Genomic DNA, 121,910 nt, shown 5'->3' on the forward strand with positions numbered 1-121,910 from the left:
GCCTTGAGTCACAAAATGTAATAAAGATGTCTGGAGGCGTCTCAAACTTTTGCCTGACAGAGAAATCTCATGAATAAAATAAAAATACATACAATTTAGAAGATTAAATCGTCCTGCCATGAGAAAATTTAAAACCTGTTGTGATGTATTTAAGATCAACTTACATATCTTCACCTTTAAGAAATAATGGCCAAAGTTATTTTTTGCCAAAAGGGATAAAAATAAATAAAAAAAATCACTTTTTTAATAAGGCCATTATTTTAGGAAGGTGATGATATTTTCTGATGAATTTAAGACATTCTAAGGCCCTAGTTTTCTACATACAAATTTAAGACATTTTAAAGACTTGCAAATATCCTACAGCACTGATTTAAATCTGGACTTTGACTGGGCCATCCTAACACAAGAATGGGATTTAAACTAAACCACTCCATTGTAGCTCTGGTGGTACGCTTACAGACTCTAAAAACGGCTGAGTTATTTTCATAACCCATCTGCCGGGTAGAAGTCGTTGGACCGTATTGGGTTAGTCTGACCAAATATTGGGTCAAAAATTATAACTCCAAGAGTTTGGTCAACAATATGCCAGAACTCTACAGCTTGACTAATTCTGTTGGGTCACGAGTTGGGTAGATTTAATCCAATATTGGGTCCAAATTTTACCCAATTGGTCGGGACAAGCTTTAGAAGAAGCCACACCAATCTTCACAAACCTCCATTTTCAACAAGACTGTGATCTTCAGCTGGACTTTTCCTCTACTTTAGGGTCCTTCTTGTAGTAATTACAGTAATTACCAGAAATCTGGGAACAGCCAAATATTTACACAACCATTTTACAACTGAAGCTAAACTGATTTGGCAAGAAGGCCAAAATATCTGTAGGGGAACATGTTGGAAGTGTTGACACACACATGCACGCACACACACAAAAAACCCCAACTCGGTTAAATATAGCAGGATATTTCAGGAAAAACACAGCGCCGTCTGAACCTTCTGCAGACATGGCCGACAGCAAGAAGAACAGCCGTCACAAACACAGCCTCTGTAGAAGCCAAAAAAAAAAAAATTGAAAATACAGTCAACATTGTGAAAATTGCCAGGTGGTGATAATTCCGCTGGCGGACGAAAATAACTTGCTTTAAGCAGGATGTTGTCACAGAAAGCAGCTGTGGGGGGAAAACAAGTCATGGGCAGACGGCCTGCGGTGCCCTGTGTCGCCACCAGCCCAATAAAGTGACCGCAGTTGTTTGACATGCTGCTCTAACAGGCTGCTGCAGTCGACACGCAACAAGCCGGTGGCTGTTTTGTCAGAAAAAGCTCACCGTACGCAGGCGTTAGCTGCAACGTTTCAGGGCTCCAGCAGCTTTCATATGGAGCCCTTTTTTCCCCAAACGACCTCCGTTCCAGATTGTAGGAGTGAAATCTCAACCATGTGCCCAGAGCAGGAAAACAACCAAGCAATTTGCGATGTGTAGCCATGCAGCTGAGGCAGCTCTGAGGGACGGAAAGTAGATTTGGAAGAGTTTGACGACTTTCAGCTTTTCACAGCTCCAGTGAGAAGCTAAGAGATACAAATGCATGTAAACGTCTGAATTTGAAGAAAGTTACAGGTTTTGTGTCTCATGCTGCCGAAGATATTTTGACAACAGTGCATGAGCACCATAAATCAGCACAAATGTTGAATTACTGAAAAATTAGGCTCTATAAGACCTTGATCAACGGCCGGCTGTCGTGAGGACAGTATGGACTGTTTGAAAAAGACTTTGACCTCGAAACGTCGAAAATAAAACGTAAAGGAAAACAAAGATAATTTGGGACTTTTAGCCCAAAAGCCATCAGGGATATACAGAGCTGCGCACCAGAGCGCGCTTTCAGCATGTAATTACGTTCTGAGAAGACGGCTTTTTTCACTCAAATAGCCCGTTGGCAACACCGCTGCAGCAGCAGTTTGATTACTCATTGTGTTCACACAGCAATTACGTCCTTAAAGTACAGTATTCACCTTTCAAAAGGGAACCCAACCCGTTATTCTCTCTCCTCCTACAGATAACTTCCACCTCTGAAGCTACATTTTAAGGCTTCAATTTTGCCTGAGCGACTATATAGACATGTGGAGTGGATTTTAGTCAGTCTCTTCTCCATCTATCGCTTAAATTGATAGGTTTACACAGTTACACAAACACACACATCTAAAAAAAAAGAAAAGTGTAAAATTCAAAATCTGTCGTCCCTCGTTCCAGAAAGTGAAACTCATACAGTATGTTATATAGACTCACTAGACATAGAGTCAAATATTTTAAGAATTTATTATTATTTTATGATTATGGCTTACAGATAATAAAAAATCCAAAATTCAACATCTCAGAAATTTAGAATGCCTCGAAAAAGACATCCTACATACGGAGGGCACAGCTAAAGAAACTGGTTGTTCACAGAGGACCGCCGTATCAAAGCATAATCACAGAAAGTTGAGTAGAAGGAAAAAGTGTGGTTGGACAAGGCGCCCCAAACTATCAAAGTTTTCACAATGTGGTCATTTTTCTGATTCCAAATCTTTAGGGCTTGCTAAAGATTATACGACCCATCAACTTTTTAACCCATACGAAGGAAGCCATAGTTGAAAGAGAGCAGTAAGAAGCCATGTTGGAAGTTTGCCATAAAGCTGTATAAGAGAAATGGTAAGAATGTGAGAGATTTAGTGTTGTTCTCTGGTCAGATGAGACCAAAATTCAAGTTTTTTGGGCTTGCACAAGACTGCGCTAAATACAGGGCAATCGTGGCAGAATACAGTGAGAGACTGAAATAAAAATAGGTTCAGCTTTATGCTGCACGTAAACATACAGACAGAGCTTAACATGGATCCTGGGCAAGACTTGACAATTAAATCAGACTGAGCTTCCAAAGAGGAAAGAGCGGAGAAAGACTTATAAAGCTCCCAAAAGGAAAAAAGACTTGCAACTGCAATGGCAGCAAAAAGTGGTTCTACAAATGAACTATTCAGGAGGGCGAATAAAAGAAAATGCAAAAAACATGATTTAGAATTATCTGTTTGAATACATTTGGAAATATACACTGATTTCCTTTCTTCTTCTTCACAAGTACTGCTTTGTGTTTGTCTGTCCCCTAAAATCCCAATGAAATACAAGGTTCATGACTATGTGAAACAGTTCAAGGTGTATGAATACTTTTGCAAGACTCTGCAAACTATGGAGAAGCAAATTCACAAAGTGTTTCATTCGTAGCTTCAGTGTCTTATTACAATATTGACTCAGTCTGACAGTTCAGGAGCCAGACGGTAAATAATGACCCAATACCAAGAGTGGTAAGAAACATCCTGTTGGAAACATTCTGCTTCCTACCAGACGGTTTCAGATAAAACTGCTATTTGTGTTTATGAAAATACAAATAGCATTAACATTTCTTTATGCTATTTGTAAATCGGTTATTTGTAAAATGACTCAGAACCTTTATCCAAAAAATGTAAAATACAGACGCTCCGGTGCGTTTGTTCCCTTATTTTCTAAATGTATTTGACTACAGTGCGCCACCTGGCGGCCGTTTGAAAAATATATACTGTATGTACACTCCACAGAGTGTGGGCTGAATACGTGATTCATAACCAATTTTATTTTTTAGTTTCTACTCATTGCTGTGCAACCAAGACTGTTTCCGAAATGGGTTGGCTAAACACCGCAATCTGGTTCTAAGCTGGACTGGATGCTTATTGTGGACATTTTCCATCAACATGGACTGATGCTGAACTCCTTCATGTGTTGAACTTTGTTTATTCTGTCGTGTAGTTAAGTTCATAATTTTGTAGAAATCAGTTATCCCCTTTAAAGTTGTTTTTTTTTTTCTCCAAACAGCCAAATTTTGCTGATCATGAATGATTTGTAAAGGAACAAAAAAGGGAAGATCATCCAATGAGGTAAATACTTTTCATAGGCCTGCAACTTTCCAGGCCCATTTGTGACCCAGTCGCAACATCTACGGGATGCACGGTGTAATTACAAGGGCTACTTGTGTATTTATTTGATTACTTCTGTATGATAATTAGTGGATCGCTATTGTTTTAGCAGGGAAGTAAAAAAAAAAACTAAAGGACTGAAAGGTAAGGGGTTTAGGTACCTTTAGTGAGCGTTTTTATTTTTTAATAGTTAGAAGTTGACGTCATTACATCATAACACTAAATAATAAAATATCTACGCTTCAGTTTGTTACGTAAAACTAGAAAATATTTTCTGCTTTCCCCTTTACTCGGTAGGTGGATTTCCGTCAGACACAATAACGAACAGGACCTTTGGAAAAACCTGTGGACGTGTCAAAGGGAGCAATCAGGGAGGTGAATCAGGTAGACATATTTAATAAATGGAGGGAGTTTTCTGCGGAGAACCCTGGCTAGTAGATTAAAAAGGGAAATTAAATGTAGTTGTAGCTCATTAATTCAGATTCTTCAAATATTCATTGCAGGTGGCTGATTGCTGTTGGCAGGAAAGATCTTTTGTAGCAGTCTGTATTTTATCAAATTTGAAGAAGCCTCTGACTGATGATGCTAATGTTTTTTCAAGACGGTCTCATGAAGAGGATGGTCAGAGTTGCCCATAATTTTCTTAATTTTATGAAGAATCCTCCATCATTTCTGTCTTCTCTCTCCTGATTGGCCCAGTGTTGTTGTTGTTGTCTTGTCTCAGTCATGCTGGACATACTGGACACACATTCCTTAATCTCTGCCTAAATAAAAGATGATTGAAAGAGACTTTCTGATCAAGTCAGCATCATGTCCCCACCTTTCCCACAATCTGCTACAACCAGTAGATCAGCAGGTGGAGCAGGTCTCCTTTAATTGTTGGTCGGAGAAACAAAATAAAGAGAAAAGACAACAAAGTTTCAAAAAAGGGAATATACACAGTAAAAATGTCAGTGTTAAAATCTTAGGTGTAGCGTTAAATAAAAAGTGTGAGTGTTGTTTTAACATCACACAGCTTTAAAATAACACTACCAGTGTAGCCTCCGTCAGATCTGCGTTGTGAAATTGAAGGTGTTAATTGGTTGGCGTTGCTTAAGCCACGCCTTCAAACACGGGTGATATTTACAGATTCTGGAAAGCATTATTTATTTATCTTCAGGATACAAAATTTAAAAAAATAAAATTTAATAGATGTAAAGTAGTGTTGCTACTCGTGTACAGTAGGTGGCGGCAGTAGGCAACTCAAAGCTGCTTGCGACCCGCCATAATAGAAAAGAAGAAGAAGAAGCCGCGCCTTCGCCTAACGGTCGTTAACGGCTTTCTTTTCGCACACGAAAGACACAATTGTTTCCTAAAGGTAAGCTGAATGTGCAGACATGACTTTTATTTCGTTATGAATTGTGTTTTTTAGTTTGTAACTTCAACAAGCGCGCTATATTTAACCCATTTTGCATGGAAAATTCACCAAACCCAAAGTCCCGCCTTTTTGCCAAATCTAGGCGAACGGGTAAAATTTAAATCCTGTTATATTTCTAGTTGTCATTTTACACCATGATTAATATTTGTATAGCTGTATGACTTGAAATATTGGCGACGTGTGCATCTAAAAAGCCAACTTTGCAAACTGCAAATTGTTAAGCCTCCGGGAGGATGTGGGGATTTTTTAAAATTCCCTCGCAAAGTTGTTACGTCGTGGAAGCAGTGCATTTTCCGTAGGACTACCCTCAAAATAAAAAAGATTTTGTTTTTAATCCAACATAAATGCCGAATGTTTTCAGATATTTTATAGGATTTATGGTTTCATTGTGACTGATCTGGTTCGTCTCGTCAACGTTGCAATAAAGTGTTGCTAGGTAAGGCTAAACTTTTGTAGTAAACAGCTAACTCCGTTTTTATACAAAAATTGTATACAAACAAATGAGGAATTGCCTAATAATGTTGTAAAACTCTGTTGTTTGCAATATTTTAAAATCAGTTTAAGAAATGTAAAGTATATATTGTCATTCTAAATTGTAAAAACCATTTGTTATGAATATTTGAGCATTTCACAGCAAAAGAAATTACAAGTTTTTCCAAATCGGATTTTGTTTTTCTGTGACTCAAGGTCCAAAATGCAGCCACAGTATGTCCAAAAGAAAAAAAACAACAAGTGGAATCATTTGCATATTGAGATTCTACAGAGGCTGATAATCTCCCCACTCTAAAGGTTTGAGTTTTATGTCAAATCCACATGAATTAAATGACAGAAACTAATTTTCTCAACACATCTTCATTTTGTCCAGCTGTGGACTCTGAGTCTCTGTCCAATCAGAGGTAGGTATTGTGTAGTTGGTGCTTTTAATCCGTTTTCAGTTAATTAAATTCAAGTCTGTGGAACACAAAATGTCACCAAAATCACTCTGTCCCTCTAAAATCCTTCAGAAGATCTTAAAAGTGCATCAAATTGTATAGGTTCGTATTGTTTGCCGAATATCGTGATATATATCGTATTGTGAGTACAACATCGCATCGTATTGTGAGCTTGTTGTATCACTACCCCCCAAAATCATGATATTTGTAATTTAATTATTTATAGATGTAAGGCATTTTTTTTATTTTATTAGTTGACGGAGTGACGCCATAAAAAAGACAGAGTTAAATGAAAAAAAGATCAACATGTCCCTATCTTGAAAAAATAAAAAATATATTTTAATTGTTTAGTTTAATTCTTTTTTCAAGATAGGGACATGTTGATCTTTTTTTTTTATTTTTAGCATAGCCAGGAAACATAGTTGAATTGATTTGGAAAAACAAAAATGGTGATATTTAATCTAAGAGTATCAGGTTGATGACTTTGGTGTCCAATTCTTTGAAATTTTGATGACTTTGAAATAAATATCTTTAATAGGTCTCTTTTGCATTTGTGGGGTGAAACAAATTTGTGAGTTAATTTAAATTGTTTTGTGACTTATGTGTTAGCTTATTGACAGTTGTGGATAAATGCCTGGGATATTAACACTAGTGTTTTGAGAAAAAATTGTTATGCTGGTTTGAAAAAACAGTCAGATGTTTGTCCAATTCTTGGGCTTTTACTTTTTTTTTTTCTTTTTTGAAAAATGAATCTCAGAATCTCTTCTCACACTCCTACTGTTACCACGGAGTCTAAAGGAACAGATCAAGCTGATCAAATCCCGCCACCCTCAGCGCACCGACTACCTTACCGGATGACAAATGATGCGCACCCACACGATTGCAGATTTGGCGCATGCGCAGCGGTCGTGTTTGTATGGAACGTTCTGGTGCCTGTGCGACAGTTAGCAGCCACAGTGAGGCGCAACCACAGCGGAGGAAGCCAGTGGACGACGACAAGGGAGCTAGCGGCCCTTTGGCTGAGCGTATCTGGATTTTGGGCGAAAGAAACATAGGGTGCTAAAATGACCAGTGAGTATCGACAAATAATTCCACTTTTAGGCAAATTTCTGGACTGCATGTGGTCTCTGTTTGGCTACTGATCGACCTTGGTTCTGTCTATTTCAGAAAATAGACGTTCCCGAATCAGTGCATCTAACGTTCTGTCATGGTATTTGTTTGTACGTTTTTATTTATATTTAAAGCCAATGCAGTGCTGTCTGTGATTAGTTTGCTTGAAGCGAGTCTTGATTTAAAGTGTGTTCCACCTGACTGTGTGTTACATAAGAGGCGTCTTTTATTGTCTGTGGGTCAGTGGACTGTCTGTTCCGGTTGTTAGCCTGAGCCCTAGCTTGCAGCACGAACGGGTTTCGTTTACCGTTTTCTCGCTTAATTGGAAGCTAGTGGCGTGAATAGCGAACAGGACGTCAACAGTGTGAGAGGAGGTGATCTTGAAACTGCGCTGCAGTGGTTCTACCATTGTTAACCTTCGTCAATAACCCCGCTGGTTGCGACAAAGCGCTGGTGGATGCATTTCTTCCTCAGGCGCTGCTGCTCCGCAGCGCCGCTCTGCCACGTCGGCTTCTTTAACTTGAAGTCCCATTACATATTTTATCTATCTATTCTATTGTCTATGCTTTTCAAATTATGAAATAAAGAGTTTTAGGGCGCTATGCATTTTTTTTTTTTTTTTACTTAGAAAAAGGACCGTGCACCCTGAGGTGTGTTGCTGATGTGCCGCTGCTTTTTGTCCGCCCCGCAGGAGGCAACCAGCGCGAGCTTGCACGCCAGAAGGCTGCCAAGAAGCAGACCGAGCAGAGCAAAGGCAAGCGGAACGAGGACGGGCTTTCCGCCGCCGCCAGGAAACAACGGTGAGCACCGGGAACGACAGTTTCGGCACCTTTATTTATGTTTCGCAAAATGAGTGTAGGTTGTAGATTTACTTTAGTTACGTCCTAAATTTGGAAGTCAGTTGCTTCTTTTGTGTCCCCCCTCTACTTTTTTTTCTTTTGAAGTAATCTTCTTATTGTTATTGTTAATAACAATTAGTTAAAATCAATTGAAATAACAATTGAATCTACAAAATACGGAGAATTATTGTCTTTGTTTTTGTCGGGAACTTCAGTATTTTGATGTTGCAGCAGTGTTTTTGCATGTTATCGTTCTGGCTAAAGATTTTGGGTATAATGGCACGTTGAAAAATCATTGTTAGATGGATAGATATAAACTATTTCAGGTCCAACTAATAGAACAAAATAACCAACCTATGTATTTTCTAACAGAATGTGCTGCACACTCTTTTACAGATGTTTAGTTTTTGTTCTGTTTTGTATTTGACTTGAATGTTGCTTTTTTTAAAATGGGATTATTTTTTAGTTTTGATTTCCTGAAATCCAGACATTTTCCTCAAACTTAACTCTGACTTGTATGTTTAATACATTCCGGCTTTAAAGGCACAGATTTAAACAATTGATTAAAGCTTGTTGTTGTTTGATTCATGCATTGCAGTTCTCTTAATAACCTCAACTAATTCGAGATGTTTTTTTTCCCGTCGCAGGGATGCAGAAATCATGCAACAGAAGCAGAAAAAAGCAAACGAAACGGGGAAAGCAGGCACGAAGTCCAAGTGAAAAATGACACGGAAGAAGAATTAAACTCTCTGTTTTTGAGAACATCACTCGATCAGCATTCTTTCCTGATATTTATAAGAACGGATCTGTCAGTTTTGTCTAGACTCGAGAATTCAGGATCCACCAAATCTACCTGAGGATTGCTTGTCGGAGTTACTTTCCATGGTTAAATTAAACAAACATATGGGTTAAGCCCTAACCCCCCCCCCCCGAAGCGGTGCTGCGTTCAGAGCACCATCAGCGGCGTAAGCAGGATGAAGTGGAGCAACTCTTGATGTAAAAGCATCTGTGTAACAGTTGTGTATTTTTGTACAAAAAAAAGTGTCCCTTTCTGATTTCAAATAAAGTGTATCTTTTTAGTTCATGCTTACTTATTCTGAATGTTTGTGGGTGGAGTTTGTGTAGCACTTAAGCTCGTTAATATAACATAATGAACATGCAGCCTTTGATCAGCTGCATTTAGAGAAAACCCATTTCTCTTCAACTATTCTTTCAAATACATAATTTAAATAAACGTACCAACTCTTAAATTCCCCTTTGAGTGAGTGTGTGTATGCATGATCTCTGTGATTTAATTAAATCGAAAACAGGCATGAAGATTAAGCGAACAAAAATAAAATGAAATGTGGAGAGAAAAAAAAACTGTCTCCATCCAGCGTCCCTCTGCAGGTACAGATGATGAACATCCTAATTTTATATTTTTGTAATTGCAGCGACAATAAATTCAAATTTTCTTTGTGCATGTTATTTTCAGAACTTTTACTATGTTTTAAAAAAAAAAAAAAAAAAAGTACAGCAATATCCCACCCATCAAAAACTAAATGTCAGTGTTTGATCGGTGGGACTGGGTGCATTTGTTTGCACCCATTGACTGAACATTTAACTTTTTTTTAAATACAAATAAATGTTTATCAAAAATAATTAGGTTAGATCAGAAGTAGTACAAATAATACATGAATTATTAGATTGATAAGAGATGGTCAATGCAGCTTGACCATCTCCAAGCTGCATTAAACATGAAAACACTGGAATTACACATCAGGTTGTGTTTTGATGTAGTGAAGGGATGTGCAGTTTAGGATGATCAGCAGCCGATAGCAACGTGGACACTTATTTATTTTCTTTCTATTTTTCAGGCACTTTAGGCCAGTAAAAATAACTTAAAAATGTTTAAAATTGCGAAAAGATTTCCCAAAACATTGGAAATTTGTACGGAAGAGGATTAGGGCCACCGGAAAAAAGAATTCTGAGATTAAAGTCAGAATTCTGACTTACTGACTTTAATCTCGGAATTCTGACTTTAAATCAGAATTCTGACTTTAAATCAGAATTCTTCTTCTTTTTTTTCTTTTTTTTTACAGTAACGCGGCTTCAGGTACAGATGGTTGTACCAAAGAATTCTGACTTTAATCTCAGAATTCTGAGATTAAAGTCAGAATTCTTTTTTTTTTTTTTTTGGTGGCCCTAATCCTCTTCCGTAAATTTGAGATCATATCAGAGGCATTAATGTTTTATTGCTAGTAGTTCAATAACATCGCAAGAAACAATATTAATAGTAATAAAAAAATTTTAAAAAACGAGGTGAATGGGTCCACTTTCACTCAGACGTCAGCGTGGTGCATGCTGGGTAATGGGGATGGTATTTAGCTAGTTAGACCTTTTCATGCTGGACTCAGAATCAACTCCAACAACAAAACGATGCAATAATTATGAATATGGGACCAGCCAAGTTTAGTTTTTTAGTTAAAAAAACATGAGAATAATAATAGTAGAAATATTTATCAATACCAATTAAGGTTTCAGGTAATATATCAAAGCGTGAAGCCGCGTTACTGCAAGTGAGGGAGATGTAAAATAGATTAGATTAAAGCTGAAGAGGCAACGCACGGCCACTAGGTGGAGACAAACGCTGCAATAAACACAAGTGGTTTTAACAGCAAGCTGGTTGACATTTATTAAATGCTCTCCTACAGAAGTCAAACCACTCATTCTGTGCATACATAATAAATAACACACAGTAGGAACAGCTTCAGGCAAATTTAGTATGTAAAGATTCAACAGCAGGAACATGTGATTAAAGTATCAGGTTTGCTCAGAAAAAACAGAACTAGATATGAATCCCTTCTCCAGCATGTTTGTGTCCTTCGTTTTCAGATTACAGAGTGACAAAATGTATCTGCTCTCCATCTCAAGCAGGGAGAGCAGGTGAGGCTCTGAATAGTGATGAGACAAAATGCAGCATCAGCCAGTAGCGTAAATGGGAGAAAACTCAAATGTGATCCGCTATCATCCGCTGCTCTCTGCTCAGCGCTTTTGCATAAGATCTCATTTAAATTCAAGCGTCAGGAAGGCAAGCAGCAGCGTGTGGGTTCTGGCCTGGTGTGTTTTTTTTTTTTCTTTTTCTTTACGCATCAAGCAAGAAACTCGGTGATCATGAGAAGTGTAGAGTGCAGAGAAAAGCTGCAGTCAGTCTGATTAAAATCATAAACAGACTTCTGTCATCATGCTTTTCCTTTCATTTCGTTTTCTAATCTCTTAAGAGTGCAGAAAATACTTTGTTTTTGACAGAACTTTAATATGTGCGCCTGATATCAGACTTCAAGCAATGTCAGCCGATTTGATCTAATACAAGTGTTCCTGCTTTTACCGCTGAAACATTCTGGGTGACCAAAACACGGCTTGGTTTTTGTCTGTCTTTTTAATACATTCCTGGAAAATAATTTGTAGCATTTTCCACCAGAATTTCCTTTTCCCCGCTCAACTGATCCTCCAGAGTTATCATGGGCCGTGGAAATCTTCACGAGTTACCGAGGACGTGCAGTTTCCCCTCAGCCGACTGAATATAAACTCTGCTTAGTGAATTTTGCAACATAATCACAACTGAAATGCTGCTTATTCTCAGTGGCTAGTGATGTGTTAACATTGAATCGCAGATTACTCTTCTTGTCCGTCGTGATGGCAGATAATCCAGTGGTGTTTGATGTAAAATGGGACGTAAAGGAGAAATGCAGACAAAGGCTTAGGAAGAGTGAAATGAGTTCAAAGATTGCCTCTAAAATTTCAAGAACCTTGAGTATCTCTAGAGATACACGTCGGTGCTGAGTCTTTATGTATGCTTTGATCATCACTTTTGTCTAACCCTAAATGGATCCTCTTTATGCCATAAAAGACACTCCTAACACATTAAAGTATTGGCTATCAACGATGGTGTGTGATATCTAGGATCAAACTGCAACGGAAGCAAATCCTGTGGACCGCAGATCACACTCACTTGCTTGGTGATGCAGTGATGAAAAGAGTTTAGCGAGCCCTACTTCAAGGCCTTGGAATGATCGGTTCTTCCCCAGTCGGTTCCGGCCAGATTCGTCTCCATTCGCAGATCCTGCACGGTTCCCCCCCACTTGATAGGCAGCAGACTTCATTGGTTGACTGGCCCGTGGATTTGCGTCACCAGACGAGCGAAGGCGGCACTTGCAAGCTCCTTGAACAACATCTCAACCATTTCCAATCTGCAACGAGACCATGGTAGATGGCGAGCTGTAAATGGATAATTCCATGGCCAAACCTTTTGTTTTTCTTTTTAAAATCAATTGTTGTGGAAGAGCGCAGGGCAGGGCAACCTGCAACAAATAAATATGCCTCGAGACTTTGGAGAAAGTAGCTGCCCGAGGTCACACAAGAGAAATTGCATCATTGGAGTGCCAACCATAGCTCTATAGACCACACTGCCAATGGAGACACACCCAACTTGGCTAGAACCAAACCAGACACTAACCGGCTAGAGAGAGATTTGACAATTGAGAGACAAAAACGTTCATTGCTGCTGGGTTTAAAGATGCAGGAGCCACATCGGATTTGGAGGTCAGGCTGAGAAATCTCTCGCTTTCTCACTTGGAATTCAGAGTTTAGATTTTTTTTTTCCTTCCCAGTAGAAAAGAATAAGATTTTTCAGAGTGTAAACTGGAACCGCACTGCTTGCTGCCCACCAAAAGTACAATATAGCAGTGAGACATAAACAATAATATTGCATTTCAGTGCCTAGATCTTGATTCAGGTTTGACTCTCAATTAAAAGTCCACTTTAATTCTTCTAGGCTTACTTATTCAGAGCTGGTGACCTTAGAGACTCGTTCGAACACATTCAGTATTTTCCCAGAATAAAAGACAGTTGAACCTTTGTGTCAAAAACACGTAATTTATTCATTTATCTTAAAAAATTAAAATAAAGTGCCTTTTATGTACAATAAAAACAACAATCACAATCTCGATAATACAAAAAAATACAGTTCACAAATTTATACACAGTTTAAAAAAAAATAAAAAATCATGCAGGCAAGACCACATTTGTCTACTAATTATTCAGTCAACTAAGCTTCCGGTGTTCAGTATGCTGAGCCAATGCTCCGTCTCATGGTTGAGGGTTTTGGAGTTGTGCTTTGCAACGTTTTCTGCTGTACTACATCATGCAGCACAAAGGATCCAGTGCTCCTAAAGTGGTTTCTTTTTGTAGTTCAGACATTTTTTTTTTTTTTTAAACGTAAATCCTGAAGAAAAAAAAAAAGAAAAAAAAAGTGGAGTCATATATATTACCTGGATTTTTAGGAAAATAAGACTGCTGTAGATAACCGGCTACATTCAAATCCAGTACAGTTTCATTACTGAGGGAGTGTGTTTCGCACGTTAATGTCACAGGTTTATCCCAGTGACATTAAACAGTTTGTAGCTTTTTAGTAATGCAGCTTAACAAGTGTGTAGTAAAAACACCGATTGCTTAAGATGCTGTTGACTGTCTCCGTGTTTCTATTTGTATTTTTAACTTTTTTTTTTTTTTTTTTTGACATAACCCAAGGCTGCAGCGTGGAGCGGCTCTCGGTTCTGTTTGTAGGCAAACATAAAAGCGGCATGGGTGATTATGTAAATCGGCTACCGACCCGTGTTGTGTAGTGGAGTTAAGTGTGCCCGCCGGGGCTACAATCACGCCATCGACCACATTTCTGTTGACGAGGTCACTGCTGGATAGTGTACAGTGTAGCACACAGCTGAAGGCAGAAAATCTTCGCATCTAAACGCTAAAGGCATTTCTTTGTGTGGCAGCGTTAACCATCAAGCACTTCAACACAGGTTACAGAGACAATTTGTTTGCAAACATTTTTTCCCCCTCCCCAAAAAGACTTGTAGAATTCCTTTTACTGTGCACCTCTGATCAAATCTTCTTGTTTTTAAGAAATTGGTTGAGTTTCAGCTAGCAGTACACAATGTTTGAGAGAGTAACTCATTTGTTGATAACAGCTGCAAATATCTAGCTTCTGTCTCTACACTACAGTTTTAAATATACAGTGTTTGCTTAGCAAGTGCAAAACCAGAGAAGTTACTATTAGGCTTAATTTAAGCTTAAGAAATAATAATTACAATAAAATGATGTTTGTAGGCCAGCAGTTGTCATGGATACCCCTAGATAGCTACAGGCCCAACCACCGTCTCAAGAAGGTTAAGGAAAAAAAATGCATGCATAAACAGAAAAAAATAAAAGCTTCGATTCAAACTGGGAATAGCTGTTTCACCATGCAAAACAGCTACGAGCTAAATTAGCTAAATAGTTTTGGAGTGATTATTGAAATAAATTAAATAGAATATATACCACTAGAACACAAATATTAAAAATATTTACTTTTTCGTCACCAAGTAAAATATTAAATATAAAAAAATAATTTCTTTGCCCTCAATTTAAATTCGTTTATAGAAGCCTAGCAAGCCACGCTAAGCAGCATCCATGAGCTAATTAGAGATACTTTTGTAGTTCAACTAAATAATATGAAGGAAAAATAACTAAAAATGAATGTAATGGCCATAATCTGCATTTTCAGTCGTGTAGTGAAGTGTTAAATATAAAAACACAAGAATAAAAACTTCTTTCTGGCCTAAATTCTAATTTGTTGACAGATGGCTAGGAATCTAAGCTAAGTAGCAACTATGTTAATTTGTGGGTGTTTAACTTAACTTTAGCAATCACAACTAAACCGAAAAGTAATGAAATTTAAAACTATAACCAGAACTCAAGCATTAAAATTACATTTTTAGCAACTCAATACAATGTGAAATATTATCCAACTTTTTAGTGTTTGTTTTAGCTTCACTAGCTAGCACAGGTAGAAGCTAGCTGCAGTTACCAATTTGTAAATTTTAACCGTTTTCTTTTTAGCTACTCAAAAATTCCTGTTTGAAACAATAAAGGATTGTTGTTTAACAATTCTGGAGGCTAATTAAAAGCCAATTATATAAAAAAAAAATTTAAACTTCTTTCTTAAAACTAAGTATCCTGTTTTGAGGTGCTTGATTAGAATCAGGTAAGGTGCTGAACGGATAGTGTGGTGAAACGTGCGTTTGCTCAAGTTGGCAGTAAAGCACTATGTCAAAACAAAACAAAAACAGAAAAATAAAATACTCAGCAGTGTTCACTCTCTAGTTTAAGACTACCTCTACGACACATCTTGCACAACGTCCCGTAACGACACACAATATTTAGCACAGGAACTGTATTTACACAAGAAACAACCTGGAAAAGACGGAACGCTGGCCATTGCTGTGCAGTATGCTGTGCCGTTACTTTGTCCACCTGGAGCAGCTTCAGATCTGCTTAGTGTTGAAAATAGCCATTTAATACTGGAATATATACTGTATTCTTATTTGTTCAACATATTAAAGTCACTGTGTATTCTAAGACACTTTGCCACATCGTAAATGATTCACACTGGCAACGTTATCAGCTTTCAATTTCTTTGGAAATATTTCATGTTATGTTTTTTTTGTAAGTCTCAAAAGGTCCATGTGAGACACAGTGCTTATAGATGGTTGCACTGGTCACTGTTTCAACTGATATCCCCCCCCAAAACAAAGTTATGCTGCAGTTCTAATTGCAGTAGTTGGATTTACATCCATGTGATTTAAGTGAAGTGAAATGTGCAAATCTTTAACCCTGATTACCTGTGCTTTCACATTAGCATTACCTTGGCTTTTGACTGAGTGTGGTGAATGCCATGTGGATAGGACATGTAACCTGGAAAATTAGGGGTGAATAAACCTTGCATCTACATCATTACTGTGCCTTAGAGAAGTAGTTGTGCCTCTTGGACTTTGCCACGCCATGCTACAACTGCAAACCTGACTGGAATTTATTGGGATTAGTTTGTGGAACCCCAGGTAAGTATGTAGCTGTGAAACTAAAGGAAAATGATACCTAGGTTTCCGAATGTTTTTCACAAATCTGTGGCAAGACTTTACATTTTCTATTCAGGTACTCTGTCCACTTACAGAGCTTAAGCTATTTTATGCTACATTGTGTTGATAAGTCTGGTAAAAAATCCCCAAAAATATCTCATTTCTGGTTGTAACATGAAAACGCATGACAGAGTTCAAGGGGCCTAAAATCACCGTACATCATGTAGTTACATTCAGACCAGTAGGGCGCCAGATTCAATCTCTTTCTTCAGGAACGTCATTTTTGAAGCCGTTAGCATAAAGCTAAAACCAACCCAAAAGTCTGTATCTCTAGCTAAGCTTAGCTGTAGCTAACACCTGCATTGTGAGAACGAAGGCAGAAGGAAAACGGAAAAGACTGACGGCCACACGGCAAGTACGCACGGCGCGTCAAATCCTTTGGCCCCCCTCACATGAAGATCGGTTATTCTGCTCAACACATTCTTCACAGTTTGCTATGAGCTAACAGTCTTAGAGAAAAATTCTCCCAAAAAAGCAAAAAAGTGGATCTTCACATTTATTTATTATTAGTGCCACGAAACTTCCAGTGGAACCCTGGCCCTGGGTTCGCCACCATGTGCTCTTTGACGTTGATCAATGCTAACAGGAACCATGAGATGGTCATGACAGGATGGCACTATTGCATTTAGATAAGACAATCAAGTTATTTCTGGGTTGGCGTTTCTTTTTTTTTGTTTGTTTTTTGGCACAGTACACATGATGGTTTCAGTCCTGCCCTGAATATATGGAGAGGTGGAGATGTTCCCCATTTCGCTATGCCGCTAGCCTCTCAATGTAAAGTCTGAAACACTGAGCATCTAGGTCCATTCGTTCACCCACATGTGAAACGTTTCTTATTTAGACTCTAAAGAAAGAGCCGCTCCAGATGAGACGGACCGCGTTTTCACCACAGCGTACATTCAGGAGGTAAACGACAGCGTTTAGGCATCGAAGCCGACGTTTCTGTTTGACCCCTCTTCTTTACGTTGCAGTTGTTCGTCATGTAGTGGATTCTCCTCAAACAGTCATTAACGTTTTTATTCGGCAGAAAGGGAACAAAATGTGCGGTGAACTTAATGACAATGAAGTACTTGTATATAACCTCCACCTTACCCTGAACTCTTGGTCACCGTGTAGCTGTAGCTTGGTTCTGTGTGCATAACAAGAGTTGTGCAAGGCTGGGCAACTGTCGATGACGATTAACGTACCAGAAAAGATGCCGTTGTTTTTAAAACTGCTTTCCCCGTGTCACCTCACTCCTTAGCCTGCACGCTCATAATTTGTGAGCGTCCGTCAGAAAAGGCTCAAAAGATACGATGGTGTCTGATCCTAGCAGCTGCCGTGGTTTGTTATCCTTGTGGAAACCTGGAGTGTACCCTCCGCAGCAAACCAGACCGGAGTGGAAAACGAAATGACCTCCGCGACTGATCACAGAAGCAAGATGGCTGAAAGTAAAAAGATGTGCTGTGATGCAGGGAGGAAGTCAGGGTCGTCGCTCCTTCCCTCGGTGGCCCGTATCGCTCATGGGAGATGCAGGATGTCGTCGTTTTTGGGGAAACAAACAAACAAAAGAAAACACACAGAGAAGTGGCGCTCCTCATACGATGGAGTCCTTGATTTCCGAGCCCAGCCTGACTCGGGGTCGCGGGCAGGTCGGGGAGTACTCCACGTGGCTCTCCTTGGCGCTGAGCGGCCGCCGGTCGGACGCCTCCGAGAAGCTCTTGCTGTTTTCCGGCGAGGACTCGTGTGTGGGCGTGCTGCAGATGTAGTTGTCGTTTAGCGTCTGGTAGCCCTTGTGGTCCGAAGTGGAGACGGGGATGGTGTTCCCGTTCAGGGGCAAGCTCTCCGTGGGCTTCCCCACTATGCGGGCCTTCTTCTGCTGCATGTTGGGGCACTCGCCTTGCTTCAGCACGGACTTCATGTGATCTCGGTTCCTGTAGATGACGAACAGCGAGAAGACGACGAGGGAGAAGGCCAGCAGGGCGCACACCACGATCAGCTCGTTCCAGTACGTCTTGGTGTGGGCCTGCCCGGAGCGGGACTCGCCGGGCAGGATGATGGTCTCGTCCGGCACCACGTGAGGCGTGCGCGAGTGACCAATCAGGGTGGTGCTTTCCTGGCGGGGCTCCGCCCTGACGCAGTAGTTGGCCAGCAGCTGGCGGAAGCCCTCCTCCTCCGACCAGCACTCGTAGGTCTCGGTGCGGTCGGACTGGGCCACCACCACCAGGTTCCCCTCCGGGGTTTCGTACAGGAACTGGCTGGCGTCTTTGCTGTAACGCCACTTCCTCTGAGCCAAGTTGGACCGCAGCTTGCAGGGCAGGACGCGAAACGTGTTGGCCGGGACCGTAATGGTCTTACAGCGGGATCCACCTGGGTAAAAAGGAAGGAGGAGGTTGATTTATAATAGTAATGTTCAAAAGACTTCAGGTTCTTTTGAAGAAATCACAAAATACTCCTGAGACGACCAACTTATGTCAGTAAATCAATCGAAAAACTAAAACTCTGATATAATTCCATGTCATGTTTAATACCAGATTTGTTCCTGCTGCAGAAGTTTCCAAAATTTGCTTAAAAATATATTTATTAATCTTGGCCTAATCAATCAATCGAGTTTACTTATATTGCGCATTTAAGCAGCGAGGTAGTTCAAAGTGCTTTACATCATAAAAACACAAGAATAATGACTTACAAAATCAACATACAGTCAACACTTGTGAAAACCAGCGATTAACTTTACATTTTGACAAGTTGGAAAAAAAGAAAAGGTCTCTCGTGGCTTAGAAAGGAAAGTCATTAATTACTCGTCTTGTTTTTTCTGGCAGCTGGAGTCTGAAACTTGAACTCGGCAACATTTTCTAAATGCTAAATTATTCAGCTGGTATATTTGTTCACAAGTGCAGCATTTGTTGACTCGCGCAAGGCTTGCTAGCCGTCTTTGTGCTCAGGGCCGACACGTTATTTCAGGTCCAAGTGCTGGTTGTTTGTCGAGTTTGCGAAGTGACTGGCGGGACTTAAATTAGAGACCGCTTCGTCGGGGCAGAACACACTCACGGGAGGCTGCTGGTCTGGCAGATCTGATGAAGGGAACGGTTGAGTTACAAATCGCTGATGTGTCCGCCTCCTCCACGTCCTGCTGCCAGTGGCTGGAAGAAAACATACCAAACACAAAAAAACAACAACAAGGTGAGGGCAGGCAGCCTGGAGTAAGAGGTAACCTTTCATCACCAACTCTTTCAGTTTAAGAGCCACTTTTATAGCTTTGTCATCACGACTCAGAGCACAATGTTCTTCTAAAAGCAGCTTTTCTTTCCAAGCGTACGACTGAACATTTGATGCTTACGTCATAAAAATGTCTGGGTGAAAGGTTCACAGCAATGACAAGATTATGTGATTCTGATCTGGTGACATAAACTGAAACTATTTAGTTATTTCAAATGACATTTAGAGACGCAACGCTCAGGATTTTGGAACTGATTTCTGATCTCTGATTTTAAAATGTAATTTTGCTTTCTTTTCAAGAGCTATAATTTAAGATGATATTCCCCCCACCCCCCGATTATTCTTTTGTGAGTCATTACTAACCATGTTAAAAGCAGAGGTGATGTCACACTGTGTGCGAGCATTTTGCAATCACTGCAAAAATACTATGTTTAAATAAATAAAAACAGCAGCAAAACACCACAAAAAGTGAAAAATAATTACCATTACACACGCTTTTACCTTACAGATTCATCTTTCAACAGATGTCATGAAACATGAAGTTAAATTAGAAGGGGGCTAAGATGATTGGTCAAAATTCAGCAGAGTTGCAGTGATGTGGAAAGAACGTTAAGGTGATTTGTCACAATTTGTAAATTATGACTGAACTTACAACAGCCGCGATCGCAACTTCCTGGAATGCCTGTTCATTGCTTTTTTTTTTTTTTTTGGTTACAATTTTTGGTGAAACAAAGAAAGTGGAGACGACATACTTCCATCTCTTTTCTCTTTTAAAGTGACCGTCTGTGTGGGACTTCTCACCTGTCGGGCGGCGCCATCCTGACATCCCGGCACAGCCGCCCCGTCCAGGCACAGTACGGATCTCTGGACAACACGCACTCGCCGCAGCTCAGGTAGTTGGAGCAGTTCGCCACGGGAACCTCCACCAGGCCCGAGTGCGACGACACAAACAGCAGACCCTGCAGAGGAGGGCAGAGAAGAAAATGAGCTTTCAGAGTGTGCGTGACACAAGAAAGTTAAACGCAGGGCAGAGGAGGCAATCTGCTTTTGGTTATGGGTTTCTGATTTCCAAACAGGAACGTCGTACTGAAACAATTACTCCAGATAAACAGAAGAGTCTAATCTGGCTAACGAATCAAGTCTGGCCAGCTGGTTTCAGTTTTCACAACGCCGCGATCGTGTTTCCAGACATGCATGTTCGCGATGTCGGGGCTGGAAAGCTCTTTGTTCGCAGCAGTGACAGTTTTCATATCAGCAATGGAAAACAAACGAGTTCCCCTCAGTCCAACTCAGTTCACGCTCTTCACGGTCCGGCTTTTCCATCTCTGCTGAGCATTTACTCATAATAAATATTCTTGGTTTTATTAGAATTATAGAATTGCAGATAAGATTGCAGTTTGGCAGCTGTGACCCGGAGAGACGTCTTTATGCAATAAGGAGAGTAGAGGTAATGAAATTTAGCTCAGAGTGCAACAAACTCTCCTCCAGGCGCCGCTTTAGCTTACAGCAAATTCAATGGGAAAGGCTGCTGTGATGGGAACATATCTGGAGTCATTTCACCTTCTTATCAGTGTAACCAAAAACATTACTAAACACTTTATATAAACTGATGGAGAGATTAATACAAGCCTATTACGGTTTAATTTTACCCAGTTTCTCCATTCGTTCATATTAGCGACGTGACGTACCCTCTGAGGGTCCAGCTCAATGTGCTGCACGGGCTGCGGCTCTGCGAACAGAACCATCTCCTCTATGATGTGCATCTTATCGTTAACGTTGATGGCCTTGTGAAGCTTTCCATCATCTGGAAGAGAGGAGAAGGAGGAGGAAGGAGAACAGAGGCGTTAAGCGGAGAGGGTTTCCAACAAGGCCGTTTATTTTCTCCTCTCCAAGCGGCACCTGTTCCGATGAAGAGGACGTCGTAAGCCCTCTCCATCCCCTGGATCTTGTGCACAGCAATCTGGGTGTAGCGCACGCTGCGTTTCAGCAGCAGGGGGGCGCTGCGGATCACGCTGTCCATCAGGAAGTGGTCCTTCACGAAGTTGAGGACTTTGTCGGGCATGTGCAAGGACGACTGGATGCCCATTTGCCTGCCGTGGTTCGTCACGCACTTTGTGGAGGGAAATGTGAGAAGTTACAAGTTATGAGTGATTTGCAAAAGCATTCATACACCTTCGAATTTTGTCATGTTGCAACTAGAAACTTCAACTTATAAGACAATTCAACACAAAGTTGTGCATAGTTATCAAGTAGAAGGAATTTTGACACCCCTAAATAGCCCTGCTAATCCATTAACAGCACAGCTAATTTTTCGATTTAGCACTTTTGCCAAATCTGAAAAGCTTTCCTTAAATTAAGTTTTGTAGATAAATTCTGAAGCACAAATTTATTTGGCTGCTTTCTAACCTTGCAGTTGAATAAAGGTTGACGTCTGTGTTGAAGTTTTGGTCACTGACTTAATTCAAAAGTAGTTGGACGTTTATATTCATGCTCTTATTTTGAAGTGGGTGAAGACTGTTTACGTCATAGCTCCATTTCCTCTCAAGTTCTCTCCATTTTTATTTCAAACAACAATAGGAAACATACATGACCAAAATGAAACAGACAGTAGAGAACAAGGTACAATATCTAAGGGCAAAGTAGAACACAAAATTACACAGTCAAAATTAAACATGAGCTCGAGGGTTGTAGTCTTTCAAGGGCAGAAATAATTTGAATTTTGGCGCTTTAGCATTAGCTTCCGCTACTCAGTGTTGGTGTAGTGCCTTAGCATTAGCAGAACTAATGATTGATTAGTGCTTCAGGGTTAGTACTTCTAACTTCAGCTAGCTGTGCTAACAGCTTCTAATTCATAAACAGACTTCAAAGGCCTCAGAGTTTAGGTTATGAACAAAATCAAAACTTCAAGTATCTCAGACTTCATTTCATCTGATGAAACTGATGGATTGGTGGGCTTGGGCTGGGATTCATCTTCCAGAAGAACAAGGACTCCAAACATACAGCCAGAAAATAAAACTTCACAGATTGCTAACTGTCCAATCAGATTCAGTGTCGTCTGGTTTGCAAAGGAAAAAAAAAAAAATCAAGACAAAAACCAAATTTCTAGATGAGCAAAGACATGGCAGCTATACTTGCAGTGGCTCCAGAAGTGGTGGTGGGAGGCCGGCTGAGATCTTAATACAAACACACACCATATTTATAGATTTTATTTAGAAAGATTTTTAAGACGACGTATCGTCCTCCTCTCACTTCCTAATTATACATGGTGGCATGAAGTCCCAATAAAATGGATTGAATTTGTGGTTGCAATGGGACAGAATGTGAAAAAGCTAAAGGCCCGACCACAAATTACTCTTTATAACAGAGAGACGCTAAATATATATTAGCCTGTGGCTTTTGGTTGCATTCAACCATTTTGGTGCCATTAATTAAATTTTAAAAAGCAGCCAATTCAACCGTTTGTTGCTCCTTTTGAGCCTGTGTCTACTGATTGCCTAAAGAAAGTGGTCTAGATAGTCAACATTTTGAAGGTTTGAGTCATTTAGTGCCACAGTATTTTTGCCTTTTCGTGCGTCATTACTGCTGCGATTTTAAAAGGCTTCTAAAACTAAAGTGACTCACCGCTCCGGGCCGCGGCTCAGGTACTGGGTGGTTGTAGGTGTACCACTGCTGGGTCTCCCTGTTGACCTCTCTGTAGCGGCCGTTGAAGGCAGCTTCCACCTGAGCCATGCTGAAGGCACACACCGCAGAGCTGCCCGACGCCCCCTTATACCTGAGATTTAAAGAGGCAGTATGATGCGTTTTACAGGCACATAGAGCCATTCTATGGCACAATAAAGTTAGTCATTTTAAATTCAGTTACTATACAATGCTACATATATGAAGCATGAGTTGAAAGAAATTTTAATTCCTAATTTGACACCTTGAAACTGGGCCTCTGTGTCTTTAAAAACGTCTGCTCTTTCTGAAACTCCTCCTTCAGGAAGTCGTCACAACGTGACTTCTTTATTAACCCTCTAACAATGTTTAGAACAGATTTTAACGGAGAAGCAGCTCATATGATGAGCTCAGCAGATGGGCAGTTCCACCAGGTGTTGGCTAATTGGAGCTGGCTAGTCTGAAGGAGCTGAGTGAGGGGGTCGCGGTGGATGCATGCTCTGCGAGGCGGAAGCTCAGAAGAGGAGCTTCGTCCTCAAAGGCGGAGTTAGATCCACCCAGGGGTTTGGTTGCATTAAGGAATTTCTTAAACTTGCACGAAAGAATCATGTTTTTGATCAGGAAATAACATTACAATATGATGTAAAGCTAAAAAAAAAAAAAAAACCACCGTCAACTTTACGTAATACTGCCCCTTCAAACAGAGGAAAGCAGACGCACAGAACCACTGAACGCATCACGAGTCTCACCACTGGGAAGTGAAGACGCCGTAGAAGACCGTGCTCTCCCAGCTGTCTCCGGTGGGCTTCAGGACAAACATGTCCTGGATGATGTTGAAGGGGAAGCCGTCGTCGGGGAGCGAGCACAGGAGCTGGGCCTTCAGGAAGGTGGTCCACTTCTTCTGCAGAACCCGCTCACCTCCCCTGTCGCCCTGGAAGGAAAAGTTGCGGAATATCACTGGAGGTTTATTAATTCGGCGAGCGCCTGATCTCTGCTCCCTCTGACGGGGTCTGCGGAGCTGTCGGTGATAAGACGGGATGGAGGTCAAGAGGAGAGAGGTCGTGTCAGGCTTAGAGTTTAACTCTCATCAGATACCAGCAGGAAACGGTGTAGCCACTGTGGTTGGAGCAGCAGGTCTTGGCCTCTGAATCTGCTGAATTTGGGCTTAAGCTGCAAACTCTTAAGATTTAAGAGTTTAAAGTTTAGTAATTACAGTCCATCTACAGTCTTATATTGTTACAGCTAATTTACTGCAGTGCAGCTAAACCTTGGAGAGAAACACAAGGTGAGACATGCAGGTGCTTCCAGTCCCTGCCTCTGTATTTTCCACAATCCTTCAGCTGCTTTGAGAGATTTGTAGTTGCATTTTTAGACATTTGCATTTTTATCAGAAGACCCCTCCCACTGAAAAACCGTCAATAGGAAAATCCTGATTGGAACATATGACTATAACAACATTTGGATCAAATCCGTGTAAGTCATCCTCTTTCCTTTAGCGGGTGCTGCTGAGGTCAAATGATTGAAAACATTGGTTACTATGGGCTCTTTAATGAAATAAAAGGGATGGACAGCAATTAAAAACATGGATTAGAGGTTTATGGAATTTAATAAGTGGAAATCAAAGTTACAAAACATTTAAAAAAGAAGGAGTACAGTGTCATGCTGGGAAATTGTTATTTATTTTTCTTGGGGAGGACTGATGCTGTTAATATTTACAGCTTTGAAACTGATTGGGTGTTTCTCCTTACGACGACTCCTACACCGAGATGAAACACTCATTCCCTCTGAGTTTGACATAAAATACTCCCATAAGCACTTCTCATTTTCAGCTTGTAAACATGAGTCTGAAGGACACTCCTCCACAAACACGGCCAGCAGGGAGAACATATGAGCAATCGCCTCAAAATCCGAGAAACTACTCCTGCGTGACGGCTACGAGGAGTAAACCACCTGAGATGAGACAATAAAACACAAAGAAAAAAAAAAAACAAAACCCTACAACAACCATCTGGCAGCTGCAGAACCCGGCAGCCAATCAGGAGGCCGTCCGTCTAACGAGCTGACTGCGTTCCTCCCCTCAGCTGTTGTTACAACGCTCTGCTTTGTCATTCATTTCAGCCATGGCCTTTCTGGCAGCTCCCCTCCAAAAACAAACAAAACAAACAAAAGAAAGCAGCACTGCGTTACCCAACTTTGAAAAGTTCTGATAAACGAAGGCGTGTTCAACACTTCCATATCGTAAGGAAATGCTCCCCGGCACAAGCCCCTCCCCCCACAGTTCCTGAGTGAACGCACCTGAATAAACACCAGGAGGAGGGAGTGGGAGAAGGGAGGGGAATAGATGGGGAAAGAGGGAGAAAACAACCGACTGTAAGCTGCGAAGTTTGCCTGCTGAAACGGTAGTTAGAATAACGTCAAAAAAAGCAGTAGAAGTTTCCTTTTTGTTGATGCAACCTGACAAGAAGCCCGTCTTCTTTCTAAGCGCATGCTGACGTGAGTGAGACGACGTATAAAACCAGGTTCCAACCTAAACTAGGCTTAATAAACGGAGAGAGATGGAGGATTGTTATGCTTTCTGCCTGTTCACAGAGGAGCGATGCAAATGTCTGCTGCACCAATGACTGAGATGGACATAACCATAACATGACATAATAATCAATGTTTATTGATCTTTGAGAATACACTTCCATTATTACTCCATTACCATTATATTATTAAAAATGGTCTAAAAACAACATTATTATTGTTTATCGCAATAACTTCTGGGACAATTTATCATTGACAGGCTTGCATCTGCTTAAACTTTCCTTTAGTGTTGCAGTCGTCCTTAAACCGCAACAATCGATACAGAGATGAAGATGGCGGGGCCATACCAGAACGGAAAGGAGGAACGGTCCAAACGGAGTCCGGTGTGGGATGCAACACACACTTTATGTGGTTCTGTTTTGATATATAAACACTCGACCATCTCTTTAAGTTATTAACTTAATAACGATCATTTAGCCGAGATGCATCGGCGTGTTATGAAACTGTTTTTTTCATTTTTTAGACTTTTACGTTATGGAAAGACAGCCGGCCGTCTTGATGCAAGAAAAAACTCAGTTTTTTAAGAAAATGGCTGCTTATCAATGAATCGCTAGTTGATCTATAAGATCAATTATCTTTAGATTAACTCCTTATCATATACATTTCCTTAGTGTGCTTCAGAATCTATCAGATTCTGTTGGGAGTCGGTTCTCCACCATCGTTTTGCCTCTTGTGATGTCACCCCAAATACACACAAATAAGAATGAGCCATTTTCCTTGAGTGTCTTTAGTATATTTAGCAAAGACTGAAAATGTATACTTTATTACCCAGCTGAGCCTTTGGAGGCAGTGTAAAAAGTTGACAAAAGCACGTTCATTTTTATGACTCATCTCTTTTTAAACAACACTCGTAGACGTGTGAGCAAACCAAGCAGGCCTACTGTAAAGTGGCGTCTGAAAAGACGTCAAAGGAAAACGACAGCAGCTGCATTCCAGCAAAATAAAAAGGTGCTTCACAGAGCAGAGAAAGCTATTCTTCTCTCTGCGTCGCACAGTTGAACTGCAGCGAGTCGCCACAGTCTGCCAATGATTTCCATATATAGAAGCCGGGAGGTGCTCTGCTGCTGGAGGTGGCGCAGCCCCCGACTACCAGAGCCTTGCAGGACTAAGTCATTAGGCTGTCTCTTGAGATTACATGCTGTCTCCGTGATTCCTCACATCATCGCCTCCGCCAAAAAAGAAATAGAAAAAGAGGCATCAGTCAGAAACAGGGATGCTGAACGGGTGTTTATCAAGCCGTTTTGCATCCCTGAAGACGGAGGAAAAGAGGTAAAAGTCTGAAAAGGTGGACAGATCAACGTAGAAGAAACAGCTAAAGAAAAGGGAGGGGGGGGGAACGGGTAGCCAGTTTGTATGTTTTCCCTGCAACAGAAAGACGGGGAAAAATAAGAAAAAAACCATTTCATTTTCCTGCAAGCACCCTTGAATACTAATAACTCCTGCAAAGCTCAAAGGGCTGCTGGTGAAAGGCGAGGAGCCTGGTGGGATGGACGAGTGCAGCTGACATTGCGAGGGAGATGGAAGGAGGGGGGAAGATGACATTGCAGAGAAACTGGAAAGAGGGAGGAGGAGGAGAGGGGTGGCGATGATGATTCAGACAAGAAGGAACAAAAATCTGCTGAAAACATGTTTGTACAGAAAAAGCTTCAACTCGCCAACAATTGTCTCCCCCTGTTACATCCACACTAGCGTGACATCTTGTTAAATGTGGACGGACGAGCTCCGACACGGGAGTGGACCCGGCTTGTTTTGAGGATTACAGGCAGGAAGTTTGAGTCTGTCTTTTGTTTTGTTTTTTTTTTTCCAAAGTCGTGCGACACTCCCGCGCCTTACCTTGCACACGCGAGCGATCCGCGAGACGATGGTGTTGTCGAAGAAGTCGAACTCTTTCCCCGCCTCGCTGAAGAAGAAGTAGATCTTGTCGTCGTCGCCCACGGGGTTCCTCGCCGGCTGGCTCTCCTCGATCAAGGCCGACCCAACAAAGACGGGATCTGACAGAAACACAGAAACAACAGAAACATTTAGTCGCACAAAGGGGTTCTGCCTTTGTCGCTTATGGACTGAACGTGGAATATTTGCTTTAAGCTGGAGGGGGGGAAAAAAAAGAAGAAAAGTTTGGAAAGTCGTATCTCAGAGTCCGGAGAAAGTAGAGGAAACAGGATGCTCTGTGTAATTGCACTCAGATGCCTCATCAGGACCACTCTGCACAGATTACCAGGAGATCAAAAGACAAGAGCCATCCTAATTGTGCGCAGCGTGCAGGAAAAAAGAAAAAAAAAAAAAAACTCCAGCAGCGGTCGGCTGATGCCGTTTTGATGTGCAAGTGCTGCTGCCGATAGGACCGATCTACCGAGGCTCGTCTTTGCTCCCATTAGTGACTTTGCCTCACTAATGACGGCTGCTTCTCAGAGCTTATCTGTTGCGGCTGCTACCTAATGGAGGACATGCAGGGGGGAATGAGAAACACACACTCACCTTGAAGCCATTTTAAAGAGTTCTCCGTCTTCAGTGCCGTTCCCTGACCCAGACTTTTGTAAATGACCGGCTCGTTCCCTTGGAAGTTGCTGACGGTTCCGGTGTACAACTCCCCGTCTGGAAGGGGAGAACAAACATTACCGAACTGATGGACCGATCAATCAGCAAGTGATCAGAACTGACCAATTTTGTCCTGATTGGGAGAGGCTCTCCAAAGTGTGAACAGCTCTGTTAACGATGCAGGTTTTCGGGATAAGTCGACTCGAAACGTTTCCCACAAATACTGTGACATATATTCTGCATATATTGTAGCCGTCTACCAGCATACAGAGTCGGCATGTATTCAAGAAGACTGAGCACTTTAAATGAAAACAAAGCACTAGAAAAGGTTTGAAGTTTTTTTCTCCAATCATTCCCAAAAGTTTAGTTGATTGTTGAAACTCCAAAGTAAATGTAGATAATTTATTCATTTTGGTCTCTTTTTTTGGGGATTTAAGTATTATTTAAGTATTTAACAGGGGTGTTCACGCTTCATATCCACTGTTACTAAACTTTAAAGTAAAACTTTATTTTGTATAGTACCTTTAAAGACCAAAAACTGGTGCCAAAACTTAGAAAAACAAGACTGCACGTCCAAAGAAATGGATTTCCAGAGTGTCGGCGCCAATAAACAGAACGATCTGACGCGAGAATAGTGCAGCAATCCGAATGTGAGGAAACAAAAGCATGAATAATTATTTCCAGTTCAATGGCGATTAGCTTGGCGAGATTCCTCAGATGTTAAAGAACCTGATGCTTGTCTCCTTTGTCCCAGACATGCAGTTTTCTGGTGCAAAGATAACCATTTCAGAGATGAACGCATCTGCCATGCACAGCTTATCAGACTAAGTGCTTTAAGTCACTGTAAGCTCTGTAACAGAGCAGGGAGTGAGGGAATAAAACCCACTCCCACAGCATCAGGGTTAATTATTCACTAATCGCATGTTAAAAACAAAAAACCCCTCTTACTCTTTACTTCCGGCTACTTAGACGCTCTGACGCAGGCAGACATTAGCAGCCACATCGCGGCTCATCGGCGAGTCAAAAGGACGGCGCTCACATCAAAGCCGCTTCCTGCCCGCTCCCGGGAGGAAGCCGTTCATGAGAAGCGAGAGTCTTACTACGTACCCACGATGATGGCGGTGGATTTGTACTCCGGGTTAAAAGGGCAGCGGCTCCGCCCGTCCTCTGTCACGACCTCGCCCGCGTCGTCTCTCGCCAGCGTAAACGTGGACGTGTTCTGGGGACGAATGGAGGGGGGGGGGGGAAGAAAGATGCGATCAGGGAGAGGCCGGGTGGCAGCGAAATGAGCGAGGTGAGGGTGAGCCCGCAGGCGTCCAGCTCATTTCCTCCACTAGGACACACACCGTACACGCCCGGCAGCGTGGAAACCTGCACATTTTACACACTTTGGCTCAGTGCTCGGCTTCAGCTTTCTAGGAACTTTGCAGGGTTATAACAGTTCAGATTTTTTAAAATTATAAATCAGTTTGGTTTTTATTAGTTATAGTAGCAGTTTTATTTGTGTTTATACTTTGTTTAATTTTTGTTGCAGAACGGCACAAGTGCCACTAGGTGAAGTATGGAGTGCCATAATTTGACGACATAAACTGCTTGTTTGTTTGGGGAAAACAAAATAAATTCATTTCACATCATTTCGAAAGGCTGATCGATTCATAAACACAAGGATATATCTCTAATTTCAATATATTCTAGTTGGTTTTATAAACACACAATACAGTCTCAGTTAGTTGTAGTTTTCCCCCATTAATTACCGTTTTTATTTATTTAAATTAACGAAGACGTTTTCTCAATTTCAGTTTTCGTCGGAGCCAACACTATTAACTAAAGCCAAGTCATTGTCATAGTTTTTGTATATGTCACTCCTCTTCATTTGATGGCAACATTTTATGAGATTGTGATTACAAACCACACTTTAACTCACGGCTGTTACAGCGCGAACATCTCATACTCGCCCATGGCCGACTCATTTTCTAAACTTATAGCAACAAACCCCAAGAGGAATCCATTTAGATCTTCATATCATCAGATGTTCATTCGCCATCTGATAAATATCGCCATCATTGATGAATGTTTCTTGAATGAGAGGTAGAAGCGTAGCTCCCGTCTTTCACCAAGTCAACGACGGCGTGCAGCAACAGGTTTGGGAGGGGCAGCACTGTGTCACTGTCCGATCTCGTGTGCCGTGCGATTCAACAGCTCAAAGCACAGTCGGTGGTCTGGACACAGTTCACAAACAGATGAAAGACTAAACTTCTGATGGTTGAACACACAGCTAACTAGCTTGATCGTGATTCAGTTCTTTTCCTCCAGATTTTCCCAATTTCTTTAAAACTGGATGTTTGATCTCAGGATCCTTTGATGGCAATTTATTTTGTTTTTTAGGCAGTAAACGCATTAAACGGCATGTCCTTTGATGAACTTTGTCTCGACTTCAGCAACAATAACTCTGGTTAGAGACGCGTAAATGTCGGGAATCGTTCAATCGCTTCACATGTTTTGGGTCCGAAGCTCCAACCCTACTTGAGGAACACATTCCCCCCCCCCCCATTTCATAGTCAATGGTAAGATTAAAGTGAGCACTCATAAAAAACCAAAATGACATTATAGTTCTGCTAAGTGCATCTGTAGGTGGCTTGCACAAAAGATTTTCTAGCAAAAAAACAAAACAAAAAGCTTCTTTTCTTTCAAAAATAATTTAAAACCGAGGCTCTCGCACCAACAAATCTACAAACTCACAGCAGAATAGATTAAGAAGCGCTCAGTCAGAAATCCACACCTTTATTTGTGTTAAAATGGTACGATGGGACATTTAATCACCAATCACATCTGAATGCGAGAACCTCAGTCAGCTGTTGAATGAAACGGAAACTTCTGCAAACTGAGGAAGGGTTACAGTAACATTATAGCCGTCAGTAAGAAAGTTACTGACGGCTGTAATGCTGTTTTCCCCACATCTAAACAGCACTTTGATGTGGGTAAGTTGCAGTAATGACAACTTGTTCCCATGATAGGGTCTGACAGGAACATACAAGTGGCGCCCCTGGCTCGGGTCGACACTCTCCCGTCTCTTCCATATCAGATGTTTTACTCTGAGCTTGTTTCAGTTTGTGTCTTTCATCCTGATTGTTTAGTGTCTCAGTGTCCTGTTACATTTCTCCTAAAGTCCCCCGTGTCTGTCTGGACTAGCGCCTTCAAAAACAAACTATTCATCAGTGGTGATATTCGGCATCTCGGGGACTATATTGTTAGAAATGATTAGACGGAGACACACACACACACACACCCACACACTGTTTTGTCGAGTGCTTCTGTAGGCCCAGAAAGGACATACTGGGTGTTGGAATCCCAGTTCAGGGCCCAATGTCCTGCCAAGTCATCTCCAATCCGAGCCAGGCCGTGTTTTCCCTCCACTTTGACGTCAAAGCCGGGAGGTTAATTCCCTCTTGTTTAAAAGCAGAGCGGCCTCCAAGCTTAGCTGAAGCACTAACAGTAAAAGTCGAGGTCATGTCTTCTGATAGTCGCCTTCACTCCTGCCATACTTGATAAATCCATTTCTTTCTTTCTGGGAGCTTCTGAACCTCAGCAGGATGTACTTTTATGTGGAGAAAAATCCAACAAGGACTCAGAGGATAAACGCGACTGAACTTATCTTTAAAAAAAAAGTCCAACTTCAAGCGTGCTATAGTAAAAGGAGGAAAAAGTTGTTTTTTTGGGGGTTTTTTTTGCTATACGACAGATGTGTTCACTTCTGGATGTGAACAAAGGTCAGACTGAGAGATCGATACTTACTATGTAGGCACAGACGGGACTGAAGGCGTAGGTACCACACACATAGAGATGAGTGCTATTGAGCCGCAGGAGAATTTTGATGTAATTGAAGCAATCGGTCTGGATGAAAACAAAAGAGAGAGAGCGGTGAACGTAGAAAGTCAAAAGACATTTCAACAAGCCGCTGAAAGAATTTAATCGCTGTAAAGTTACAGTCCGAGAGCAGATATCGACGACACGGCCACGCTTCACACACGGTAACTTTACATCGATATTCTGACATGTTTCCAGTCCTCAGTCTGATTTTTAAATGCATTTGTACAGCAAACAAGCTTTAAACATGGAACCCGCAAAAACTGCAAGCCGGTATGAAGAGGCAGGGAAGAAAGGAGGGATGAATGGACAGATAATAAATGAAAGGACAGATGATTTATAGATAAGAAAAAAACTCCAACAAATAGATACTGAACAGTTTAATGGTGGGTGGATGAAAAAGAAAAGAGTGATGGATGGATGAATGGACAGATGAATAAAAAAAGAGGGATGATGGACAAATGAGTGAAAAATGGATGTATGTATGGACAAAAATAGAGGAATGGATAAATGCATAAAGAAGAGGGATATAAGTATGAACAAATGGATAAAAGAGGAATGGATGTATGGATAAAACAAGGGATAAATGAAAAAAGAGGGATGATGATATAAATAGAGGGATAGATTGGTGGAAAAGGCCTGGATGGATAAAAACATCTGAAAGACAGATAATGGGTGGAGGAGTAGACGGATGGACAAAGATGGATAAAAAGCGAGTGATCAATCATCAATCAATCAGTGGATAAAAAAGTGATAGATGGAAATTAGACGGATGGACACTACATGGATGGATGGATAAACTGACATCCGGACAATGTACCATCAGACAGTCTGAACAAAGAATGAATGATGAATGGACAGAAAAAATGCTAATAACTTTCCACGCAAATCCAAACCCAGAAGACTTAAATCTTGCACTTCTGCAGACTTTCTCTATCCGAGTCGGTGCTTCCACAGACCGTTTGACAGAAACCGTTCCTCAAACGCTGTTGGGAAAACCTGTCTGCTATACAGAGCAGTTTGCCTGCAGAGCTTTGTGTAATACAGACAGAGCTGTGCACTGCAGCAGGAGGATTACAGAGGCTTCTCACCCAGGGACACAACAGCTGGCATGACAACAAGCTAACAGACAGACTGAAGAAGAAGAAGCCGTTCCCCCGGGGAGCCTGCAGACTTGATGAATCTGTTTGTATCTGCTGGAAAGGTTTGTCAGCTCTCTGCTCATGTTACTGCCTCACATGTGAAACAAATAGCAGATCGCAAGGGGAGACCGAACACACGGTGAAGGAGTTCATTGTGACTGATTTTCTTACCTCCAAGTTCTTTCCTTTAAAGCTGCACTCGTCTCTTTTTCCGGCAGGAGTTCCCCACGTCACCTGAGACGGGGAAAAAAGGGAGGAAAAGCTGAGTCAGTCAAATAAAATAAAAGGTAACCAGAGATAATAGATGGATGGACCAAGTGGACTGAACTTTGGCTCATCTGCAGGACACATTTTCAGCAGTTTATTAAAAAAAAATAAATTTAAGTAGGAGGTTTTGACTAGACATGGAGAGTGCAGGCTTCACAAACTCAAACCTAAAGACTTTTTAAGACCATTTAAGACTATTATGAATGGGATTTAAGACCCATTTCTTCACATATTTTAAATGTACCAACTTCGTCCAGCCAACTGGCCATAAATTTTAGCTTGATAAATGCAAAAGAGCTAGCTAGCTAGCCAGCTAGGGTATGCTAGCAGTGAGTTACACTTGAGTCACAGAAAACAGTGATGACTGAGTGTGGCTTGCACTTTTGTCATGACAAGATTATATAGTCCTGTCATGACAAAATTTAAGACACTTATTAACATATTTAAGATCAACTTACTATTTTAATTTTAAAGGCCTTAATTTTAGATAAGGCCTTAAAATGGCTTATCTAAAATTAAGACATTTTAAGTCTTAAACTAAGACTTTAAAAGTCTTAATTTTAGTCTTAAATTAAGTGCTTGTGCAACCTTAAAAAGGTTTAATTTAAGACTTTTTAAAAGACTGCTAAAAATGGACCAATCAGATGGCCTGAGACTGGGATGTACAAGCTAGAGACAAAAAACTTTTAGAGTAATAAATGCCCATTGTTTTAGTCAATTAGAAGAAGAAAAAAAAGTCCAATCTTGATTGGCCAGGAAAAGCCTGATTGGGGAATTTCTAGTTTTGACTGTTAACCCGTTTGGCTCGCTGCTTTACTCTTACGTTCTTTTGCAGCTTGGTCTTGCTGATATCCGAGAGGCTGAGGGCGAACAGCGCCTCCCTGGCTCCGACGTACAGCATGTCGTCCTCCTGGCTCAGCAGCAGAGAGGTGTAATTGAAGACGCCACCCACCGAAAATTTTTTGGCCGATCTCTCCTTTGCATCTGGACAGAGAAGAAAGCAGACACACACACACACCCCCACACACGATGAGGCAGCAGATTATGATCAGAGAGAAGGGCAGAACGAAAAGTAACAAAGGGTACAGAACATGTCCTGATGCTCAGAGTACAACCAGAACTGGAACGCTGTCCGTTTTATTGTTCTTCAGAGGGGATAAAGGATTCAAAATTTCCTTCCGCTTCCTTCCTTTGACGAGTTTTAATCTCATGTGCTCATTATTGCAGGATAATACCCATCTGTTCCACCCACCAACAACCATCAAATGACCTCAAATCTGAATGGAGAGACACCTGGGAGAAAACTGCTTAAATCTCCTTAAACTTGTAGAGCTTGTTGCTCCATTTTGATAAAATCACTCGTCTTTCCATCTAGGAAGCACAAGAGAGTCAGAGCACCATGTTTCACTGTAGGTCCATGGAAGCACGTTTCCTTTTGTTTCCATTTAAGGCTGGTATGTTCTCGTAGACGGCAGTATACGTCTCTAACCCTGAGCTAATTTAGGATTGACTAATGAATTAGTTTTGGTGACTTGCTGGGCAAAAGACCACTCTGGACAAAAGTACTCAACCCTAGTACTTGAGTAAAAGTACTGAAAGTGATGGCCAAACCACACTCAACTAAAAGTTGCTCAGTCACAACTCAAAGTTAAAATACCAAAGTACTTACTTTTGAGAATACTTAAGTGTTCAAAAGTACAACTTAGATTTTGTAATATTAGTACATCGCTGTATTGTTTTCTGAGTGCTTTTACAGAACCTTGTAGTTTGCCAAAGTTGACACCCCCTGAAAAAACCTCAGCATAAAACTGCAATAAAAATTTACCACAATTTTTTTAAACATTATTTTAAAATGTCCCCACACTCCAAAAAAAAGAAAGTAAAAACAAAAACGACAACAAATAAAACGTGGTTGTTATGGAGACTTGGTGACATCATGATCTTTAACAATCGTTCTCCAGAAGTGATCTCCTCTTTGTTTTTTCCTCTCCCTCTCCATCCTGCCAACAGCGCACGGCAACCGAATAAGTACCAATCATAAGCAGCTCAAAGAACTGGGTCCCTGTGTGGCGTAATAAACATACCCCGGGCAACCAGGAACCACCAATTATAAGTTACTAGAAACTCTGGTAAACTTTATTTTTAAGAGATAGTTAGTGGCACCAACAATCGGTGCAACCAGTGATTTTGTTAAATTATTCTGCGAGTGTCACTGCAATTAAAGATAAAGTTATCTTACACATCTTTACTAGCACTGCCAATAAATTCAAAGTCCACATTCTGAATTTCAGAAGTAAATCAACTTCCATCTTTTTCTTCTTCCACACTTTTAACCATCTGTGACATTTCCAGCTCCATTTCTGAACCACTTTTTGTTTTTTGTTTTGCTGAAAGGAAGCAGTTTACCTTTAGATTACGATCCGTCACATTTAACGTGCGAGCGGTTTTCCAAAAAGACTAAATAAAAAGACCAACATGGTGTCACAAGAGTCCTAAAAAATTCTTTGTGGAAGAGTTGCACTGGGTGATTTTAGTCATTCGGGCATTAAATGAGCAGGACGCTCCATCTCTCCATCTATTGTTTGTCATACTTCTAAACTGTTTGCAATTTAGGGCCGTCTTTGTAAATGTTTGTCTCTTCCTGCTTATTCCAAACGTTCGAAACGCACTCCATGGCCTCTCTGTGCCAAAAAGAAAAAAAAAAAAAAGTTGTGGTCACAAACCCTACGAGTTTATCCACATAAGATTACGAGCTTCTAGCCAGGGCTGTAAAAGCTAATATCTGCCACAATTAAGCCACTTACAATCCTCCCACCCACCACCCCCAAACTCCCAGTGAACAACCAGAAAACCAGTTCACATCTCAACTATCCTGGTGGCAAGAAAGAAAAAACAAAAACAAACAAAAAAAAGGAACCAAGCCCCACGTTCATCTTCAACGCCCCAGGTGGTGCGTTGGGCCTTAATGCAAATAGAGGCAGAAAACCGCAATAAATGTTTACAGCCCGCGACGTAAACTTCTCAACGTGCTCACAAATGGTTCATCTCGCGCTCGAGGCAGTTTGGCAGATGATCATCCTTCCCCTTGTGGGAGTGAAAGCCAGCTGCGCGAGCCGCATCTCGTCCAGATTCAAAACGCTGGGCCCTTTCCACATCAACAAACCCTTATTCGCTTTTAAAAACGCAGTGACATCTGGAGTCAATCAGGACCCGGGGCCCGCCACTAAAAATCAAGGCACAGAGGGGGGGGAAAAAAAAAAAACAACCAAAAAAAACCCAACTCTCTTTTGTCCTTCAGGACACATGTCTTTCTGCATGGAGAAAGGAAAAAAGGTAAGGGTAACCTGATGAAAGTGTTCGTAAATGCTCATAAAGATGCGTATCCTAAGACTTTGCGGACACTCGACAAACAAAGGAGGGCCATCTCTCCTCCCAACAAGGGGACATATCATGGCCCGACTGTCAAGGCTCCCAAGGGTTTGGGACATTCGCTGGAACCCAAAGGCAGCCTCTCCTCGGCATATTAAAACTCTCTGACATAAATCACGGTGACAGTCTCTCAGACAGACAATGGAATAACGAGCACTGGAGAGCAAACTCATGAAACTTTTACTCAGAGGGCAGACAAAAGGTATTTATCAGGGGGTGGATGGGTCTGAAGGAGTTGTGGTAACCGGGATGATTGGACTGAGAGCTTGACCTATGAAAAACAGAGTATGCACACCGGACAAAAAAGGAATCCAAGAAGAGAAAAAAACCCCAGAATGTCAGGCAGTAACAAATGTCAAGATGCAGCCATTTCAAGAAGTTATTTTGTGAGTTTTTTCCACGCTATGATGCAGTGGAGTACCTCAATGTAGCATCTACGGATATAAGCAGCTTCACACTCAAACTCGATTTCCATTCATCACCCAGTGGTTTACTCAGCTGAGCAGGTCAGGCTCTCAGTTTCTGCCAGGGATCATCAATACGGCTGCCTTATGGTCTGTTTTTATGTAGTAAACCGGCAAGCACCACCAGTCCTACGAATTACAATGCGAGCGTCAAACAGAGGAAAATTAGTTGAAGAAATTTGGGATAAAATTTCAAGGTTACAAAACCCCGATACGCTGTAGACCAGAAACACTCCAGAGGTTTGGTTTGGGAGATGATCTGACCCGTTGTGTTTGTCCACTTTATCTCTAAGCCTCTCAGAGGGTCAACGTAAAGGTAAACCGACATCGCATAAAAGAGTGCCAGTCTGCAGAGAAATGCATGCAAGCACATGGCAGAGTGAGGATAAAATAAAACATTAAAAAAAGGGAGCAGGATCCCCCTCCTCCAGAGTTTAACAGCATATAAAAGGCGGGGTGATGGCTTGGCAGCATGGTAGGTGTTACTCTTGCCAGGACTCTAAGGGCCGAGTGTAAACATGCCCCAGATTTACTAGAGCAGAGTGAGCTGAGTCACAAGGCAACTGGGTAACAAGGGCAAAAAGGTTCACTTCGAGCCAGGCTGTGAAAAACAAAACCAGAACGCAACCCCTTCAGATGGGAAGACAGAAAATATACAACCCCCCCACACCCCCCAAAAAAACAACAACTAGAATCGCTAATCTGCGATCCAAGGTTACAATGGCCTACACAGGCTCAGTCTGACATGATTTGACAACCGCACTGACGAAAAAAGCAAACATCAAGGCCATCAAGTCATTGTTATCATTTGTTGGGGAGTGCAGGAGACGGGGAGAGAGACCAGTCATAGTATGAATCCAGTTACTTTAGGACACCAAGGGCGTACTGGCAAACGATACAAAGAAGCAGAACTGTTTTAGGTGTGCATTTTCATTCCTTTTGACTTAGATAAAAACAGAATGCCAAAACAGAACAAGTCGGCATAAAACAAGTCAGTTTTGTATTTATTTGATCATGATTTAAGTGAAAAGGAAGAAAAATGATACATGGTCTCTTCTGTGTATTTTGTACTAGGCCCCAGTGAGTCTGACACCCATAGATGAGATCTAAAAAAAACAGATCCTAAAAAAAAAACAACCATCCTAAATCAGTCAAATTTCTGTACTTTGATCTATGGTCAGACTTGATGGTGTGATTGATGGAAATAAATCCTGGAAGAAAACGTGTAGGAGGCTGCAAAAACTAAATGTTGGGAAGGACTGTCTCCATTTCATCTGAAAGAGCTTAAGCTACTTTACAAAGAACATGGGTTAAAAAAACCCCCCCAAAAACAAAACAAAAAATCAATCAGATGAACAAAGATGTTCCTGCTCTCTGAAGGCTTTTTCTTTAAGGAAATGGGAGCGTTTCCCAGGGCTGCAGCCTCAGGAACCCGTCTACCCATGTCTGGTTTTTTTTTTTGGATGGGCTGTGATGAAACAAATTTTGTTGTGCTTTTTGTATGACAACAATAAAATCTGGTTCTGTGTGCAGCCAAAGTCAAGTTACTGACTCTAGGAGGCTGAATACTAATCATCGCTGGAATTTTCTTCTTGTTAATAAGCAAAGAAATGAGTAAAAACTTTGCATTAAACTCCTTCCACTTTACAATAATCCACAACTATGCTCGTTTTAAAAGCTAATAAAATATGTTGACGCTTGCAATATGAAAAAATGTAAGTTTGTTTCCATTCTGTTTATATGCGATAGCATGTGAACTTATGCCAGCCATAACAAAGAGACACATGTGCCTTGAAGATAATAAGCAGAGGCCAAGGGCGAGCTGTGTCCAGTGATTCCTAACAGGATTATATTTCAGAGAAATGTGTTAATGGTGCCAAAGGGCAACAAGGGTAGAAACCCCATCAAGGCAACCACTGGAAAAAAACAAAACTATGAAGTACTGTAGGTGTTTGATGAAAATGTTATGGCTAAGAGACCTAAAGCGAGCATGAAGTCAGTGCATCAAAACAAGGCGAAGACACATCCTGCATGTGGTGTGGTATTCTGTAATTAAAGGCTCTCAGGTCTCACTCATGCGCAGTAAGACGGCATGCACCCACGCGACACTGCACCTGAAAGCTTACAAAAGCCTTGATGCAACATTGGTGAGACAGAGAGTCACTCTGTGTTGTCTTGGGTGAGCTGTTTAAACAAATATGGCGACCCTAAAGACACAAAGACGGATAGATGGTATAATTTTCTCACTAGCAACGCATAACAAACACGTCTGCGCTTGTTGTGTGTCGGGAAACTCCTCAGACTCTTTACTTTTGTCAAATCTTTTCTCGGGGGCTGGTAAATATTGTCCTGAAAGGTTTGTTTACCTCAACGAAAGTCCTGCCTTACAGTTATTACAGGAGGCACAAACTGTTCCATCCTTTGTGAAGCCAAGAACACACTGTGTCAACTGGACTGAATAGGACCAATTGAAGAATGCAATGTTTGCTAAAAGGAGACTTCGGAAGAAGGCAACTGGTGATGAACATACGGTTAGATAAATGTCCAAAAAAAACCCCCAAAAATCTGATATGACGCCACATAGAAGCTGTTTAGACCTGGCACCAAGATGCCAACTTGGATTGTGATAATGGTGGGACAAGAACACCCTCACTGGTGGTCTTTGACAATTATATGCATGTATTTAGCACACTAAACGACCAACTATTGGCCTGACTGGACTCCACTCCAGCTATGAAGTTATTTCCTTGATGGAAAAAGCTGCCAGTATTCATTTGGATGTTTCAACAAAGTTTTTTTTCCTTTATTTTGTAAGTGTAGCAAATGGTTTATGACTAGTTTTTATTTTGTCCGGTCATAGCAAACGCAATTAGTCCAACTCCTCCCCTCCCCAGTGCGACTGACTCACACTAAGGAGGAAGGCCGCCAGGGTAAGACTGATAGCGCGGCAGCTAAGCATGTTTCTGTTAAGGAAATGGATCACCTGCCAGAGTCAGTCCCAGAAAATCCCTGTCACACCACCCCGCCCAAAATGTCCACAACAACAAGGCCAGAGTGTGTGCAGAGACAGAAACACAAGACAACACTTAAAGACTCACTCAATGAATAAATAATGCATCCTAAAAGATATTCAACAATTGAGGAAGAATGTCTAGCACAAATTGATTGTTTTACCAGCAACATCTACAGAGAAAAAATTCCATTAGCATGACTGAGGACACTTGAGAATTATGCTTAATGAATTACATTATAGTATTTCTACAGCTCAGCCAAGTGTTTCAGAGCAGGGAAATAAAGCCATACGTCTGGGTGCTACCAAAAACCCAGCTGGCTTAAACATCGTTACAGACGGTTTCTCTGCAGCCACAGACTCCCCTCGTTGTACTTTTACAAGTCAATGCCCACTTGTCGATTTTTCGGCTTCCAGTTTGTAAAGAGCCTCTCACTTTTGGACTGGCATGTTAAAGGTCTTTGAAGAGGTGCCACCTCATCCAAACACAGTCCTCTGCCATGTTTCCATCTGTATGTGAATCCCTGGAGAGGCTCTTGATGAGAAGAGCAGCCTGAAGTTGCTCCATCTCTCCACTCACCCACAGCGTTGACTGAGGAGAAGTGTCCCAACATATGGATTTATACTCTTTGCTGACGGTTTACCTCGTCTTACACGCAGCTTTAGCTAAATGGCTGCTTTAACTCTTGCCCTTTCCCCGCTACATTTAATTCCTGTGGTCATGAAGCTATGAGGACCCAAACGAGTGAAGGATCATTGGATTAGTCAACGCATTTGTGGATTATGGCAGCAAAACGTCTCCAAAGGAAGGCCAGTTGCTGCCACTTTAAAGAAAAATTGCCCCTTTAATGGGGTCTCTTGGATACATCTCCAGTATTCTCAGGCAAGCCCAGAAAGAACAGCTACAGGCCGTTTCTGCACGCATGTTCATCAGAACGAGGCATGTGGAGCTTGTTAACGTCCTGGAACAGGATCTAGAAAGTTTTAATGAGGGACGCATGAGAAGCCTGGTGCTGCCCTTCCAGATGTGACTCAAATCAAATGTTAAGTCTCTTCTAGCGCATAAACATACTTGTACTCGATCACACCGTTATGTGAAACATTGCATGGCTCTTTGAGCTGCTTTTAGTATGACGGGTGCTTCATAAATAAAACTGATTGACTGTATCACTATGATTGACTGAATTCATCTCGCTTAGTGCTTTAAAATCTAAACAAAGTTTTTGAGGTGGATTCTATGACACGTACCTGTTTTTTTATGGCTTGACCTTTTCTACTAACTGTGAATCATTTTTTGTATTGTATTTGTTGCTGCCTCCTGGCCAAAACTCCTTTGAAAAAGAGGTTTTTAATCTCAGTGCACTTTTATCCTGATAAAATAAAGATTTAAATCTTAAAAATGGTGTCAAATGTACAAATTGTAATGCACTGGACTGTTAAGGCCAGTGTGTCTTTGCAGCTCATTGCTGAAACTTAATTTGTTAAAGTGATTTAATGAAAAAGAAAATTGTGCACATTTGTTAGGCTGATGCAATTCAAGAGTTTCTTTTAGCACATTTTAATGTATCATTATTGCTGACAAAACCCTAAACCCGATATCTCTGAAAATGTGAATGTTTAACTAAAAATATTTATTTCAAATATAAAAATTTAAAAAACCTAAAGACTTTCCAAACATGTTAGGTTATGGCCTAAACAACCATGGTGAAAACTGCTGAGTTCACACCCTGAATGGAAAATGTAAGTTTCTTAATAGAGAAGTCAGTTCACAAAGAGCTGCATCCCAGAATTCATGGAAAGTTGAGTGGGGAAAAAAAGTGGTCGAAAATGTGCCCAAGAAATTGTGTCATAACTAGAGTACTCAAAGTAATGCAGTACTGCCCCTCCCCCACTTGTTGCTGCATACTACCAGCTCAAAGAAAGGCTTCTTCATTCTGGCCTTGCTGACAAAATACAGAAATTGGGGAGCTCGTTTCCATATACCTTTTGATTTTATTTATTTATTTTTTACATACATAGTGCACATACGGTATCTATAGCAGCTAAAGGATACATGGGATTAGCATGTTCTAGGATTTACCTACACAGCAGAGTTGATTTTAAACCTGGCATAAACTGATTATATAGAACATCTGCAAGATCATAAATGGCCTGTCAGACAAAGACATGCTTCACTCTGGGATAAATGGAGCATATTCTTTTCAGTTTTAATGTTGAGGAAGGTAGAAAAAAAGCAAACATCATCCTGCTCAACATCCACATGAATGCAACAAGTCTGACAGAGCACATCTGTTAGAGAGACTGTAGCAACCAGGGTGATGAACACCCAGCACCATCCCACCCATATCAAACAAAAGAAAAGAAATCTTTAAATGGGTGGAAAACAAACCACATTTTTCTTGGACTCTTCATCGCTGCAGTACAAAAATCACCCGATGACACTCTAACCTCACATTCCTCTCTGTCCTCCTCGATTAACAGCAACACAAAGACTTCTCGCCGCCTGCCATTTTCTTTAAATCAAAAGGCTGCTGATGGAAATCTGTGCAGACTGAGCGCTTCTTTACATTCCCTGGAGCGTGCAAGCAACAAAGTCATTAAAATGGCTGAAACAAACGGAGCTGATGTGCTGTAATTACACTCCATTGTTGCACCCGTTGCGGTTTCATGTGCAGGCACTTGTGAGTGCCACCTCTGCTGGAAGCCACAGGCTGCTTTTCTTTCAGGATCGGTGGGCGTGTCCTCTGCTGGGATTTAGGTGGGCATCGGAGCATGTCTAAAACCCCGTGAGTATTTTATCTGACCCCAGCCAACTCTACACCCCCGTCCCCCCGCCACATTTTTTTCAGCTCCTCCTCTGTTGGTTGCTGAACTGTGGTCCACACATTGCCAAGGTCAAAAGATTAGCATGCATGAGAGAGGGCGCACAATATCTGCTAAACATTAACTTAGCAGAGACTGGAAAGGACATGGTGTACACCGGGCATCCATTAATCATCACTAATCATCATTTGTTTCCTACAGGACGTCGATGTGAAAGTTGTCATAGCAGAACTGACCGATATTCTTCCTTTTAGAAGGAAAAGTCTGTACGTCTCCTACCAAGACCTCAATTAAAAGTAAACACTTAAACAACAAAGTTATTTTTGGCTCATGTTGGTTTTCAGGTCATACCTGTTGAACCTACCGCTTTGCCATCATCCACCTCCTCAGAGAGTTCTGGGTCTACCCTGGGCCCAGTATGATTGGGCCAAATTCAAATAGTCGACACCAGGTCACGTGGTAGTGTGACGTTTGTTTTCGCACACAACTGTGAAAGTCCAGAGGAAACACTGTGCCAAGTTCCTAAACCCCTCCTGCTGCAGTACACGCAATGGGGTTTTCAGCGATCATGACTAAGAGGAACGACTCTTAGTCATGAGGAAATGATGACTGGAACACAACATGGAAAATGTCATTTTCCATGAAATCGTCTGTGGGACATTCGCCTGCTGCATCGGACCAGAACCGAGCTGAGGAGTTCAGTGTTTTGGTCCAACAAAGACTGCCATGAATGTCTGACCAATCGAACAATAGTCTTGCATGCAGAGAAGGTGAAAAGGAGGAGTTGTGACAAGGGGTGTACATCAGGAGGCGGACATTTTTGTCATGCAACTGCGACAATGAGAACTGCTTTCGACGCATTGGCCTGACCATGCTGGGCCCTTCAGTGAGGAGCCCTGATGATTGAGCATTGGCTCTCTGGGCTCTGCCAGGTGTTATCCTAGAAGGCTAAAGGTAGACTCCTCCTGATTAACCTATAAATTCTGCTTTCCTGCATCATAATTTGGTTTTAATGCATAATCTGTCAATGTCCATTTTCTCAAGGCAAAAGCAGCTTTAAAGAAAAAAAAAAAAAAAAGCTTTCTCTGCGCATCTTTGTAGGAAGACAAGCTGCCAAAGAGGTTTCTGACAACCAACAGGGATGCATGCTGCATGGTTGCCTAACCAACACTTACTGCTTCAAGCCTCTTGATACTCCATGTACTGCCCTGAAGCCTGTAAGGCATAATGGAAAACAGACAAGCCCTCCTTCTGCCACAAAACCCTTTCACTCACTGCACATCTGAGATTAGCCTGCTCATTAGGAGAGAAGGAAGGAGCAAGAAAAGAGGAATGGAGGGGGGAAGGAAAAAAATTAAGTAAAAGGATGCTTTTCTAGGAAAAGGGCAAGGATCCCCTCAGAAAAATATCCAGGGACCCTTTGTCCTTACAGGCAGCACACACCAAAAATAGAGATCCTGGTTTGTAGGAGAAACTTTCAGCAAGGCAGTAAAGTTAAACACTTTGTTTATGAAAAATGTGCAATGTGTGCCAAAGACATTTTATACTGATATAATCAAAATGCACTGCCTTACACGTGTTTTGTGTCAGAGCAGATGGAATTTGGATCACTAATGCAGAGGAAGGGAAACTTTGGGGAGTGGAAAAATACTGATTTGCTGGGAACCAGTCAGTTTCATCAATGGAGTCCCTTCACGCTAAAGAAGGAGAATGGTTTCCTCTTAGTGGTGGATGATGCCAAGTAGGGTGGTACATTCGACGCCTCACGCAGTTGGCTGAGAAGCAAACTGGTGTGTAGCTGACGCGCCTATAGTTAGGCTATTGTTGGACCAGAGTGTCTCAAAGCATGAGAATAAAGAAACGTTGAAAAGAAAGGAGGCGATTTTAAGGAGCAACCTGTGGCTTATGAGCAACTGTCTGCTTCACAAATAAAGAGTTTGTAAAGAGAGGCTTTCCTGGAAAAAAAAAAAAAAACACAGTCAATTTCCCTTGACAGCCACATCTGAACAGCGTTTCTGTTTGTCAAAAGCTCCCACAAAGCATCAATCCATTACCAAAAGGCTGTCAGCTGAACGAATGCTGAAAACACAGCAGCCTGCTGTTAGACTATACAGCTTAATCCACACTTCATATATAGTTATGTAGAGCGATTGCATTTAATGACGCAGTCAGCTGCGAAAAGGCTTTCCATTTAAAATCAGCAGCTAGATGTGGGCGACGTTAAGTTGCTTGGTAGCAGATGGCTGCGTATTACTAAAAAAGGACAATTGGAGAGAAAACAGAGGAAGAATCAAGCGTCTTTTGGACGTACAGAGCCTTACAGCGAGCCGACTGAGTCATGTCTCCTCAGAACTAAGTGCCATACAAATTAGAATTGCCACACCATGTGTTAATTTATTCACACTTACCACACGCTCTGTAGCATACTGTTCCTACATTTTTCACATTTGGTCACAGGCCAAGGCAAAGCACATGGTTGTGAGATGATCTGTGGTTTTCAGTGGGTTATGATCCCCCCCTCTCTTTGTGAAATGGCTCAAGCTCAGTCAGATTGGACAGAGTGTGTTTGTGAACAGCAATTTTCAGGTCTCATCACATCTCTATTAAATTGATATATGGGCTTTGACTAGACCATGCCAACATAAGAACATGCATCAATCTTAAACATTCAATTTTGACACAGTTATTGTGTGTTTTTATGTCGATGTGCAGTGGAAATTTGTGTTGAATGTTATTACATATCCAAAGTTTAATAATGCATTGTTTTCCTTTAATATGACAAATAAGCACTACTGTGTTGTTTTAGCACAACGAATCTCAAAGAAACAAACAGAAGTTTGTTGTTCTGAGGAGACAAATCAAAATGTCAGGTGTGTAAACACTTCAGCAATGAACTGAAGCTGCAGAAAAGCTTCCAGGCTCTCTTTCCCCTCCAGTCTTTCCATAAAAGCTCAAAATGAAACAGAGGCAACAGATCTTATGCACAGTAGCGTGTTTAATGAAAACCCTGCGGGAACAAAAAAAACCTGCACCTGCATGTATTTATGAACATGCGGTGTTTGTTCCTTGGTTGATTTTTGAGTTGGCATGCATGGCCCCCCAGGCCTTGTATCCACCATCAATCCTGCTGCCAGCCTCAAACCTGATTGCTTTCATTTTGGGAAGACCTGGACCTTTGCTGAACTCACCCCCAGACCACTGTGCCTTTAGTCTACACCTGTCGACTTGTTTGCACCCATATTACAGACCCGACATCTAGAAAACTGAAAAAAAAATAACAAAACCAAACGCAGTTTAAACCTGAGATCCCAATCCTTCCTGCTGTTTCAGTTTTACATGGCAGTACATTTTCATTTCCAGCTCGCATGCACTTTAACTATTCAAGTCGATGTGTTTAAACAAGCAGAGAGAGCTAATTATTTCTCTTTTTATTTAGAGTTTGTCATAATAACAATCCACTGATGAAAAAACACCCTTTGTTTTTTTGCTGTCAGTAAAATATAAAAACCCCAGCATTTTAGGATGACAACAGTTATAGTACCAAGTACACACATCAGTAAGAATGGCTTTTTTTTTTTTTTTAAATAGTCAGTGATTCACTTGGAAAAGTCTCTTTTTGGAATTATACAATAAAAAATTGAGTTAAAATAAATTTTAAAAAGAAGAATTTGTTGAAAAAATAAGCATTTATCGTGGATGTTTGTTGTCCAGCAGGCATGTTTAAATACTTGATCTAAACGCATGCACCAAATTTAAATGAACTGCAGTAACTTTGATTTAAAATTATTTTTTAAAAAACCCAACCTGACTGAAATTAAATTGTATTTAAGATTCGCTGAAGTCGTTGTACATTAGTCATAAAAGGAGCAGAAAAATGCGTCAATTAAAAAGTGTAAATGAATGACTTCTCCACCTATTATGAGAATACGAATGGTTGTACTGTCCAATTCATATTTTATTGTCAATAAGAACTAAAATTTGAAATAATAAACCATTATGCTTTACTGGACAGCTGTCCAACCTCAAGGACGACTGAGCGAACGGCGTAGCAGGTGGATGCATTTACTCACTGTATGGAAAGCTGATGCGTGGCGTGACGTCCTCCTCAGTTTCGCTCGCCGACTCCAGGCCTCCAGCCAATAGCAGCGCGGCAGCCAAAAGACGCCGGATGGTCACGGCGACCGAGCACATGGCCGCTGAGTTCTTGCACACCGACAAATGCTCAGTTTGTTTTTAGGATTCCCTGGAATTCATTAAGAGCTCCTCTTGAATCCGCACAGCTATGTTTTCACTCCCATCTTCCTGCAGACTGAGAAAGGCAGGCGAAGGAGGGAGTGAGCGTGTCCTTGACTGGATTCTTGCGCTCTCAGAGGTCCGCACACGCAGAGTTCGCCCGGAGAAAAGGAATCCTTTCTGGCTCAACGGCTGCTTGTTTTCTTGTACTTGAAGCTCCTTCGGAGGGGTCAGTGATAAACTCACACGAGTGGCCGTCTGGTGATAATCGTTTTGGATCTGTGTGGGGAGAAAGGAGAGGAAACGTTCATGTCGGATATGAGAAGACGCTTTAGTAGGACGCTGCACAAGCCAACTTCCAAATCCAGCCTTCTACAATGTAGATGGAGACAAAAGCAGAAAGGTTGCTGGACAGAGTGGGAGTTTAGTAAAAATGATGCAGTTGAATTTGTGGTGAAATTTTTAACTCAACTTTACATTCAGGTGAACTGACTGCTTTTAGTCATCATCTGAAGCAGAGATGCACCGACCAGCTTTTTCCTGATGCCGATTTCTGATGCCAATTTTGCTTTCTCTTAACACATGAGGATATACACAACAAACTTCTGATCAGATTTAATCAGTGCTTCCTCCAGTGTATTGTAAGCCTGGTGGGCCACCAGGCTTTACTTGTGCCCCCACCAAGCTAAGCATTGCTTATTTATTTAAGTTTTTTTTTATGTTTGCATTTTTTAAGACTTTATAGTTTGTGCTCAGCAGTGTTGTGGTACTCGAGACCGGTCTTGGTCTTGAGACCATTTTTTGATTGTCTCCATCTCGTCTCAGACTCGACTGCATTTGGTCTCGGTCTTGTCTCGGGCGCTGAGGACTCGGGATTTTATTTCAAGACCAGTCAAGACCGCGACTTTGGAAATATCACTAAAATTACAGCATACTGTCCAGTTTATTTGTTAACATGTTTGTTTTCACTGGATGCAAAACGCACCGATTAAAATCCAAGCAATAACGTGACTTACCAATTACGTGTTTCTGTTACTCTCCCCACCTTTCACTCGCACGCGGCGCTCTGAGACCTTTTTCGTCACTTAGAAAAGAAGCTCAAAGAAAGGTAAGCTGCTCCGTTGACGTGATGCTAGCAAAGCTAGCTGTACAGAGACACGTTAGCATTTGAGATAAAAAAAAGTCCCTCACTGCGCTGAATTATTGTGCGGAAGTGTTGACTAACGTGTCGCATATATGGGACAACACTGTGTCCTGTCCAAAAGTCTACAATATAGTGATGAACGATCAGAGTCTCCTGAACTTCTCTTTACTAAGAATAAAGGACTGGAGCCTCACTGAGAGCCGTTCTTTGTGATTGTAATGCTCTGCATACACTGCAGTAGCTATCATTATTTTATTTAATTATATACATTGTTATTTATTTAATTAGCAAATAAATAAAACACAAGAACAAAAGAGCACGCAGAGAATGCGCATTGCTCTTTGATTGTTTTCGTTCAAAATGGCAGCTGTAATGTCTGCCATGATGGGAGACATTACAGCTTTGTGCTGCCTGGCTTCATGCAGTGGGAGGGAGGGTCAGAACAGTCATGCTGAGCGCCTTGTGCTTGGTTACTTCTTGGTTGTTGCTCTTTGGTCAGTGTTCGTAGTTGAGCATTGTTTACCGTCAGGGCATTGCCTCAATTGCTATGTTTAATGGTGCAGACAGTGGTGATTTCTGGCATGAATGATATGGGAAATTGAGCAGGGCATTATCTTTTTAGATAAGCAGAACAAAGAGGTTGTTCTGCTTTTAATATTGGTTAAATTTATTTCAGCTCTAAGTATTTAATATCTAGGTGTTTTTATGGGAATGTGAATCTTTCAGATCAATTTGATTAGCAATTTTGATCATATTTCACATTGTCATGTAGCGCGGGGCACAGGTCTTGGTCTTGACTTGGTCTCGGACCCTAAAAAAGTCTTGGTCTCGTCTTGGTCTTGGGTTAGGTGGTCTTGACTACAACACTGGTGTTCAGTTATTAATCTCCCAATAACACATAATTATCAAGTAATATTTTAAAATTTCCTGTCAACCTTAAACTTTTTTTTTACTCAAAAACACGACGGGCCACTGGATGACTGACTGCCGAGCGCTCCACCACCGGGCTTAGCAAGTTTTCTGGGGGAAACCTTGTCGATTATTCAGTTTAAGTTGGGTTTTCTAAGGAAAAGGTTAGGTCCATTTGCTCTACAACATATTGATAATACTGTAATGCGTTTAGTTTTTTTGTGTTGATTTAAAACAAACGCCTCTGTTAAAAAAATACCTCCACAGTATATTCAATGTTTGTTCACAACTGAACTCAGAATTTCAGGAATGAGCTTACATGTCTTAAGAAAATGGGAGTCGGAAAGAGTTGGAACAAGCAGGTCAGGAATTTATAGACACACATATATACTGTATGCAAATGAATAAATAAACTGTCTGGGGATGTAAGAGTAAAGTTAATGTATTTTAAAGTGACCAAGTTATTAGAGAAAGTACCAAAGTGACCAGGTTGTATAAATGTAGTGAAGTAGGACTCTCCCCTCCCCCACCAGCTGCACACCGTTAGCTAAAAACAGGGTTCTTTTTCTCCATTATTAATCTACAAATATGAGGCAATAACCACACACACTTGCGCTGAGTGAACAGACCAGAGGATTCTTCTTCTATGATGATAACTCGCTACTCCCCCGCTGGAGCAGCCCATTGCCAAAAGGTGGTAGAGTTTAAAATATAAACACAGAGGAGAACATGACGTCTCCTGCATCATTACAGCGACTCCCAGGTGACCTCCTTCAAATATTTACGGTAGCTAATAAATCTTCCGACAGAACAAGGCGAGGGCGTGGCAAGACGGACTCCCACTGAGCTTTTCCCATTTTAGACATACAATCAGACTGAACATATGCTAAAACAACACTAGGAAGATATTTAGAGCCTTTCTGCTACCTGCAGAAGCATTGTTTGGAGGCAGAGGAGCTGAACTTACTGCACCTGAATGCCACGCAATTAATCTATTGCTTGGGAAGGAAACCTAGAGGTGCATCGATCAGCGGATTTTTGTCTCATCGCCAATGATAAATATATATATTTTTAAATATATAAATACTGCAGATTATTTTATAAAAGGTAGTAGTTTGGAATCCAAGAGAAATGATTTAGCTAAGAGAAGAGAGACGATTAATCGAATTAATCGACTGAAATAATAGTCAACTAATTTATTAAATCGATTGGTCGTTAACTGGAGTATACAGACACAAAAAAAGGCCATCTGGTTAGCCACAACTGCAAAAAAGAAAAAAAACCAAAAACATATTGCACTTACGCCTTTGTTTTACGTATCTTCAGTGAAGCTAGCTCATCCCCACCTCCTCCTGTCCTCCCCCTCATGCCTGCTGGGACGACATGCACAGCAGCTAAACGTGCGGCAGGAATCTGCAGGTCGCAATGTTCCCAGGGTGCTTCCTTACGCAACTCCACAGGGCTTTTAAAATTCTAATGAAATACTACAGGATGTTGTTCAGAGGGATTCCTCAGACTTGGATAGAGATCCACACAGAATCGCCACACTAAGAGTATATGAAATATAAAGCCATGCATGTTGCATTTCTACTCTAAACAGCTAAACCACACAATCACATTAAACGTGTCTCTTCCTAATACAGTTCAAGTGACCAGCTATGCTCGGTCCAAGAAGACCCATCTGTTTGTTTAGGCGAGGGCCTGCTGCTTCCTGTATGTGAAGGTTGATGCTGCTGCCATATTGCCTGAAGCCACAGATTAATTAACCTTCTAAGCTCTCAGGAGACTCCCCATTAATATCTGCATCTGTTCGGAAACGGACGAGATGTGACGGACGAGCTGGACGACACACTTCGCCGGGTCGCGTCGATATCAGAGGATGGGGAACAGCATGCGTTGATGCGACGTGGCCAGCTCCATATGCAGGACTGGGCATCGTGTAAGCAATGTCTGAAAAAGATCAGGGAAAGAGACGCACCAATAAGCCCCCCCCAAGCCAAAAGCAATATTCGGTTTTCTTTAGAGTCTTAGCTTCTTGATTAAGATTCCAATATTTTCCTCATTCATAGATCAACTTTAATTCAATTAATCAGCATCTCTGAAATCAGATACAAGGAAGTGTCTGTTGTTTTGTCTTACAGATCACTCGGGTCTCCTGGTTCTAGTCTAGTCTGCATTCCCAGAACCAAACATGCACAAGCAGCATTCAGCTGCTATGCATCCCAAAATTTCAGAAAACTGCAAAACAGCCAAAGCACTGAGCTCCTTTAAATCCAGGTTAAAACCCACCAGCTTATAGTCGCCGTTTATTTAATAAAAATGGAACATTGATCAACATGCTTGATTTTGATGTTGGGATTTGACAAGATGTTGCATTCAGTGCTTGTTTCATAATTTGTTACTCTTATTATGTTTTTAATGGTTTAAAGCACTTTGAACTGCCTTGTTGCTGAAATGTGCTGTACAAATAAACTGGATTTAACACACCAGTCAGCAATTTACACCACGATAAAAGAGAAAAAAAAATAACTCAAAAGAAAAATCTGTTCCGTTGGACCAGATAAATGTCTTAATGTTGCAGAACTGTGAAATTCAGCTCTTTCGGTGCCTGACCCTTAAAACGACATTATGTCTTGGGTTCAGCTGGCTGTTCAATGAGATTTATAGAGCCATTATACCGAGCAGAAAAGACCTCAGTGGGAGCCTGACAAGACAGAGACTCCTTGCTGTGTTTGTCATTATAATTCACACTTATGCCAGGCTGATTAGTGCGGGCGGCAGTCCTGGCTTGGTTCAGGAATCAACTAGGGGGAGGTGGGGAAGGGAACAAAATCTCCAATCAATGAATGATTGGTGGTGATGGGCCTCTTTACCCATTGGAAAAGCGGTATAATTTTATTGAGAATACAGTGAACCCTCGCTGTAACGCGGTTCACCTTTCACGGCCTCGCGGATTTTTTTGTGCAGTTTTTTTTCCACAGTGCATTGTGTTCTGCGTCCTGATTGGCTAAACCTGATTGCTTCTTCTCTACCTGTGTGCCAATAGGTATTTAAATATACGTAATACAGCTTGGAAAATTTTGGAAAATATTTTTGCCCAGAAGAAAAAAGAGCGACAACAACAACTACCGATAATTATGTTCTTCTCTTGAAAAAACACACCTGCACCACAGGCTGCAGGAGAAAAAGCCACTAGAGAGCGAAGTGAGGCCGCAGCGTCTCAGTCAGAGGAACAGTGAAATACGCGAGTCACAATTTGTCCTACTGTACTTCGAACTGATGATTAAAATGATTATTTTACTGTAGTTATTTGTAACAAAGCGTTGTATTTGTTTAAAAAAATGCTTGGGCCTGAAAACAGGCTTTGTTCTTTGGTTTCAATGTGGAGTATTTAATTATGCTGCATAATAATTGTAAAAAATAAAGGTAACTAATTCACAGATTTCGCCTGTCACGGGTTCTTTTTGGAACCTAACCCCTGCGAAAAACGAGGGTTTACTGTACAATTCAGGGCTGTAGGCCAAATGTTTGTTCTATAAAAATCCACCTGGAAATCAAGGTCTTGCCATATTTAACAAAAAAAAAAAAAAGCCAAGAGAACCAAAACACAATGAGACTTGACTTTGACTTGCCTGTCAAAAACTTCAAGAATTTAATCCATTCATGCATATAGACATGGTGATGCAGCTCAAATAAACCCCTGTCCTGCAATTTGCACAGGTTCACCAAAACTAGACAAAAACGGACTGCAAAGACTGCCTGGTACGACAAATCTCAACTTCAGCTGTGAAAATCTGGTAAGAACCAGCCCCTTGTCCTACGATTCACTTCGTCCAGAAGGTCTCAACTCTTGGCTATTGGGAAATGATTACTTCCTGGAAGCGTGGACTGTGTTGACGTTTTAAATTTTACCCAACCGCTAAGGGTTGTCTGTGGCAAATGTAATGCGCCAGTTCGACACTATGAAGCTTACCGGAAATTGCCTGCTCTGTAAACACCCCTCCTCCACTGCAAAGAGAGAAGTGTCCAACTGAACAAAATGGCTGTTAATGATACTTCAATATTTGGAAGAGCGGCCAACACGGACTGGACGGTTTGTTCAATTCCTCCGCCGCCATGGCTAAAACTACAGGCAGAAAATCGACATCCACAACTTCTTCTGTTCGCTGACTGGCCAAGTTGCAGATCTACCAGAGGGAATCCAAGTCAATGGGAGAAAACCCACACAGTGAGAGTTGAATTGAGCTCAGTTGCACAAGAAGGCAATGGCAAGGATTGTAGGAAAATCAGGTCGTAGGGTCAGAATTTGGTGTCAACACAAAAACGTGTCATCCTGCCTGGCAACACTGGATAGTGAAGGAAATATTAAGAAACAGAAGGGAGAAAAAAAAAGCTCTTTGTGTGAGAAATCTTAGCTGCTGAAGTGTAATTTTAAAAGTCTGGCATAGCTTGGTGTTGGGATTCAGCCCATGCTTAGTTTGTCATTGTGTTGACGAATTTTGACCAGCATTAATTTGCACTGCAAATTAAGGTAAAAATGCAGCAGAAAATGAAATAAAAAGCATAAATCAGACTTCTATCTGCACATGTGGGGGCGCAGTAAAAAGTACAAGTAAAAATAAACCAAATGGGGTGAATAAAGTTATTTTCACTCAAAGTAGTTCAGTTTTAAATATCTAGGCCTAATGAAAAATGACACCAATTGGGTAAATGCATTCACAGATGGTTAATGTGGCACAGGACATTATTTGCTGTAAAGCAGTTATAAAAAAGCAGCCATATGCGCCCCGGACGATGGAAAACAAAATTAAGTGGCTGGCTGACGGCCGCGGCACACAAACAATGAACCATAACAGCGGAGGGACAGATGAGCCGGAGCAACACAGCGCAGGTTTGAGCTCAGCAGAATGCTCGCAAAAAACAAGAAAGCAGACTGCTAAATAAATCACGTCTGGGTTAAAAATAAACTCCGAAGGGCCCCCGTGCAGCAGCTGAGACTGCAGCGATTGTTTCCCGGAGCTGGCAGGGCTCATCGTAAATTCATCATCACAGCGAACGAGAGTGACTCCGAGTTTACCCGACACCCTAGCATGAATCAGCACGTCTGGATGGAGGGAGCGCAGAGAGAGAGAGAGAGAGAGAGAGAGACAGGCGTAAGACAATGATGAGGAACAGATGACTGGAATGACGTAACCGGTTGCAGATGCGGTGCACACCTGCACGTAGATGTTGCTCACCATGTTCCCTGAGCCACAATACAGATGTGGACGGGTTTACCGGCAGCCTTAAAGATGTGTGTAAAAAAATTTAAAAATTGCTTGTCTGGCTTTTCTCTGCTGTCGTAGCACAATCTCACTCAGATTTTTTATTATATAAAAAGCCTTTAATTTTGTATTTATTAATACAAGAACAAAAAAAAAACAAAAACATGTTTGGAAATGTTTGTTTTAACTGCATTATGAGAACTGGGTAAAGAAAGTTTGGCACCATTATTATGACCAAAATTAGTTCTAACAAATTTACTTTGATGCAGAGTAAATAACCACAAACATCCGAACAGAAATGCTAACTACCCTCAGAGGTAGAAATGGAAGTGTTAAGAAACTTTAACTCTAGCTATAACTATGCTTTATAGTCAGAGCGGCCATATTGGATTTTGACGAAGGGGTTGTAAGGGAATCTTCAACTTTTCCGTTAAGAATAACGAGTTCATGTTTTTTTTAAGCGTTTTCCAACTTTAAACTTAAAAATAGTCCATTATGCCAAAGACCACGACGGGCAGGAAGTGTTGTAGATGATGTGGACGTAGATGATAGTTTATCCCAAACTATTTACCGTAAGCTTCAGGTGTTGAATACATCAAACCTGAAAAAATAAAAATAAAAAACAGCAGGATTTTAATATTTTGTGTGCCTAGAAGTTAGTTTTGAAGGTGTCTAATGAGTTATTTTTGCATCATTGAATGTGAACAGTCTGCTTCCTTTGGGATTTTTATAGAATTTTGTGAGATTATGCTGCAGTAATAAAAGATGCATTTAGTTTAAGGCCTTTTACACGTTTAGCAGAGCTGTCTACATCTGCATGCTGGCGTTCTCCGACCGAACCAAATGACCCAAATGTGCGTCACTGTAAAAGTTAGCACTTTGAACAGTAAATCTGCAAGACAGGTTTGAAAAAAGGTCTGTGGAACTTTAAAAAAAAAAACAGGAAGTCCTCTCTGAGTTATGCCTCTTGAGTGCAGCGGTGCTAAATGGGTTCTTTGCTTTCTCTGCTGACGGGTATATCAGACCCAAATCTCCAGGATATCCTCCAACCGGAGTCCTTGGGTGCTTTTTAATGTGGCCTACATTCATAAAAACAGACCTCAACAAAGACAAGGGAGAAAAATAAAACAGTTTTCACTTAAAAAAAACAAAAAAAACATCCCACATTGCAGGAAATTAAATTCTTATTAAAGTAAATACTCATAGCTGGAACAACAAAGAGAATAAAATCACCTACAATCTAGTTTCAGTGGCGCTCCTTCATTACACCGCACGAGAAAAAACCCCAAGATGTAATATACCCAGAGAAAAATATTGACTCTCCAATTTCACTTTCACCCTGCAGGTACCGCTTCGTCTTGGATCTGAAGCCGACAGCGGCCTCTGTGTCGGCACGCAGCAAATAAAGAGTTTAACCCAGGATAACACAGAAACCAGCATGCACGCGTCAACTTTTATGGGTGTAACTCTGAACAGACGCAGGCTGAAGGTTCAGGATCCTGAGGCCCGAAGGCAAAACTACCTCTGAAAAAAGATAATAAATTACAATAATAATAATCACAAGTATACACAAATGGTTCCAGACAGCAGTAGTTTACCCTGCTAATCAATGGCCAATTATTTAATACACTGCATTTCATCTTTCCCTTATCCTTCAATCTATTGGGACGTTAGTTAGTCCTGCTGTTGGTTCCTCGACATCAAGACTATTCATAATAATAATAAAAAACAGAAGTTTGAAATTCATTTATATAATCAATTATTTATGCGTGTGATGCCAGATTGATCGCTTGAGGAAGGCGATTTTTCATGCATGTACCATTAATTATTCACACAGTTATCTGAGAGATGATCGCCGGCTGTAAAGCTTCCTGCTGCGTCATGTCCCTGGAACATTTCAGCATAAGATGATGATGAGGTTCCAATAGACTGGTTCTGATGATGAAGAATAGTGCTAAGTACTAACCTGAATGTGTGATGAAACACTCCGTGGCGGCTCATCTTGCTGCCCAGCAGAAGTAAATTTAAATAAAGATTATTTTCTAAATTGTCACTGAATGCTTTGGAGTTTTTCAAACTTCAATTTCTGTCGAGGCTTGAATTGCAAGGTTGGGCAAATCCATGGGATCTAACTGTTTAAACGATGGAAACATGATTAGTAGAAGCAGAGCCACGAATACAAATACTTGCAGTGAGTTTCCATCAGTCAGGAATGACATTATGACCACTGACAGGCAAAGTGGAAAAACTCAGAGCGTCTCTTCATTAGTGGGATATAATGGGCAGTAAGAGGTGAGTTTGTCCTGGAAGTGGATGTGCATCTCAAAAAGTTGACCACAGCAGACAATATCAATCAAAAGCAGTGTAAGGAAGGACCAGCGGTGAGCCGGGGAATGGAGTCACATGAGGAGCAAAGGCTGGCCTGTGTGGTTTGAGCCAACAGACAAGCTAGCTCTCACTGCACAGTTCAACAGAACCAGAGGTTGGTTCTTGCGGTCTGTTGCCAGACCGGACAGGGTGCCCGTGCTGAATCCTACCCAAAGCCAAAAGCAGCAACGTTGGGCACATAAAACAGGCAAGCTGGCGGAGGTAGAGGAATGGTATTGGCAATGTTCTTCATGGAAACCTTGGGTTCTGCTTTCCATATAGAGGTTTCTTGGAAATGGATCACCTACCTTAGCCTTGTTGCAGGCCATGTTCACATTGTTTCATGGGAATCTGTTTCTGGCCCTTTAGAAGGACAAAGTTCCTACCACAGCTAAATATGGTTTAGAAAATGCTTTGAGGAGAACACGTTTGGGCATTTGTTTCACCTACAGGTGGATAAACAAATCGGATCCAAGCAGGATGAAGATCAGCTTCCAACAAGCTGGAGGCAGAGATTACAGCATTTCTTCAATCGCCCAGCAAAGTCCATCCTTTGATGGGCCCAACGCCGTGTTAATGGATCTACGCTGTTGGGCCGAACTGTCAAAATCAGTTCTCATTGTCGCACATGCCTGATGAAAACCGCGTCATTTTGTTCTCAACCTTCTTGTCACAACATCCCTGGCAATTTTTTTCGCCTCCTTCTGCGTACGAAACTATTGTGTGATTGGCCTGAATTTTGTGTGTGTGTGTGTGTGTGTGCGTGTGCGTGGATGTGTGCGTGTGTGTGCGTTTATTTTTGCTGAAAACAGCTCCGACTACCCAACTTCCAGAAGGTAGTTTTTTCTGGCAGAGAGCAACTCACTCTTTCTTGCCTTTACAGAAAATAAAAATAGGGTGAGCATTACTCTAGTAGGCAGGTAGTCATAATGTTATGCTTCATTAGTGAGTCCTCAGTCCAAAGGGTAATTATAAAACACAGCACAAGATCATCTAATGCAGTCTGAAATGCATTTAATTCCCTTTGGAAAGCACATAAATGCATCTATTATTTGCCTTATAAGGCCTTCTTTTATGGTACTTGACAATAAATATGCTTCGCATGACCCGAGATGACCAAACAGCTCTGAGTGAAATGGTTAACCGCTGCAGGAGTGCTTCTTTAAACTTAGCAGCAGGACTTCCAGAGAGTCTCCTTTCTGCAAGTTGTGACAAACCCCAAAAGGCGCTCTGCTCTTACTGTAATCTACTGTCCAATGGGCTCAGGGGAACATTCAAGATCAGAGCCCGGCTCCGCCACGCAGGAAGTGGCAATTATCGTTTCAGAAAGAGCGAGTGAAACGGAGCTGGCGGAGGAGATAAGTGCTGGAAGGAGAGCCGGGGTCACCTTTTTCCCTCTAATACAGACGTGTCCTCGCCTCAAATTATTCAAGCCTGACGGGGGAACAGTGGGACGCCGCGGCTTGAGGAACTTTTAAAGCGTCAATTATGAGCCGCGCGTCAGACTCAAAGCCCCGTTACAGAAACTGTAGAAGCCTCTTTAGATGTGAAAGAAGCTATATTTACAACTATAAGATAAAATGGCTACTAGCCCACTGTACAAGTCTACACCAAGATTACACTAATCCCCCTTTGTTTTCATTTTGTTCTTCTGGGTTTAGAAGCTTTCCACACTTCCAACCCAATGACCTACTTGAGTCTAACGAAGTTCTCTGACCAATCAGGAAATCCCTCTGATAAGAACTCAACATTTTGCTATGGGTGGGAACATCCTTTACAAAAGAAACGCAAGGAACTAGAAATCATATAGCTTCAGGCTCCGACGGTCAAAAGATGTCAATGAACTGTTGCTTTATGAACAACAGGACAACATGTCAGTCGTCCACATGGCTGGTCATGACGTCCGGGAACGCTGTGGACCAACTCCTTAGCGTGACAAAAGACAGTAGATGATTTATAGTCGCGTAATCGCACAACGGAGGCATTGCGTCAGCATCACAGTTCATCTGCTAATTACATCATCAAACCTAAAGGAGGTTGGCTGTCTGTAGCGAACCAGTCATCTCATGACTTGCACATCAAGTTTGGAGAGTGGGGGTACCTCTGCAGGATTAATCCCTGTGGCTAAACCGACATGACGACTCATTTCTTTATGTGATCTGACAAGCAGTGCAATGGGATTTAAAAGCGTATCAGATGACTGTATTGGGATTCTGGATCCCAATACCCATCCCATTCTGTATGGGTATTGGGATCGAACAAGGTTCGAAGATTTACAAACCACCTCTGCTTTCAGGTAGAAATTTCCATGATTGCGACCGCAAGTCTATTCACGTATAGCTAGCTCCAGGTGGGAACACGATATGGGCTGGATGAGTCATTTGACAGCTTTGCCGCTCCAAGGCAGTTGTTGGTTTACCTTCAGCTTAAAAAAAAAAAAGTACATAGAGGTCAGCGTGCTGTGGTGTGAAAAAGTGTTTTCTACCCTGACAGGTTTTTCAGATTTGTGTAAGATCAAAAATTAATTCGGTAGACGAATGAGCAAATACAAATGCCGTTTTTAGTTTGTTTTTTTAAGTTTTCCAAACCAACCTCAAAGTTAGATGTGGAGTAAAAGCTTTCCCCCGGCTCAGCCTAATAACTGGTTGTGCAGCAGCTGCCAGCAAACGTTTGCGCTAACTGGCAATCAGTATTTTACATCACTGTTTTGACTTCACTGTTTTTTAGTCCTGCCACATTGTAGAGTTCTACAGCATTACGGGCCTGTTTAAGAGATCGACAAACCATCTGAATCGGGTCAAAATCTGGGCTTTAGCAAAGCTCAGTCCAAAAAAACCTTTGTTTTGCATTTGTTGGTTTTCTTGTCATTCTTTTGATGCGGACTTTGTGTGATTTAGATCTTTTTCCTGCAGCATAACTGAGCACCTTCAGCTTAAAGATGGTCAGACATTTTCCTTCAGGATTTTCTGGTAGACAGCAGAATTTATGGCTCCATCAACTACGGCAAGCGGTCCAGGTCACGAAGTACCAAAGCTCATTCGCATGATCTTTTCATGAGATATTGTGCAGGAGATGCACCAGGACGACATTCCTAAATAAAATTACAACTTTGCCTCATCAGTGCACTGAATATTTTGCCAAAAGCTGCTGTTGGAAAAGTCAAGATTTTTTGGGGACAAATATAAGACAGGCATTTGTGTGTTTTCTTTTTCTTTTCTTTTTTTACCTGCAGTAGTTTGCCAACAGATGCCCTTTTAGCACACTTTTTTTTTTTTATTATTGGGTCTTTTGTGACCTCCTGGAGAAACCGTGCTCTGGGAGTGATTTTGGTAGTGGGAAGGTTCACCACTGTTTCATGGTTTCTCTGTTTGTGGATAACGGTCCTCACTGCGGTTCCCTAGAGATTTAAAACCCTAGGAATGTCTCGGTAACCCTGTCCAGAATGACAAACGTGTCCCATCTGTTCCTGAATAGTGAAAATGGGGATGGATGTTTTTCCACAGAGTTTTCAGAGAAATACAGTAGGAACTATTTTTTTCCTCAACCAGCCACATGTGGGGAGAAAAACAAAAATAGAACTGAAGGTTGGGAAACAATTAGGCAACATTTACCTCTCAGGAAAATCCCCATCTTTTCCCCTAGGTAAAATTGAAACTTCTCTCCCGTGTTGTTGAAATCAGATTTCTGGAGAAACTCCATGCCTGATTGCATATCCACCTACTCACTGTGGCAGCACAGGCCTGTTCTGCTGTGAGTCATTTCATGTGTGCAGGTGAAATCCTCCAACTAGATCCAGGTTTTGCTGTGCCAACAGGTGCAATTTTTTCAACACTGTAATCTTAGTATGGAGCCAGTCCAAAAGCTTAAAGGACTACCAGGAGATACAGATCATAAAAAAGCCCATCCTATTTTCTATGCTGTAGAAGTCAGACAGAAGGGCACTTTTTTTTTTTGCCAAACCCTCACCAAAGCCTGCTTCATAAAAGGTGGATTAAAAATCAAACATGCCTTTACATTTCTTTGCCAAACCAAAAGCTAGCTAAAAAAAATTCTTTTTTAAAACTGATCCACTGTAAAAAGATCCTCTGCTGCTCTACCAAAATCCCTCACACTAACGTTTGAAAAATGACTTCATGTCATCTAGCATGAAGCCAAACAGGAAACTGAATGGAGAGCTTTGCAACAGTGTTCAAAGCTTTCCAATTTCCATGTATTTTGCGTAAACCACACATCTGGTCTTCACCAAGCGGCAACAGAAATGGATAAGGTCAGCAGAACGCCACATTTATTGTATCGTTTATCACCGATTCATTTCTTATAAGAATAACTTCCAATGTAAAAAACCCTAAAAACAAACAAAACAAAAAGTCTGTCGATGGGATTGGGAGCTTTACCAATTTTCTCCACAGTTCGAGAGCATCAACTAACAAAAAAAAAAACAAAAAAACATCTGATAAATTGCAGTTACTGTGCATTTTAGTGGTAAAATCACACATCTTCATGAGGTTGACGTCATTAAAAAAAGGATTTTACAAATGGGAATGTTTTTGAAAAGCAGTAGTTGTGTTTGTGGGGCTATAATTGCCGTGACACACAGTCAACAAAGTAGTAATAAATAAGCTCATGTCACAATAACACCCCAAAATATTGTGATAAAACCTTCGAGTCCATATCGCCCACCGATAGCATGAATACTTCTGCAACTCGCTGGATGTAGGCGAGTCAACATTTCAAACCTCTGATAGATCAACCACACACACACACACACACACACCCTAGAGAATTTCAGATTTCTAAAGTTTTTTAGCTGCAAATTTCCAGGAAAATGGGCAAAGTTCCGATTCTCAAGAAAAAAAGAAAAAAAAAACATTCCCAGACATAAAGCAGGTGTGTTTTCATTCCAAAACGTCATGCTCTCTTTTTCTCTGGCTTTCCTTAAAAAAAACCCAAAAAAACCTGAAGGAGAGCAGAGGAAATGTTATATTTCTCTCCGGAGAGAAGCTCGTTATGCAACACGTTTCCATCCACCGATGGCCGCCTCAGTCAGGATCTCCTGCGAGCCGCAGCCGAGTGCACTTTGTCTAACCTTCAATACAAATAGAAACGGCGGCGATACAAGCCCACATCCACTGGAGACCTACAGAGAGGCGTTTAGGGGAAGTATAGAACCGAGATTCTAACCACAGCAGGCGCTGTCAATACGCAGCTTCATCAAGAAAAAGCCCCCATTGCTAAAGACTAGCATGGAGCTACTGAAGAAATGCAACAGAACTAAAACAGGTAAGGTTAAGAACTAAAGTTAAGATTAATGAGAAGCTCAACGTCACTGATTTTACACTTTAAAACAAATAAAGTGCAAAACAGACATTGGTAAACAATACCACCTCACTAAGCCAGGTAAATGGAGGATTCATTGCTGCAGTTTTCTTGGGGTGCATCCACACCAGCCCCACTGAGTCCGCTCTAATTAAACTCCAGTTAGTTCATCTAGAAAGTCCGGTTCATTTGGGAAGGTGTGAATACGTAACCAGGTGTGAAAACACTCCAAGCTATGATACAAAATATTTCATTGCAAAACTTTTGCTGTAAATCACAACAATATGGATCATTATTGACCTTCAGTTTCCAGTTTGTCTCCCTTTTTCTCTCCAGCAAAAGTATGAAAGCTTCTTGAACTTTTTAGGATTTCCTGTGACATACAGGACTAGACAAGAGAATAAAATGGATGGTTTATGGCATGAATTTACAGTCAAAGCATTTTTAAGAAGCATTTCTTTGAAGTATTGTCACAGGTTCTCAAATTGTAGTCTGCACTTTGAACATGCTATAAACAATCCTATTGTGGCTGGTTTTTTAGGGTTCTCCAACTGGAAGGTGAACCTCCACCACAGTCTTTTTTCTTTTTTGGGCTAAACCATTTTTTAAAATTTTATCAAAATTATTTTGTCTGAGAATATATTCATGCCTCCTTTTATTTTAAGGTATTTAAGTTCACAAAAACATAAAAAATGTTGCAAAAACCAGTCATGCTGCCTCTTTTCTTCAAAACCGAACACTATTTAGTGTTGCTATAGCACATAAAATAAAACGCTGGCAGTTGGAACAAGTTTACTGGGTATGAGTACTTTTGCAGGGGAATGTCAATGCAACCATAATGAAATTCGGAGCATCACATTTGCATATGAAATTCAGCATCTCCAGCAGAACCACCTGGAAAGTCATCTGCATGCAGAATCCCACTCTGGCCCGGCACCTAAACCCCCCACAGGGCCTGGAGGCAGGTGGGGGGGGGGGCGTTTTCAACAGGATCCGTAGGTTTATGCCGAATATGAATGACTGAGCAGCCGGCAGACAAAAGCTGCTTCTCTCTCTCTCTCTCTCTCTGCAGAGAGAGAGAGAGAAGCAGAGTCACTGGATGCAAATGCAAGCGTCAAACCTTCTCGCCAGAGTGCGAAGACTTAAGTGTGACTTCTCACAAATTCCTCAGCCATCACGAGGAGCCGTCGCTGCCAGATGTTTTAGTCAAACCTTAAGACAAAAACGAAACCCCACATGCCCTAAAAAGAAAAAAAAAAACAACTTTTTCTGCTGTGGATGGACAGAAGCCATTGTTTGAAAGGAGAACTTTTGTTTGCATACTGGAAAGGCGGCGTAGTTCACGGCTGTTCTGTCCCTGGGTGTGACCTGGACCGGTCCCAGAAAAACGACCGGTTTCCCACATCCCAGCCCCGGTAGAGAGGCTGCTAGACTCTAAACAAGCAAGTTCCCATCAGTTTGTCCCCCCCCTGAGTGATCCAAATCCCTCTGGACACATAGTTCTTTAGGGTCTCTCTCCACGACTCCGACTCTTTACCACAACTTCCCCGCATGCTGACCATTCCTCTGAAGCTGTGGGTGGAGACTGGCTGTTTGTTTTGAGTGCTTCAACATGTGGGTGGGGGTCCGCGTAATTACAAAAGAGAAGGAAAAAAAAAAGTGAGGGAGAACGAGTTGATCCTTGAATTACAAGAAAGAAAGAAAGAAAAAAAGACCCTCAAAATCTGTTTACGACAAGAAAGCCGGAGCCCATCAGAAGGAACGGCTCCAGCAGTCGTTTACAGTCTGAACCCAACAAGGCGCATGAGCCCAACGCAAACACAAGGCAGGCAGCACACTCAGCAGATTTAGCTCCAAAAGCTCAGGATTAAAAAAAATAAGTAAGAAGCTAATTTCACGAGGAGTCATCTGTAGAGACCAGATCCAGAGCAAAGGTGATGCTTTATCCAGGGTCATGTTGAGTTATCTTTACAGATACTGGAGTGATGCGCGCTACACGTTCGGACTCAACGAACCAAAACAAACCTACAGAGCAGAAGGTCAGGATCCGACTGAAATATTTGCAAAGTTTGGTATTAATGTAGTTTCATATAGGTTTCGCAACTTAAAACCAGCATCACCATTGTGTTGCGAAGCTGAGGAAACATGCCACGCGCATGTTGATGGTTGGTATAAAATTATAAAAACTTAATTTTGCGGTTGCCTGTGAACGTAACGTCGAATGTGGTCGCTGCTGTAAATACTTAATAGAAAAAGGAAAAAAAAAACGCAAGCAATATATCAGAGACCTATGCTTGTCATACCAGAAAATAAGTAAATAAAATAAAATTAAAGTAGTGGTTGTAAACACTACAATGAATTTCTGCATAAAATGTGCAATATTAACTGGCTGCTATACAAAACCACTTGCATTAGCCGTGCTAAGCTACGCAGCTTAGCATGACAACATATGCGAACTGTATTAAGAGTGAAAACAGCTAACTACAAATATCAGTCTGACTTACACAACTTTGCAGCTGCTAATGACAAATTAATTTTTATTAAAAAGGCACATCCGCTCAGAAATCATCTTTATGAACAATAAATACTTAAAATGTGCAACCACTCGTACGCTGGTAGATTTTAGCACAGTAAAGTCCTTTCACAGGGATAAAGTGATGACATTTCTCAGTGCTAAAGTTTTGTCAACATTCTGACTGCTTGTTGTTTTGAGCAGAATTGGATATGAATCCAAATATATAAAAAGGTATTTTGTCAGCAATACAATATTTTGTCTTCAATTCCGTCTAGCGCCGCAATCATGCAAAGGTTTAATCCAAGTGTGATTTCAGTGGCTGAAACTCAAACAACACAGGCAGCGTCAAACCCATTCCACTGGGGACCAACTCCAACATACTTCTCATGTGCGCCAGTAAGCATTTGATCGGCTCAATCAAATTTTAACAATGTTTCCACCATTAAAACAGCAAAAAAGGCACCAAAAGACCTGGTTTAAAATATTACAATATAGCCACACTGCTTGGAAGGAAATTCTGAAGGAATAAGAAGAGAAAAAACACTAAGGAGTGACTTTCAGAACCGCTTGTGCAGATAAACATTATGATGTCATTTATACATTTAAAAAAAAAGGATCACTATAAAACATCAGAACATTTGGGAAATATTTCACATTGGTTGCAAGATGGCCAAAGAAAATGTCTATTTACAACTCCAAGTGGGAATATGCTTTTACAAAAAGATCATGTTGTACTGAAGACGGCTAGAAGCCAGTGATTTAGATCATAAATTCTCCAGTAAAGCAGATGCTGGTCCCTCCTACCGACTTCCAGCAAGTGATGGCTGGTTTTGAGGAGTATGGACGCAGATACGGCAAAACTACTACGTAATTATATTGAGTAACTTAACTCATCCGCTTCTTGTGACTGGAAGAGGTATTAACATTTTGGTGAATTCTTGACAGAGAACTGAAGGAGGAAGCTAAATATCTTCCAATCTCAAAAGTAAATGATTGAATACCAGCGGGAACATGCAAAAGGCTGGTCAGCAATTAAGAGAATTTAAAAAAATTGTAGATGTGACATTTAAAAACAAACAACAAGAAAAAAAACTGATGCTGCTGAAGAAGGGAAAAGGTTGAGCAGGATCAATCCTGACCAGTGCTCTGACATGTGAATTATTATGGATCATGCAGCAATTCCCCCGGTGTTTTTGATTTTTTTTTTTTGTCTGGCAGCAGAGGAGACGTTTGTTGTTTTGTTCGGGGCTTGATGCAAACAGCAGCTGTTTCTCCAGAAGAAGAAGCACAGGAGGACAAGTCCATCAGGCTCTCTGCCCTCCTGCACCATTAGCACAGCAGGGCTGATCATCTCAGTCTGATTGCTCCTTTCTTCTGACCTAGCAGCTGTAATTTAGTCAGAAAGCAGCCAGACATGAATGGAAAACGGGGAACCCTGGTTTGAGGTGAGCAGGACGAGGGGGGAAAAAATTACAGAAGACTGGACAGCTTGTTCAAACTAATAATAATAAAACAAATGTAAATAATAGTTCATGTCCATAGGTGTGATTTTTTTTTTTTTTTGTTCAGACATTTATAAAATAAATAATTCCTCCTTAGACCTTTTTTAAGCACAAAAACCTGGTTGTCTGTGCGGGTAATAAAACTGTAACCGAGCGGAGGCAGAGAGCTGCTTACCTTCCGCAGAGAACAACGCCCGGTCCCTGGGTAAAAGTGGCACAAAAAAAAATTAATAAAAGAAAGAAAAGAAAATTTAAAAAAAAAACGGACCCAAAGTTAAAGGCTAAATCCTCAAAATGCGCCCGGCGCTGACAGAGAAGCGGCGTACATCCTCCCAGCGTGTGAAAGCAAATCTACGATACAAACTGAACGCTGCTCCCTTTTCATGCCTCCAAACTTTAGCTCCTCCCTCAGCGCACGCTGCCTGCGGCCGACACAGAGCCCAGCGGCACCGGCTGCTGCTCATCACGCAAAGGACGAGGAAGAACCAATGGACACCTAAACAAACGACGAGGATGAACCAATTACAGAAAGCCCTACCGACAATTAAAGGGATAGTGCAACTCACTCGGTTGATGGCGGGATTCCCTGCCCCTCCAAAAATAAACAAATACGTAAGAATGTAATTTTCGAAAAGTCACATAAAAAACATCACAGTTTGTGTAAGGAAATTCGAAGAAATGGTGTTATTTCTTTAATATCTCGATTAAGATACAGAAAGGACACTATAAAGGTGAACTCTGAATATTACTCTTTAGAATCAGCTAGACGTTAATTAGACATTAATTTATAAATGTGATGTTCAATGATGACCCAGTTATTGATTTTTCCAATCGACACATTGTGATTAGAATCCAAGTGAAAACTTTAGTACAGTTAACTCATTTGTCATGCGTAGCTGATATTTTAGATACACTTAACAGCCACTTTATTAGATACACTATTGATTGCTTCCATAATCAGGCAACATGACTGAAACTCAGGGCATTTAGGCATTAGTGGTGCTCCACTTGTAAAAAACTTGGAAATTACGACTTTCCAGTAGGAAAAATTCTCTGGAACGCCTAACTTGAACTTCCCACTGGAAAAGTGGGAGAAACTCTGACCACTCCCAGCTAAGACGTTTAAGGACGACTTCGCCTTTCAAAATGGCTGCTCTTCACCTCTTCCATTACAGCAGTATAGCTGTAATGGAAGTATAGCTGTAATGGAAACATATGTGTTTTGACAGATTGTCAACATCGCTTACTGGAGTTTGTCATAACATCCTCAAATTTTTTATTGTGACAACAACTCTATCATGATAAATGACAAACGATACGATAAATGACAGACGATACGATAAATGACAAACGATGCGATAAATGGCAAACGATGCGATAAATGGCAAACGATACGATAAATGCCCAACTTCAGAGTATGGTAAACCAAATGTTCCACATGCTATTTATTTTTATTGAAAAGAAAATAGAAGCACATTTTGTTGTGTCAAGACTGCATAGTAAGTATGTTATTAAATGCAGTAAAACTGTGACATAGTTTAAACACAAACCACAGATTTTGTGAAACAATGTTGAACAGTCTGGTGTTGAATTTTATGTATCAGTCAAAGATGGACCAAGATGTCACTTCAGTGTGTGAACTGTGCTTATTTCCGAAAAATGCGCCGTACGCAATGTATTTTTCGTAGCAGGAAGCAACAAAACACAGAGAAGAAGCTGTGATTTCTTTTTTTTTTCCCACTCCAGACTCAAACTCCTCTTTCTCTGTCGCCGTTGATATCAGTTATCCTCTTTGTTCCCGGGGCTTCCTTGCAGGCTTCACACAATGACTGACAGCTGAGCGTGTCCACTACAAAGAGAATTAGGGAGGATTATGTACAAAGGCAACGACCTGGGCACGTCCAGACTCAGCCATTCATGTAATCTCTGTTTGGCTTGTGGGAGGAATAAAGGGAACTGTGAAAGTTAAGTTGTCTAGTTTCCCTTTAATAACAGTGCATTGTTACACTGTTGCATCCTGGCCTCTCTGCTTTTTCTGCTTTTCGTAGAAAATCCAGAAGAGACGATTTTATTCTGACCCAGGGAGGCGGGGGCAAATAAAGCCTCATGTGTAACACAGAAGACCTGCAAGGGAGATAGTCTTATAATTAATCTCCAGCTTTGTGCTTTCGGCGACTGTAAGCAACAAGGGAATTTGTCAGATATTTTGAGAAATGTGATGACAACAACTAAAAGCAGGCGCAGAATGCTCCGGGCTGCATCCTAATGGCTCGTCTTGACGGAGGCGTGAAGGCTCGTTCTGAAAATGTCGTCGCTCTCTGCCGGGTTTTTGTTTGGCAGTTTTCCTGATAGAGTAGGTAGAGGTAGATGTCTGTACTCATAGTCTGCTTCCAGTAAATACATATTGTGCAGACTGAACAGGAAGGGGTTAGCCTAACGACAACTCTTGCTGGCTTTCTGTCCCACACCTGCTTTGGTGTTCCCTTTTAAAAAGTCTCTTCACATTTTCGTCCCGGTAGGCCAGCACTGACTCAAAGTTCCTTTTTCTTATCTGTGGGGACGCTTGGTAATCCTTCAAGTACAAACAGGGACTTACTTCTGAGATTGGAATCCTCCGACATGTCTATCTTATAGTGACAGACCAACACGAGCGAGAACAAAACCAAAACGTGGAAAGAAAAGGATCCGAATGCAAACATCGGTTAGCCTCATGGTCAGCACGGTTCAAAGTCCAGATATTAAACTCATTGAGACTTAAAATCAGATTTTCACAGAGGGTCCTCTTCCAGTCTCAGAGTTTGAACTGTTTTGCCATGAAAAATGGGGAAATTAGTTGTTTTTACAAAGTATTTACTCAAATAAAAATCTGTGTATATTGGTAATATTGTTCTTCAATTTCACAACTGTGCACTAGTGTGTGTTTGCTTAGTGCATAAGTCTTACAGTTTGTGGTTACAATCTAACAAATGAGAAAATCACATTCTCTGCAAGTAGATTTTAACTAAACATTTGATTGGATATGTATAGTACGTTCCTAAAACGTCTATCTGAGTTTATTTGGAGCGTACTATATTATTTTGTTAATATTGAACACATCTCCCTCGATCTGATGCTGATCTCCAATAATGTTTTACTGTCGTCATCCGTTAACTAAGGCGCCATCCAATGCCCAGGCATATCCGGGTCAAGGCCCCCCGCGGAGCTTTTGTTGAGGTTAAGTACCAGACAAACAGCAGATCTGGAAATCTGTTGTGTGGAGAGGATTTAGTCGCCCAACAAAAAAAACATAACGAAACAAAGAAAGTTGTTTTGAAACCTAAAAATCCAACTTTGGCCACCACAGAACATACTGTAGCTGCCTCATAGCATTTCATCAAGCTAGCCAGCTCTGTAGCTGACGTGTAGTTGGAGACCAGCGGTGATCCTGAACAAAAACAAGGGTCCTTTTACGCCACCATGTTGGCCACAGTTATTTTCACACGCCGTTTTCAGAAGGACCCGTTCTTCTGCGATTGTTCAGGGGATCCTTTCTATGGATTCTGATCTTCGAGTATTTCAATAGATTTTGAGTGAAGTGATTGACTGGGCCTTTCAAGCAGTTTTACATTCTTTCTCTCAAACCAATTAAGATTTTTCTTGCCAGTGTGTTAGGAACTGCTGCCTTGTTTGGAAATCCACACGTTTCATCTTCAAATTCTTATCAAGAAGATCCCAGTACATTTCTTCCTTCCTATGGTACTGGTATAAAGTCTTCCAGTACCACATCTGGTAAGACAGCCCACATCATTATATCCCAACCTGCACACTTAGCTAGCTTCTGGCACAATGCGTCTGGGCTTGTAAAAAAACTTTATAAAAAACCCACTGCACTAAACGTTAAACAAAGTCCAACATGCCAACATGCTTCTTTGTCAGCAGTGGAGTCTTGTGTAGTTAGCACACTGAGTGCATTATTTGTTTGCTTAGCAGAGAAATCTGCTCTTAGATCATGTGAACGAACCCCTTTTTAGGCCTTTATTTAATATAAAACCAACTGAAGCTGAGTTTCACATTGCAGCAGAAATGGTTAAGTTCAGACAGTTTCTTGGCTTTTTGCTCAACAATCTCTTCATGTGGTCAGATGAGACACAAACTGTATTTCCTGTTTTGTTCCCTTTATTTACCAGGAACTTAATTTGCAGACTAGTTCACTTAGATTTCATGAAATGTATGGATTACCTTCTACAGTGTACATTTTATGGTAATGACTAAGGAGCATTTGGGCGTTGTTTAGGTGTATCTTTGTCAAAGAAATACTCTGTGGGAGGGCATATAAAATATGACTCAAATTAACTGCTATTTTCCCCAAGTACTGCACAAATCCAGACTATAGAAACACCTTGTGTAGGCTGAAATTACAGGCTTCAGATCCTCTGTTATTCCACTAAACGTGCCTTTCTTTCTTTTCTTTCTCTCCTTCCTTCCTTCCTTCCAGTTAAATGATCTAACACTCTGTGTAGCAGCCAGTGCCTGTTAGGTTGTTGGTACAAGCTAGCACGACCTGCTGCTCACAGAGACAGTAAAAATCACTCAGCTGCGGCAGATGGCAGCTCATGTCCATATCAAAGACACGAGAAGTGGCTTCCCCTGTTTTTATTTTGCTCTCCCATCCCTCCCTGCTGCCTCGTCGTGGCTGCCTTTCTTCCTCTGCCACGCACACACACATACACACACACACACACACACGTCAGAGGACGGCCTGTCTTTACAGCGACATGAAAGACAATAAAAAAAAAAAAACGGATGCAAATCGTGTCATCCCGCTTAATTGGCGCTAACTTTTATGTTACACTATTCCGGAGTGTTTTCTTTCAAGGTCCTTGGTTCCTGTAACTAATCATCTCCACTTCTTCACGCAGAAAGTGGTCTCAGTGGAAGACTTCGGAGCAAATAAAGCATCCTCGTTTTACTATTGCAGCACAGGGGGTTAGATCTGATGATGGAACCAACTGTTTGTTCTTTTAGCTTGTAGGAAAGGTCCAAAAATAAAATAAAAACTCACGATTATCTGAGGAACCAGTTATTCTAACGATTAATCGATTAATCGGATGGGGGGGAAAATAGGCTTTTTTAATACAACATTAGAAACCCATTAAAATATGCCATCATACAACTCATTAAATTCCATTTCTTAATAAGAAAATAAACAACTTATTACCTAAAATGCAATAACATGGCATTATAGAGCAGGTGAAGCTAAAACTGTAGCATTTGAGGAGTTCTGGGTGAAACATATTTACAGACAAAGATGTTTTTATCTTTAAATGGAATATATACAGTATATACAGTTCAGACCAAAGGTTTGGACACACCTTCTCATTGAATTCAATGAGAAAGTGTGTCCAAACTTTTGGTCTGTACTGTATATGTGACTGTACAGTTTTGGCTTAACTGCTGCTTTGACTATATTGGTTTGTTTCAGCTCATTGCTTTTTTTTTTTTTTTTGAGTCTGTACACTTGAGTTAGCGATTAATCAATTACTGAATTAGTTGACGATTATTTCAACAATCGATTTGTCACGATCAATCCGATTAATTGCATCAGTCTTAAAAAAAATACCCAGCAACAATGTTCGAACGGGGAAGATAAGAATCAGAAGGAGAAAAAAAAAACAAGCAGGTGTCTGTAGATTATCCAGCTTCTCCTCCTGAGGTCAGTAATCAGTAAAACAAGCACAAGGAGACACTCTGACATGCAGCAAGACGGACTCCTGCACACCTCTCCGTCTCCCCTAATGAATGAAAGACACTCTGTTCTGGGGGAAGGGCTGAGATGTGGCGATGATGTGAACTCTGTGAGCGGTTATGAGATTAATGCAGCTAAATTTGGTTCCGTTTCCCCCCCTGAGAGTTTGGTCGGTGATGTCTGACGGCCCACGCCGCTCAAATGAAGACGTTCGTCACTGTGTTTGCACAGCCGATGTTGTTCGCTCGTGTCTTTCTTTACGGGTTTTTTTTTTTTGAAGACGGGAGGCTGTGGGCTGCCCAGCAGGAGGGCATAGGTGAAGGTCCTACACAGCTGCAGAGCAGGAGGAGGGGGAGGAGAGCTTTGAGGAAACGCCTCAGGCGGCGAGGAGGAAATAATGAATTTAGCCCTTTACAGTGCAAATAAATTCAGTTAATCCACATATTGAGCACTGCAGAGCATCAAAAGAAAGAGTGCATCAAACTGAATGCACTCTATGAATGCATCCTTGCCTTTGAATTTCTTGCAAGCTGTTGCAGTTCTTTGCAACGGTCCTGAAAATCAGAACCTGTTGGGTTCCACTTGAAGGTCAGTTTGTGGATCAGAAACAGAATGGCGGTTATTCTTAGCTCCTCGCCTCTTCCATGCACTCAGATCCCTGCCTCTGCTCCCAAAACACAGAGTTATTAATCTGCCATCACAGAATAGATTCCTAAAGCTCACATACAGTTACAATAAATGAATCAATTATTCAACAATATAACATATAAATAGCGATTCAGAGCTTTTTCCTCTCGGACACACCTTTTGTTTGTACAGACATAATGCTGACATGGTGCACTAAACATTTTCAGCTGTGCTAAAGAAACAAAAAGACAGCTGTGAGCTATAATCTGACTTTGTTATAGGTGCTCTAGTTCAGTTTAGCTGGTTTTAACTCTACAAAAAAAGCCTCCTTGTCATAATCTGGATTTGAGCATATTTACAGACTTTTGTTAATAAATGTCTATGACACTTTGTGCAGATTTTATGAAAATAAATCTACTTTTTAAAGTTTTACATGATGTTTTAATGTTATTCCCTCATCAAAACACACCTGGAGTGCTGCTTTGATTCTTCCAGGCACGTTTGAGAAATCCTTTAATCTCCATGGCAACCGTTCAGCTATACAAAACACCTCAGTGGACCTAGCTCCGCCTTCAAGACACAGCTCCTCCTCTGTGCTGCCGTTTCCAAGCTTCCGCCTCACAGGGCATCCCTCCACCACATCTCCCCCACTCAGCTCCTTCAGACTAGCCAGCAGAAATTAGCAAACACCTGGTGGAACTGCGCATCTGATGAGCTCAGTATAGGAGCTGCCTCTCAGTGAAACGCTGGTAGAAACATTGTTAAGGGGTTAACAGAGGAGCCATGTTGTGAGGACTTCCTGAAGGCAGTTTCAGAAAGAGCAGACATTTTTAAAGGGACAGCGGCCCAATTTCAAGGAATTCAATTAGGAAGTAAAATTTCTTTTAAGTTATATTTGATTTTTATAACAACTTAAGGTGACATATTTTCACGCTTATGCTATAAAATGGCTCTAATTGTCCCCCATTAAAATAGTTTAATAAAAGCCGTTTTGTAATTTATAGTTCCAAAACAGAAACTGAAATTGGCTAAAATAGGTATCGACTTCACAAAATCTGCAATCAGCTCATCCAAAGTTAAATGTGATGTCATAAAAAAAATAAATAAATGAACTCAGCGCACTTGAATGCTCCGAGATTTTTTTTTCCCCTTTGACAGCATTTTATGAAAACAAAGACGAATGAGATTTGCGAGAACAGCTTCGTAGAAAAAGGACTTTTTATAGAACGCCACTTGGGAATGGAAGCACCACACAGACGCAGCGGCCTTGCAATCTCTGCACGTTTTTTTCTCTTGGAGACGTTCCGATGAGGGTCAAAGCCGAGGTCAGGTGGAAGGAAGCGATTAAATCTTTAGATAAAATGAGTAGAAATAAACAGCTGATATGGAAGAAGAGCCTGCACAGACTGGAAGGGACACACTGACGGGTCCTGATTTGAAATATAATCTGTCTTTTCCACTTGTAAATCTGTCAAGGCTTCATGTACGTTCATGTTCATTTAAAAAAACAAAACAAACACATGGCTCTCACATCACTTCAGGGCAGACCCGACCATTTCATTTAGCAAGAAATGGGCACCGAACGCAGCCCTGCAAACATGAGACTCAGATTTTATGTAAAAACAAGCAAACCAACAGCAAATGAGTTTAATACGAGATTCTGGAGTCACTTTTAAAGGTTTGTGGGGCAGAGAGGCAACACTGCTGTCTGTTGTCAGATGTAATGAGGTTGAAACAGCAAGAAATCAATAAACTATCTTAGTATGACCACTCGCTAACCCTCTAAACGCCCAAATACATCCCAAACAGCCAATTGGAGCTGAAGATGTAGCTCCTTTTCCTCATTGCCTGTTGCTTTATTAGCTTTTTTTTGTTGAGGCCACAATCATAATTACTCTCCATTTACCCCCACAGAGTCCATGTCAGAGTTAAATAGCCTCCAGGAAGAGTCTTTTCGTGTGCTAATCATTGATTTGGAAAAATAAATAAAAAATCAACACACATATTTGCTCACAGTTTCATGAGGGGCCTCATTCAAATCAGGCCTGCTGAGTCTGAAGATCTCTAATGAAGGGGAGAGGAGCGTGGGGGGGGTCAGACGGCTGTCCCAATAAATAACGAGTTTGTTGAAAGGCATAGCAGAGCTGATTGGTTTATTGAGTAATGAAAGAAATGGCACGCAGATGATGGAGGGTGAGATGTGTGTCTGCTTTTGTGCTGCCGGCAGCCAATGAGTTGGCGGCGCCTTGTGGATTCGCACTGCTGCCGTTCACGGCTTTGTTTATTTGCTGTTTCAGCAATTATTGCAAATCTAGAACGTGTGGTGTGCATACATATTCAGGACCTTAACTGTGATCCCCCTGAATAAAGTGAGGTGAAATGATGTTTTCACTTCACATTGTGCAAGTGGAGTGGCCTAAACACAGCGCAATCCTGAAGGAAACACCGTTTTGTTTCAAAACGTACGTTCCAACAGGACGATCTACGATGTAGACGTGGAGACAGGAACTCAACCCTGGTCCTCAGTGATCCCCGTCCTGGATGTTTCTGTGTGTTTTCCCGCTGCTCGACACCTGACAGAGCTTCGAATGAGGCGTGATGGACACATCCGAAACCAGGACCAGCCGGGCTTAGATCAAAGCGTATTCATGTGTTATGACGGTCCAATCAAGGTCCAGAATCAAACAACTGAGAAGCTGGGTCAAGACGAATTTCACATGTGAAAACCGTGTGCTTGCATGTGGATTTGAAACGTTTATCGTTAGGGGGGAAAAAAAGCAAAGGAAAAACATGTGATTCCCATGTTTCACATGGGGATTCACATATGTGCATCGCATATACCTCCACAGGTCTGCACATGTAATCACACGTTGGACGGAAAATGGAAGACATGAACAAAATACCTGACTGTGTGAGAAATGGGAACCACGTTCGAAAACGTGAATTTTATGGGATTTTTTTTAACGTCAGGGTAAAAATTGCTGTTTCACATAAGCGCTCCATCAAATCTGACTATTTTGCAAACAAAGTAATCAGCAAGTTGAGTCTCCAGACGTGAATCCGTGACTGCAGAGAATTACTGTACATTGTTAGGTAGACAAACGCTTCGGTTGGCACGAATGAATGAATTGTTAGTGCAAACAGTCTGGTAGATCGCTCAGAATCTTCAAAATCTATTGATTCAACGACTTGACACAACCTAACTATATTAAAATACCTTTCTAGATATGGGTCTATGAATTTTCTATGAGTTTGTTTGCTAAACTTGCAATTGTAAATAAAATAGCATAAAAAAAAATATCCCCCAAGCACTTGAAGCCCTGGGCTGAATGTCCCTGAAAGCCCTTTTTAAAGTCTGGCCCAGTTCAGAAGAACTGAGAGCAAATTCAAGTCACACTTTTCACACTTTAATTAGTTAAAAGAAAAAAGTATGAAAACAGAAGTTTGCGTTTGTAACATGAATCCATGCAAACAGCTTCAAGGTATAAATAATCTTGCAAAGCACTTCTAAGTAGAACTTTCTTTTTTCTTTTTTTTTTTATCTAACTCGGTGTATCGAAGAAAATGGAAACGCATTACAAAAAGAAATCATTACGGGAGCTTCCAAATGTCAAGTGAAGTAGCGTAGAGCTGCCGTTTTAAAATATTAACATTTCATCGCACAAACGTTTCAAATTGGTCAGAATGAGCAGAGAGAGAGAGAGAGAGAGAGATGGACCAGTGATTTCCTTTCGCCCACTTCCATTATCATTAATGTGTCATTCAGCAGTGAAAAGCCGAGGCGATAATAGAATTACTTTTCCTATTATGCTCAGTGTCACCGAGTCCCACAGTAAAGGAGCGGAGCGCATATAATAAGAAAAGAGAGAGAGAGAGACCAAATGTCACCGGTTCACACCACATGTACACACCCTGTTTCTTCAGGCGACATAACGGGACTGACGGGGATTTATCCGAGCCGGTCCAAGAAACACACACACTGCAGCACGCAACTTAACGCCGCCGCAGCTCTTCTCCTTTGCTCCTTCCCTTTCCAGCAAGGTGACTTGACACCTCACTCAACACCCTGGAGGACACGGTAGCTTCCTGTTTCAGCCGCGACGTGAAAAGCGGGTTTCTCACCTCACGCACGTGCACCCCGGCGTCCGTTTTCCTGCTCGGATTCGTCCGCGAAGCCGCACAACCCCCGAGCAACGCATTGCCACGGCACGGAGCGCCGAGATGACCGGTGTCTGTAGTAACCGAGCGGCTCCCCCCCCCACCCAACCTCCCTCCACCTCACGCCACTTCGTAACTCCCAGGCTGCAGCAGCCGCGATGAAAAAAATCAGCATCTTCTCATCGTTTTCCTTTTTGTCTTTTACTGAGAGCCACAATCACCTGCTATCTGAAAGGGAAGAAGGATGCACTCACCGTGTGGAGGTTTTTTTTTTTTTTTTTTTTTTTTTTCTGCTAGAGCCAGGTGGAGACTTGAGCAGAGGCTGCAGTGGCGGAGGAATCCCCCATTTGCCGGCGCATGTGTCGGTGTGTGTGCGTGTGCGAAGGAGTCAGAGCTGATCCAGCAGATGCAGACGAAAGCAACCAATCGAAAGAAGGGGGAGGAAGGAGAGGAGAAGAGTGTGTGAGAGACGGAGGGAGAGGATGGGGGTGTGTGTGCTAGCATTACATCATGGACCTGGGAATGGCAGGTTTTGCAGAGGGTGAGCTATGGGTGGGGGAAGGTGAGTGTGAGTGTGTGTGTGTCCCTATGCAGCAGACCACCGGATGAATTTGGGTCCGCACTCCGAATATGGCACAAAAAAATACAACATGTTTTGTTGTGCACCTAAACCATAAGGTCTCTCTAGGAATAAGTTCTCATACATCTTTCAAGTGCAAAGATGATAGAAGACGCACTCAAAACATCACAAGCCCAACCATTTTCATCCCATTACACACACTCTGAGCCGGGCTAATGGCTCCCCTGTCACTTTGAAAACTCAGTGACGGACGGCCTGGTAGGACATTTCAGGTGAGTTATCCCAAACACTTTCCGCTGGCTTTTCAGGAAAAAAAATAAAATAAAAAATTGAAGACGCGGTACCTGCACTTATGGTTAAAAAAATTAATTAATTTTAAAAATCACCCGTTTGTGTGCTGCCCCGACATCCCTGAGGACGAGCAAGGAGGGAGAGGGAAGGAGTTTTCAGGAAAACAATGACAGCTCGGGGTCATATCCTCACATCACTGGTCTGTGTGTGCCAACCCGGTCGAGAGGAAACGAGGCAGCAGGGAAATGATGTCGGGAGTACGAGGATGAAGGAGACTCCTTCGTAACCTCTTTTGGTTACATTTCAGAAGTTAAGCTGTTCTCCAGCTCTTCAGGGTGTTTGTTTCTGTCGCTAACCTCCCCGTATTTACTGTCACGGTAAGTGTGGGGGTGTCGGATCGACCGATGACAGGGTCTACCTGGCCAGAAGGCGGAATGGTGAATTCTAACTAGTTGGGACTCTAAACCTTGTGCTTTATTTTGCAGCGTCGCAGCATGTCCAAGCATACATCAAAATCCACGTAAGAATAACTTCTTAACATGACAATAAAAGCTTTAACTAGGACTTTAGTTAGGACACAATGCCCTATAGCGAAATCAAATTCAGACGCTCATTGGGTTGATCTGTGGACAAAAGATGTTCTCCCAAGTTGATCTGGAGTACAATGTGTCACTAAGTGAAGATGTGGCCTGCCAATAGACTCCTGCTAAAGAAAACTGAGGGCGTTCAGTTACGTCTTAGGATCCATTCACACCAGCCGTTTGGTTAGTCCGTTTTAGTTTAACTCTAGTTCGTTTGCCAAGAAAGTCTGATTGGTTTGGGGATGTGTGAATGCTCAACCAAACTCTGATGCTGCCTAAAAAAATTGAACTCTGTCTTTACAAACCCAGGTCTTGGTTTGGGTTGAACTGAACTCTGGCACGGTTTGAATACATAGATGGATGAACTGGAGACCGCTCCTAATGCACAAAGCAGATTAAACCAGAGGGCATTCTGGGTAAATACAACCAAAACAAACACTCTAATCCAATGCTAGCAGGAGAAACGTCTCCTGCTAGCATTGGACTAGATATTAGAGCTACAATCTGACACTACTCCATTTTTGTTTACCTTTAGCAAAGAAGGAAGTTGGGCTCGTGTCTTTTTCAGAGGTTTTGGTGTAGTTTCCTTCAGTTGTTCTTGGTGCAGCGCCCCTGCAGGCGAGGGGAGGAACAGGCTTTTCAAAGAGTTTGGTTCGTTTGACACAGTGCAGTGTGAAAGAGAAGCACAGCAGCTGGAAATGTAACAAATGTTGTGATTTTGGTCCCAATTCGAACCAAGTCTACCAGACTGTCAGGTGTGAAAACACCCTTAGTTAAAATGGGTTATGCGACCCAGTTACTGCACTTTTAAATTTTCCAGTCTGACAGTTTTGCTTTTTTTCAGTTGGATGGATGTAACATATATCGATATCACCGAATCCTGGCACTTTAACATCATTATGTAGACGTTTTACTCTTTATTTAACATTTCCTGTTTCACTAGTCAAAGATGAACCTTAAAGTCTTTGTCAAAGTGTTAATTCTACTCAGAGAAGCCTAAAATGAAGCGTTTCCCCATGTTTTAAAACATATCTTTTTTTACTGAAATGTGTTGCACGAATCATTGATTTAGCACTTCCTACTCTGTTACCTTTCCTTAATTGCTGTGACCTTTCACTTGTCAGAAACCACAATAAATCATTTTATATCGGCATATGAAATGGGATAAAGATGAACGGTCCTGCTGAGTTGCATGATTTAGGAAAGAAAATGTTCCGATCCACTTCCTGTTCTGGCGCCTTAAGAATGAAAGTGACATCAAATTCGTTATTGCGACATTACAAATGAGAGATTAGAGGGGAGGAGGAGGGGAATGATGCAATCAGAGTGCAAGTATCAGGATATCAGCCTGCTGGATCAGACGTACGGGACGAATCGGCACAGCAGTTTACTTAGTGTTTTGGACCTTTGTGGAGCGTCTAGTGAAGCTAAATGAAAACATATTGAGTCCCGAAGGTTGAAACACAAACCAGCAGGACATTGCGGAAGATCTGATGGAAAACCAAGGACAGCGCCTTGAAATATTGAGGTCATATGAACTTTTCTCCACTTTTTTTTTTTTTATGCTATAACCAGATTTCGGTCCCAAATCGAACCGAGTCTGCCAACAACAACCCCAAACTTTAACCGAGAGCATATTGGTGTGCTAAGATGGCCGAGTCCATCTCCAGGCGTTGATCCAATTGAGAATCTGAGGCAAAACTTGAAGACTGGTTGACGTCCGCCATCGAATCAGTAGAAAAGAGACGGAGAAAATGTCACTGTGTCTGTAAAGCTGTTTGGAGTCAGACGCAGAATGACTCCAGACGTTTGCTCCACAAACGGTTGAATAATGAGGGGCAAAAACAATTTTACACCAAAAAAATAAAAAAATAAATCTGAATATATAGCTACCCACCAGACTGTTTTGGTCTATCACATATAAAATCCTAATGAGGTACATGGAAGTTTGCGGACGTAGCACAGCAAAAAGCCGAAGGATGTGAATACTCTCGCGTGTCGCCACGGCAAATAAAAACACAGTTTGACATTTAGAAGTACAGCGCTTATTGGTTCGTCCAAACAAAAGCAGAAAAAGAGAAAGCTGCAGGAAGCGCTTCGCCTGGGACAATGGCTGCAGAATAAAAGCAAAGCTGAAGTACTGGTTTTTACAAAAGGTGTAAAAATAGCTGCAGAACTAATGGCTTGAATCAGAAAATAAAAGTACTGCACGAGAACAAGCTCTTTCCCTTTGTACTAAATAATCTTTGTGAGATTTACCTTTACATTTTCGGCACAAAGACAAGTAGAAAGCCAGCAAAGCATCTCCTGTGACTGTGTCTGTTTTGTTTTGGAGCAGTTTAACTTTCTCTCAGCCCATAAATCCACAATATTAGGTGCAGTTTTGAGACCAAGAATTTCCTCCATTAAAAAAAAAGAAAAAGAAATACATGTGTGTATATATAAACAACTAAAACAGCAGCCTGAAGCTGTGTCTGCTGCTTCGCTTGCCTTAACTCTGTCTGACCAGCACCGTTGTCACCAGGACCCAGTGGAGCTGCTTCCTCCACGCCGTACAAACACACAGCCGTGCTCCGGCGGGAAGCGACCGCATCTAAAGTCAACATGGCGGCCGCGTTCCCAGGCTTTGGAAATTAAAAGGCGTAATTAGGACTGCTGACATCTGATGGCCGAGCTGCAGGACGGGATATCAATATGGCAGCGTGGTATTTAGAAAAGGTCCCACTGTCTTTAATAAATGTTACAGATATGTTTGCGGCCTTGTTTTTTTCCTTCTTCTTCTTTTCTGTTGTTTCTAATTAAATCTATAATTATGGGAAATGTTTGCTGTGATTGCGCGTTGAATCTGAAAGAGAAACATGACTTTGTCCTCGAAACGCAACGTGCCGTGTTGTCTTGAGTGTCGTGTTCTCGTGTTGTTGTTTGTTCTTCTTATCTAGTTGCATTTATTTATTGTTAGTTGTACTTCTATTCATTTTATGTTCATTAGGTTATTATTCCGTGTAGGCTTGTGTTGTTATAATTGCTCTCTGCCATTCATCCATCACCCCTCACATCTGTTCGTTTACTCGCCCAGTTTCCACTCCTCCCTGGTGCTGAAGCACTTGAAGTTTTGGTCATTCATTTTCTTTTTCTTTCTTTTTTTTTTACGTCATTCATTCAATAAATATGGGTAGCTCATGTAACAGCCAAAGAAATCATTTATGAAGAGGAGCAGAAAGAAGCTATAGAACATCTCCATCCATACAGAGAGAATATTAGCTGTTCAACTCAGAAGAACATTACAGACATATTTCAAATACACGACCAAGTATCAGATTATTCAATGCCATAATCGTGTCATCATAATCATTTTCACATTTCTTTTAAATGGAGAAAGAGGCTTAGAATATCTTATTATTTCCATAAACCAACACCTTAAACTGAAAAGCGTCGCAGGTCAGAATATACTGTACTTTTTTTTTGGTCTCACTTCCGATTAAGGTATATTTGCTTTCTCTTTTTTTAATCAATCTGTTTTGAATGTCGTGTGGTGAATCCTTGCTGGATTCTCCGTTGTTTACTCCCGATTCCTTCCAAGTTATTCAAGGCTGGATCTGCTGTTCGTTCTCGGTGAAAAACCTCCTGCTCAGATTGGCTTTTTGACGTTTTCTGACAGACTGGTCTGGATTGAGGTCTGGACTTTGACTGGGCCTTTAAATATGCTTTGATCAGGGTCTCTTTTTTTATGTCAAATTAAAATAATATATCTTATTTGTTGCACTTTTTGTACAACTTTGTGTTGGTCTAGAACACGTATCAAACTAAAGGCCCGGGGACCAAATCTGGCCCCCCAGTGCTTTTTAGGTGGCCACCTAGAGTCCGGAGGCCCACATAAAAAGAACCTTTTGTGTGCTTAAATACTATTTTATCAATTGAATCAAATCAGTTTTCATCTGCATACTGCCAAATTACATCAATGTCAAAGATGTTCAATATTATTTCATTTTAAAGGGGCAGTATTATGTGAAATCGGCTTTTTTGAACTTTGTGTCACATTATAATGTTATTCCTTAGACTTAAACACACCTGGATTGTTGCTTTGATTCTTTCATGAATGTTTGGAAAATCCTTTAATTTCCCATGGAAACCGTTCAGCTCTGAAAAACTCTTGGTTCAACTGAGCGCCGAGACAAAGCTCCTCCTCTGAGCTACAGTTTCCTCCAATCAGCTCCTTCAGACTAGCCAGCAGCAATTAGTAAACACCTGGTGGAACTGCTGACCTGCTGAGCTCACTATACCAGCCTCTCAGTGAAAAATGTTGCTAAAGGGCTAATAGAGGAGCCATGTCGTGCTGACTTCCTGAAGGTTTCAGAAAGAGGAGGAGCTTCTTAAAGTGACAGAGGCCTTAAATTACAAAGTCAAATTTCTTTTGAGTCATATTTAATATATGCAGCATTTTTATAGCAACTGAACGTCACAGTTACTTGATTGTGCTACAAAATGGCACTATGTACCTGGAAAACACATTACACTGTTCCTTTAAGATGTACTTATTGAATGCAGCAGCTATTCATATTTTAAGTTTATTAATGGGTTCTATCTTAATGGCACAACTGGCCCTTTGAGAACATTAAATATCTTGGTACGGCCTAATCCAAACTGAAAACGAGTTAGACACCCCTGGTTTAGAAAATCCCAGCGAAACATGTTTGATACTTGATTTTGGGGGGAAACGGCGGATGTGCTTTTACAAAGCATTGTAGTTAGTGTCTTTTTCAGCTTTTCCTTTCGAGCACCGCGTTAAACAGGAAACAAACGTCTCCGACGTGCTGCACACAGAGGCCGCTTTCGGTCCCCTGGAAAGAGGAGAATCAGCTGATCTTTTTTTTTTTTTTTTTTCCAGCTGCTGGTTGCAGGTGGTCCCTGTGGACTCGTTGTCAAAGAAATGGGGCCTTATGTGTCTCCACTTAGTTCCTACGCACTCCCCATCCAGCGCCACATTCAGGGACGCTCTCGCCCTTGACACACATTCCTCCTCGCGTTCATTCATCTTTCCGAAAATGCACTTTGCCATTTGGGCTCGTTTTCCACGGGTCGTAACACGCCATGCAAAAAGAAGGGAAAAAAAACAACAAGAAACCATCAAGGAAGCCATTTATTGTTGTTTGGGCGCTGTAAAAACATTTGACGCGCCCATGATGTGATGTCCCCTAAAGAAAAAGAGCGTTAATTGTGGTTTGATTTGGTGTTTTCCTATCTTTTTTTTCCCCCCCTCCTTCAAACTGGTGCGTTTGTATCTTAATTCACAAAAAGTGTCCGCTGGCGTCTTCATTATCCCAATCAGGGAAGACCAACCCCTCCGCTCTGCCGCCACCACAAAGCCTCCCCTCTTTTTTCACAACTATGCCTGCAATGTTCGCTGTTGCTGTGGCAACCTTACGGCCAGCCAGGCATCTCTCTCGCTCGCTGCCTCGCTCTGTGGGATACACAGTGACTTCTGTCCCCCACCTCACGCAGCTGATGGAGGATTCACTGCTAGGTGCTGCGGAGTAGAAAGGTGCATGCACATGCATCCCCCACTTTTCTTTTTCTTTTTTTTTTTAACTTTCCTACCCCAGCAGTGATCCACTCGCATGTGAAAACACAACTCTGCAGAGGTTCAACTGGGATTGTTTTTTTTTCTTTTGGTCTGAAAGAGAAAATCGTGTCCAACAGCAAGAGGGCTTTTTAAAATGGTAATAGCTGTGTCCTGTGTTGGAGAATAGGGACTGAGTGCAATAGATTACCAGCACAGTGTGACAATGTAGCTCCAGTCAAGGACGTCAGCCGTTATCTGGGATGAACCGTCTGGTTGGAAGTAGAGCAAACCAGGTGGAATTTATAGGTTGAGGAGGTTAGATTTAGTTTCTGTTATAAAATAACTTACTTCTACTATAGTTCAGACATTTCTGTTTCCAGTAGATTGAGAAAATTAGCTGGAATTAACCGGAAAGTTAACTTGTCTATGTCTGATAATTAGTCCACACTGGGATTCAAGTGTGGAATAATTGCTTTTGACGAGTTAAAAATGTGTTTCTTACAATTTAAATAAAAAAATAAAAATGTATATATACAAAAATAATCACCTAAATAAACACAATGAGGTTTTATTATGATTGATTGTTTATTTTCTTTTTAATAGTTTGTCTACAGGCTTCCTTGGAGAGGCGGGGTTCACCCTGGACAGGTCGCCAGTCCGTCACAGGGCAACACAGAGACAGACAGGACAAACAACCAACCACACACACACACACACACACACACCTAGGGAGAATTGAGAGAGCTCAATCAACTTGACAGTCATGGTTTTGGACTGTGGGAGGGAGCCGGAGTACCCGGAGAGAACCCACAGCATGCACAGGGAGAACATGCAAACTCCGTGCAGAAAGACCCCGGGCCGGGAATCGAACGCAGGACCTTGTATTTTAAATTTTGTTATAAAATGTGGTGAAATTTAGCTTGTGTCCAGTTTGTGTGCGGTCTGCAGAGATTTCAGCTACTCTGTTTAAGCGCTGTGTGGAGGGAAGGTCTGCCCTGGCAATCGTCTCTGCAGGCCTAATTTGCTCGTTGTTGTTTGGACCCGACATGTTTTGTGGAACGAGCCAAAGCACACGGCGACGGACGGGAACAGGAGAGACTGAATAATTGGCAGCGTAGACGATGACCAGCTGCTCCTGTGGGACGTTGTACTTCATAAAGGATGCGCAGTTCACAATGTGAGGATCATCTCCGTTGGGTTATAGATTGGACTTTATCTATAGATAAAGTTTTTAATAAATGAAACATTCGTTTAAAAATCTACATTGTTTGTCCTTCACTCTGATTCTTTTGTACCAACTACATTAATTTGACGATCAACAGCACTTAAGTGTGGCAGAGGAAAACGCCAGGACTCCGTAGAGAATGCTGTGGTATTTTACGTTTGCATAACAAAACGCAACTGCATTATCTTCTTCGCTCAATCTGCAGCTGCTGTCGGTGTTTTGCAGGCAGGAGAAGCTGAGTGTTTGGGTTTGATGAAAATACGTTTAACCCAGTTTATTACCCCACACACACACACACACACACGGGCTGCAGCGCCTTCTATTCCTGTGAGCGTTTTTATTCTGCGTGAAGCTGAACCTCTGAGCGAGTGTTAAGCAGAGAAGGTGAGGGAGCAGATAACCCCTCACTAGTTTTCCTTTCCTCTTGAGGCATCAGTCGCCTAAGACTGAGATTACCTCTCTTTGGAAAAAAACCCAAAACAAAACATGATGCTTCTGCAAACTCTCTGAAACTGTAACGTCGAACATGAATCACGTCGGTTAGAAATACGGATCGCGTGTACGTCCAACTGATGAACAAATGAGATCCAGTTTGAGTTTATTTGTGCGGCGCGTCTCAGCGACAAGGCAGCTCAAAGTGTTTGACGCCGTAACAACGTCATGCAGTCACCAACTGTGAAACCAGCGATAAACGTTACATTTTGATATATATAAAAATATATGTATATAAATATGTTGATCAATGTTCCACTATAGCTATACATGTCTGTACCTGAGAGGTCTGGAAGGTTGAAACAGCAACAGCAACATCTTTAACTAAGCCGTTCAGTGATTTGTAGACTAACAGAAGTATTTTAAAGTCTGTTGTCTGAACTACAGGGAGAAAGTGGAGGGACTTTAGAACTGGGGTGATGTGCTCTTATCTGCCTGGTTTTAGTGAGAACGCGACCTGTGAAGACACTACTGCAGCAATAAATGTGTCTAAAGATAAACAAATAAAGAAGTTTCTCTAGATCTTACTGAGACATTTCATCCCTGGAAATGTTCTTCAGGTGACAGAAGACCGACTTTGTAACTGTATTTATGTGACTCTGAGGGTTCGGATCAGAGTCCATCACTACACACAGATTTTGCGCCTGATCTCTAGTTGCTAACCCTATCCCTAACATAATTACACACTGGCACAGATTTTTGTTTTTGTTTTACTGTATTAACGAAAAGAAACACAAAAAAAACCAGGGAGTTTGAAGGGTCAAAGAGTTATTTATGCACACCGATTTCGAAATTTCTGGTAACACTATATTTGAAGGGCTGCGCATAAGACGACATGACGCTGTCATAAACACGACATAACATCTGTCATGAACAAGAAGGACTCTTCATGGTTGTCTATGACTGTCGTCATGAAGTGTCATTTGGTAAATAATGGCACTATAGAACACAAAGTTCTATTAAAATTTGCATTTAAAGTCCATTAAAAGTGTCAACTTTGTGTTAAAAATGTCGTTATTTACCGAATGACACTTCATGTTAACAGTCATAAATATTAATGAGGACTCCTTCATGTTCATAACAGGTGTTATGTTTATGAGAGTGTTGTGTCAGTGTTATGCACACCCCGTCAAATAAAGTGTTACCGGTTTTTTCTGGTTATCAGGCTCTTTGCTGGTACTCAGACACTGACTACATTTATTACCAATGCTGTCACAGATGTGCGAAAAAAGCCCTAAAACGCATAAATTTTATTGTGGCAGCACATTTCAGAGTCAACCAGGATGCAACGAGGAACTCCATCATTCGGGAAAATAGCTACGATAGCTACACCTATAACTATACGTGCAATTATAATGCACTTATAAATGCATTATAATTACACATAAAACTGATTACGTGTTACGTTGTACAGCACAGCTGTACAACACACAACATATTATGACAAAGGCATGGTGTTACCCACTACAAGGTGTTCATAACTCATGTTTCCTCCATCAGAAGTGGTAGAAATCTATAGAAAAAACAAACAGTTTTGTTAGCTTTGAAGCAAATGTGCTTTTATCTCCACAGCTGTTGTTTGGGGCTCCTTGTTCCCGTTCACCTTTGACATCAACACAAGCGATGATGCAAGCAGACCAAGAGGGCCCGCTATCCCATGCTCTGTTTGAATCAAAGTGCGGGGGAAGCGGTTATGGCTTTGTCATGTCGGCTGAAGCTCATCAGCTTTAATTGCCCGGTTTTGTCTCGCAGGAGGCTGTTCTCAGAGCGCAAATGTTTGGCCTCCACTTCGCCGGGACGAAATGTTCCGTTCCTTAACGAGATCTCCTTGACTCTCCGGTCAAGGGCCTCTTCAGACTCGCAGGAGGAAGAAGGATAAGAAAAAGCAGGTGCGGTCTGAAGTTCTCACCAGAGCAAAGCTTCTCGGGGAAACAAACAGCTTAGTGCTGAAAGGGGTTTGTAATAAGATTTGGACTACGAAATTTATTTTCTTGATTAATTGCTTTTCAAAACTGGCGCTGTTTGGAGACTGACATGAAATTTTTGTTTGCTTAAATCACCATCAAACCAGTTTGCATGCAGTAACTACCAAGTTTACACACAGATAAAGGAGACTGAACTATGGGGAAAAGTTGGTTTTGCATTCCAGACACAAATCATCCTGATATGCAAATAAAAACAGCTATTCAATCGTAATTCGAAAAAGTGCCGCATTTAGACTTTATGAGAACAAGGTGATAGGGTATTCTTTCGTCCGCTTCCATCTGGCTGACTGATCTTTTAAAAACAACAGAAGCCTCTCCTAGCTTTAAAACGTTGTTGTTGCGCAACACCCCCCCGCCTTCTTTCTCTACTCTCTACTTCCTCTTCTGAGAGGGGATATGTGCTACCAGCTCTCCATCTAACAGGTTAATTGAGTTTCCTAAATCTGCTGGGATTTACCCTGTCCAGAAGTAAACTCTGTTTAAGCTGATGTGGAGAAGCGATTCGCCTGGTTTCTGACGGCCTACATCCAGGTGTCCCAACCTTCTTCCCCCTGTGAATTAGCCAGACTGAGCAGCCTACAGCCAACTAGTTTCACAGAGCACACCCGTTAACGGTCGCTCGTTCTCTATATTACAACGTGCATTTGTTATTGAACCAGGTAGGTTTTAGTGACTCGGCGAGTCCCAAGGATGATGTTTTACATATGGGCTACCAGCAACCTAAAAACATTTTCCACTTTTTCCTCTCTAGAATCAAACATCATAGCTATTTTACAACCATCAAAGAACTTTAAGGTGACTCATTAACTGAATGTCCACAACATCTTTTAGATTTTCTTTATGCTAAATATTTTATTAGTAAGGCATTTTTGCAAGGGTCAGTACAGCTTAATTCAGTAGCAGAAATAATCAAATAAGTAAAATCAATCATCTAGTCTATCTTTCCCTAATGCTGACACTGAGAACTAAAAAAGGGAACCTTTGAGAGAGACGGACAGAGCGTGGTTTTTCAAACCCCAGACCTGGCCTGATGATGATGAAGGTGTTGCAGCAGGAGGAGGAAGTTGATCGACGAAGCCAGGGATCTCTGTAGGTCTGATGAGCTTCTTCTCCGCATGGATGGTGAGGTCACACAGGACTTGGGTGCTGGCAGGAAGGAAGGCACCAGTTCTTCTTCTTTGCCTTTGTTCTTTGTCTTTGCCTTTGTCTTTATCTTCATCTTTGTCTTTGGGGTCTGAACCCAGCCGATGAGAGAAGTGCGATGTGAAGCCACAGGTTGCGGGGCTGACGGGTTGGTCCCCATGCGCAGGACAGTCTTTGGCTCTGTGGTGCCGGCTCTTCTTCAGCTGCAGAGTTCTTTGTCCATCTCGATCTCGGCTCGAAGCTGCCCGGAGGATCCAACCAAAGGTTCCTCTTTTGCACCCACCTTTTATAGGGTTTATCCACCCTTTTGGTGCGTTTGCATTGGCTAGCACTGTTGCTGTGCTTGTTTAATTGGCTGACTGCTTGGACAGATGATCTCATATCCATCACTGTCTTACAGACATTATGTCCTGATGTCTGTGCTAATGTCTCAGGGTTGCTCAACCTCCTATGTACATTGCCTGCACAACCTTTTCTCTGAAACGTTTACGTTGTTCAACACCCTGCTTCCATATAAGGCGTTGGTCATCTCTGCTCTCCTGTTAGTTCCCCTTTTCCCTTAACCTTTCACCTTTCACCTACCATCTACCTCCAACGTATCAGTGATGTTTAATTGCAGTTACACCTTTCTACACCATTTCAAGTTCAATGTCAAAATCACATTTATATCACATTTATTTTCTTTAGCTTCTCTGATTTAGCATTCATTTATAATTTTATAACCATAACTTATTAATTACTCTTATTATAATCTTAATGTGAGTTATTACAGATGTTTTCTGAAAAGAAACCAAGAATAATCCATGATTCTAATTATTTGATACCAAAGTTACAGTTACTTGTTTTTCTTGTAAGTGTTCCCACAAATGTAAGTGTAAGTATTATTACCAGTAAACCAATATTAATATAAGTATTTTACTTTGAATTTTATCAAATTACTCAAAATGTTTAGATTTTCTTCTTTAAAACTTTCATGCTTTGAAATAAGAAATAGTCTCAACTAGGCCTGTCACGATAGCAAATTTTGCTGAACGATTAATTGTCTCAAACATTATTGCGATAAACGATAATATTGTTTGAAGACCTTTTTACACTGAAAATGATGTAATAACGCATGTGATTTCTTGCCAAAGTTAGATACACTTTATTTTCAAAAGAACACTAAACACTGGAACTGATAAACAAAATCAACAAACCAAAAACAAAAATAAAATGGATTCTCAGTCTCCATTAACAAAAAATGTACTGGAAAAAAACTAAACATAAAGCCAAAGTGTAAATAAATACTGCATTCAACCAAAAGAGGGCAGATTATGAAGTCTGTATATTATGTTGCCCTTTAGTAATAATTAGATTTAAATAGAGAAGATGGGCACATCGACTACCTGAAGCAATAGTTCACACTACATGGTTTTTTGCTCCTATTTTTCCCCTTACAACAATCTTAAAACGTTGGTCTTCCTAAGATTGTGTGGTGTGTTACGGTAGATCGTCGTTGCAGCTCCGATCTAAATCAGGGATTTTCTCTGACTGGGATCTTAACGCAGCCTGTTGAATGTGACAGGTAGCCAATCAGAAAGCGCAGATTCTCCTCCGTGTTTTCTGAGGGGAAATTAGGAGGGGAATCCCAAACAGCTGAGACGGCGCAACCCGAAGTCCAGCGGACATTGGAGATGATATGTGGAAACAACATTAATGTTTATTCAACATGCAAAGAATATAGAAATGACAAGAGGAGGAGTTGGAGCGAAACCGGTAACTTTTCAGCTGTTCTTCGTTAACGTGACGTAAATAGGTTCTAATGATTTTCATTCAGTCAGGACTTTACGCTGACACTAGCCACATGCATTGCAGGTAGATTGTAGTAAAGCATTGATTAATGCCTGGTTTTAAAATTAGTTCACTGGACTTGTAGCCATTATTTTGTGCCCATTGTTGGACACCGCACGGCAGGACCGAACCCGATCGAACCGATATACCTAGGATTTCTGTCGGCTAATGTGTGATCTGTCAGGTTTTGAAAATGGGCCGACAATCGGCCGACAGCTCTAAGATCGTGTTGTGTGCGCTGGGCATTACACTAAGGAAATGAGGAAGGGAGGAGTCAAGAGATACAGCCGGCATTAGGAGAGCAAGCTGAGTAGTATAAAAGTTGAATGGTGAAAATAGCACAAAGTATGCAGGAGAAGAAGCGTGGCGAAATTTACGGAGCAACCAGGAAAGTGGAACTCAATAGTGTGAATGAATGCCTACAACATTCACACTAATAAAAATGTGTAGGGGGGTAAAGTGGAGGGACCAATGGTTCCCTGGCCCAACCTGTTCTGGCGAAGCTGCGCAGGTCACTTCCAGTTCAGACTTGTGGGAATAATGTATTTAGTGCCCACAGATTATTTATTTTCATAGCGCATGCTCACTGTGAGCTATTAGTACCCCAGCAACAGTTGCCATGCTGCTGACAATGATGTCATCAGCCTGATTTCAAATGATGTCAGTGCGAGGCCCTTCTAAGGATGCCTCTGTGATGTCATAGTCCATGACATCACCAACTGATCAGTTGAGTCTCCGGTCAGTCAACACAAAATTCATTTGGACACTTTAGCTGACGGAATAAAGATGAGCAACGAAAGCGACGTTTATGTGAGACCCAAGGTCTCCTTTTGGAGCAAAGTCAGAAAGACGTGTTGTTCTAACAGAGTTCATCCTGGGCAAACCACCCCAGACTATAGGAAGAAGAAATTTCTCAGCGAGCTTCTTTGGAAAATAATAGAGAAAGTGGCAGACGGCCCCACCATGCAACTCGTCAGGGAAGTCTTTTCGGAACAGCACAAAAAACTTTTGGCCTTACTGCTAAGGAAAACAGGGGAAATGAACGTGGACGTACTTTCAGATGTAGCAGAAGAACTGAGCGAACGAATTTTCCAAAGTATTGCGAGGGACGCGTTCCACTATGCTTCAGGTCTTAATTTAATTGCACTACTTGACTACCCAGAAGGACATGCATTTATTGTAAGAAAATTCAAACGCCACTTGGAGGATCCGGTTCCTAAAAAGAAAATGTTTACGACTACAAAAATGAAGATCAGGAGGACATTTTTTCCCAATGAAGATTTGTATAGTGATGAAAATTGCCTGAGTGAGTCTTACACTCAGGCAGAAATGGCTCCAGATCAGTTTTTAAAGGACGCAAATGAAATGGGATTTAAACGGGGAACTGAAGCCCAAAGAAAAAATATGGTGGAAAGAATATTTTGGAGACTAATTTATATCTCAAGTTACAGATCCAGCTATGGTCATTATAAAATGAAGGACACCGACCCCGTCCACAAGAAGCTTGGTCCAAAACTGTGGGAAGCGGTAAAAGATATAGATTTTATATTTTTTGAGGACATGGAGACAAAACTCGGCCAGGATATCTTTCAACTTCTGAGCGGAAATGATGACGTAGTACAAGAGTTATTGTTTAAAATGATAAAAAGCGAAAACCCGCTGGTCATTTATAAACTAACCGAATGTTTCCGAAGAACCCTGGCACGTCCAAGAAAAATTCATTTTAAGAAAAATTATATTAGAAAGGCGTGGAAGTGGTTTGAACAGGCAATCTGCTGTGGAGAAGATTTAGAAGAAAGTCAAGACATTTTTAACAATGGACCAAATGTTGAGCGTCGCCCTGTCGCTGACTCGGAACCGGCTTCTGAGGCCGGTCCGGCCCCTGGCTCGGGACCGGCCTCTGACTCGGTACCGGCCTCTGACTCGGAACCGGCTTCTGACTCGGGACCGGCCTCTGACTCGGGACCGGCCTCTGAGTCCGGTCCAGCCTCTGACTCTGGACCGGCCTCTGACTCGGGACCGGCCTCTGACTCGGGACCGGCCTCTGAGTCGGGGCTGGCCTCTGACTCGGGACCGGACTCTGACTCGGGACCGGCCTCTGAGTCCGATCCGGCCCCTGACTCGGGTCCGGCCTCTGACTCGGGGCCGGCCTCTGAGTTGGGGCCGGCCTCTGACTCGGGGCCGAGTTGGGACCGGCCTCCGAGTCAGGACTGACCTCTGAGTCGGGCAATAGGGCGAGTCGCCTTTTTGCATTTCAACTTAGGAAAGCCCAAATAAATAGACATGTCCCCAAAATAAAACACCCCTCAACAATGCAGACTAAAACACAACCCAAAGAAATAGCTGAAGCATTCGCAGAATACTATAAAAAACTATATGATAATACGGACAAAAACACTCAGGAAGATGTAACATCCTCTTTTTTCAAAAAGATTAATCTCCCAACTTTGTCAGAAGAAGAGTCGCTGGAAATGACCCGACCTATAACTTCACAGGAAATTATGAATGTTATTAAAAACCTCAAAAACAACAAATCCCCGGGGACAGATGGACTGCCAGGGGAATTCTACAAAACATTTAGCCAAGAACTAACGCCAGCAATATGTAAGGTATTCAACTATGCACTAACAGAGGGGGACCCCCCTAAATCACGGTCTGAAGCCATTATATCGGTAATCTATAAAGAAGGTAAAGACCCAACTATGTGTGAAGGCTATAGACCCGTGAGCTTATTATGCAACGATTTAAAAATACTAACAAGTATAATGGCAAAAAGAATGCAAAAATATATAGCTAAATTGATTAAACCAGACCAAACGCGATTTATTCTGGGGAGGCAGGGAGCAAACAATATTAGAAGAATATTAAATGTAATGTCATATACAAAATTTAAATCATTATCCTCCCTTTTAATTAGTTTAGATGCCCAAAAGGCTTTTGACAGGGTAAAATGGAGTTTTCTATACCAGACATTATTGAGATTTGGATTTTCACAGCAATTTGTTGAATGGGTGAAAGTAATCTATAAAAATCCAAAATTCCGAATTCGAATTAATGAAGTCTGTATACTATGTTGCCCTTCAGTAATAATTAGATTTAAATAGAGAAGATGGGCACATCGACTACCTGATGCAATAGTTACATGATTTTTTGCTCCTATTTTTCCCCTTACAACAATCTTAAAACGTTGGTCTTCCTAAGATTGTGTGGTGTGTTACGGTAGATCATCGTTGCCGCTCTGATCTAAATCAGGGATTTTCCCCGACTGGGATCTTAACGCAGCCTGTTGAATGTGACAGGCAGCCAATCAGAAAGCTCGGATTCTCCTCCGTGTTTTCTGAGGGGAAATTACGGAGGGGAATCCCAAACAGCTGACACGGCGCAACCCGAAGTCCAGCGGACGATATGTGGAAACAACATTAATGTTTATTCAACATGCAAAGAATATAGAAATGACAAGGGGAGGAGTTGGAGCGAAACCGGTAACTTTTCAGCTGTTCTTCGTTAACGTGACGTAAATAGGTTCTAATGATTTTCATTCAGTCAGGACTTTACGCTGACACTAGCCACATGCATTGCAGGTAGATTGTAGTAAAGCATTGATTAATGCCTGGTTTTAAAATTAGTTCACTGGACTTGTAGCCATTATTTTGTGCCCATTGTTGGACACCACAGGGCAGGACCAAACCCGATCGAACCGATATATCTAGGATTTCTGTCGACTAATGTGTGATCAGGTTTTGAAAATGGGCCGATCGGCTGACAGCTCTAAGATCGTGTCGCGTCCGCTGGGCATTAAACTAAGGAAATGAGGAAGGGAGGAGTCAGTGGAGAGCACCGGAGTTGAGCCTTTTATCATTCAGTGTCATTAACAGAAAGAGGAAAAGGCCGGAAGAGACGATAATGCCGATAATTAAAATGGGGTCGATAGTTTTAATTTATTGTACGATTAATTGATTTATCGTTTATCGCGACAGGCCTAGAACTATTTTTATAAATCTGCAGGCTGGAAACTTACTTCCTCTTTTTCCAGGAAACCTGCTTTTCCTGTTTCATGACTCTCTCTGTCTGACTATGATTTCTTATGATTAGATAGAAAAAAGTAGAATTAAAGCAAAGTTTGCATGAGACAAAAACAACACACACAACCAGATTTATTTTATTGACATTTAAGTCTACTGTTGGGCCTTGATGTCACTTGAGTGATTCATTTTAAAGGTAACTTTATTTATTATTACTGTTAAACTTAAATCTCCAGCATGGGGAAGTGGGATGAGCTCGGGTTTTCTTGACAACGTCTACAGATAAGGAGCTGATGCTGCTTGCAAGGGATTCCTCTTTAAGTCAAAGTCTTGTAAACAGAAGCCTCGCAGATATTTATACTGCCTGTGTTTATTTATTTTATCTTTGCCCTTACGTCATTGTTTTATTGGGATTTGATGTGAATACAAAAAAAAAAGGGCACAGCAACTGGGAAGTCAGAGGAAACAAACGACGCTTCTCGACGTGTGTTGCGGATAAAAGTCTGAAAAGTGTGGCTTGTATTGGCGTCCGCCATTCTGGATTCCATTTACAGGTGAATTTCCAGCATTGCCCTGCATTTAGCTCTACTTCCCATCATTCATTCAGTCACACAGTTCCAAAGAATAAACAGGTTAAATTTCATCAATGGCAACATGGACCTTTGTTGTTGTTGTTTCTTCATCGCGTCCCGGCAGTGTGGCACTCAGGATTGGCATCTACGAAAGTGTCGGGGCTTTCGCCGTGACGCTCAAATTTAATTTCCGCGTGAGACTTTAATAGAAATTGCGTCTGTTTTTTTTTTTTAAATGCAATGCACACAGAGGCAAAAAACAAAGGAGAAAATGCTTAAATGGAAAGTAGACTGGAGTAGAGGAGACAAAACAGCAAAGAGATAGTCAACACCCTAGAGGTCTGCCTCTAAACCTGCAGAAAGAGAGAAAAAACAAAACAGAGAAACCGCAACAACAAACGACGTGAGCATGTATAATAATATGATTGAAAAGGACACGGTAATATAAGATGTATTTAGTGAATTTACCTACGACCTGTTAGACTCACAGATCCAAATTTACCTTCATGGAAAAACCAAATGTTTATCGACATATTTGCCTGAAGCTACAGTTTGTTTCACACTCTTTTTTTTCTGGGCATTTATTCACCAATAACAGTTCCACGTCAAATTTCATTTCAAAAGCTTGAACACGTAGATCTCCATTTTTCAGGAGACGTATGGAAGACGAGCAAGCCGCAGAACGCCTCGTTATTTCAAACGCTCGTCGACGTAGCGGCCCGAATCAATCCGCCGGCACACCGGCCGGCCGATCGCCTGGGTCAGAGGTCAGCTAAACAGCACATTCATTCCTGAAAGCGGCAGCGAGCGCAGCCTGCGCCGTCCCTCTTCAGAAAGCCGGCCAACCGACCAGCCAGCCAATTAATCAGCTTGGCAGCCCGCCATCCGCAAGACTGATGGCATGATGGGAACATGAGGGAAACGGGAGGCGTGAGGGGAGGAGAGGGGGAAGCTGACGAAAGCATTCCTTTCGGTGACAGCTAATATTGTCGTAGGCGCGGAGCACTTTACACAGTTCAGCGGGGCCGCAGAGGGGCACGAATCGACCGCTTTTAAATGAGAGAGTGACTGAACGGATCAATTTTGAGTGCTGATTAATTCCTCTTTGGTTAAAAAGGGCCGGAAAATCTGAACTCGTTTTCCCTTCTGTGGCTTTTCTTCACACACGGGCCCTCTTCACTGACAAACAAGAAGGAAGAGGCTATTCAGCCGCCACGAAGAATTCACTGTTCTCATTCCGTTGATGGTTAGTGTTTTTCTCTTAGTTGTGGGGACAATATCAGGCGGGGCCTTTAAAGGTGCAATGTGTAACTTTTAACAAAAATATGGGGGGGTTTTCCCATGTTTGTTAAAACTGTCACCAAAACTGTACATTTCGTTTGGGTGTAGATTTCAAATCAACATCTATAGCTAAAAATTCTGTTTATAACATCTAGAAGTGTTACGGAGTAAAGCTTCTTCTCAAACAAGACGGAGGCTCGTATTTCTTTTACTGAACCTTTCTGTTCAGTATTTATTGAAGAGAAAAAGAACGGCGTCAGCTGATAACGAGCAACAGCTGTTCGTAACCAATAGCAATCAAAAGTCAACAAAGCAAGATAGTGACAAACAGTAACAGATCCTTAAGCATTCTTCAAAATAAAAGACTTCCTCTATTCAAATAAATCATGTCTTGCACTTAAATATATTTCACTTCACCTTTGTAATTATATACAATCATGTTCAATACAATTAATAATAATCATCATGTAAATTATGCTTAACATATAATTGTAAATCAGTCACTTATCATGCAAATATACCGAATAACATAAGTGTAAAAAAGTCACAACAACATTGCATGAACGTATGAGACCATCCCTGCCTGGAAAGACCTCTACAATTCTACCCATTTTCCATGTCTGTCTGGGTGTATTGTCCTCCCCCAAAAGAACTACATCTCCTACTTTAAGTAGTGTTGGAGTACGACTGTTCACCCTGTGGGCTGATTTCAAGTCCATCAAATAATCTCTGCGCCAGCGTTTGCAAAGGCCTATCAAAAGTTTCTGTTGGTATTTCCACCTCCTACCTAGCTGTTCGCGGTTAGCAGTGAGAACCTGATTTAGGTGAGGTGAAGGACTAATCTTTGGTGGCAAGGAAGTTAAGCGTTTACCAACTAGGAAATGAGATGGGGTAAGTGGCTGGGGCTCTAATGCATCACTAGTTACATAGGACAGAGGCCTAGAGTTCAAAACTGCCTCAACTTCAGTAAGAACAGTTGTGAGCTCCTCAAAACTCAAAGATGCTTTCCCCAGTACCTTTCTTAAGCATGTTTTTACAGATCTCACAAGCCTTTCCCAGAATCCCCCCCACCAAGCTGCTCGCTCAGCGATAAACTTCCATGTGATTCCCTTGTCAGTGAAAAACTCTGTGAGTGTCGATCCTAAGATATTTTGCCATAACTCTTTTAAATCTTTGTCAGCTCTTTTGAATGTTCTAGCGTTGTCAGAGTAAATGACCCTACATAGACCTCGTCTTGCAATGAATCTCTTTAAGGCCAATAAGAAATTCTCTGTAGTCTGATCTGAGACCAACTCTAAGTGTACTGCTCTTGTCACTGCACATGTAAACAGTGCTATATATGATTTTACAGACCCGTCCTTAGTTTTAACATATAAGGGTCCAGCAAAATCTACACCAGTAACTTCAAAGGGAGGTGATTCTATTACTCTGTCTCGAGGTAAGGGAGCAGTAATCTGTTGTGCTGCCTTAACCTTTAGTTTTTTGCAAATGTAACATTTTGAAACAATGTTTCTTACAAGCTGTCTGCCTCTCAAAATCCAATATTGTTCTCTAACTTGAGTTAATGTGTCTCTTACACCAGAATGCATCACTCTTTCGTGACATGACTGAACTAATAGTTCAGAATACTTGTGATTTGTCGGTAGTATCCAAGGGTGTTGTTCTCTGAAACTAAGATCTGAATTCTGCAGTCTTCCCCCAACACTTATTAGACCATTTTCATCTAAGAATGGTTTCAAATCTTTGATTTTTGAATCTACCTTCACATTTTGGTTTGACCTTAACTGCGATATTTCAGAACTGAAACAACTCTCTTGTGTTGCCTTAATCCAGTACATTTCAGCTGCACCAAGTTCTTCTGTACTTAACTCTCCCTGAACCTTCAGACAAGATCTTGTGTTACTAACAAACCGCTTTACCCATGCAGTGATTCTTAACGTGGTCTTAAGCTTGCTGTACTTTTCTAAGTTTAACAGAGGTTCAGTTTGCTCGGTGCCAGTGAACTGCACGACAGTCTCATACCCAGCCCTCAGCTCTGCATTCACTTCATCCAATACATAGTCATTACAAATATTCAGCTCCTTCTCATCTGTAGACAGTGAAGTGGGTCCCTTCCACCACAGCTGGCTCTCAATAAGGCTCCGAGCATGGTAACCCCGCGTAAGAAGGTCGGCAGGGTTCATTTTGCCAGCACAGTGGGACCAGAGTTCTGGATTTGTGAGCCCTTGTATTTCTGCCACTCTGTTGCTCACAAATGGTTTCCATCGACATGATGAGCTGCGGATCCAGTGAAGCGTAATCATAGAGTCCGTCCACATGTTGAGTTGGTTTTTCTCCATGTTCAGTGGCTTAAGGAGGCTGTTTCCTAATCTTGCTCCAATAAGTGCACCCATGAGCTCCAAGCGAGGTAATGTCATTTTCTTTAATGGTGCTACTCGTGACTTGGAGGCCACAAAACTGGTAATAGTCTCTCCTAGGTTGTTTTGTCCTTGAAGATATGCCACAGCACCGTAAGCCTTTTCACTTGCATCACAGTAGACATGCAACTTTACAGTGTGTGACTCTTTGTTGATCTCAGTGTGGTACCACCTGGGAATAGACACCAGGTGTAACAGTGGTAACTCCACACACCACTGCTCCCACTTCTTTTCTAAGTCAGTAGGTAATGGTTCATCCCAACTCAGTCCCTTTTCCCACATCTCTTGGAAAAGGCACTTTACTCGGACTGTAAAAGGAGTAAGAAACCCAATAGGGTCGAATATACGGGCTGATGTTCTTAGTACACTTCTTTTTGTATTTTCTCTGTCTTTCAAAATGTCCATTAACCCCTTTTGATCAAACACAAAATCATCGTGTTCCGGTCTCCAAACCAGTCCAAGTACTTTAAGCACATTTCCACTGGACTCTGTATCACCAGTGAGCTCTACTCCATTCTCTTTCCACATGGCTTTCAGATCAGGTGAGTTGGTAACCCATTTGCAGAGGTTCATGCTTGCCTGAGAGAGAATGTACTTTGCTGCAGTTGTCATGTGAAGAGCATCCTGCACAGTAGGTGAGCTTGAAATAAAGTCATCTACATACATAGAGTCTCTGAGAGCCTGTACTGCCCTTGGCTGTTTTCTTTCAAATTGTTTGAGATGTTTTCTGATGGTGGCAGCAAGCAAGAATGGGCTGGGAGTTACTCCAAAAACAATTCTTTTCATCCTCAGGACACGCACCTCATTTTTCCAGTCCTCAGCTAAAGGTCTGTGCATCCACAAGAACCTGACAGCATCTCTGTCCTTTTCTGCTAGTGAGATTTGAAGAAAAGCCTTAGTTATATCAGCAGTAAATGCTATCTTGTGCAATCTGAACTTTATGAGCACATCTAGCAGGTTTGGGTTCAGGTTAGGTCCAGTGTACAGACAGTCGTTGAGGGATGGACTGTTTGCCTCATGTGAGGATGCATCAAATACCACTCGAAGTTTGGTTGTGGCCTTTTCTTCTCTTATTACAGCATGATGAGGCATATAATATTTCACAGTCTGTTGATCCATTTCTGGTTTTCCATCTGCAACCTCCTCACAGATACCATTTTGAAGATAGTCTTCTATTACATCGTTGTATCTGGCAAATAAATTTACATCAGTCTTCAGCCTTCTTGTTAGATTCTCAAAGCGTTTCTTCGCTACCCTGAAGTTGTCTGGAAGCTGGTCTTTGTCACATTGCCAGGGTAACTCAACTTGGTACCTTCCGTCTTCAAATGTTGTTGTTTGTTCAAAACGTTGCATAATTTCTGAGTCCTCTGGGCTTTCTGACTGTTTGTTTACAATACCCAGGGACTCCACCTCCCAGAATGCATGCAACTGCTTAGACAGCTGGGTGTCTTCGTTCAAACTAATGTGCATACACGTGGTGTCTGTAACACTGGAGGTAGTCACTGGTCCCTGTAAAGCCCATCCAAAAAGGGTTTCAACTGCCACTAATGAATCTGTAACCCTTTGGACCTTTCCAGTAACAGCCTGCCAGTAGTAATCTGCTCCAATTAACATCTGCAGCTCTTGTTCATTAGCACCCTCTAGTGTCTCCAAGCTGCAGTCCTCTTTTCTTAATCTCTGCTTGAATGGGCTCAGTTGGTACCTTTATTACAGCAGTGCACACCTCGGGGGTCTCTACAGCATCTATTTCAATTTTCCGTTCAGTGTTCCACACATTTTCAAGTTGAACTCTCACTATGTTGCGTTTCTCTACTACAGGACTAGTGGAACCAAAAACATGGAGGTTTAGTGTCTCTTGCCTCACAACTGGCAGTCCTAGGGCTCGGACAATGTCTCTGTGAACAAAACTACGCTGGCTACCTCCATCTAACAGACAGCGAGATATTTTTCTCTCCTTTGGTCCTACAGCCCATGCCTTAACCGTTTGGAGCAATACTGTGTTCTGAGTATTTGTCTTCACTTTGACTGAGCTGGTCACCGAAGACAACACAGCCTCTGCATTTCCACTATTGCTGGTACTGTCGACTTCTGGTTTAGCTTCAGATTGTTCACAAACTGACAAGTGGTGTTTTCGATTGCACTGTCTGCACAAAATCTTCAATCTGCAGTATTTCGCAATATGTTTCGGGCCCAGGCAGACAAAACACCGTCCAAGCCTTTTCAGTTTCTCCCTGCGTGCACTTACTGTAAAACCAGGACAGTTCTCTGGTTTATGGTCATTACCGTCACAAAACACACAAGTTTGTGGCACGACGCTGGCTGTGTGCAAAGCAGTCGCTGATGGGATGCTCCACTTTCTGGGTTGATCACAGGCATAGGATGGCTTACCCACATGCTTGTGTTGTGGGCTCGGGCTCTTCAATGTGTGGCCTGGTCTGGTCAGCAGAAGCGCCCGTTCTCTGCTTTGCACTTCATTTTGCAGAAACTGAATCAATTCTGGGACTTTCCATTCATTAGTTGAGTTTTGTTGCCGTGTATAAGCAAGTGCTATGTCTTCTGGAATAAGCTGTAGCAACACTGGACATAGGAGACAGCCGTAAGTATCACTTTGCACTCCAAGAGACTCCAAGCTCCGTATCTGGATCTCGCATTCATCATAAATGTGCCTCAAAGCTGCAACATCAGATGATCTTCTCACAGGTGTCAAGTTCAGCAATTTAGACATATGAGCACTTATCACAATATCCTTCCTTCCAAAACGATTCTGGAGTAACTCTATTGCAGCATCATAGTTGACATCTGTCATTGTCAGTCCTGCAATAGTCCGAGCAGCTGCTCCAGTCAGGTAAGATCTCAGGTAAGTGAACTTGTCCGTCTTACATAGTCCATCATTTCTGTGAATGGCTGATTCATACTGTGACCAGAATTCCTGCCATTGGCTTATTTCTCCATCATACTTGATTATCGTTAGTTTGGGCAGTTTAACCGTCTGTTTGGATTGTGATGAAAATGAGCCGTTGTTTACGTCACTCACACGCGCTCTCAGGGTGTCTGTAGCGGTCTCCTGCAATCCAATAACGTTGGTGGTGCGAACCTTCCAAACGAGAATCCGGTCCGTGTAATCCTGTGAGTTCGTTATCTCAGTGTCCAAGTCTTCAATTGACGTTTCATCTTCTATGCTCTTGTCCAAATCCAATAAAATTTCTTCCTTAGAAGATAAAACTGCCAGGAACTCACGCAGTCTATCCGTATCTGGACTCTCTTTGCCCACCTCATCCTCTAGTCGAGTTAACAGCTTCGTTGTTGCTGTTCGGATAGTCGACCGTTTCCTCTTTAACCGCTCCAGTCCTTCCGTCATGTTGGCTGCTAAACTGAGCCTTAGCTTCACTTCGTTCAGAAAAATCAAAAAAATCCTTATTCCCGGGTTTCGGCACCAAAATGTTACGGAGTAAAGCTTCTTCTCAAACAAGACGGAGGCTCGTATTTCTTTTACTGAACCTTTCTGTTCAGTATTTATTGAAGAGAAAAAGAACGGCGTCAGCTGATAACGAGCAACAGCTGTTCGTAACCAATAGCAATCAAAAGTCAACAAAGCAAGATAGTGACAAACAGTAACAGATCCTTAAGCATTCTTCAAAATAAAAGACTTCCTCTATTCAAATAAATCATGTCTTGCACTTAAATATATTTCACTTCACCTTTGTAATTATATACAATCATGTTCAATACAATTAATAATAATCATCATGTAAATTATGCTTAACATATAATTGTAAATCAGTCACTTATCATGCAAATATACCGAATAACATAAGTGTAAAAAAGTCACAACAAGAAGAGCTTAAAGGCACTTCAGTGAAAGAGTTCATTAATAAATTAATGAAATTCTCAGGAATATGATATTATTGCTCATCTGATTTGTTCTCCACGTTCAAAGGAAGTGAAAAACTAAACAGGTTTTGATTGGGTCAGACCTCATTGCTTTACTTTAGCGTTAACGCTGTCGCTAATCTTATTAAAGTGGATGCAAACTTACTATTAACTCTTTCTAAAATGATGAGTTCCCTTATAGTACAGCCCATGTCAACAGACCCTGACCATGACCTACTGGAGTTTGAATTTGCGTCTGTTGTTGTTCTGTATCGGTTCATTCTTTAGTCTTGACCCTGTTTATTTCTGCTCTGCTTTGGGATCCTTTCTGTTTATTTTCCAGCGTTGCCATTTTAACCATTCTTCCAAAGTTCCTCCAGTCACAACCTCTACATGCCGCCATGATGTTCCACGTCGGATACTCCTTGTCAGATTCTTCTGTTCTCAAGTCTTTTCTTTTGCCACTAGCTGCGTTTCCATTGACGAAATAATTATGCAAACTGGCTTCGTATTTTGATATTTGAACGCCTGCTGTGTGTGGACCTCAGTTAACCCTTGTCTCACAATACAGTTACCACTTTATGTGAACGACGACGTCTTGGTAGGGTTACATTGTGCCACATTCCTTCCATTGTTGGATGAGAGATCGAACAACAATTGTAAGGCTGTAATTTTACCAAATACAAAAAAAGTTCAAAGGGCATGATTCTGTTTTGCAAGGCTCCATATTCTGATGTCATACATTTTTGTTCCAATTTTTCGTCAAACGGTGAGGCACAAAAAAAAAGCATATACAAACATATTACACTCAGGCATCGGGCATTGCAACATTTTAGCCAACTTATAAAATCAGCTGCAACATTGTCCACTGGGACTCTGCAGATTGCGAAACTGGCCGACAGGAGAGCCGGAGCGATCCTTTGGGACGCATTTCACCTCCTTTCCCACAACTCCCTGAGAAGAGCCACACTCTGAAGCTAAAGGTGGGACGTGAATTGAAAACAGAACATCGGAAGGACATGTGCTGTGGGAGTGTGAAGCTGTGCTGCAGCGATTCACTTATCTGTTTGGCTTACAAGTTTCTGAGAACTGAGAGCGGCCCCAGGAGAACATTTCCTCCCGACCGGACCGGGAGGATTGGGCCATTTTTCCAGGAAGCGTTGGATTCAGGACCACCGGCTGCCTAGAGCTCTGACACGTGTCTTTTGATGAGTTCCAGAAAGGAAAGTCACATTTTTAATTCTAAGTCACTCTCGAGAAAGCTTCATTCTTCTATAGTTATCTCAACTTTCAAGTTTGCTGAGTGTATTTCCTTTTCATCGGGAATTGGACACTTTCTTGGAGTGACTTAAACAGAATGACAGAACCAAACTAGAGTTCTGTTTAATAATAAGGCAATTTAATAAAACTACAGTAAAACTACCTCACCACACATGAGGTAGTCGAGGTACAAATCCTTTTGAAGGCGGCCTTCTCGGAGCTGCAGTTTCCAAGTTTCGGAGCTTCCGCCTCACAGAGCAGCCCTCCACTTTCCCGCTCAGTTCCTTCAGACTAGCCAGCAGCAATTAGCAAACACCTGGTGGAACCGTGTATCTGCTGAGCTCATTATACGAGCTACTTCTCAGTGCAACGCTGGTAGAAATGTTGTTAAAGAGTTAATAGAGGAGCGATGTTGTGATGACTTCCTGAAAGTGGCGTTTCAGAAACAGCAGGAGTTTTAAAGAGACAGAGGCCCAATTTCAAGGCTTTATCTTGCCAAAGTCACATTTTATTAAGTCATATTTGATATATACATCATTTTTACAATAACTGAAGGTAAAATAGTCACTTGCTAGTGCTATAAAATTATACTATGTGGCTGGAAAATACATAATTCTGCCTCTTTAAGTATTTCTACATGCATACCACATTTTTTCATATTTTAATTTGTTAAAAATGTTTACAAAAAAAAAAAGGTTTCTTTTCCTTCCACTTCAAAATCCTGTGTTCATCCATGACTTAAATTTGGAAATGCAGGAACATTTCAAGGGGTGTGAATACTTTAGAGGGCACTGCAGTGTCATGTTCAAATTTGAATATAATGAAATTTAAATTTCCCAGATCTCAGCCATTTCGTAATGACAATGTTTCGCCGTTTCAGACTAAAACATTTTACAGCCTGCTGTCCCCCAAATGACTTCTTTGTTGCTTCTGTTAATTCAAAGACACAGGCCAATCCAGAATCTGTGCTGGTGTCTCTGCAGACCCTGTTGTGCTTGAAGGAGAAAAACTGTCTGCAAGCATAATCTCCGCTTCCAACCAAGAGCCAAGGCCAAACAAGCGGAGAGATGCCGCTGCTAAGCCGGTGCCGAAGGTATGTGGACCCGCTCGTTTTCCACGAACGTGTCACCGTGGGCACTGAGTGTTAGCGGGAAAAGCTCCCAGGTCTGTTGCTAAGGAAGATAAACGTATTTATGCAGTCTTCCCTCACCTTTGGCTTTCAGAGAACGCTGATCCATTGGTAGCAGTGGGATGCAGTTTCGCTTGTTTGCAAAGATGCATAATTGTGCCCGTTGAGGCTGCTGCTCCCACATCGACAATAGACAATGGAGGGCGAGAGCAGATGCAGCTCCTGCAGTACAATGGGCCCTGACAACATGGAATTACAGCCTCTGCAGCTAAAAAGTAGCTTTTTTTTAATTCCTGTGCTCCGGGGAGCGGCAATAAAGGGTGGGGCACGCCGAATGAAAGCACCGATTCTCATACAAAATAGCATCTGGACTGATCCGTCACTCCGAAACCTTCCCTCTCCCCGTAACAAAGGAAACAAACATACAGAGGAAGAAATTCAGTAGAAAGGAAAACACTGGATGCAGATGAATCAGGTTTTGGACTTTCAGAAAAAAAACACACAAAAAAGAAAAACCACACAGCTCAACGTGGCGGCCTGGCGCCGAGCTCGCCGAGCAGCTGTGAGACAGGCTCCAGGTGAAAGATGAGTCGAGTCCTGCGGGAAGACATCAATCACTGATGGACTGACGCATCCGAGAGGGAAGGAGCAAAGAGAAGCAGGAGGAGAGCCAGGAGAGAGCAGACAACAAACGCACCCTCCCACCGATGAGTCCTGACCTTGCTGAGAAGTGACAGAGTCATCAGCGCCGGGCCCGGCCCAGCCCAACCCTGCCCATGAAGGATATGAGGTAATTCATGACATTAAGCACACTCTTTGTCCAGAGACATTGATCACATCCGGTGTTCTGCAGTCACTTCCATCCACTTTGATTTCTGACAACTCCTGCTCTCTACGGTGAATCAGAGGGACGATTTAGCAGCCGCAGCGTTTCTGCTTTTGCCCGTTTACCATCACCAAAGCAAACAAGATGCCATCAAATATACCATAAAAAAAGGCATTTGGAGGGTTTAAAATATTACCCATTACAATTATTTTTTATTTAAATTCAAAAATCAAATCAAATTTTTATCTGTATAGCACATTTCAGCAGCAAGGCATTTCAAAGTGCTTTACATCATATCAAGCACAGAAACACAAAGCAACATAGAGTCAACAATCAAAACACGACACTAAGTCAAGTTCCATCAATAAATTTGTAATTGATTACGTTTCAAATACAATTCTAAACAGGTGGGTTTTTAGTCGAGTTTGAATCCATAGAAGATTTACCTGTTAAACTCCTACTGTGTTATATGGAACAAAATACCTGTTGCCACTCACGCTCACAATCACACAGTTTAAAACAATGTAGACAGCATTTTAATGGGCTTCTGGCACAAGGCTTTGTACGTCCCTCATGTATTTTTGTGCAATTCTATGGTACCTGTTAGTGTCTAGAATTTACAGGGTTCAACATGGTTTTAAGTACAAGTTTCAACAATGGCTAAATTCTAGCATTAGGTTTTTTTTCTTTTGTCTATTTTTTGTTCTGTAGCATGGCTTATATTAGTTGTATTATGACTGAAATGATTAACTTAGTAAAAATTTAATAAATTTTTTACCATTATAACAAAAATGTAGATTTTTTTGTCCCATTTTAACTAGCTTAGTGACAGCACTAGTGCTAACGTAAAACCGCCTAGCTAGATGAGCTTTGCAATTCTGATGCTAACGTGGTAAATATTACCCATCGTGTTACAATTTGAAGTGTTACCCCGCAACCTTGGAGGGCTGAGGGTAATGTATGTGATGGTCTTCCCTCAACGTGTGGTGCTGTGGTATGGAAAAGATGAGGCACGCACGTTAAGCTTTCGCCAGCATAACAGGAAGATTTATTCTTCTTGTGTAATGAACATATTTTCAAATATTTGTTTTTTTAACAATTCAAATAACAGTGCATGAATTTGCTTTTCGATATTTTAATAGCCTTCACGACCTATTCTGCATAGGTAAAACACACTTTAATGTCCAAGCATCTTATCTTACAACTGTACCTTATCTGCCAGATAAATAGATACAACACTGGAAAGAAACAAAATGCATCAAACCAGTTCAATATGAAATTGGTAGTACTTTAGCCGTTTCTCAGCTAGCTTAATACATAGAAACCAAAGTCCGCTAGCATTAGCATACCCCAACCTCCAGAACTGTGTCCCGTTTTCCACACAATACTCAACACAAACCGGACAAAATGACTCACTAGTCAACAACCGATTCAATGAGCTCTTTAACTCCCGAAGGTCATCAATATATATGTATAAAAATACATTTTACCAACCTGTGGTATAGAAAAGATGAGGCACACACGTTAAGCTTTCGCCAGCATAACAGGAAGATTTATTCTTTTTGTGTGCTCAGTCCTTTCTATACCACCAACGCGACAGCGTCCCTAGCGGCCGCGCGCGCGGAATTGCACGGACGAAATGAAACAAAACTAACGTATTACAAAAATTAAAAATACAAAATGAAAAATAATGTTGGGGTACCTATTTTTCTACTTCTTGGTTTTTATTCACTAATAACTTGTTTTTCCACCCCTCTACAGAAGCAGTCAAATAGTCATAAATGTGAGCACAGCTCACCTAAAACAGCTAAAGTGACGTTTAAAGAGCTGTGACCTCACACAGCCTCTCTGATCAAATGCTCAATCTCACTTCTCCTAAAACCACTTCTAAAAAAGAAAAAATCAAAAACAACTCAGAGTACCTTTGAGGTAAGAGTGATAGCCTACCAGTGGACACAGTAAAGTCAGGGAATTGTGACCAACAAGGCCTGGAGGACTTGTTTTTCTCTCTTTTTTTTTACTTCTCTCTCGTGATGCACTACGATCAGGTCTTTGAGAGTTTAAGTGACTTTGTGGTAGCAGGATGTGCGGAAGAACACGGGATAAGAGGAAACCTTTGACTGACTGGTCTTAATTGGTGCGTGAAAGCATGCGGGAAACTACATGACAGACATGTTTCGCAGTAATATACCACATGATATGAGTGACAGAGTGACTCGCGTGAGTTTCCGTCTTGTTCTGACTTATTACGTAGTAAAGACTGGGAAGGAAATCCACTCTCAGTTCTGGGTAAGTGACTTACTGAGGCGTTACCACCAAGCTGCAGTCTTTTACTGTCACTTCACTGAAAAGAATAAATGCATGTTTTTTTGTGTTGTCCAAACTGTTTTCCAGGTATGTGAGAGAAAGAGACAAGGATGTGTTGTCATGGATATGGTGTTGTGAACATGCATTTGCCCCTTACGTATTTTTTTTCTGTTTGTCACTCAATTATGAGCGGAGTAGATGCAAAATGTAGGTTTTAAAATGTGATTTAATGTCTTAAAGGGACAGTATTATTTATCTTTCATGCACATAGTGCCATTTAATAGCGCAATCAAGGAACTGTGTTATCTTCAGTTGTTATAAAAATGTTGTACATATTTATACTGCATTTATCAAATATGACTTAAAAGAAATTTGACTTTGTAATTTAACGCCATGACTCTGTCTCTTTAAGAACCTCCTGCTCTTTCTGAAGCTTCAGGAAGTCATCACAACATGGCTCCTCTATTAACCCTTTAACAACGTTTTTACCAGGGTTTACGTAATACTGCCCCCCTGAGGGGGAAATGGTGTCCCAACTAACTTATGTGTGAAAATATAATTCCCTCATATCGTCATAACTGGTTATGGCACCTAATTGTTAGAGGTAATTTTTCTTTAAGATAAGTGCAATTTCATATAGATATATACTAATAGATCTTATGTTATTTATCGTTTAATGGCATAGTATTATTTAAAATCAACTTTTTTGAGCTTTAGATGATATTATTGTGTTATTCTGTCATCAAAACCATATCTGCAGTGTTGCATTGACTCTTTTATGCATTTATGTTTGAGACAATTTTGAATCTCCTATGGCAACCATTCAGCCATGCAAACATCTGGCACTATGTGGCTGGGAAACACATAGTGCCCCTTTAAATTTAGCTTAGAGTACATGTGAAAAATACATTTTTCATGCTGTAATCAAACCCAATTGCCATTTTGACCGAGAGAGATTTATAATCCATGAGCTCTGAGCAACTCTAATTCATAGTCGCTAAGGACAGCCTTGGGTTAACATCCTCGCTCTAAAGTTCAAGTCTCCATCTTCTCTGTCATGTGCCAAACCTTCGTCCTTTATGTCTGCTGGGGGGGGAAACACTGTAGATTCAAAGAAGTGGGGGAGTCTTCAAAAAAAAAAAATGCAGGATGGATACAGGTGGGTGGATTTCCCCGTGTTGGACCGTCTACATCAAGCACAGCCAGCACCTGTGCTGGCCTCTTCGCCCCGAGGCAACAAAATGCCCCCATTTCAAGCAGGACAGAGAAAGTCCAAACAGGTGCATCCCTCACATCCTCCCTTCCACTGGATCTACAAGCTTTGTGCTCGTTCTTTTTCTTTTTTTCTTTTTTTTTCAACCAAATGCAGAGGTGTGGCATTTATCCCCCATCTGAAAACGGAAAGATTATGGAGCTCCTGCATACACACCCGGACATGGCGGCCCACCTACACTGGCAGCCTTTACAACCCTGGGAGTCATTTTTATCTTTGATCCAGGTGAACAAAAAACAAAAGCAACACAAGATGAATGAGCTTATTTGAGCAATAAATATTTTAGGATATTTGCTTTGAATTAGACACTGCAAAAACACAAAGTGTTACCGACTACTTTTGGGGTTTATAGTTTCTACTGCAAATATTGTGGTACACTTCAAATAAGACAAAACTAATTCACAAGTAACTTTTCAGCAAGAATTAGGAGCTTGTTTTAAGTCAGTAAATCCCTAATATTGATGAAAAAAGAAATACTATTTCCACCGGCAGACTATTTCACTGATAACATGGGAAAAATGTCTTGGTATAAGTTAAACAATCTGCCAGTGGAACTAGTACTTTTATCTTGTCAATATTAAGGAATTATTTACTTTAAAAAGCTAATTTTTCTTGCTATGAACGTACATGTAAGTTAGTTTTGTGTTATTTCAAGTGTGTTAACATGGTTGTACCAAAAACTAGACCAAAGATTCTTGGTAAGATTTTGTGTTTTTGCAATGCAAGTTGAAAAACAACAATTTTAATTCTGTTTTAAGGCTTGTTTAATGTTTTCATCTCTCAAATGTAAAACTGTGTAAGTTACATTTGATGAAATAGATCACCAAAATATACGCACAACAGGACAGGATTTGATGTAAACAAATAAAGGAACCTTCTGAGTTCATATAAAAAAAACAAGATTTTATTTCATCTATAGTCTGTGTTATTTAAATATGAATCAGGCAAGATCCATCTAAATGGAGATAACTTGAAAATGAAGGGACAACATCAAGAAACATTCACAAAAAACAAAAGCTTCAGCGACCCGCCGGTGTCTTGTCTGTCAGGTGTAGCACTCCTGCTCCGTGGCGCTCAGCCAGCGTCCGTTACTGTGTTCGTAAAGATTTTCATCTTAACTCCAAAACAAGCAGAAAACTGGATGTGCCACGAAAACTTTGAAAAACATTGAGAAACACAACCTGGTGAGTCATGGCTGTCTGAAGACGTACAGCTTGCAGAAAAACCCAACCAGTAGGTTGCTAAAGTTCATCTCTGTTTTTCTGTCGGCTCACAGGTTTGGACCTGTGCTGTTTAGCAATTCATGAGAATCATCAGGTTGATTTTTTTTTTTTTCTGTTCGAACAACAAATCCTCAGCGTTAGGTTTGTTGCAGGATTATTCACGATGCACATGGGGTTGAACTCTCGGCCCAGTTTAACTGCAGAGGGTTTGGTATCCAACAGTTTCTATGTTTTTCTTTTCGGGTTCCCCGTTCGGTGACATTCGAGTGTTGTTTGCTTAATAGTCGATGAAGATGTTCAAGTTTTGAAACATTTACAATGCTGAACAAAACCTCACCATCATCATCCGACCTGATATTGACAAGGTTCTGGGCCGGTGGACAGCAACAATGATTACATCTTTTTGAAATGCCAATGAACGTTTCCCTGTTTCTTTGTGTCCCAAACACAAAACTTGATTTATTATGACGACGTAAGAAATTTGCACTTTTTTTCTAGAAGATTTCTGAGATTAATCTCAGAATTTCAACGTTTTTTGTGGTAAATTTTCGACTACTTTCTTTTGTGCAATGACCACAATACTGCGTTACAATATACTGATATAATTTAGTGGGATTTTACAGCTCTGTTTACACAGCAAGCAAATGTGACCCGAATCTGCTTTTTTGCTCTTTTTTTACTATATCCGACGTCTTTTTCGCCACAGTCTGAGCGGCCCAATGTCAACCTTTACATCCCCCAAAAGACCTGACATGAGCTACTTGCATATGTGGGAAAAAAATCTGAATTGAGAATCAATCCCGATGGAAGAAGAAGTTTTGGAAAATTGTGATAGGAAGAAAAGCATTGGGTGCATTGGTATTGACTTGTCACATCAAGTTTCCAACTCATGCCACAATGTCTCAATTATGTTTGGGTCTAAACTTTGACTAGGTCATTCTAACACCTTTTGTCTCCAATCTACATCACTCCATTGTAACTCTGGCTGTATGTTTAGGTTGGTTTTCCTGTTGGATGGTGAACCTCAACCCCAGTTATAGGTCTTTTTTCCTCACAATTAGCATCATTCGTCTTCCCATGAACCCTCACCAGCTTCCCTGTTGCTGCTGAAGCAAAGCCTCTCTGCTGCATGACACAGCCACCACCATGTTTCACATTAGGGATAATGAGTTGGTGGCTGATGGGCAGTTTTTGTTATCTTCCGCACGTATTGTTTTGCGTCAGGTCCCAAAAGTCTCACTTCCGTTGGTGACATTTCTTGTAACTGGACATTTTTCATATTAAAATCCTTTCTTTTCTTTTTTTTTTTTGCACAAGTTCTTACATAACTCTTAGTGTTTTTGAGAAGGAACATGTGAAGATCATGAAGCCCGACACGCCCTGCTCGTGCATCCCTGGAAAGCCGGCCTTTGGAGAACCGATGAAGTAATGCAGTTACACCCCAGCAAAAAAAAAAAGAGTAAAAACAAACAGGAAATGGGAAAAAAAAGACAATGGAGTGTAACTCTGTCTGGAGCAAACAGCAAATTAAAAACCCTTCATCGTAACAAACAGCGAGAACTTCCGAAATAAAAACGACTGCGGATCATTTAATCAACGCCGACTTCTCCTAAATGCTCACGGAGACGGATGGCGTCTCTAACGCGATTCCAGCTAATGGGATTCTAACAACAACATTAAAAAACTGTGATGCTGACTCAAATTCATGTTTCTCCTCTTTATTTTCTCTCTCTCTCTCCCTCCTGGACTTGTTACGCAAGTCTCACTGATGACCTCAGCGCTGGCTCTGCGTGCAGATTCAGAACCAAATTGTACTTGATTACAGAACAAGTCCCTGCCAGCTGAGGCCAATTCTTCCCCAGATGTAAGCTTTTTTTTTTTCCATTTAAAAGATTGCCTGTTTCACATTATAGTCATTGTGCAATCCATCTCTCTCTCGTCCTGAGAAACAAAAAAGTGGCCATAAACTCTGAACTCATCACAGGGCTCTTCCATTTGTCTGTAGGGTAATGGGCATGATAAACACTGTATTAGTCATGATTGCCCCATGAGAGCGTGAGCGGGGTAATAGATCTTTTTTTTTTTTTTTTTTTATTAGGTTTTTGTGTGGCCATTTATGTGAGTCAAAGAGAGAGATAGAGAGAGAGAGATGCAAACAGTGGACGGTCCTGAGCGATGAAGCAGATGGTAATCGCAGTCTGAGCGGCGCGAGGAGATGGTGGGCCTTGCTAGCTAAATAACCGCCCACACAGGTGCAACATCTCAGGGCCTCTCTGAGAGACCACGGCCGCGCAGAAAGCAAGCGGAGAGAGTGTCACCGTGGCATTATCAGAGCCGTGCCCAACAGCGTCGAATCTAAATAACCAGAATGTTTCTCCAGTCATTCGCTCCGCTAACAGATGACGGGGATTGCATATGCTGCGACAAAAGCTGAGAGAGACCCTCAGAGCCCCACCTCGCTCCCCCGCCCGCCGACGGACTAGTTAGTTTTCCAAACACCTCTGCGTTGTGTGCTGTTCACTGCACTCGGGAGGAAAAGCATAGATGCATTGCTTGTATCTGTAACTGTCACACCAATGGGTTTTCCAAAAATATTCACACCCGTTGAACGTTTTCTCACGTTTTCACCACAAACCTCGGTGTGTTTCTTCTTCTTCTCTTTAGATATTTCAAGAGACAAATCAAAGTGGCGGTGTTATGTGTTTTCCAGTCACATAATGCCACTTTATAGCACAATCAAGTAACTACGTCACATTCAGTTGTAATAAAAATGCTTTGTATATCAAATAGTTCAAAAGAAATATCACTTTGTAATTTAACACCTTGAAACTGGACCTGTGTCTCTTTGAAAACTCCCGCTCTTTCTGAAACTCCGCCTTCAGGAAGTCATCAAAACATGGCTCCTCTGTTGTCGCTTTACCGCCACGTCAGAAAGAAGTAGCTTGTACAATGAGCTTAGCAGACTCATGTTTCCGTCAGGTGTTTGCTAATTGCTGCTAGCTAGTCTGAAGGAGCCGAGTGGGAGGAGTCTGTGAGGCTAAAGCTTAAAAACCTGGTGTTTTGTACAGTTCAACAGTTGCCATGGGAGATTAAAAGATTTCTCAAACATGTATGAAAAAATCTAAGCAACACTGCATGTATGTTTTTGGTGAGGGAATAACATTATAACATGACATAAAGTTAAAAAAAAAAAAAAGTCAATATGACATAATACTACCTTTTAACAAAGTAGCGCGTAATTATGAAGTTGAAGGTAATGATACACACTTTTTGTACTGGTGTTTAGTGCGACCATCCTTAGCTGACATAACAGCTGCCGTTATAACAGGGTATCCTTTTCTAAGTTTAGAAACTGAATTATTTGCTTGTTCTTCTTTGTGGAGTTGTCTGATTGGACTGAGAGGATTTGTGGATATCAGTTTTTAAATCTTTAGCTTGGACATGGACTAGACCATTTAATTCTCTGGATGTACGCCTCTTGTGAATCTTCTGCCGGAAGGTGAATCTGCGAAGCACTTTAGTTCATTTCCACCCATTTACAGCATGATGCTGCCACTACCATGCATCATTGTCTAGACCAGAGGTCTGTAACCTTAACAGTCCAAAGAGCCATTTTTGCCCTCACTCACTCCAACTACAAAACCAATGTAAAGCAGCAAATTAAGTTTTCTTTCTTTTTAAAAACAACACAAGTTTAATTTTTGATAAATATTTACTATGGGAAATTTGTTACTATTAAAAAAAAATTCCACTTTTGGATTTCAAAACTAGTTAAGACTATAACTACAACTACTATCAAAATATATAATGTGAAAAAAAATCTGAGAAAAAAAAAACTGTTTCCAACTTAATGACAGGAAAAAAATATAAGAATGCTATCATTCCTTGAAAAAACTGGAAAAATTACTAGAATATACGTTTGTTAATATATCTATATTTAAAAACGTTGTGTATTTCTTTACCATTTTAAGCTAAAGCTTTAAAGAGCCGTTTAAAGAACCACTTGTGGCCACAAAATTCAGTTTTGGTCTCCCCTGACCTGAGCACCACGTCCTCCATGTTTGTTGTGTTTCCTATAAGGGTTGTGGCAAACTGGACTTCGTCTGGCCAGATCTGTGGAGCGCGCAGCCAAATGCTGTCCTGTCACCTGCACATGCAACGATTTAATAAAACAATGTTTATCAAATTAGATGTGAACCACCAGAACACAGAAAGGCAGTTGATTCTCAATCTCTTTATTGGAAGGATGACGCCCTCTAGTGTCAAACATCTGTTTCTTAATATAAACTAGATTAACAGTTTTTTAAAAGTTTTTTTAAATAATCATATTAAAGATAATTAAGGTCAGGCTTTGATCGAATGTGGGCTTCTGCTGTTCACTGTACCTTCATTTGACCTCTGAAATGGCGCAACAAACTCTGCAGATAGAAAATAACATTAGAAACATGAAGCTTGTCTACAAACCAGAAGACCCTCTAAAATAATTTGTAGGTGTGTGAATGGTGCATTTTTAGTATAAACATTTGTTCTTCATTTACTTCAGTTACTCGAAGTATGTACTCAAATAAGAGTATAATGATATTACTCCAATAAAAGTAACAAGCATGTTGCAATAACACGACTCAAAATGTAACTAGTTACATTTCAATATATTGATCAAAACTGATTTTTCATTTCAGAAAATGCTTTAAATTAGATTGTAGCTAGAGTAAGGGTAAAATATGATTATCAATTACTATTATTATTAAAAAAGAACCATTATACTGTCTTATTAGTCCCTAGTAAACCACATGAGGAGATAATTATTATGCTTCCATAATCTGATAACATTGGGATATAATTAGACATTCCTACAGATTAAAATCTGCTGAGAAATATAATTTTCTTTCTTTACATAACACAGCATGAGGGCTGGAAGATTAGACATCTGAATGAGGAATCAGTGTTTGATTATGGGAAAAAAAGAGGATTTGATTGTTTTTTAGTGCAAGAAAACATTCCAAATGATGACGACAGCACAGCGTAACAGAAACCAACATATAGCCCTTATAAAGCTAGTGATGCTCAAATAGGCAATGTGTGATGTGGGGAACTTAAATAAACTAAGACAGAATTCTTCAATTTTATTATCCTTGCTCAATAATCATCCAAAACTGCTAGACAATGAATAAATAATAGTGCATACCTGGTCATATCTGAACCGAGGAAACTGACTAAACAGACTGTGTGGAACACCAGAAATCATTGCTCGACCATGATGAGTTTTGCTGGCTTGACATTTCAGATCCATGGCTTCGCTAGACCCCTGAATGCAGCATGGTGCCTTCATAGATCAGATTTATATGTTCAACATATCCCTCGGATGCTTAGACTGGTTTGAGATCTTGAACGTTAAGCCAACACCTCAAAGATGTCTCGCTCCTCAAACCATTCCTGAATGACTTTTGTGGTGTGGTACAGAGGCAGAGGCTGCTTTTGATTTTTTATATATCTTTATGCCCAGGACAAAGGGGGAAGAATGTTGGGTCTGTGTTTAGTTATGTGAGGCAAGAGAAGGAGGAACTTGTTAGGGCCACAGACGTCAGGGAATACAGTTTTTCATGAAACAGTGTGCATGCTTACAGTGTGTCTATTGGGGTTGCAGCATCAGTGCCACTGACTTAAAAAAGCTCAACAAGCTGGTGAAGAAGACTGGTTCTGCTCTAGGGACTGTTCTGGCACCTCTGGAGATGCAAATAAAGATTTTACGTGAAAATTACAAAATGAGTAACATTATGGACAACCCTGAACATCCTCTCCATGAGACTGTTATACAACAACAGAGCGTCCTCAGTCAAAGGCTTCTCCAGATGTGCTGTAATTCAAACCACTACAAGAGATCCTCCCTGCACACAGCCATCAGCATCTACAACACTTTGACTCGCATAACATGAGTTACAACATTCAATTTTTGTTTGGGATTAACAAAGTGTTGCTGTTGTTGATGCTTATGTGGGTGGGATGTGTGAAAGTAATGTCCACTTGGAAGTCACAACTCAAGGTCTCCCACAAAACATTGCTCAAAGCATTAAACCTTTATTATAGTCCAACCTGATGCCAAGTGTTTCCCAGGTAATGGACGCACACAACAATCAACATGATTTAAAAGAAAACACGATTCTTCGACCTTCGACCCTCTTTGAAAGCCACAACAAAAGTAATGAACTCTACATTGTTACTCCTTAACAGCATGACCAGTGTTAACTTTTTCACCAATTTAAAGTAGACCGGCTGTTGAATTGGACCAAGGTCAGCCTTCTCACTGGCCATTCCTGAGCCCAGTCCTGCTGGAGGTTTCTTCCTGTTAAAGGGGGGGATTACTTTCAACTGTTACCACATGATTGGTCAAGACAATTGGTGACTGTTTACCAATTGGGATTATAACCTTACTTTACATGCTTACATTGAGATTAAATTTCATTTGCTTTTATTATTTGGTTGAATACTTTGTACATATATTTGTTCCACATACGAATACGAATCGGTTTGGGCTGCATGTCTTGTATACATAGTGCCCTGAGATGGCATTTGTTACATAAAGAAACACTGAATTAAGTAATCAGTGGTCATATATTGTTATGCTTGATCAGGATGTATTGATTACTTTGCTGTCAGGATGCAAGCACACTGCCATCTGGTGGATTTTAATGATAATGCACAAATTATATATTTTTTTTAGCATTTTAAGAAAGATTTGATAGAATTTCATCGGATGAAACTGAAGTAGAAACTTTGCAGGATGATCGTATTGAAGATCATCAGTAATTTTATATTTAATAAATGCAATCTCATAGATTATAAAAGCTGGGATGTTGAATGAAGAGAAAGTAAATACTTGTAAAACTAAAGATTTTTTTTTTTTTTTTTTTAACAAAAACATTATGTAATTAGTTGTGGGTAACACCGCTAAAGAGCCACATCGGGCTTCTACTTGTGGCGCTGAGGAGGAGCTCGCTTGTTTATTCATTCACGTCAGCCCCTTTTCCCTTCCCTTCCCTCCTTCCTGCTACACAACGGGGACCCAGCGTTCAATGTTTTTTCCCATTTTGATGCTCACCACAGACACGTCGCCACCATAAACCGCTTTTGGACTCAGGTGAGTTGTGCCTTTTCTCTCGTTTTCTCCCCGGGTTGTGTTGGTGTTGCGGAGCGGAGGGCAGCGCGAATTTCTACCGCTGATAGCGTTCACTTATCCGGGCCGGCGAGGCAGCAGCAGCAGCAGCAGGAGGAGGAGGAGGAGTGTTTCAACCATAACTTATCAAATTCCTCCCGGTCAGCCCACATAGATATTTGTACCTTTTTGTAACATTTTATCTGCTTTCCCGCCTCTGCGCTTTGAACCGCTCGTCGTTTCGCTGCGGCTTTTCCTCGTCGTCGCGAGCGCAAACGCGGCGATGTAGGTCAGCAACTACAGTCAAAATGTCGTCTTTTCTCTCCTCTCTCTCTTCTTGTACTTCCACATTCTCTCCTGCCACAAACAGATGGCGTCGACAGAGCAAAGGGGGGGATGGAGAGAGCGGGCAAGCAGCCGCAGAAAGGAAGAGGGGCGACACCGGGCCACGGTAGCCCATCACTAATCTGTACTTCCACGCAGCCTGCTCTTCATGCCGACACACCGGAGGCTAGGCTGTCTCTGCTAGGCCTGCCTTCAAGAAAGTTTTTTGCTCTTGACTTGTCGCGTATTTCTTTTCCAAGAAGTTGTTTTGTTGCCGTTTTTGTGGCTTTGAGCAGACCGAAATGTCTCTTATATGAAGTAACACAGCTGTGCTTCGGCTCTGAGGCCACCATTTCGGCTCGAAGCTCGGGTCAGAGCTGATATTTTGGACACCTGGAAGATGTACTGCAGCAGCAGATGACCTGTAGCCCGGCCTGCTTGCTGCTGCTGCTGCTGCTGCATGGAGGACAGCCTTCCACCAGCTGGCTGAATCCCCCAGTGTTGTGCGAGATCATTGATAGGCCACGCAGGTATCCTCCACAGCACTAATGAGGCCAGTGCATTTCAAACACAGCCTTGCTGGTTGGGCATTAGGGTCCTTGCGTTTGCACCCTCAGTTCTGCCCTATGTAATGTACTGCAAAGAAGGAGAGCGAGTAATAACCCTGCTGACCCTTTGCATACACACATACCTGCCATGCAGTAATGAGGATGGTGCACTGCATGCAGCAAGCCAGCTGCAAACCCAGCATAGCAGTTGGCAGGCTGGGGGGGCTTAGATATGCTCTGATGCAGTTCAGTGGATTGCAGTAATTAAAAAAAAAAAAATCTTCCTCCCCCTTGTGGCCTTCAGGTCATTTGATAGATGTCATTTAGATGGATATAGCCGCGTGATTCAGCGGAGTTTATGAAGTCATGTTGCACAAGGTGACTCACTTGTGTCATTTAACGTCCCGAAGACGATGAAAATGATGTTTGTTGCAGCACCTGAGGGCGAAGTGTGTTGTTACTGTAACGCGAGTTGCTTTCGTTTTCAGAGTTTTGGAGTTCTCTCACACCGCCGTGGATTTGATGTTTTTGTCTGTGCGTGTACCAGAGACGCACCAGTGAGATTGGAAACAGGCAACTCTTCTACGATCGGTGAAGAGAAGGTTGGATACTGAAAAATCACGTCTTCCCCTCCGTATCTCTTACACCTTTACTTCCGACCTTCTCCGCGAATGCGATTTGTCGAAAACATCGTAAACATGAATTTTAAGTTGCCTCTTAATTCTGAAACATATATGCTTTGACGATTGTTTTAGTGATCAGTTATTCTGACGATTAATCAGTAAGAAAAAGTTGGCACTTTCTGCCGATTTTTTTAATTAAAGCGATTAAGCTTATTTTGTACAATATTAGAAATACTGTACATAAGAAAATGCAAATAAATATTTCAATTCCTTCTTTTTTTAAAATGAGAAAATAAGCATTTGACCAAATAAAATTCAATACCAAGGCCTTCTTTTAGTGAACGCTTGATCATTTGTTGCAAAGGATGCATCTGGAGCTAAACAAACATCAACATGTGAAAAGTTTCCTGCTTAACTTAACATCAGCACAGTGTAGGGCTGATCTGTTGATTTTTAAAACATTTTTTGACTAAATAATTAATAACTGGATAGGAAAAGATACTTAATAGAGTTTGTTTTAACCAGGTGAAGCTAAACTATGCCACTTGGAGAGTTCTAGATAGAAAGTATTTACATACAAAGAAGGTTTTTTTATTATTCTTAAATGCAAAATGTACTTTTTTTTTGTACAGTTTTGGCTTAATTACCGCTCCGATGGCGCTGTTCTTTCTGCAAATGGCCTTTTTAAGACTTTGTATACACCGGGTAACGATTAATTGCTTTTCTATATTAGTTGACAATTATTTCAGTAATTAATTAATCGCAATAAATATGATTGCCATTAATTGCGGTTAGTATTAGCCTTAATATGCTCTTTCCCTTCGTGACTCTGTCTTTTACTTCCCAATGTTTTGCACTCAAGCATTTAAAAAAAATAAAATAAAAAATTTCATGACCTTTGAAAGATCGTTTAAAAATGGTCGCTGCAGCGATGCGATCGATGGTCCAACTGTGGAGCTCAACAAGGGTTGGTATGTTGGACCCTGATCTGTTTTCAGTTTCAGGATTAACACCTTCATTTTTGAATTAAAAAAAAAAAAAATTATTATTTACCACAAGGAAACCTGAAATCACCCCAGTTTGGATCAATAATATGTTATTAGACTGCTGCTGCTGCTGCTGGTGTACAATCTGTATTCTGCTCAGAGAGGCCTAAGCCATTCGCTCATGGATTATAGTCAGCAAAAGAGTGCTGCACAGGACCTGATTTTATTGTATTTTATTTTTTTAAAAGAAGAAAAAAAACAATCTGAGAGATTTTTGTTACTTGCGACACTTTTGTTCATGTAAACTGAATAAAAATAAAAATGGCCTCTTTTTCGCATTCTTCTTTATCAGGAAGTGGGAATGAGGCTGAACAGGGTTTAGAAAAAGCTGGTGATGGTGTCAGCACATTGCAGTGCATGGCTGTGCTGCAGGCAGGCTTTTAAAAAAAAAAAAAGGGGGGGGGGGAAAGAGAAAAGCTGGTGTTTCTCAAAGCACAAAGGCCTAATGTGTGCTGCCTGCTGGATACAGTCATGCTGAACAATATCCAGCATGCACCGCCGGTTTGTTTGTGTTTTAAAAGAGCACCGTGTGGCCACGGCGATAAATCCTTCAGACTAGAACGTGGGTTGGGTTGCAAACGGGAGATTTTTACTATTTTTTTCTCTCTCCATAATTCACTCTCGCTTTTAGACTCAGAAACGAGCCGACTGGTTCCTCTGCAAGGTTTTAATAATTTAATGTGCTGTTTTGAATTGCGCCACAGTTCTGCTAATGGTTGAATGTTTTGCAGACGTGACCGCCGGGCCCGTAAATCTAAACGGTTCCGGTCACGTGGTTGAAAGTGAGGATTTATTAGAACAAAAGCAACAGTCTCGTCAACTGTTGTTGTCATCACGAGAGGCTTCGCCACGCTGTTGGCCTGCTTCCATGTAGATAGATATGCATTTGTATTTTTAGAGGCACACAAGGAAAGTGTGCTGTAAATTTAGCATCCAGACTGACGGTGCCAGGATTGCAGGGTTTTTTTTTCTTCCTTGGCTCAAGACGCATCAGTGGTCTCTAATTGTTGGCATTTGACGATCTCTTGATACTGGATCTTTGAAAGTGGCCTGTGAGGTAAGTTTAGTCAGTAAGTAGACTGGAAAAAACTTGTTTGGTAGTTTAATGCTGACAAAACAAACACTGTCGTTCAAATCTAGCCTTTGTGGCAGATTGACATGATAGAAAATTTTGTCACCGTTCTCTGGTCAGAATGTTCAAGCACACATAAAAGATTGTAGGGAAAAACTAAAATATGCTGATCCTGAACACCTATTCAGCAACGGGAAGCATAAAGGTGGCTGCATTATGTTGAGGGCATGAAAATATACTCATGTGAATAAATTAAACGTAAATAATTTGGTCTATTCTCATCACA

General features: G+C 41.3%; 3 protein-coding genes and 4 long non-coding RNA genes across 9 annotated transcripts; 4 read left to right on the forward strand and 3 right to left on the reverse strand.

Moving 5' to 3' along the window:
• Positions 1-4,228: 4,228 nt before the first annotated feature.
• LOC116718330 (uncharacterized) lies at positions 4,229-6,218 on the forward strand. The gene is made up of 2 exons (XR_004338914.1): positions 4,229-4,351; positions 4,471-6,218. It is a non-coding gene; the product is annotated as an uncharacterized LOC116718330 (long non-coding RNA).
• A 986-nt stretch (positions 6,219-7,204) lies between these two features.
• Positions 7,205-9,355, forward strand: LOC116719137 (small EDRK-rich factor 2-like). Its single transcript, XM_032561531.1, has 3 exons — positions 7,205-7,387; positions 8,118-8,226; positions 8,913-9,355. The coding sequence occupies exons 1-3, from the start codon at positions 7,381-7,383 to the stop codon at positions 8,983-8,985; spliced, it is 189 nt and encodes a 62-aa protein (XP_032417422.1). The 5' UTR covers positions 7,205-7,380; the 3' UTR covers positions 8,986-9,355.
• A 4,147-nt stretch (positions 9,356-13,502) lies between these two features.
• Positions 13,503-77,273, reverse strand: LOC116718365 (semaphorin-4B). 3 transcript variants are annotated; one of them, XM_032560232.1, is made up of 15 exons: positions 77,249-77,273; positions 47,305-47,746; positions 34,332-34,492; positions 33,413-33,475; positions 32,028-32,126; positions 29,343-29,454; positions 28,176-28,292; positions 27,534-27,691; positions 23,864-24,045; positions 23,079-23,229; positions 21,357-21,567; positions 21,146-21,261; positions 20,259-20,416; positions 19,290-19,381; positions 13,503-18,608 (listed from the first exon to the last, which is right to left on the reverse strand). In XM_032560232.1, exons 2-15 carry the CDS (start codon positions 47,423-47,425, stop codon positions 17,836-17,838), a joined length of 2,514 nt encoding a protein of 837 aa, XP_032416123.1. In that variant the 5' UTR covers positions 47,426-47,746; positions 77,249-77,273; the 3' UTR covers positions 13,503-17,835. The 3 variants fall into 3 exon arrangements, with proteins under 3 accessions (XP_032416123.1, XP_032416122.1, XP_032416121.1); XM_032560231.1 differs by lacking the exon at positions 77,249-77,273 and adding an exon at positions 76,959-77,109; XM_032560230.1 differs by lacking the exon at positions 77,249-77,273 and adding an exon at positions 66,660-66,900.
• A 1,123-nt stretch (positions 77,274-78,396) lies between these two features.
• LOC116718366 (uncharacterized) lies at positions 78,397-85,268 on the forward strand. Its single transcript, XR_004338922.1, has 2 exons — positions 78,397-81,151; positions 84,610-85,268. It is a non-coding gene; the product is annotated as an uncharacterized LOC116718366 (long non-coding RNA).
• Positions 85,269-96,758: 11,490 nt separating this feature from the next.
• On the reverse strand, positions 96,759-100,585 carry LOC116718096 (uncharacterized). The gene has a single exon (XM_032559765.1). The coding sequence runs from the start codon at positions 100,441-100,443 to the stop codon at positions 97,057-97,059; it is 3,387 nt and encodes a 1,128-aa protein (XP_032415656.1). The 5' UTR covers positions 100,444-100,585; the 3' UTR covers positions 96,759-97,056.
• Positions 100,586-116,914: 16,329 nt separating this feature from the next.
• Positions 116,915-118,371, reverse strand: LOC116718499 (uncharacterized). Its single transcript, XR_004338938.1, has 3 exons — positions 118,197-118,371; positions 117,958-118,088; positions 116,915-117,201 (listed from the first exon to the last, which is right to left on the reverse strand). It is a non-coding gene; the product is annotated as an uncharacterized LOC116718499 (long non-coding RNA).
• On the forward strand, positions 117,812-118,571 carry LOC116718501 (uncharacterized). Its single transcript, XR_004338939.1, has 2 exons — positions 117,812-117,996; positions 118,382-118,571. It is a non-coding gene; the product is annotated as an uncharacterized LOC116718501 (long non-coding RNA).
• Positions 118,572-121,910: the final 3,339 nt, after the last annotated feature.

This window comes from Xiphophorus hellerii, chromosome 4 (assembly GCF_003331165.1).
Source record: "Xiphophorus hellerii strain 12219 chromosome 4, Xiphophorus_hellerii-4.1, whole genome shotgun sequence".
Classification (NCBI taxonomy): domain Eukaryota; kingdom Metazoa; phylum Chordata; class Actinopteri; order Cyprinodontiformes; family Poeciliidae; genus Xiphophorus; species Xiphophorus hellerii.

Coding starts and splice junctions, on each gene's coding strand:
- LOC116718096 (XM_032559765.1), bottom strand. CDS start 100,443: ATGCACATTAGTTTGAACGAAGACACCCAGCTGTCTAAGCAGTTGCAT.
- LOC116719137 (XM_032561531.1), top strand. Junction 8,227..8,912: donor GCCGCCGCCAGGAAACAACG/GTGAGCACCGGG, acceptor TTCCCGTCGCAG/GGATGCAGAAATCATGCAAC.
- LOC116718365 (XM_032560232.1), bottom strand. CDS start 47,425: ATGTGCTCGGTCGCCGTGACCATCCGGCGTCTTTTGGCTGCCGCGCTG. Junction 23,230..23,863: donor GGCGTCTTCACTTCCCAGTG/GTGAGACTCGTG, acceptor TTTAAATCTCAG/GTATAAGGGGGCGTCGGGCA. Junction 18,609..19,289: donor TGCCAGACCAGCAGCCTCCC/GTGAGTGTGTTC, acceptor CTTTTTACCCAG/GTGGATCCCGCTGTAAGACC.